Source organism: Myotis myotis, unplaced genomic scaffold (assembly GCF_014108235.1).
Source record: "Myotis myotis isolate mMyoMyo1 unplaced genomic scaffold, mMyoMyo1.p scaffold_m19_p_10, whole genome shotgun sequence".
In the NCBI taxonomy this organism is placed as follows: Eukaryota; Metazoa; Chordata; class Mammalia; order Chiroptera; family Vespertilionidae; genus Myotis; species Myotis myotis.
In genome coordinates, this window is record NW_023416314.1 from 63585724 (window position 1) to 63727671 (window position 141948).

At 42.3% G+C, this 141948-nt stretch overlaps 6 protein-coding genes, 5 non-coding genes and 3 pseudogenes across 11 annotated transcripts in view; 6 read left to right on the plus strand and 8 right to left on the minus strand.

Annotated features, from left to right (window-relative positions):
• Positions 1-1263: 1263 nt before the first annotated feature.
• Positions 1264-36520, plus strand: LOC118664983 (oxysterol binding protein). Its single transcript, XM_036325758.1, has 14 exons — positions 1264-1847; positions 6237-6445; positions 8143-8393; positions 14018-14216; positions 14458-14560; positions 14857-14911; positions 15110-15241; positions 19682-19927; positions 20217-20337; positions 30304-30407; positions 33115-33210; positions 34018-34199; positions 34960-35180; positions 35275-36520. Exons 1-14 carry the CDS (start codon positions 1477-1479, stop codon positions 35415-35417), a joined length of 2433 nt encoding a protein of 810 aa, XP_036181651.1. The 5' UTR covers positions 1264-1476; the 3' UTR covers positions 35418-36520.
• Positions 36521-44372: 7852 nt separating this feature from the next.
• Positions 44373-44445, plus strand: TRNAF-GAA. Its single transcript has one exon. It is a non-coding gene; the product is annotated as a tRNA-Phe (tRNA).
• Positions 44446-46123: 1678 nt separating this feature from the next.
• On the plus strand, positions 46124-46196 carry TRNAF-GAA. Its single transcript has one exon. It is a non-coding gene; the product is annotated as a tRNA-Phe (tRNA).
• A 398-nt stretch (positions 46197-46594) lies between these two features.
• On the minus strand, positions 46595-46667 carry TRNAK-UUU. Its single transcript has one exon. It is a non-coding gene; the product is annotated as a tRNA-Lys (tRNA).
• Positions 46668-50434: 3767 nt separating this feature from the next.
• On the minus strand, positions 50435-50521 carry TRNAR-UCU. Its single transcript is given in 2 exon segments — positions 50435-50470; positions 50485-50521. It is a non-coding gene; the product is annotated as a tRNA-Arg (tRNA).
• A 291-nt stretch (positions 50522-50812) lies between these two features.
• Positions 50813-50885, plus strand: TRNAV-UAC. Its single transcript has one exon. It is a non-coding gene; the product is annotated as a tRNA-Val (tRNA).
• Positions 50886-61198: 10313 nt separating this feature from the next.
• On the minus strand, positions 61199-62134 carry LOC118663639 (olfactory receptor 4D11). Its single transcript, XM_036323471.1, has one exon. It carries the CDS (start codon positions 62132-62134, stop codon positions 61199-61201), a length of 936 nt encoding a protein of 311 aa, XP_036179364.1.
• Positions 62135-73345: 11211 nt separating this feature from the next.
• Positions 73346-74283, minus strand: LOC118663643 (annotated as a pseudogene).
• Positions 74284-76039: 1756 nt separating this feature from the next.
• On the minus strand, positions 76040-76984 carry LOC118663653 (olfactory receptor 4D6-like). Its single transcript, XM_036323493.1, has one exon. It carries the CDS (start codon positions 76982-76984, stop codon positions 76040-76042), a length of 945 nt encoding a protein of 314 aa, XP_036179386.1.
• A 15191-nt stretch (positions 76985-92175) lies between these two features.
• LOC118663662 lies at positions 92176-93111 on the minus strand (annotated as a pseudogene).
• A 2671-nt stretch (positions 93112-95782) lies between these two features.
• Positions 95783-96709, minus strand: LOC118663671 (olfactory receptor 4D6). The gene has a single exon (XM_036323510.1). It carries the CDS (start codon positions 96707-96709, stop codon positions 95783-95785), a length of 927 nt encoding a protein of 308 aa, XP_036179403.1.
• Positions 96710-107578: 10869 nt separating this feature from the next.
• Positions 107579-108541, minus strand: LOC118663675 (olfactory receptor 5A1). The gene has a single exon (XM_036323524.1). It carries the CDS (start codon positions 108539-108541, stop codon positions 107579-107581), a length of 963 nt encoding a protein of 320 aa, XP_036179417.1.
• A 19526-nt stretch (positions 108542-128067) lies between these two features.
• Positions 128068-128980, plus strand: LOC118665444 (annotated as a pseudogene).
• Positions 128981-141612: 12632 nt separating this feature from the next.
• The window catches only part of LOC118663685 (olfactory receptor 5AN1-like), a 65304-nt gene continuing 64968 nt past the window's right edge, over positions 141613-141948 (plus strand). Inside the window, exon 1 of the mRNA XM_036323533.1 lies at positions 141613-141939. Coding sequence (XP_036179426.1) covers positions 141613-141939 — 327 coding nt within the window. The remainder of the gene's footprint in view (positions 141940-141948) is intronic.

The window sequence follows — 141948 nt, forward strand, 5'->3', positions numbered from 1 at the left end:
ACTTTACAGATTGCCCAAAGCTCCATTTTAACAGTAGTTTACAGCATCTAAATGTTAAATGAAGTACTGAATATGTTACTTTCACAAATGTATGAACAAAGTAAATTTATTTTAAAAAATTGGTGCGAAGTTACCCGCACAGAGGTGCGCTTGTGCTAAAATCAACAAGAGTCTTTAAGTCTGGAAGAGATATCACTGTGAAGTACATACAAAGTCAGGTCCTTGCGAGTCTGTTTTCTCGTCATTAACGTGGGCAACTCGTGGGACAGAATTAGAAACAAGAGAGCCCCTCGACCTGGCTCAGCGGTTGAGCATCTATGAACCAGGAGGTCAAGGTTCCATTCCTGGTCAGGGCACATGCCCTGGTTGTGGGCTCGGTTCCGGTGGGGGGCGTGCGGGAGGCAGCCAATCAATGATTCTCATCATTGATGTTTGTCTCCCTCTCGAATATATATATATATAGATTAGAAACAAGAGATAAAGATGTGGTGCAATACGAAAACCAGGGAAGGTCATTAGGAGGATCGTGGATCCAGGAGGGAAACTATTTCTGGGTTCCCCAGAAATTTGGGCTTCCAGATCCGAGCCAGCTGCTGGAAGAGTGCTCTAAAAGGGGAGGCTGACTGCTCAGAATCACTCTTCCTAACAAAAAAGCTACAGAGGTCTTAGCTCAGCAAGAGGGATTCCAACACGGCACTTAACCCTTTAGTGAGACTGACTTGCTTTTACTCCCACCAATTCCCCTAAAGCAAGAAACAGGCGGACACGCCCCCCGGGCGCTCATCCCAGATTTTATTGGCTGTTTCGGCCTGCCCCTCTTCCAATACGTTTCTTTCATTGGCCATAAGGTGAGTGCCATTTATAACAACCAATAAGAAATGAAAGTAAGGGATGTGACAATGAGACACCTCCCTTTTTCCTCAACTGATGCAGTCAATGGTGGAAGAGGTTGAGCAGCTGATACCAACCACCAATCCTTAGGGCGGAAGAGGGACGCTAGGAAGAATGATGGGAGCGGGTGACGTGGCAGTGACGGGAACATAAAACGAAATGAGTGGCGGAAACACGAGCCAATCCACGATCAAATTGGCCGGGCACTCTGAATTCTCGAGTCCTCCATAAGTGCTGGAGACTTCAGGAAAGCACCAATGAGCTTTACATAAGTCTGATTGGCCTTCATAAGAACCAATCAATGACGTGGCTGGCGGACACGTCCTACCCGGGACTCTCAGAGGGTTGTATGGAATGACAGGCCCCAGGAAAATGCCAATGTCCTAGGGATCTTCCACAAGTGACACTCAGCGGCACCAATTGACTTCCTCCTTCCCGGCAGCCGGTCCCTCCTCCCCCGGCGGGCCTGGCGGGGCGGTGACGCTACGCGACGGCGGCCGATGCGCTGGCTGTGTGCGGCGCTCCGGCGGCGACGGCGGCTCTCGTAGGCGGTTCCGGTTCTGTGTCTCGGGGCGGTGGCAGCTCATGGCGGCGACGGAGCTGAGAGGAGTGGTGGGGCCGGGCCCGGCAGCCATTGCAGCTCCGGGCGGTGGGGGCACTGGTCCCCCGGTGGTGGGAAGCGGAGGCGGCCGCGGAGACTCGGCGCCAGGCTCTGGGGCCGCGCCGGGCACTGTCGCCACGGCGTCTGCGAGCGGCCCGGGCCCCGGGGCCGGGGCAGTGGCGGCGGCGGGCCCAGCCCCAGCACCTCCGCCTGGGGGCTCGGGCGGCTCGGGCGGCTCGGTCGCTGGGGGTTCGGGCTCGGCTCGAGAAGGCTGGCTCTTCAAATGGACCAATTATATCAAAGGCTACCAGCGGCGTTGGTTCGTGCTGAGCAACGGGCTACTAAGCTACTACAGGTAACTGCTTCCGGGGCGCTGTCCCCCTACTGCAGCCCACCTTCCCTCGCCGTCGCCCCCTCCAGCCGGCCCCGCAGCCAAGGTCGCCCCGGGCCCCCTTTCGTCACCTGCGCGTATTGACAGCCCGCGACCCGAGCCCACCGTCACGGAGAGAGCATGCCCCACGACGTACCCCTCTACCTGGATTGCCCAGCCTCGGTGCCATACCTTACCCCTCGGCCCCTGGCCTTTCCATTATGTTTCCACCAGCACGTGGGTACAGTGATTAATTCTGCACGAGGACGCTGTTGTAGGTGCCAGGGGACACATATAGGAGAGCAAAGCCCAGGCACTGCTCCCAAGGAACTTAGCATAAAAGTCCCAAGGTTTAGCTTTAGCAGTCTGTGCCCAGTCTCCAAATTTCAAGGTTATTAGCAGCCCTTGATGTACCCGCCGTTGCTCTCTCCACATTCAGGCACAAGGACAGGGTGGCCTCCATCTATCCCCTGTCTTCCTTATCTCTCCTAGACTTGGGTATGTTTTCTCCTAGACAGACAGCTCAGAGTGAAGATGTGCACTCCAGTACTGCTTTTATTTTTGCTTGCCCCACCTCCTCCCATGAGAATGATTTAAGTCTTCCATCCAGTAATATTTCTGGGGTCTCTGGCTAGTTTGGTTTGTTTATTAAAAAAAGAATGTCTTTGGTATGGTTTATTTCTGTTCAACAATGTATGTCTTATATATTTATGGTCACAGACTTGCCATAACATAACATGTTTTTGGCTACTCATGTTACTATAGATAGAGGGGTTAAGATACCGGATTTGGGGACAGGGCGTAAACATTTTCTGAGGGCTAGACAGTTTGGATAGGTGTTTTAGGTACAACAACCTGGGAATTAGAAGATATTCCCATATTCCTGATGAGGAAACTGAGACTTAGCTTGGGCAACTTTCCCAAAGTCTTGAGGAGTCAGGATTTGAAACTAGTTCTGTTCACACCAACATAACCTAAAACCTAGGTTAGTATTACATGAATCAGATACAGAGATAATTAAGTATCAATAGCAACTAAGTTTATAGCTCATGGTTACTGTGTTTATTATATTCAAAATGTATACAGGGAGACTTTGCTTAGTGTAATGGCGTTTCTAATTAAATATTTTTATGAAGACCATCTTATTTGGGTCACAGAACGCTGCTGTTAAGAGCAGCTCACTCTATTTCTTTTCCTCTGCCAGTAGTCACTCTGCCACCAGGAGAGTTAGGGTAAAGAATCTCTTCCATTAACTCTATTTTATTGGCCCTTAGAAAATTTTTAGGGGAAATCAAATGTGCGAGTTGGAGGTTTAATTGGAGTTAGGAACAGTGGAAAATGCCTTAGTGCCTCCTCACTGCTTAAGCGACATTAATTGTAACCGGTTTTGTATATTATTTGCATTATTATATTCAGAATTAATTTTAATTTTAACCTCTTCTGATTACTTATCTAGGACTTTAAGGTTAGATAAAAAATAAAAAATTGTGTTTGCTCCAAAGCTTTCCCCTACTCAACTTCATGTTTATCTATTAAGCTGACCATCAGCCCTGGCCAGTGTGGCTCAGCTGGTTGAGTGTCGTCCCATGCACTGAGGGGTCACTGGTTCGATTTCCGGTCAGGGCACATACCCAGGTTGTGGGTTCCATCCCTGGTTGGGGTGCGACTTTGCAGGAGGCAACCAATCAATGTCTCTCTCTCTCTCCCTTTCTTTCTCTCTAAAGTGGATAAAAACATATTTAAAAAAATTAATTGACCATCATGCTAATGTTCAGTTGGTTCATATCTTAATTTGACTTGTAAGCCACTGTTAATACTGATTCCCCATTTTCAAAAGTGTATACCAGCCAAGGGTTTTAGTGTATGATCATTTTTCCTCATCCAAGTTCTTACCAGATCCACTTTCCCAGCCAGTTGATTCTTTGATCAGTACCAGTCCTAATCAATATTGATTTTGATTGGACATTAATAACTTAATGTGTTCTCTTCAAGTACTTGTAACCATTTTTGACTTCTCTCTTACAAGAGCTAGTGGTACCTGTCTGACCACAGATAAAACTCCTTCCAAAACATACCAAACCACATGTTGGGAACTATGCCATGGGCCTGTCCTTGCCAGCTAAGATAGTACCACCCACAAATCAACCAAGCAACAGGATCCAGAGTTATCAAGTCTATGCATTACCCTCAAAATCACATTGAAATACATCTGGCCAACTATGTTGGTAGTCTATTCTACCTAATAGAGTTCTTCCGGTTCCCATCTTCCTAGAGTTGTTTGGCTAAGTTGTCATTCCTCTTGCTTTTCATGCCTCGAAAACCTGTCATTTCCTATACACATGCCTTTTAAAAAATACTGTTTTCTTTTTAACTGAGATTCTGTTCTTCCTAGACCTGTCCTCTGATGAACTATCCTAAGAGGCTTTGGCAACACCACTTGCCTCTTTTTATGTATCCTGTTCTTCCTTACATACTTAGTTACACAGATGGCCAGTTATTTAAAACCGAATGTAGAATCCCAGCTCTCCCAGACACATCATGACAGGCCCACGGTATTAGTTTTCCTGGCTAGCTTCTAGAGATGGAGTTACTGTTTCAACTGGCCTTTTCAGGGAAGAAATTTCTAGCTAGAAAATACCACCTAATGTAGTGCCTGAAGAACTTACTTTGGACCCTGGAAGTAATTTCTTTTTTCAGCTTCGATAATCATGTATAGCCATTGGTGTATTTGCCCAAACCCAAGAGCCCTGAGGTCAAGGCTACCTTATTCCCAGGATTTCTTTGTATTTTTGAAACTGCTACAGACTTTATATAATTTGAGAAACTTCTTAGTTCATGAAGATGAACAGGCAGAAATTCCTAGGAAGTGATTTGTGAAAAGTACCAACACATTGTGAGGAATGAGGTAGAAGGTCCAAGAAACACCTTAGGAGTAGAAAGCAAGGGTGAGCGGACAGTCAGCTGTGGGTCTGTAATTCGGCCTGCATTATTCATAATGTAACTGAAGCTTGGGGGAGGGGGAGGGGAGGGAAGAATAGAAAAAACAGGGATTCACATTACAGTGTGGCAGGTGCAGAGGATGGAAAGTGGCCCAGTCCGTTGAGACCCCCTGGCCATCCCATACAGCTCATTTGTGCATTTGAGGATGAAAAACCAGTTTCATGTGACAAACTGAACAATAGGGAATCTATCTTCCTAAGTACTGGAAACCAACTCTCTCAAACACACCTAGTCACTTTCTGGGGACGGGCGTGTGTCATTTTTGGCTTGCAGAGATTCTGGATGTGCCAGGTGTGTTTGGCCGCTTGGCTCCAGTGAAAGGGAAATGGCTCTGCTTTGCACTATGGCAGTTGGCAAAGGACTTTGACCTCTTTATGCTCCAAGTTGGTCAGGGAAAACTTCGGTCTCAACAGGCAGGTCCCTGGGCATAGCCAGCGGGTGATGGGGAAATTAGCACAGTTCACACTGTACATCCAGTTGTGCTAGCAGCTTGATAGCTCATGTGAAGTCTCTTGTAGCTTGTTGTCACCAAGCGGTCCTGTAAAGTTCAAAAGTTAGTCTATGAATAGAACTGCCAGTAGCGATGGGGAAAAATTTTACACCCAGCCCTCTGAGAACAGATTTGCTGAATCTTTCCTAGCTATTAATAGGATGGCTTAGGAGTTGCCACCAGTAGAGGTCAGTGGACCTTAGGGAAGAACCTGGCAGAGAAAGATTAGACACCTGATGATTCTTTTATGATTATTTTGTCTTTTCTCCCACAGAAAACTATTCCTATTTCATATCATTTGAACTGTAGTCAGTATTTAATACTCTAATCATGTAAGTGTGCCTTATACTTCTGCAGTACAATTCTAAGCAGTGTGACAGGTCTCATTTAGGCTGAGTTACGTTTGGGGGAGATTGTTCAGTACATGTAAAATGCATGAGTTTATAAAGCACTATTTTATAATTACAACTTTCTAAATAAAAAGTAACTCCTACGTGCAAAAGGGCATGAGGGAACTTCTTGGGGAGATGGAAATAGTCTATATTTTGATTGTGGAGGTGCTTACACAGTTATGTACATTGTCAAAACTCACTGAATCATACAGTTAAAATTGCTGAATTTATAGTTTATCCTTATACTTCAATGAAGCCTCTTTTTAAACTGCTAAGGGTGAGAAGAACAGCAGAGCAATACAATCTGACTCAGAAACAATACTTGGGCTCTGAAAGGAAATCCCTACTGACTGGTTCTTGAATTTCAGGGAAATACTAGAATTTGCTCCTTAAGACTACTATGTTTTCAAAAGTTATGAAAAGAAATGGAATTGATCAAGGGCAAACCACCCACAGCTTTCTACTTAGCATGTCTTTGCCTCGTTATTGCAGGTCAAAGGCAGAAATGAGACACACCTGCCGTGGTACCATCAACCTGGCCACAGCCAACATCACTGTGGAGGACTCCTGCAACTTCATCATCTCCAATGGGGGTGCTCAGACCTACCATCTGAAGGCCAGCTCAGAAGTGGAGCGGCAGCGCTGGGTGACGGCCCTGGAACTGGCCAAGGCCAAGGCTGTGAAGATGCTGGCAGAATCAGGTAGGGAGCAAAGAACACTGTCAGGGAAACTTTTCATTTGCCCCTCTTACGCACAAATCTTATTTTATCCTTCATTGTCATTTAATTATCAACTATCACCTAGATGTCTCTGGTCCATCATGCAGTGTTTCTCCTGGAGAGATGGTTTTCAAGTGAGGCCAGTTCTGCCTTACAGGGGACACTCAGCAATGTCTGGAGCCATTTTCTTGTCCCAGATGAGAGGTGCTGGTGCTATTGGCTTGTAGTGAGTAGAGGCCAAGGAGGCCACTGAAGCTGTTGCAATGCAGAGGACAGCCACCCACAACAAAGAGTTAGCTATCTGGCCCAAATGCCAGGATTGCTGAGGTTGAGGTTTATGACATACAGGCATAAACAGTTATCCTTTGGGTTTTAATGCCAATTGACTATCTTACAATTATGAGAAATGATTATTTTATTGCTAGATCACTCTTAGGATTATTACAACTGACAATTTGTATTTATCTTACTTTTTAATTTTCTCCTGACTTCTCCTTAGCTATTTGTTAGTGGAGTTGAAACAATCTTCGTAGACTGCCAAAAACATTTTATGTGACATTTTCTATGAAACATCTTCATTTTGCTACCTTAGTTTCATTGAAAAAGAGCAATCTGATAATCTTTGTATTTTTCTTCAAGGAAAATGGTAGGATTTCCCCCATAGATGTTGATAGTTTAAGCATACTGAGCTTGTTCACTTGGAGCTGACCAAGATGGTCATCTGCTGACTTGTGTTCACGTGTTGTTTTTCTTATCCCCTGTCGTTTCCCATACCATATTTATTATCTAGGCAGGGAAAGGAAAGTTCACTGCTTTGTAAACATTCTGGTAACAGGCTATGTTTTCATTTTGGCCCTGCCTCTCGGCCTAGCAGGTGCGTTAGGTCTTTCCTTACTTCTTTTGTTTTGATTTTAGTGCTGATGTTTGGCTCCCTGCCCAAAAGAGGTGCCACTGCTGGAGAAACACTTTGCAGTTACAAAAGTATTAAGTACAGATTTGGTAGCGAGAGGTACAACATAGCTGTCTGCTTGACTTATTATTGGAGAGTCATTTAACAGAAGACCTTGCATTGATTTCAGTGCAATGTTGCTCTAATGTCAGAAAAGATAATTTTTTTATTTTCTTCTCCTCTTCAGAAAAGACAAATAAATTAATTAATCTTTTGTTTATAAGGAGCTAGACTGTGATTCTCAGCCCATGTCATACAGGGCCTACCGAACACCTAACAAGTGATAGTGGATTTGCAGTAATAATCAGCTGGGGCTGGATTGGAACCCTCATGCTAAAGTGTAAAGGCTCAGTAATTCATACCTAACCCCAGGAGCCAGTTAGCTTTTCCATCCTGATCTCTAGGTTCTGAAACTTCAGTGTGCATCAGAATTATTCGAATGCTTATTCGGGGGCTTATTCGAAATGCAAGTTTCTGGACCTTACCTCACACTAGCCAAATCAAAGTCCCTGGGGGTGGGGCCAGTGAGTACACCTATAAGAAGAACTCCAGGTGTTTGTGATGCAGGTGGGCTGTGGACCACACTGTGGAGAAGTCTGGTAATGGCAAGCTGTCGGGTGGTCAGAACGCACAATGGGAGGAGTGTCAGTTTGGTTGTGGGCAGAGTTGGCAGGGTTCAGGCTCTCACTTCTGGGCCTGGAATCATGTAAGTTACCTTTTGCTTCTGCAGATGAGTCAGGAGATGAAGAGTCTGTCTCACAAACTGACAAAACAGAGCTGCAGAATACCCTTCGGACCCTGTCCAGCAAAGTGGAGGACCTGAGCACATGCAATGACCTGATAGCCAAGCACGGCACCGCGCTGCAGCGCTCCCTCAGTGAGCTGGAGTCCCTGAGGCTGCCTGCTGAGAGCAACGAGAAGATCAAGCAGGTCAACGAACGGGCCACACTCTTCAGGATCACATCCAATGCCATGATCAACGTAAGTGCAGATGGTGCCTGTGTGGCTTTTTTGTCCTTTCCCTCTTTCAAAATGTAATTCTTCCAAAATGCCAGAAAATTGTAATTGATAAAGTACAGGACATTAGGTCCTGCTTTGCGGCTCGAGGGATTTAAGTTACATTGTTTGTTGCATGAAATAGAATGGGGTGAACAGATGGAATGACTTTCCTGCTCTGCTCAAATGGTCAGGAGGATGCTGCTGGAGTTAGTTAGGAATCCATAGTTCCAGCCCTGTTTCTGGCACCAGCAGAACATCTGATGGTGATGTTAATTGCATTCTGTAACTCTCTGAATTGTGGTTTTATTTATTTTGAGCTAGATCTATCTGTTGGAACTAAAAGATCTCATGGGCCCCTCCATTGTCAAGTTCTTTGAGCTTTAAGTTGAAGTCTGATCCCTGTGTTGCTAATGCATTCTCACCCACGGTGTGGTAAATGGGGGTTGGATCAAGTGAGAGCTTTATAATAGTAGTTATTCCATCTTTACTCCTTGATTTCAAGGGTAATTTTGGGTGGTAAGACAATAACACTCAGCTTTGGGCACTTTTGTTTAAAAAGAAGGGGCCACCTCTCTGCCTCCTCGTGACTTCTGTCTTAGTGGCTGTTACTGGTTTGGGGTACTTCTGCTGCTTGGCTGCAAGGCTTTAGATGAAGCCAAAGCCCCATGGGCATTAGTGATATATTTCAGATCCTGGGCGATCGGTATGCAATGAATACTTGGTTTAAGCAGTGCTGTTTTTCCTCTATTGGTAACCGATTCTCACCTGGCAGGTTGTTTTAGCAGTTTCAACTTGAGAACAAACCCTAGAAGACATTTCATAATATAAGTGAGAAGGGGACTCTGTGAGAAAAGGCTTATGCAGGGTTGTTGTTTATTTTCTTCCCTTATTAAATAGGATGAAATTACTTCACTAGGGCCAGATTTTCCCTTGTTGGGGGAGTGGTAATAAGACATTTTAGAACTAGTGTGGCTCTTGAGTGGCTCCTAGAGATCAAAGGTCTTCCCAGTGACAAAGGGGAAGTTTAATTTTTCTCATCTTCAGAGCTCTGACTCACAGAAGGTAGAAAGGACAGTTGTCTTGTCCACTGCAGGAAGGTCAGCTGTCTCCAGGACTCTGCACATCAGCACTGATGCTGTGTTTCTCAGGTCTAGTCGTGTGCTCATTCTCCAGACTGTGGCACTTCTTAATGACACCTGCTCTGCTGGTCCTCATAAGTCATACAGTCCAATTAATAGTGAATAAGTAATAGAACAACTCAGACCCAAGTCTCCTGGTAGTGAATGTCACCTCTTATCCTTGTCAGGTGAGCATCCTACTCCATGACAATTTTTTTCTACTCTAGATGTGAAAAATTTGCTAAATAAAACACCTCTTGATTAAAAAATTTCTCATAAAACTGAAAGTTTAGTTTACACTTTACTTTTGAAACTGTGCTCATTTTTGTTCCTCGGGGCAGTTCTTCCCTAAGTTGTGTTACAGGGAATGATTGCTTGGGAGTCAGGGGGAAGTTGGGTTTTATTCTGTTCTCGCCTAGTGCACTGCCTGTACCCCTTTCATAGCTGGTTATTGCTTAAAATGTGTTTTTTATCACTGTCTTTCCTTTATACCTTTTAGGTGATAGTGGCAAGGCCTATAGTGTAATATGCATGTTGGAAATTACAGTATTAGCACATCACATCCCTGAAGGGGCTTTTATCCCAAAGGAAGAATACATTTTACTCAGTTTCGTAGGCTGTAGCTTTTTTTTACTACCAAAGTGAATCTAAGCAGGGGATTAAGTTTGACACTGTTAGTATATCCGTTTGCTAATTAAGTGGACATCTATTTCGTACCTTTTGTCTCCTAGGCACTATGCTAAGGAATATAAGACAGATGTGGGCATAAGTAAGACTTTAGACAATAAAAAAATAAATTAAAAAAACACACACAGTCCTAACCAGTTTTGCTCAGGGGATAGAGCATTGGCCTGCAGACTAAAGGGTCCCAGGTTAGATTCCTGTCAAGGGCATGTACCTTGGCTGCGGGCACATCCCCAGTGGGAGTGTGCAGGAGGCAGCTGATCGATGTTTCTCTCTCATCGATGTTTCTAACTCTCTATCCCTCTCCCTTCCTTTCTGTAAAAAAATTAATAAAATATATTTTTAAAAAAAACACCAAAAACACAGATGTGGGTGTGGTCCCTGCCCTCAGGAACATTACTCTCTGATGAGGGGACAGAGAAGTTACCAGATCAGTAGGACTGTGACAAGTCATGACAGAAATGAGCACAGGCTGCTGATATAGCGTATAGAATTAGAATTCAGCTGAATTCTGAAAGACCAAAGAGAGCCTGCCTATGAAAAAAGGCAGTTAGCCCGGCCAGCGTGGCTCAGTGGTTGAGTGATGACCTATGAACCAGGAGGTCATGATTTGATTCTTAGTTAGGGCACATGCCTGGGTTGTGGGCTTGTTCTCCAATAGGGGGCATGCAGGAGGCATTGGATCAGTGATTCTCTCTCATCATTGATATTTCTCTCTCTGTCCCTTTCCCTTCCTCTCTAAAGTCAATAAAAATATATTTTTTAAAAAAGAAAAAGGCAATTAAGTTCAGCTGCCTTGGTTAACTATATAGCCTGGGGCAACCTACTTCCTCTGTACCTCAATTCCTTTTTGGTAAATGATGACTATACTAGTAAGCTTCTCACAAAGTTGTTGAAAGGCTTTTATTAGATAATTAGGGGTCCAGTGCATGAATTCGTGCACCTTGAAAGGAATTGTGGGTCGTGAGGCTGCGGTGGGCACAGGGGTGGGTCTCCGCGCCCCTGCCTGGTCCCTCCCACCACCGCTCCCATGTGCTGACAGCGCCGGCCCCGCTCACCATGTGTCGTCAGCGGGTGCAAGTGGAGCGATGCTGTGAGCAGGTGTGAGCAGCAGCTGCTGCCCCGATTGCCCCTCAGGAGCAGGGGGAGGTGGAGAAGCTCTCAGGGGCAATCAGGGCCGGCTGCGGGTGTGAGCAGCAGCTCTGGCACTGGCAGCAGGTGCGAGCGGGGCCATCACCGGCAGTGGGTGTGAGTGGCGGCTGCCAGCCCCGATTGCTCCTCAGGAGCAGGGGAGGTGGAGAAGCCCTGAGGGGCGATTGGGACCAGCAGCCACCGCTTGCACCCACTGACAGCACCGAGTAATTGGGGCTGGCGCTGGGCACCGGCAGCGGGTCGAGCAGCAACTCTGGTGCCGGCAGCAGGTGCAGGTGCAAGTGCCCAGCGGGACCGCAGCATGTGAGAGCAAAGAATTTTCAGTAATCACCAGAGGCTCGCCCCAATGACAGCGACCAGCACCCCGCCTTGGTCTGGTGCCCCCACTCACCTGCTCCACCATCCCGCCGTGGCCGATGCCCTTCATGTTCTGCGTGTGCTCCTTGGTGTCAGTGCACATCATAGTGACCGGTTGTTGGGTTGTTCCACAGTTCAGTCTATTTGCATATTAGGGTTTTATATATGTAGATTGATATAAAGTGTTCAGCAAATGTTTGATGTAATTGTGTCTCACTAAATATTAGTTGTGATCAATATTATTAAAAGGAAGTGAAAGAGAAGAGTTGATCCAGGTAGAGGTGTGGCCTAAGCAGATTCCTCCTTCTTTCCAAAGTCTGGGAACTGCTGGTAATTGATTATTAGTGGAGCAAGTAGCAGTTAGAGATGAGACTGGAAAGGAATTGAGTGTGGAGAAGATGAGGTGCAGATCATACTAACTGGGTTTGGTAGTAGTGCATTAAAAGAGGTTAAGATCGATTTTGGTGCAGACTTAGTATAATAGCTGACACCTTGTTGAATGCTTACTGTGAGCCATATTGGTTCTAAATGCTTTATATATAAAGCTGCAACTCTTTAACCAGTTAACTACCACAATATTTTGAATTCAATTAAAAAAGGTCTGCTGCTTGCGTCTATAGATGCTTATGGCGTACAAATGGTTAAGGTAGTTACTGTTGTTACTTTTTGTTTACAGATCAGGAAGATGAAGCACAGAGAGGTTAAATTGCTTGCCTAGAGTTCCATATAGCTAGATAGTGAGATGGAGCTGTGATTAGAGCCCCAACAACCCAACTCCAGTGTATGTTCTGCCTCTGAGTATGGAGGATGGAAAGAAGTATGCAATTCCAGAAACATTAAAGAAGAATTGATAGGACTAGATAGTTGGATGTGGGAGGTACTAAAAACTCAGAATCAAGGATGTGGCTTGGTTTTTTGCCTTGGGTACGTGGAAGGGCCCTGGAATGATTGTGCCATGGGGCACACCGAGGGAGAAGCAGAGTCAGAAAGGGAACATGGTGAGTTCACTTTGGGACCCACAGATTTTAAGATTACTTTGAGCCACTGAATAGGCAACTGGATATTCTGGTCTGAAAGCTCCATGAGCACAGAGCTGGAATTACTGATTTCACAGTCATTTAGCCTAGAGGCAATAATCGAAACCATGGGTGGAGAAATTTTACTTACCTTATAGTTTCTCTAGAACAGGGCATTTAATTTTAAATATACATTGCTTTATTTATTTATGAAGCAAACTTTATCAGGCTCCTACTATGTACAAAGCTACTAAGGAGCTGAAGATAAGTATATGAATTAACCATAAATTGTGTCTTCAAGTTGTGTATGATACATCTGGATATACTGTACATCAGTCATGCGGCTGCTGTGGCTGGTATAGAATAGAGGTGTGTGCCAAGTGCTGTGGAAATGTACAGAAGAGACTGGGTGCTTAAGCGACTGGGGGGTGGAGGAGTGTCACAGAAGAAAAACATTTGCCATAGATCTGAAACAATGAAGAGGTCTTGGCCAAGTAGAGAAAAGGGGGAGGAGAGAGCATTCTTAAGCACAGCGAATAGCATATGCTATGATACTTAGGCAGGCCTGACAGAAATATGTCGCTCCAGGAAATGGGAATCACCAGGAGCCTGGCGAGGAGGATAAAAAGCAGGTGGTAACCTGTGAAGGGTCCTTTATATTCATAACCAGTGATTTTGATTTGGTCCCAGTACCAGCAGGGAGCCAGTGATCTGATCAGGATTTGTGTTTTGTCTCTAGAGCCTTCCTTTGATTCCTCAGGTAGGCTTCTAATTTTTATGGTCAGTTGTTTCTCTTAGTGACCAAAATAAAAACAAAGTCAGTGTCCCCATATTTGGTCAATTCAGTGCAGATGCTCTACTCTCAGTGCCTGAATTCTTCAGCTTTAGGTGACTTGGGTTTAGTGGAGAATTTATTGAAAACAGTCCTATGCTTTTCCTCCTCTTTCTTTCAGTCGATAGATTTTTTTTTTTTCGGTGTAGTTCACATAGCTGCCCTCTGTGATGTTGCCACAAATACTTTGTCTAGGTTTATTGCTCCCTTGGCATTTGGTTAGTCCTCATGACCAGGAAAATATGAAAGAACCGTGACAACCATGCTCATTTTGTTTTCTGGAGTCGACCTTCATTGCCTCTTGGAGCTGGCTGTCCCTGCTACTGGGGATTAACAGGGAAAGTCTGCCTTTGTAATCTGCCTGTAAAGTTCCCAGAATGGGTTCACAGGACCTGAGGGGTGTCTCTGATTAGTTGAGTGACACTTATTAACTCTTTTCCCCTACAGGCTTGTAGAGATTTTCTTACGTTAGCCCAGACCCATAGTAAAAAATGGCAGAAGTCACTGCAGTATGAGCGAGACCAGAGGATCCGGCTGGAGGAGACCTTGGAGCAGTTGGCAAAGCAGCATAACCATCTGGAGAGGGCTTTCCGAGGAGCCACGGTGCTGCCGGCACACCCTTCTGGCAGTGCGGGTCCAGGCAAAGGTAAGAAGCTGGGCTTCTGGGTAGCCTGTTCTGAGTGGAGCCAGGGCGTTTTCTGCAGTTGGTAGAAGAACTCCAAGTTCTCCGGAATCAGTGACTCATGTGAAATGCAATTGGTGCCACGGATTTCCTCTGTCTTTTCCACTGCTTTCTACCACCTGTTGCTTTGTTTGTGACTCGTATTTAAAATCCTGCTGAGCCACGTTTTGACCAAAGTAAATAAACAAGGCTTTTCTCCTTGCAGATCAGTGCTGCTCCGGCAAAGGAGACATGAGTGATGAGGATGATGAGAATGAATTTTTTGATGCTCCTGAGATCATCACCATGCCTGAAAATTTGGGCCACAAGTAAGTTATCTTTGATCCTGATAAGAATAAACGTATCTGACCATCCACAGGTTAGAAATGCTTCAAGGGGAGTATCATACTGAGATCTAGGACCTTTTCCTTGAGTAAGTGGAAACTGTTAGCTTTTTTACCTGACCAGAGATGTTTTAAGTTCAGACATATTTTATTCTACGTGTCATTCGATCACCCATTAAGTTTGTGCAGCATGCTTAGCATTCTGCTTTGTAAAGAATGGCGAGGACCAAACTCTAGTTCTGGTCTTTGTTCTAATTCTCATACATTTCCCATCCGTGTAGACGTACTGGCAGCAACATCAGTGGAGCCAGCAGTGACATCAGCCTTGATGAACAGGTAACTCTTATTTGGGAGTTATCTGAAGTGAGGGACTTGAGGTGTGATTCTCAAGGATTTGCTTGTAACGCACCAAGAGAAACAGAAAGTACTGATTGTTGTTTTTTTAGAAATTCTTTTTAGCATGGGGGAAGGGAAGGTTATAATACTGGGTTTCTGTTCTTTGTGGGAGATTGAATGGCTTTGTTTTGTTCTTAGTACAAGCATCAACTGGAAGAGACCAAGAAGGAAAAGAGAACTAAAATACCATACAAACCCAACTATAGTCTCAATCTGTGGAGCATCATGAAGAACTGCATCGGAAAAGAACTCTCTAAGATCCCCATGCCGGTGAGGTTCTTACACCAGGCTTCAGTGGAAGGGAGCTGCTGTGACGGTCCCTCCCACGGCTGTGGCAATCTGTGCAATGGTCTTTGTTACCCTTTGTCCCTTACAGTGATCTGCTCCAGTGTGAGCTGTGGATCTGGTGTGTTCCAGATCACCTAGAATCAGATGCATTGTGTCAGTAGTTTATTTAAGAGCAGATTCCTATGCTAGCCATGCAAAGATAATAGTCTCTATTTTCAAAAAATATGCGGTTTAAAGGAGACAAACATGAAGATATTTCCTATGATAGTGTTGTTTGAAGTACTGTGCATACAAATGTTTGGGGAGCATAGAAACAAAAGCAGTTCAACCAAGCAGGTGAGGACCATTGCCATGATGTTTGGGCTGACTTCCCTGTCTCCAATTACGCCCTCTTCCAGCCTGTCCACACTGTTGTCAAAGTGATCTTTTTGTTGACTATGTGGTCATGTCACTCCTTAGCTGAAAGTCCTTCACTAGACCTCTGTGGCTTTGAGAGTACACCAGATTCCTTGGTGGGCTTGCTGCTTCCTCCCTGAGCACAAGCTGTGCTCACACATCAGGTGTTCTGGTCATTAGGAATTCCCTTCAGGTACTCGGAGGCCTCTTGTCTTTTCCCGCGGGGCATTTGCACACACTGCTCTTTCTGCTCGAAATTTCAACAGCTTCCCACCCACCCTTGCCACTTTTTTTTTTTTTTTTTAATAAATACCCTTTTCTTCAGGTTTCAGCACAGTTTCATCCATGCATCTGGTCAGGGTGAGATGTTACCTCTCCTGTGCTTCAGGTTCTATCGTTTATGTCTGGGCAGTGTATATCACTTGCTTGTTTAAATTTATTGGAATGACATTGGTTAATAAGATTATATAAATTTCAGTTTTTATGTTTTTAAATGACTGAAAAAATTAAAAGAAGGATAATTTTTCATAACGTGATAATTATATGAAATTTAGATGTTAGTGTCTATAAAGTTTTATAGGAACACAGTGACACTTATTCGATTGCTTCTTGTGGCTGCTTTTGTCCTTCAAGAGCAGAATTGAATGATTGTGATAGAGACCATATGGCCCTCAAAGCTTAAATATTTGTTATTTTACCTTTTTCAGAAAGAGCCTGGCCAACCCCTGCCTTAAACAAATATTAGCTTATCTCATGTCATGTGAAAGTCAGGAAGTAGGTGGCTCAGGGCTGGTACTGTGCTCTGCAGTGTCCAGACCAGGCTCTTTCTGTCCTCTTGCTCTGCCGCCTGTGGCCTCCGTTTCTAGGTCCTACGTGACTGCTCCAATGTGGGCCTTCAGGGTCTCATTCCAGCCAGCAGGAAGGAAAGAAAAGAAGGGCTTGCTCCTGGAAATTGCATAAACCCTTGCACTTCAATCTCTTTGGCCAGAACTTAGTTATGTGGCCACAGCTAGCTGGGGAAGAGGCTGGCAATGAAGACTATTTTTGGTAGCATAACCTAGTTAAAAATTGGGGGTTCTACTACTTGTAGAAGGAGGGAAGAATAGATAGTGGAGAGTGGCTGCAGGTTCTACCCATAGCCAGGCCCGTGGCATACAGAAATACAGAGAGCATTCTCCTCCCCTCGTGGGGCTTATTGACCAGTGACCATGGACTGCGTTCCTCATGGACAGAGACTCTGTCTTATTGTCTTTGTAACCTTGATGCTTCCCCAGTACCTAGCACATACACTGTTTAGCAAATGTTGAAGTGGTTAGTTAACTGGATCTTGGAAAACAAATAAATTTATATGTAAGTGTGTATGATTTCTGTTAGAAAAATGTTGACCTCCAGAAAAGGCCTTGAGTGAAACAAAATAACTGGTTTATTGGGGGCCTAAAAAGATGCCCCACTTGTCTGGTGCCTTGAAGGAAGCGCCTTGGGAAGGTGCCCTGGAGAGGCAGGTCTCCACAGCCTTGGAAACGCAGACCCTGCTTAGAAACCACTTCCGAGTGCAGGTGACCTCCCCGTCCTCCTTTACCATTAGTTCCTTGTTGACTTTGCCACTAGGAATGTGCAGTCCTGTACCTGTTTGCTTCCAGGTCTAGTCCTCGCCCTGCCCTGCCCTGTGCTGTGTCATAGGAAAGCTGGTCCCCCTAGGATGTTGCTCGGACTTCTGTGTCTGCTGGCACGGAAGCTCCACCAGTGCCAGGTACCAGGAGGAGTTTGGAGTAGGGAGAAACTCCAAGGTACTTACAGGGGTCTTAGCTTCTGCCTGATGCCTCAGGCTCTGGACCACAGTAACACCACTGCTTTTCTCTGTCCCTGCTGTTACTCATCTCCAGCTTGTCTTTTTGGGCTGCCCAACTGTCCATCAGCTATATAACCAATTCTCTGCTACCAGTTCTCTGCTTCCTTCCACTTAAAATTCACAGATTCGTTTGTTTTTCTATTAGGCCTCCAAGGGATAAAATGACTGATATAAAAAACTTGGTACTTTTAGAGAAACTATGGTTCCAGGAACAGTTCAGGGCCAGGGTTGTGTATGTGTGAAAAGCAATGATAGCTTAAGAATGCAATGATTCTAGTCTCAGGCAGTGCTCAGATGTCTTTTAGCCATTTGGAGAGGATACCACCCACCCCCAGTTCTGAATGTCGGGAAATATTACTTAGTGTCACCTGAAATTTTGCCAATGAGAAATTTTGTTGGCATAGTTAATCAGCACCTTGGAAGATGGAAGCTCTGTCAGTCTGTCCCCCTCTTGTTGTGCATGTTTCTTGTCACAGTGCTCTTCTGTCAGGGCCAAAAGGGTGACTTTGGAGAGTGGTGCTATTTGTTGAGGGAGGGTAGATTCTACTTCCTATAAGAGCAGTGTTCTAATGTTGGTCCCATGGCTCTGTCTTCATTGGGAAATTTTCACAGAGAAGTGCTTGGTATATTCCTCCGAGAAAAAGCAGGCTCTAGTATACTACCTAGACATGTACAAATACATAGAAACAACATAAAAATATTAATGGTTATCAAGTAATGGTTATCTTTGGCTGATGGCATTTCAGGTAAATTTTTTCCTTCATATGTAATTTTTTAAAAATATATTTGTATTGATTTCAGAGAGGAAGGGAGAGGGAGAGAGATAGAAATATCAGTGATGAGAGAGAATCATTGATGCGCTGCCTTCTGCATGCTCCCTACTGGGGATTGAGCCCAAAACCTGGGTATGTGACCTTGACTGGAATTGAACCCAGGACCTTTCAGTCCATAGGCTGACACTCTATCCACTGAGCCAAACCAGCTAGGGCTTCATATGTAATTTTTAAATTACAAGATGTTTTATAATCGGGAGGACAGTAAATATGAGGGGAGTCTAATCAGGCTCAGGGATTGGGAGGTAGGAGGCTGGACAAAGATGAAAAAGAGATGGACTGTAAAGAAGAGTGTTTTGGTTTGGTTTAACAGAAATGTTGCTGTAGGCCAGCTCTATTCACTAGAAAGGAATTTTTTTTCCTTCTTCTGTTCCCTGGACTCAGAACTCCAGCTAGTGATATCCAGGCCTATTCAGCTGTATTGCAGATTAAGTAAGCTTTATGGGCTAGCCTAGAAGCTGAAATGGTTTGTTTTTTTGTTTTTGTATAGCATTTTTAAAAATAACTAATGTCATCTTAAATCCCAGTCAGTTTAGACAGTAATGCTGTTTTTAAGGCGGATACTGGGGAGACAGTGTCTCTTTTGTTCCCTTCTCTACACCCAGTGAGTAGCATAGGGTCTGACGCACATGAGGGCTCCATAAATACTTGTGGAATGAGTAAGTGAATGCTCAGGTGAATGAACATCTGTCTTCTCCCCAGCAGAAATACACAGATATTCAGTGGTTGAGTGCCCTAAGTTGGCTCTAAGTCCCATTAAGAGCACTCCAGGTCCAAGAAAACAACTGTCCAGCCTCAGGGCTAAGAACTCAGAATCCTGGCCTGATGAAGAACTGAACCGATACTTAGAGATCATCTGGTCCAGGAGTAAAAGCTAACTTTTGTAATGTTTTTGTTTCACTAGCCAAGACATGCCTATACTTAAAAATTACTACTCTTTCTTTCCTCCCTCAACAATGTTAAATACCTAATTTCCTCTTTGGGTATACTTGTGCTAAAATACATTTCCTCTTTTATTCATTCATTACCTATTTTGATGATAGTCTCCTGTGTGAGGCACTGGTAACTGCATATGCAGTGATGAACAGGAGGCATGGTTCCCATCGCAAAGAGTTTATAGTAAATGAAAAGGTGGTGTATACCACTCACTGACATGAACAGTTGACTAGGGAGAATGGATTGCTTCCAGGTTAGGTCTTAGAGTTGTTCTACCGAGCAAAGGCCTCTTCCTAGTGATTCGCTTTATCACCATGACAACTAAGTATGTTTCTCCACCTGCAGAAAAATTAATCTGTCTCCAATAGATGTGTGGGCAAAGTTTTTATATCTGTTTTCTCCTGACAGGTAAACTTTAATGAACCCTTATCCATGCTTCAGCGCCTTACTGAAGATCTGGAATACCATGAGCTGTTAGATCGAGCTGCAAAATGTGAGAACTCTCTAGAACAGCTCTGTTATGTTGCAGCTTTCACCGTGTCTTCCTACTCCACTACTGTCTCCCGTACCAGCAAGCCATTCAACCCACTCCTTGGGGAGACTTTTGAACTAGACCGATTAGAAGAGAACGGGTTCCGATCCATCTGTGAGCAGGTAAAGGTGCCTCGGGGTGGTGATACGTTTTTTCTTTTTTAAGAAAGGCATGATTTGTTGGTTGCTCCTCCCCTCCGCTCCCCTCCCCCCACCACCACTCCCCTGGTGTTGTGTTTGCAGAAATTCCAGTCCCTGTCATCCCACACTGCCTTTTTTTCCTTCAGGCTTCTACGCTGGTATAAGTGTAAAAATGGCAAGTATGAATTTCGGGTGTTCACCACCAGTTACTAGGTAATACCTTCTCCTTTTCCTTCCTTTCTTCTTAATTTGAATCACTGATTTCTTCAAGGTGAGTCATCATCCCCCGGCTGCTGCACACCATGCTGAGTCAAAAAATGGCTGGACATTGCGTCAGGAAATCAAAATCACCAGCAAGTTTCGAGGCAAATACCTCTCCATTATGCCACTTGGTAAGGCCACCATCTTTGTAAGAACTAGTGCGCCCGGAATAAGGAACCTCTGGCATGGTAGAGTCAGGAGACTGAAAGTCTGATTTGGGCCCTGAACCTTATTGCTAGCTCTACACAAGTCATTTAACGTCTCAGCTGTTGATTGAGTGAGGAGGCATGAGGTTTTAAGGACCTATCCAATTATACATTTTTTGTCTTCTTAGCTATATTTAATGCATCTTTAAGTACTATTTTAAAATATAAATTTTAACATACAAAAAGATTCTATCTCTTAACTGGTGTTTCTATCATTACCCTAGCAATTGAGTTCTCTCTGTAAATAAAAAATATTGTGACTACAAGGTGCGGTTTCTCAGCTATCCCTCCCCCTTCTCCTTTCTACCCTCTCTTCCTCTATCGGATGGGTTAGATATCATTTATGTAAAGGTTGACTTCCAGGTAAGAGAAAACTTTATTTATTTTTGTTAATTCTCATCCAAGGATATTTTTCCATTGATTTTCAGAGAGTGGAAAGGAGGGGGAAAGACAGAGAAACATCAGTGTGAGAGAGACACATCAATTGGTTGCCTCTCCTCGTACACTCCAACCAGGGCCAGGGATTAAGCCTGCAACCACGGTACATGCCCTTGACTGGTATCGAACCTGGGACACTGCAGTCCTTGGCCTACGCTCTATTCACTGAGCCAAACCGACTAAGGCAGGAAATTTTATTTTAAAAGATCCATACCCTAGCTGGTTTGGCTCAGTAGGTGGAGTGCCAGCCTGCGGACTGAAGGGTCCCAGGTTCGATTCCCATCAAGGGCACATACCTCCATTGCAGGCTCCTCCCCGGCCTGAGCTGTGGTTGGGGCTTGTGCAGGAGGCAACCAATTGATGTGTTTCTCTCACATCCAAATTTCTCTCTGTCTCTTCCCCTCTCTTCCACTCTCTCTAAAAATCAATGGAAAAATATCGTTGGGTGAAGATTTAAAAACAAACACAAAACATGAAAGATCCTATTGGATGACAAGTTAATTTTGCTCCAAGATCAAGAAGACCAGGCCTGAGAATAGGAATCCTAATAAACAATGTTAGAGAGTCTGTATTGTAGGGGAAATGTAGCAGAGATTCTCCATATTCTGTTGAACTAGAGCAGCCCACGTTTGGCCATGTGTGTGCTGAAGAGCAAATGTCGATCTACATAAAAAGAAACCCAAAGCAGGCAGAGAGAAACCAAATAGCTCTATAGAGTCATCTGACAGCACCTGCCTGAGCTCCTGCGGCTTTCTGTGTCCTGGTTCCATATTCCAGGAAGCCTGGCTGCAGTGTTTGATTAGTGCACTGCAATCATCTTTTTTTTAAAAAATATATATTTTTACTAGAGGCCGGTGCACAAAAATTTGTGCACTCAGGGAGGGAGGGGGGTCCCTCAGCCCGGCCTGTGCCCTCTCGCAGTCTGGGACCCCTCGGGAGATAATGACCTGCTGGCTTAGGCTTGCTCCCGGGTGGCAGAGGGCAGGCCCAATCCCTAGGTGCAGCCCCTGGTCAGGCTCAGAGCAGGGCCGATTGGGGAGGTGGGGCGCCGCCCCCTGTCATGCACAGAGCATGGCGATCAGGAGGTTGTGATGCCACCCTCAGTCACACTCAGGGTAGGGTCGATGGGGAGGTTGCGGCACCACCCCCTGTCACGCACAGAGCGGGGCCAGTCGGGGTTGGGGCACTGCCCCCTGTCACTCAAGAGCAGGGCCCATCGGGGGGTTGGGGCTCCATACCCTGTCATGCACAGAGCAGGGCCAATCAGGGGGTTGGGGCGCCGCCACTCTCACACTCAGGGCAGGGCCGTTGGGGAGGTTATGGCTCTACCCCGTCACACACACAGCAGGGCCCGTCGGGGCATGGGGGTGTTGGGGCGCCGCACCCTGTCACACACAGAGCCGCAGGGCGATCAGGGGGTTGGGAAGCTCCCCCCTATCAGGCACATAGCAGGGCTGATCAGGGAGTTGGGGCGCCTTCCCCTGTCACGAACAGAGCAGGGTGGATAGGGAGGTTGTGGCCCCGCCCCCTGTCACACACAGAGCCGCAGGGCGATCAGGGGGTTTGGGCGCTGCCCCCTGTCACACTGATCCCGGTGCCGGGAGGCCTCGCGGCTCTGCTGATCCTGGTGCTGGGAGGCATATTACCCTTTTACTATATAGGGTAGAGGCCTGGTGCACGGGTGGGTGCCAGCTCGTTTGCCCTGAAGGGTGTCCTGGATCAGGGTGGGGGTCCCCATTAGGGTGCCTGGCCAGCCTGGGTGAGGGGATGATGGCTGTTTGCATCTGGTCACACCCCCTTCAGGGTGGGGTTCCCCACTGGGGTGCCTGGCCAGTCTGGGTGAGGGGCTGAGGGCTGTTTTCAGGCTGGGGGTGACTGAAGCTCCCAACTGCTCCTTTTTTTCTTTTTTTTTTTTATTCTGGGCCAGCTTTAGCTTTGAGGCTTGGCTCCAGCTCTTAGGCCTCCGCTGCTGAAAGTAGGTTTCTGGCCTTTGCTTACAATGTTGTGATCCTGCTGACTGAAGCCAGGCGGACTAAAGCAGGTTTCTGGGGTTTTGTTTAGCTTCTATATTTGTTACATAGTTGCTTAGAGTTGCAGCTCAGAGGCCTGCAGCGGCAGGTGGGGAACTTTGGAGTCCTCCGTCACTGAAGCAAGCAAGCCTCATGTTAGTTTCAAGCTGCCTGGCTGCCGGCCGCCATCTTGGCTGGCAGTTAATTTGCATATTGCCCTGATTAGCCAATGGGAAGGGTAGCGGTCGTACGCCAATTACCATGTTTCTCTTTTATTAGATAGGATTGATTTCAGAGAGGAAGGTGAGAGGGAGAGAGACATAGAAACATCAGTGATGAGAGAGAATCATTGATTGGCTGCCTCCTGCACATCCCCTACTGGGGATTGATCCCATAACCCAAGCACATACCCTTGACTGGAATTGAACCTGAGACCCTTCAGTCTGCAGGCGGAGTCTCTATCCACTGAGCCAAACCAGCTAGTGCAGCACTCGTTTTTTTGTTGTTGTTGTTGTTTTTTTAAATATATTTTATTGATTTTTTTACAGAGAGGAAGGGAGAGAGATAAAGAGTTAGAAACATCGATGAGAGAGAAACATCGATCAGCTGCCTCCTGCACATCGCCTACTGGGGATGTGCCCACAACCCAGGCACACGCCCTTGACCGGAATCGAACCTGGGACCCTTCAGTCCACAGGCCGACGCTCTACCCACCGAGCCAAACCAGTTTCAGCAGCACTCGTTTTTTTTTTTATGAGTTCCTTTTCTCTCAGAAACAGAAAATATGGCAGTTATAGTGAAAACTAGAAATTAGCCAGGAAAAAACCCAGGAATGTTTATAATTACAAAAGGAGAAAAGAAACTGGAGTGTTAATTCTGCTACTTCATGATTAATATGCAAAAGGCTCTTAGATGAAAAGGAGATCAAGCACTTTTGGTCTTGATCTTTTATGGGGACCTTTAAAAAGGTTCTAATTGTTTAATTATCTTTGAAGCTAATAATTTCAGAAGTATTAAGTTAATAGTAGTAAATACCTGGGATGTTCACACCTAATTTTCAGAACTAGGGTCATATTGTAATATGATTTTTCACCTGCGAGGCCACCTGAGGATCTCTAAGAGGGTCGTGTGTATATTTAAAAAATAGGAATAGCCCTGCTGGTGTGGCTGAGTGATTGAGCATCGACCCATGAACCAGAGGGTCACAATTTAATTCCTGGTCAGGCTACATGCCTGGATTGGGGGCTCAATCCCCAATGGGGGTATGTAGAAGGCAACCTATCAATAATTCTCTCTCATCAATGATGTTTCTCTCTGTCTCGCCCTCTCCCTTCCTCTCTGAAATCAATAAAAATATCTTTTAAAAAATCCCCTTCATATCCCCTTTTATCTGCTCTCCCAATTTCTAAGTGTTTTTTTTATTAGAGTGTTTAATCAATTTACATTTATTATAAGTACTGATTAGGTAAGGATTACATCCACTATTTGGTATTTTTTTGTACATCCTATGTCTTTTTTGTTCCTCTATTCCTCCATTAGTACCTTTTTTGTATTAAGTAGATATTTTTTAAATTTACCATTTTAGTTCCCTTGTTATTTCTTTTACTGTATTTTTTTTTTTTTTTTGTATAGTAAAGGTGGAATTTATTAAAGAACAAGTACAGACTCCCACATGGGGAGGGGGAAAGCGTCCCCTTTTACTGTATTTTTAAAGATATTTTCATAGTGGGTATCCTGCGTATTACAGTTAACTTCTAATAATCTAGTGCAGGTTAATACCAATTTAATTTCAATAGTGTACAAAAACTTTGCCACCTATATGGATCCATTACCTTTCCCCTCCTTTGTGCTTTTATTTTCATACAAACTGTATTTTTTTTTACATATTAACATAGTTTTATAACTGTTCCTTTATGCAGTTGTCTTTTAACTCATATAGAAGAAAAAATTGCAAGCAAAAAATACATTTGTACCGTATTTTATATAGTTTGATTGTAGTTTTCTTTACTGATCTCTTTTATTTCTCAATGTAGATTTAAGTTACTGTCTTTCATTTCAGCCTGAAGGACTAGTATTTCTTGAAGGGCAGACCTGCTAGCTAGGCATTCTTTCAGGTTTTGTTTAGCTGGGAATGTCTTATGTTCTTTGTTTAATAAGAATATGTTTGCTGGATATAGAATTTTTGGTTTGACTATTTTTTACCTTTAGCATTTTGAATGTACATCCTACTGCCTTCTGGCCACCATGGTTTCTGACAATCTTCTTGAGGAGCACTTCTATGTAGTACATCACTTCTTAGATTCAAGATTTGTCTTGTCCTTGTCTTTTTTTTTTTAAATATATTTTTATTGATTTAAGAGAGGAAGTGAGAGGGAGAAAGAGGTAGAAACATCAATGATGAGAGAAAATCATTGATCAGCTACCTCCTGCATGCCCCACACTGGAGATTGAGCCTGCAATCTGGGCATGTGCCCTTGACTGGAATCGAACCTGGGACCATTCAGTCTGCAGGCTGATGCTCTATCCACTGAGCCAAACCTACTAGATGTTGTCTTTGTCTTTTAATAGTTTATTATGATAGATCTCAGTGTGTGCTCTTTGAGTTTATCCTACATGGAGTTCATTGAGCTTCTTGGCTGTGTAGGTTAAGGAGTTTGTCAATTTTGGGTAATTTCTGGCCTATATTTCTTCAACTACTCCAACTCTTATCACCATTTCAGGCAGCTCTTGTGTTAGAGCATCACTTGCCACTGATGGTTTTGATAATCACCCAGGGAAAAGGCTATTCAAGGTGACCAGGCGCTGAGTCAGGTCAAATAAAGATAAGCCCTGTGAGTGGGAGTTTACCAGGAACCACCACAATGGCCAGGTAATGACAGTGTTTTGAAGATGGGGCTTTTAGGGAGCTTCATACTTACTGGTGAAGTGTGAGGCTCCCCAGAAATGTTTGCTAGGCTGAAATCAAGGCTACTGTCAATCTGGTGAGAGGAGGGTGGGAAGAGAGCAAGTTAAAATGCCTGCCACGTAGCTCATTTTTCTTACTGAGGTTCAGCCATTTGTCTTGAATAAATGCTGCTTGAATTATTGTAAGCCTTTGTTTAATTTTCAGAGATCCAAAATATTTGATTCTGATAATGTTTGCTAGTACTCTTGTTGATTTTTTGAGCAGATACATGGAAGTCCTTACTCCACCATTCTGGAAGTGGCTATCTTCCTCTTCATACATTTGAAATGGCTCTGTGTTTATTTATATATTTTTTATTATTATATTTTAAGTTAAATCTATGTTGTTGGAAGTATTACATGTCCCTGCTTTTCCACTATTGATCTCTTCTAGCCCGCTCCCACCTTGTAAGAGCATAAATTGTGTTGTTTTAAGCCATTAAGTTGTGTCAATTGGTCGCAGCAGCCACAGGAAACAAACAGTGTTTATAGCTGAAGTATCAACAGTTACCTGAGTATCACTATATGCCAGGAAATATTCTAAGTGCTGTGGGTGCAGTGGTGAACAAAAGCCATTTTGCTCTCATTTAGCTTGCATTCTTTTCTTAAGTAGACAAAAAGTAAATATATAAATAACTTTATATGTGGCAAATCTACAAAGAAAATAAAGTGGAGATAGGGGTAAATGAGAAATGTGTGTGTGTGTGTGTCTGTGTCTGTGTGTCTGTGTGTGGTTCCTTGGATAGGGTGGTCAAGGAAATCCTCCCTGAAAAGGTTACATCAACCAAAAGATGATTTGGGGGAGAGCTTTCCAGGCAGAGTGAACCTGAAAGATAAAGGCCCTGAGTTGGGGGCAAGCATAGCCTATTTGAGAAGCAACAGGGCTACAGTAGGTAGTTCAGAGTGAGTGAGGAGGAACATGATGGATGAGTTGAGAGGGTTTTGTTCGAAATACAGTGGGAAGTCATTGAGAGATTTTTTTGCAGTGTTAAGTTGATATGCCATGTTTTAAACACATTATTTTGACTAGAGACTTTAAGGGGGCAAAAGTGGAAGCTGGGAGACCAAAAAGAAGTTGTTACAGAGGTTCTGGCAAGGGGGGATGGTGTGTTAGTCTGCAGTGGTGGTGGGAGAGGTGTTGAGCAAGAGATTTGGATATATTTTTAAGATGGTTGTGAAGATGAAGTGAGATGGGATATGAGGAGAACCTAGCACAGTGTCTGGTTCACAGTAGTGCTCTCACAGAGTTGCTAGTATTATTGTCAGTGTCATTGTCATCATCATCTGCTGCTTCAGCTACCAGGGATACTTTAACCTTTTGTGCAAGAAAGGCACACCAAGCCACATGTGTCCTTTTCACTAGTGGTTACAGAGGGAATTGACTGTTATTTTATATATATATGATTCAAAATAATAAAAATATATGTACATATCTTTAAATTTTTTTATTATTTTGAATTTTCAGTCACCTCTATTCAAACAACTAACTGATTTTGATTTGGTATTCATTGGAGATTACCTCATAGAAATAGGAGGAGACTATATCCACTGAGTGCTTATTATGTGTCTAGCATGTTACTGAGTAAATAAACAGACATTTACTGCACAGGATATGATTACCCCAAATTTACAGATGGATGAAACTGAGGCCTAGGAAAGTTAAAAACATCCCCAGGGCCCTAGCCAGTTTGGCTCAGTGGATAGAGCGTCAGCCTGTGGACTGAAGGGTCCCAAGTTCGATTCCGGCCAAGGGCACATGCCTGGGTTGCAGGCTCGATCCCCAGTAGGGCGTACAGGAGGCAGCCAATCAATGATTTTCTTATCATTGATGTTTCTGTCTCTCTCTCCCTCTTCCTTCCTCTCTGAAATCAATTAAAAAAATATATATTTAAAAAAAAAATCTTGGGGAGGGAGAGGTTGGGGTTAATGAGGGGGATGAGGACACATTTGTAATACCTTAACTAGTAGTAAAAAAGAAAAAAAGAAAAAGAAAAAAAAAAAATCTTGGTCTCAAGTTATGAGGTTAGGCAACTTGCCCAAGGCCACACAGCTAGAGCTCAACTGGAACACAAGAACTGGGATTTTAACTCCAGAGTCTCTGCTCTAAACCACCGCACTCGTCTGCTGCTTGGGGCCTGCCGGGAACAGACATACAGGTTTGCATGGGGACACCCACTTTCACACTCATATGCTCAGCCACGGCAGCTCCTGACTGTACAGAGGGTGGTCCCCTGGACTAGGAGTGAAGAGGGCCACAGGCACACTCCTCCTGGCCCTGACACCACCCTCTGTCTGGCCATCTCAGGAGCCCTTCCTCTGGGGAAGGGAGGAGAAGACTTCCCCTCTCACAGACCCCAGTGGCCAGGGAAGCTAACAGAATTTATGTGTGGGTGTGAGAGAAATTGTTATATGCAATAAAAAAAAAAAAACATCCCCAGGGTGTAGTACTGTAATGCAGTTTTGACACTAACCACCCAGGTTAATACCAACCACATAAGATAAGGGTACAGTCTCCAATAAGTCAACCCTCACTTCAGATGTCAGCCACAAGTAGGAGATCCCTAGGCCACTTGCACATCTGACTGACTGACTATAAATTCAGGGGATCCCACGAATCCTTCAAGTTCAATAATTTGTTAGAATGACTTACAGGACTCAGGAAAATGTTATACTCATTATTACAGTTTTATTACAAAGGGTACAGATCAGGACCAGCCAAATGAAGACACACATAGGGTGAGGTCTGGGAGGGCCCTGAACATAGAGACTATGCCCTCTCCCCATGGAATCAGGGAGCATGACCCTCTTGGCACGTTGATGTGTTTACCCACCAGGACGTGCCTCCAAGTTTCACTGTCCAGAGGCTTCATTTATATAGGCGTGGTTGACTGAATCATAGGCCTGGTGATTGAACTCAATGTCCAGGCCTGGGAATATCATTCCCAGGAGGTTGGGAGATCCAGCCTTTATCAGGTAACTCTGAGTCATGGTTAGTCTTTCTGGCCTGCCCTCATCCTGAACCATCTTGTTAGCATAGCTATCTAGGGCCCTACCGTGATGACTCTTTGACATAAACTTTCAGGATCCCCAGGAATAACAAAATATTGCTATCACTTGGGAAATTCCAAGGTTGTAGAGGTTTCTTCCCAGAACCATGGACAAAAAGCAGACAAATTCTTTATTACACAACACTGGGTCACAAATCTAATGAGTAGTGGAGCCAGAACTTAATTCAGTTCTGATTCCAAAGCCACAGCTCTATCCGCTACTCCTTTTTTATTGTTAAGGCCCTTAGATAAGTGATTTGCTGAAAGTCACACAGCTAGTTACCAAGAAATAGGGCCTGGCCCCAGTACTACCTACCAATGTATGCTACTTTCCACAATGCATTTTATTTTTACATGTTAGTTCAGATTTGACCAATTCCTAGACATTTTGCAGCTAGTATGGCGGTCACAGGTGGAGAAAAGATTGGGGGTTTTGCTTTCATTTTTTATTTCTACGCTTGTGCACTCTTGCTTCCTCGCTAAGCTGTATCAGTTGTCAGTATTTGTCATCAGTTATGTTTTATTCACAAATTTTAAAATCAAGTGAAAAAATTCAGTCAGTGCTTCCATCATTTAAGAAGATTATTAAAAAAAGATTATTAGCCGAAACCGGTTTGGCTCAGTGGATAGAGCGTCGGCCTGCAGACTGAGGGGTCCCAGGTTCGATTCCGGGCAAGGGCATGTACCTGGGTTGCGGCACGTCCCCGGTGGGGGATGTGCAGGAGGCAGCTGATCGATGTTTCTCTCTCATCGATGTTTCTGACTCTCTATCTCTCTCCCTTCCTCTCTGTAAAAAATCAATAAAAATATATTAAAAAAAAAAAAAGATTATTAATTCTGCCCTAGCCTGTTTTGTTCAGTGGTTAGAGCAGCCATGGGCAAACTATGGCCCGCGGGCCAGATCCGGCCCGTTTGAAATGAATAAAACTGAAAAAAAAAAAAGACCGTACCCTTTTATGTAATGATGTTTACTTTGAATTTATATTAGTTCACACAAACACTCCATCCATGCTTTTGTTCCGGCCCTCCGGTCCAGTTTAAGAACCCATTGTGGCCCTCGAGTCAAAAAGTTTGCCCACCCCTGGGTTAGAGCATCGGCCTGCAGACTGAAGAGTTGCGGGTTTGATTCTGGTCAAGGGCACATATCTCGGTTGCAGATTCGATCCCTGGCCCTCGGATGGGACAAGTTCAGGAGGCAACCAATTGATATGTCTCTCTCACATCAGTTCTTTTCTCTCTGTCTCTCATCCTCCCTTCCACTCTCTCTAAAAATCAATGGAAAAAATAGGTGAGGATTAACAACAACAAAAGATTATAAATTACTTTTTAACTTATTGTTTTCCTTTTAAAAGTAAGAAATATTGAAAGAAGGAAATCCATTGTTTTTCTAGCTAACATGCTGCTATTTTTTTTCTAAGATTGGGCTTAATTCGTATATCTCTCTCTGCTTCCAGGTACCATCCACTGTATTTTCAAGGAAACTGGCCACCACTACACTTGGAAGAAAGTTACCACAACGGTGCACAACATTATCGTGGGCAAGTTGTGGATAGATCAGGTGAGTGAGCATGCCCAACATGTTCCTGAAGCCCAGACTGTTGTTACTGGCTTGTCAGTTTCTCCTGAGGAATTTCTCTTAGGCAGTTGCCCCATCCTAACCTCCCCGAGTTTCTATACCACAAATTATTATTATAAACTAGAGGCCCGGTGCACAAAAATTTGTGCACTCGCGGTGGTCCCTCAGCCAGGCCTGCACCCATTCACAGTCCAGGACCCCTTGGGGGATGTCCACCTGTCAACTTAGGCCCACTCCCCGGGGGATCAGGCCTAAGCTTGCAGTCAGACATTCTTCTGGCAGCCAGGGAGCCCTCGGGGGATGTCCGACTAAAGGCTTAGGCCCCCTAAACCGTTAGTTGGACATTCTTAGTGCTGCCACGGTGGTGGGAGAGGCTCCTGCCACCACCACTGTGCTGGCCAGCCATGAGCCAGCTTCTGGCTGAGTGGCACTCCCCATATGGAAGTGCACTGACCACCAGGGGGCAGCTCCTGCGTTGAGCATCTGCCCCCTGGTGGCCAGTGCGCATCATAGCAACTGGTCATTCTGCCGTTCAGTCAATGTGCATATTAGTCTTTTATTATATAGGATGTCCCTATTTCCCCCCTTTTGCCCCCTCTACCCAGCTTTTGCCCCCCACTTCTCTCTGGCCATCACCATACTGTTGTCTGTGTCCATGGGTTGTGCATATATTTTCTTTGGCTAATCCCTTCTTTAAATTCACTTCTTTAAATTTTTATTTTCAGATAAGTGCTTATAACTGCACTATTATATATTTTCTATTATATCATTTAGAATTAAGATATTTTTTCATTGAACCCTTGTAAATTTTAGCACAATTTAATAAATTATGCTAGAAGCAATTAGGAGATTTTTCATGTAATGCAGATACATTTCAGTTAATATTTTATTAATTTTTAATTTTTTAATATTTTAATTTGAAATAATCTCATACATGTAAAAAAAACTATAAAATACTACAGCATATTATATGTACCCTTCACCCAGTTTCTTAGGTGTTAATAATTTAAACATAACCATTATACAAATAACAAAATTTGGAATATATTTTTCTTATAATCTCTTTAATGTTACTTAATCCATTTACTTTGTTTTTATTAATCTTCATCCAAGGATATTTTTCCATTGAATTTTAGAGAGAGTGAAGGGAAAGGAAGAGACACATTAATTGGTTGCCTCCTGCACATGCTTTGATAGGGACTGGGGATCAAGCCAGCAACTGAGGTACATGCCCTTGACTGGAATCGAACCTGGGACCCTTCAGTCCATGGGCTAATGCTCTATCCACTGAGCAAAACAGGCTGCAGCTTAATTCATTTACTTTTAATGTATATGTGTCTTTATATTTAAAGTGGGTTTTGTTTTTGATTCACCCTCATAATCTGTCTTTTAATTGGTACATTTATGCCACTGACTTTCAGAGTGCTTACTGATAAAGTTACTTACCATATCAGGCGGCTTCTGGGGCAAGGCGGGGGCAGGCCTGCCCTGGATGGCGGCGCACTGGCGGCTCGCGCTGTCCTGCCCTGCCTGCAGTATGCAAATTAGCCACCATCATTGTTGGTGGTTAATTTGCACATCACGCTGATTAGCCAATGGAAGGGGTGGCGAAGGTACGGTCAATTACTATGTTTGTCTATTATTAGATAGGATGACCAACTTGTAACATTCAGTGACTATTAGAACTATTGGGCACTGTGAAGGATACAAGAAAATAATAAAACACAACTCTCACTCTTCATTCTTTCATTATTCATTAGACATTTACTACCAGGCAGAGTATCAGGTCCTAAGGATACAAAGTCAAATGAAACGTTGTCCTTCGAAGAGTTATTGTATCATTGCATATGTGACTAATTTGTTTAGGTGGAAAGTCTGACAAAATAATTCACCTATAAACAGATTTTGTCTGAAAAAAAATATTTTTTAAAATACTCTATGGGAAGAGGTGTACTAATGTATGCTTAATTGTCGGTATGTGCTTAAGACAATGATTTTGCAGTAAATTCAGAAAAGAGGGAACGTTGTCTTAACTGTCAGGAAAAGCTTCATGACAGATGTGGGGAATAAAGTGTAGAAAGGCTTGCAACACGTAACTTTGAAATTGTGAGTCTAATACTTTTTTTTTTTATCTTCACCCAAGGATATATTTTTATTGATTTTTAGAGAGAGAGAGAAACATTGATGTGAGAGAGAAGCATTAATCAGTTGCCTCCTGTACACTCCCCAACCAGGGATTGAACTCAAAACCTAAGCATGTGCCCCAGCCAGGAACCTGCAACTTTTGGTGTATGGATCGACCCTCCAACCGACTGAGCCACCCGGCCAGGACTAGAATACTTTGATTTAAGCACAGAGTTCCTGAAGGGTTCCAGTGAGGATTGGTTTGGAAAAACAAATTATGACATGAATATCAGTATATGTACTGAAGGTCAAATCATGGCACCTAACATGTGACACACAATTCAAAGAAAACCAAAGCAAAGGTCATTCGGTCTTTATCCCAGGCTGGGATACCAAGGTTACAAAGGGATTCCATAGCATCTCAAGGTTGGCTGAGACCTGAGTCTAAAGCAAGGGAGTGCTGGAATGTAAGATAGTAAAGTAAGAATTATGAGGCATGGAGTTGGCATATTTTCAAATCATTCAGTATTAATAAAACTAATCCTTGATTCTTTTCATTTTATAGTCTGGTGAAATTGATATTATAAATCACAAGACAGGAGACAAGTGCAATCTTAAATTTGTTCCTTATAGCTACTTTTCTCGGGATGTAGCAAGAAAGGTAAGAGAAGTTGGAATTTAAATTTTTTCATTTAGTGTGTATCCCTTAGAAAGCCTACTCCTTTGGGGCTGGGATAGACGGTTGGATGAATGGATGGGGAGGGAAGGAGGGTGAGAGGGAGAAAGAGAGAGTGTGTGTGTGTGTCTAAATATATATATATCTCCAAAACATACATATATACATATATATAGATAGATAGATCTATATCTATCTATCTATCTATCTATCTATCTATCTATCTATGATTAAATAAAAAAAGAAGATGTAAAGGAGAAAGTTAGCAAGAAAGGAGACAACATTGCATTGCTAAACCAACTCCTTCTCTTTTCTGGGAAAGACTACAAGTAAAAAAAGTAAAACTCAAGAGCAATGAGAGACAACGTGGGAAACTAGAGGAAGGACTAATGAAAGGATTACAGGAAGAAGGCACGGGCACTTTGGCCGTGGGAATGAGTCTGAGCGAGAGGTGTGTTTATTCCTCAGTAGAAGAAGGGAGAGTGAAAAATAGTTAGGGATTTAAATTTGTTTGTGGCTCTCTGTGTATTCTGGAGAGAAGAAAATACCATAATTCTGAGTACCAGTCAGGCCCTTTCCTACATAGTATTGTTGTAACAAAAATTCATCTAACTCATGCCTTGCTTATTTTAAGCAGCTTAAAAAAATTTAACAAAATAATTTGGATGACTCCATGGTGTTTTTCCTAATAGGTTTTAACCAGTATTTACCCTAGGACTTTGGTTTGCAGAAGAGCAGGTAAGCTGGGTGACTATGGTCTGTACTCCAAAGCCCTGCTCTCCATCCTTGCAGGTGACAGGGGAAGTGACAGATCCATCAGGGAAGGTTCACTTTATCCTGCTGGGGACGTGGGATGAGAAAATGGATTGTTTCAAAGTCCAGCCTGTCGCTGGGGAAAATGGGGGTGATGCTCGACAGAGAAGCTGTGAAGCAGAGGAGAGCAGGGTCATGCTGTGGAAAAGGAACCCCTTGCCGTGAGTATCAGTCTGCCCAGGTACCTCTGCGATCTCAACCTTGGGGTGATATTGATGACATATCTGTGTTGCTTCCCACTTCATTATGTGAGGGGCTGAGCGGAAGAAGTCAGAACCTTTGGAGAAATCACCAGAAGGTTGGCACTGGGTAACTGGAGTTGTAGCATGCCTTCCCCCAAGAAAGTTCAAATTAACCAAACCAAATCTGCCAAACCATATTTGGTGCTTTCAATAGGTCCTTTGGAATGTGGTTCAGAAGGACATTATTCTATAATTTAGAGCAAAACTCTTCAGAAGTGGCTGGAGGAGAGAGTGCCTACTACCTGTTTACAATTTAGCCTAAAGGCCCAGCACCAATGGAAACTTCCTGAGATAATGTTCAGGACTTTGGAAATAAATTAAGATGAAAGCCGTTTGCCTGTCAGTTTTAATATGTTCATTCCACAGTAAGAGCCAAGATTATCCCAGAAAGAGGGTAAAAAGAAAGCAGAAGAAATAGGAATTTTCATTTAGTAGAATGTTTCCTTGTTCCTGATGAATTTCTCTCTACTTTCAGCCGAGCACAACACAAGCCCAGAAAACTGGAATTGAGTGGTGTTGGGGGAAGCCAAGGGATGGTTCAGTTTGGGTGTCTCAATTCGGGGAGGGGGCCATGGTGTTCAAGTCTGCCCCTTGCAGAACAGCCCGGTGCTGTTGTCTTCATCCAGCTGGGGTCTGGGCTCCAGCCTGACCCCTTTCCTTTCTCATCCTTTACTTTTAGGAAGAATGCAGAATACATGTACTACTTCTCAGAGCTTGCTCTGACTCTCAATGCCTGGGAAGCTGGCACTGCCCCCACAGACAGCCGATTGCGGCCCGACCAGAGGCTGATGGAAAATGGGCGCTGGGATGAAGCCAATGCTGAGAAGCAGCGCCTGGAAGAAAAGCAGAGACTCTCCAGAAAGAAGAGAGAAGCAGAAGCTGTGAAAGCCACGGAGGATGGTAACAAACCTGCCCTCTTCTCTGGTTCTTGATATGGGGAGGCTACCAGTGTGTTTGCGACTCTAATTGTGTTTTTCTTCACTCTCCTGTTTAGGCACACCCTACGATCCCTACAAGGCACTGTGGTTTAAGCGGGAGAAGGACCCCATTACCAAGGAGTTAACCCATACTTACAGGGGAGGATACTGGGAGTGTAAAGAAAAGCAGGAGTGGACCGCCTGCCCGGACATCTTCTGAACTGACAGTAACGAAAAGGAGGAGCAGTCAAAGGCCAAGAGGACAGAGGATGTGCAGGAAAGCTGGCTGCTGGGACCCTCTTACCCAGGGCTTTCCTCGAGTTTGTCTGTCTTAACCAATCATTTTTTTCCAAATCAATCACCAGAAGCAGACACCAGTGGTGGTGATTGGCTGGTTGCCTTAGCTGATTGAAACTGAAATCAACATACTAGATACCCATGTTCGTAAGGGAGAGGCTTAGTGGCTGAAAGGTAGTGTTATTCCACATCTGCAAAGTCAGGTATTCTTGGCTCTTCCTTCTCCCTCTGCCCCTGTGGAAGGTGACGTCATCCAGCCTCCCCTGTCGTGTCCTGCTCAGCCAAGATCTACACTCGATTATGATGCAGGGGCATTTTGGTGCTGCTCAGAGCAAGAGCTGGTTTAAGAAGTTCCTTTAAAAAGAAACACGTAACACTCACCAGCAGAGGCATATGGCTGCGGAGGAGCTTAGGCATGACGATATGAAACTTTCACCAGGGGGCCCCTCTCATGGGTGTCCGTGCGCAGATAACTGCATCTTGGAACACTCGCCAGGGGGATTGTTCTGTAAGGTTGGAACATTCAGTTACATTCTTGGAAGTTTCTATCTTCACTCACGTAAAACACCCTCTGCTGTTCTCCATCTTCTTTGTCAGCAACCGGAGGTCACTTCGGTGGTTGTCGGAGGGTTGCAGTGTCCTCACGAGGGGTTTTATGGACTTGCTCAGGCGGAGAACTTCTGAGAACACAGGCAGCTGGAAGAAGACTGCCGCCACCTTTGCTTTCCCACTTCCTCCTCACCCCCATCCTTCATTGCCTTGCTCACTTCTCTTCTCTCTTGGCACAGCACCAGTTTGGGTCTGTGCTCCAGAGTGGAGCAAAACATTACCTGTCCCGTTCTGCTCTGCAGAACTTGAGAGAAGCAGTTCATCTGGAATAAAAGTTGTCACCATCTCTCAAACCCCACGGACTGGAGCCACCTATGGAATAATGTGTTAAATAACTGTATATTATATATATGTAGAGAAAAATCTAATTTTTTTGTTTGATTTTCCTTATGCCCATTAAGAATCTTGTTTTTGATATCTCTGGTCTCCCTGGGATTGTCTGTTGGACATGGGGATGTGGGTCAGACCCTCTTGCTTTCCATCCTGTAAGGACAGACAGGCAGAACCTGAGCAGGGCTGTGTCTGGCAGCTACCGAATAGGGACATTACCCCTGGCTTGTGTCATGGGGTGCCCACTGCTGTCTGAAGTCTGTTCCAATTACCTGACTCTTGAAAATGAAATCCTAACTTCTTTCCTGCCTTTTCCATCTTTTGTCAGGAAGAGTACGGGTCGAAAGTCAGGAGGGTAATTTCCCACTTAATTCTGCTTTTGTCCAAATCACAGCACCCACAGCTGACTCCCAAAAGAACTTACTTCAGAGGACATGGGGCTGGAAGCAGCATCACACGGGGTGGGTAAGATAACCCCTGTTGGGCCCTGGCTTCCTCCATTTTTGTTCTGTTTTTGTTTGAGTTGTCTTGTTCAGAAATCTCACCCCGTGCAACCCACCCTTGGTTGAGGATCACAAATTGAGGTGCCTTCCTTGTATGCCTTTTGTTTGTGTTTTTTATTTCTGTTCCTTAACTGCTGAGCCTCAGCCAGTGTGGGTCCCAGGGGCCACTGTCATTCCAGAGGAAGCCAGCCCTCCGGAAAGCTGGATTTATACCATTTATACGGGGAAACGCACTCTTGGTCCTTTCCCACCGCCCTTCCTCCCTTCCCAGCTGTGATGAACTTGAGAGGGGCCACTGCTGGGGATTTTCCTATGAAGAGGCCAATGCCCAACATATACAAGGGGCTATACTGGGCTTCTTTCAGGGAGGCCCATAAAAGCAAAGACGTGATGAATCAGGCTTTAGACAGCGGGAATCCCCGACTCAATGAACTTCTCTCTTCCTGCCCCCCTTCTCCCTCCACCACACTTCCAGCCTGGTCCCCAGTCAGATTCCTGCCAGTGGAAGAAGCTTCCAGTCCTTCAGGTGAAATAAAATCACATGGAAACAAAACAAAACTATATATTTTTGGTTGTTTTGCCTTGTTTTTTTTTTTTTTCCAAGAAAACTACTAAATTAAATAATTTTTAAAAAGTCAATATTGTTTGTCTGATTCACTTCTATTAGGTAGGAAATGGTGCTGAGAGCGGGCCCAGGGGTGATCTGTTCTCGGGGATCTGGGATGATGATCTTCACAAACCAAAAGAAAAACGGCTCAGATCTCCAGGTGTTTCAGCTGCTGAACAGCACGCTGGAGACCCCCACCCCCACCCCACCCCCGCTTCAGAGTAATGTCATCGTCGGTGTCCCACCTTGGTTATTGATTCTGGGCCTGTTTCACCTCAAACATAAAAACTTAATCTCTCTTCCTGTTTAGGTTCTTAAATTCTGAGCTGTTTCATACAGGAATTCAAATCTATATTTTGAAATGTAAGCAAGTAAGTATTGATTTAAAGACCTTGGGGAGAAGTAACAGTGAAAATGCTCGTTTAGGTTTTCTCTGTAGAGTTCAGGGAGGGGAGGAGCAGGGCAGAGTAATCAAAGGGACCTGGAGAGGCCTAGGGAGCAAGCACAGTTCCCGCCCTGTGAGTTGTGGAGGCCTGCACACCTACTGAGCATCTGCGTGTGTGTGTGTGTGTGTGTGTGTGTATACTGAGATAGGAACTCCGCATTGGTTTACACTTTAACAATCTGAAGAGGTTAATGTTACAATCACCATGTTGAATATGAAGAAAGGCACTGAAATGGCTAACCTACAGATTCACTCAAGGTCACATAGCTGATTGGTCAGTCACATTGTTGGAATTCAAAGCCAGTTTGTTTAACCCCAGAATTTGTGACCCCTACAACCTTGTGTTCTGGGAGAAACTGGGTTGGAAAGCAGCTGATAGTTGTTTCCTCCTGGATTAGATCACATCATGCAGAAGTTCACATTTCTGTTTCCACGGACTTATTGTGGATAGTGCCATCTTGGGGGGGGGAGGGGGGTCCACCTGTAGGAAGGAGCATTCTTGAAGTCCGGCCTAAGGCTCCTTAAGGTGTCATGGCTGTCGTTGTCAGGGATGTTTTTCTAGCCTGGTTGTGGAGAGGCCATTTATCTGTTTAAGTCATTTGTCTGATTCCCAATGCTGGACCAGATGTTAAGTTTCAGCAGTGTTTTTTTTTTTTTTCCGGGGAGCTAAAAGCCATCCCAGTAGACCCTCTACATTTGTTAGAGCTGCATCCTGCAATCTTGAATACCACTGTGGTATATACTAGTAATTTCCTCCACTAGCGGCAGTCAAATATACCTGAAACATTTTAATACTCCCTTCTTTAATCCTTTAATGGGCTACTGTGACATGATGGGTTGGGATATGGATCCTAAGGGGTCCAACCACACTCAAAATTTATGACTCAGCAAAATTACAAATTGCTATTCTTTTTTTAAAAAATTAAATCTTTATTGTTCAGATTTTTACGGTTGTTCCTCTTTTTTTCCCCCATAGCTCCCCTCCACCTGGTTCCCACCCCACCCTCTGCCCTTACCGCCCCCCTCCCCCACTGTCCTCATCCATAGGTGTACAATTTTTGTCCAGTCTCTTCCCGCACCCCCACACCTCTCCCCCCCCCAGAATAGTCAGTCCACTCCCTTTCTATGCCCCTGATTCTATTATATTCACCAGTTTATTCTGTTCATCAGATTATTTATTCACTTGATTCTTAGATTCACTTGTTGATAGATGTGTATTTGTTGTTCATAATTTGTATCTTTACCTTTTTCTTCTTCTTCCTCTTCTTAAAGGATACCTTTCAGCATTTCATATAATTCTGGTTTGGCGGTGATGAACTCCTTTAGCTTTTCCTTATCTGTGAAGCTCTTTATCTGACCTTCAATTCTGAATGATAGCTTTGCTGGATAAAGTAATCTTGGTTGTAGGTTCTTGGTATTCATCACTTTGAATATTTCTTGCCACTCCCTTCTGGCCTGCATAGTTTCTGTTGAGAAATCAGCTGACAGTTGTATAGGTACTCCCTTGTAGGTAACTGACTGTCTTTCTCTTGCTGCTTTTAGGATTCTCTCTTTGTCTTTTGCTCTTGGCATTTTAATTATGATATGTCTTGGTGTGGTCCTCTTTGGATTCCTTTTGTTTGGGGTTCTTTGTGCTTCCTGGACTTGTAAGTCTATTTCTTTCACCAGGTAGGGGAAGTTTTCTGTCATTATTTCTTCAAATAGGTTTTCAATATCTTGCTCTCTCTCGTCTTTTGGCACCCCTATAATTCTGATGTTGGTACGCTTGAAGCTGTCCCAGAGGCTCCTTACACTATCTTCGTATTTTTGGATTCTTTTTTCATTTTGCTTTTCCTATTGGGTGTTATTTGCTTCTTCGTATTTCAAATCTTTGACTTGATTCTTGGGATCCGCTAGTCTGCTGTTGGAACTCTGCATAATATCCTTTATTTCAGTCAGTGTATGTTTAATTTCTAGTTGGTCCTTTTTCATAACCTTGAGGGTCTCACTAGATTTCTTGAGGGTCTCACTACATTTACCAGTGGTCTCATCAGACTTTTTGAGGGTCTTACTAAATTTATCGGCGGTTTCTAGAAAGTTCTTGAAAAGCCTTAAAAGTGTGGTTTTGAACTCTATATCCAGTAGTTTGCTTTCCTCCATTTCTGTCATTTGTGACCTGTTTCTTTGTCTCCACATTTTTTATGCTTCCCTGTGTTGATAGAGTGGCTTTCTGTGCTAGGTGTCCTATAGGGCCCAGTGGCTCTGCCTCCCCAATGACCTGAGGTGGACTCTCTTGGTGCACCCCTTTGTGGGCTTTGTGCACAGTCTTGTTGTAGTTAAGCCTTGATTATTGTAAGTATCACTGGTAGGAATTGACCTCCAGGCGAATTGACTGTGAGAATCAGCTCTGTCTACAGTGGGAGAACTTCTGTGCTGCAGACACCCTTATGGGGCAAGACTTGCTTCAGTGGGGCTTTGGTGCTCACTGAGTCTGCCCCGTGAGTGTGTCCCTTATGGATTTGAGGAGTTGTAATCTGGATGGTCCCACTCTGACCACTGGGTACACTGGCTCTTGGATCTCTAAAGATGTGCTAATTTAGCCTCTGCCTGAGGCTACCCAGCAGGAGCTATGGAGAGATCTGCAGGTTCCTCTTCCTTGTTTGGGGTTTGGAGGTGCCCAGATGAGGCCCAGCTGTGAAGCAATGCAAGCTGCTGTGGGGCCTTGGGCCTTCTTTTGGAAGTTCTGGGTCTCTCTGACCCAGATGCAGTTTGTTAGGTAATTTTCAGATTGCAAAGGGCCAGGCCTTTCATATGCAAAAGCCTCTGTGCACAGCTTGGGTAGAGCGGGGTCTCAAGGAATCAACAGGGCGGAGCAAACAGCTATGGCAGATCCTCAGTCCTGCCCTTAGAGGTCCCAGTTCTCAGTGTCCTGCGGTAATCGCTGCAAGCACCTCTGAGAGAAAGCCGCCCTCGAGTTCCGCCCGATGCCAGACAGTCCAGTTTCTCCCCGTATGAGTCTGGGTCCCCAGAGACTCGCCCAGAACTGGAGTTCAGAGCAGTCGGAAGTTTGAGACTACCTCCTGATTGACAAAGACAACCGTGTCCTCAGTTGCCAGCCCTTTCCACGTGCGCCTCTGTACCTCTGCACTTTACCTCCACACCTCCTCTGAGTCTCAGTGGGCTTTTCTCTTTCCTTCTAGTTGTAGAATTTCCACTCAGCCAGCCTTCCTGTGGTTCTGGATGATGTCTGTTTTGTCTTTTAGTTGTATTTTTTAAGTGGTTGTGCGAGGCAGCAATTTCTGGCGTTTACCTATGCCGCCATCTTGGTTTCTCCCTCAGAAATTGCTATTCTTGTGAGGGACCTCTGAAGTCCCACAAAAATATTAATCCCATATATTTCAAGGGTCTGCTTGACTTATAGCAAGATGAGTGAAAACCAATGTATAGTCCTACAAGGTGGCATAAAAAAATCTTTGGAATTTATTCACTATAAAGGTATACCTTGTGAAACACTAAGATTGTCATAAAAATTTAGAGCTCACTTCTAAAAGTTTATAAAGCTTTTGCCCAGTAGTCTGCCCTGCCCTGTGGGAAGCATTCGAAGCCTTTTATGGTTTTCTCTTCCAAAACTCACAAAATAATCTGGTTGTATTTTCCTCAGATTTTCCCCTCTACTCATTTCAAGTAGAGTGCCCGTCTTTTAGGTCACAGTGATCTCTTAGGGGAAGGAGCTAGGGTGGCCAGATGAGGCATCCTTAAAGGCAAGAACTAAAGAGCTCAGAATATATAGCCTTGCCGAGGTCACATCTCCTGCGTTTGACCAGGTGATTTTATTTTTAAATATGTTTTGTATTGATTTCAGGGAGGAAGGGAGAGAGATAAACATTAATGATGAGAGAATCATTGATCAGCTGCCTCCTGCATGCCCCCTAATGGGGATCAAGCTGGAAACCTGTGTCCTGACTAGAATCAAACCATGACCTCCTAGTTCAGTGGTTCTCAACCTTCTAGCCCTTTATATACAGTTCCTCATGTTGTGACTCAACCATAAAATTATTTTCGTTGCTACTTCATAACTGTAATGTTGCTACTGTTATGAATCGTAATGTAAATATCTGATATGCAGGATGGCCTTAGGCGACCCCTGTGAAAGGGTCGTTCGCCTGCCAAAGGGGTCGCGACCCACAGGTTGAGAACTGCTGTCCTAGTTCATAGGTCCACGCTGAGCCACACCTGCAGGCGACCAGGTGATTTTAGAAGTTAGTAAAGAACCAATTGGCCCTGAGATATATATGGCTAGGAATGTCCTCATTCATTGAACATTTACTCCAGCCTGTTATGTAACATATATTAGGGATACAAATGGCAAGAAGGAGCTCAGGTAAACAAAGAATTACAATCCGGTTCGATAAGTGGTGTGACAGCAACTAGCCTATAGAGATGGGGAGGGAGGGGATAAGATATATGCCAGAGAAGGTTTCTAGAATTTAGGAGACAGTATGGAAGTTCAAAGTTGAAGTTTTAATGGAGGTTAGCAGAAGGGTAATAGCAAAAATGCTGCATGGACAAAGATGACGAGCCAAGTCAAGGAACGCATCCTGAGTGTGGATGGCTGTATGGATGCTGAGAGTTTAGAGTGAAGGAGAGAGCACAGATATGATGCTGAACAGCGGGAAAGCCCCTTAGGGAAGTCTCCATGTACCGTGTAAAGAAGCCTTGGTTTTTCTTTTCAGCGAGGGAGCCAGTGAAAGATTTTTAAGTTGGATGATGGATTCCAGCGTGGAAACTAATTTGTAGTAGGAAGATCAACTAAGAGGTTGGAAAAGATTTGAGAATGAGAAGAAGTAGAGCAGTGGTTCTCAACCTTGGCTGCACATTAGAATCACCTGGGAATCTTTTAAAAATCCTGATTTCTGGGCCTCATCCTCTGGAAATTCTGTTTCTTTGTTACTAATGTTGTGGCCCCACCCCATAACAAAGAAACAGAATTTCCAGAGGATGAGGCCCAGAAATCAGGATTTTTAAAAGATTCCCAGGTGATTCTAATGTGTAGCCAAGGTTGAGAACCGCTGAAGTAGTAGAGGGATTCCAGAAATAATGAACTGAAAATGACCGGCACTTGGGTACAATTATGGGTGACGAACAGAACAAGGGAGGAAGGAATTTATATTTCTCTGGCTTGGGAAACTTAGATGGAAGGTGGTTGTAAGGTAAATACGTTTAGAGGGAAAGATGGATTCATTTTTGGACATACTGAGCTGGAGGTACCTGTGGAGAGGTTGCGCAAGCGATTAAGACATTACTACATTTTTGTATGAGAACTGAGGAATGGGGTGCTGAGCGAGGCTGCACATTAAAATCACCTGGTCAGCTTAGAAATATATAGTCCTGAGCCCCATCAACAGAGCTTCTGATTCAGTGAGGGCCACGGCTAGTTCAATTACATATACAGGGCGGGGCAGAAGTACGTTTATGATTGTGAGTGCGTAAAACAGAGTTTATTCTGATATTATTATTTATTAATTATTGTATTATTTTCCATATGAACTACTGTAGACCCACTTTTGCCCCACCTGGTTATACAAACACAAATGATGCAAAATTATGAAATGGGAGGAGGTGGAATACAACAAGCATATTAGGGGATATTATTAAACCACAGCTTGCTTCCAGAAGTTTGAGAGCAGTCTGAGCCAATTCCACTCTTTAACAATGTCTATATATTAAAAAAATTTTAAATGCCAATGTGGACTTACAAAAATTGAGGTATATTTTAAATATTTAGGTTTAGCAAATCAATGCTTTTAACATAGAGATATAATGATTATGTATGCCTCACCTGGAGGTACCATTGTAAGTCCACATTTGAAATCTTTACAAATTGCTTTACCGTCCTCTTCCATACATTTCCTGAGTCCAATTTGACAATTATGTGAAAAATTCAAAATGTTCCTATCTTTTGACCTTGGGAAATCTGCCTTCTCAGAAGAATAACAAATAAATACAAAATGATAATTATTGAAATATTGTTTTTAATAATGAAAACTAGGAGGGGGGAGTAAAAATGTCCATCATTAGGAATTTGTTTAAGTGGATTGTGTTATATCCATACAATTCAATACTGTGTATGGGTTAAAAAGAATAAAATATTCTACACAACTGGCATGAAAAGAAGTCCATGATTTATTTTTTAAACGAGGAAAGCAGATTGCAGAATAGTTAATAAAACAACTGCGAAAAGTAAAAGTAGTTATTACTTCTAGCTTATAACAGTCCTATCTCCTCACCACTGTGATATTTATTGAATGCCTAACTCCAGTCGGACCTCTGTGCTGTACTGACCTAGTTTGGTACAGTGAAGCAAATGTTTATTATACATATGAGGAACGGCCCCGCCCAGGCGCCGCCGAAATAGCTCAGTTGGGAGAGCGTTAGACTGAAGATCTAAAGGTCCCTGGTTCGATCCCGGGTTTCGGCAGTGCTTTTAGACGCCACCACCAAGGGTTTCCCAGATAGTACTCTCTTTTTCATGACAAAGTCCCAGGTCGCCACCCTGTGGACAGTCCCACTCGCGCGTGCGTGGGTTGACATGGAGGGAATGAACTGTTTGGTGTGTTTTTTTTCCCTTTGGGACAGATTTTAGTGGAGATCGGGTGAGGGTGGGGATCGGAAGCCCCATCTAGTTTGGCGAACATTTTTTTTTTTTTAATATAAGCATTCACAAATATTGCGATTACAAAGTACATACATATTCGTTGTTTCTCTGAAACTCAAATGTAACTACTTTTATTTACTAAGTCGCAAACCACTACTGCACATCGTATCCTCGCACCGCTTTGAACTGGGTGCGCACCTCTTACCCCACCCCCACCTCCATCCTGGGGCAAAGATACTCAAACTCTAGTCTGGGCGAACTGGATTTCTCAGGGGGGACCGATATTTCCTATTCTCACCTGTCCCCAGGCTTCCAGAGTTGCCCACACTAGCTTGGGATGGTGACAGAAGAGAGGGGAATTTGGAGGCTTTGGACAGGATCCTAATTTAAAAAAAAACAACACAAACATTCTTAAGATGATGAGCCCCTGCATTCAAGGCAAAGGTGATGGAACACACGCTTAAGGAATGCTTTCTCCGCCTCCTTGGCAGGAGGGCCGTGGGCGAGAGGAGTGAGGCCCAGCTCTTACCTCCTACAAAACCCGGTTTGGTGAAAAAGGCAAAATTGAGAAGTATTGCTTTGGACCCATTAAATGCCCTCCACTTGCTGTAATCTTTGCCAAGATGCTAGCTGATGAGGGGTTTCATCCCTCAAATCACTGGGTTCTTGGGTGGAAGAAAGCTTTTTGGTAATGATGCCAGGGGCGAGTCCCTAGTGGGCGACTCCAGCAGAGCCAAGGTGGTTTTTGGCTTGGCAAGAAAGAATTAAAACCCACGCCAGCATAGAGTTTCAAGTGGAAGCAAGTTTATGGAGCAGAGAGGATAAACAAGGAAAGCCACCCCACAGACGGAGTTTCCTCGCTAGAAGGAAGAGAGACCCCAATCATCTCTAGAGGTTGAGCTTATACCTGTTTGTAGTTTCTATGGAAAATTGCTGTTATGGGGAAATAGAGAGTGGGGGAAAGACGTTGGATTAGCTTTCACCATTACAAGGCATATTTTGTGGTCTGTGTTCTTATTCACGGCTTTCAAAACCTCAGAGCTAAATTTGGAAGGTGAACTTAGAAATTGAAAGGATGATGATGGATTAAAAAAAAAAAAAAATACTGAACAGCTTGTTCTCCCTAGCGGGAGCAGGCCCAGGCCTTTCTTCCCTCTCAGACCTACATCTCCTAAACTCCAAGGGACCCCCGGAGATTTGCAACCAGGGGAGCAATGGGCAGCAGCAGCAGCTCCTCCCGGGCTAACCCCCTGGATCTCCGTCCAAGGCTCCCCCTTTTCTCTGACTCTCCCTGAGCGGATAGCAGCCGCCCCTCCTTGGCTCACCGCTTTCACTTTATTTCTCCGTGAGCCCAAAGCAGCCCGCTTAGGCTCTCTCCTGTTGGGTCTTCTATTCTAGGGCCTTCCTTATTTCACTGTCCTCAGCTTTAATAAATGTAACTCTCAAAAAACAAACAAACAAAAAAAGTGTCCTGAGCAGCATAGGAACTTTTCTCAAGCTTGCCGAAATAGCTCAGTTGGGAGAGCGTTAGACTGAAGATCTAAAGGTCCCTGGTTCGATCCCGGGTTTCGGCAGGTCTTTTGCAGACCTATCTTTGGTTAGGACAGGGTTCATGTCTTTCTTTATAGTGTCTCAGCAGGCACATGACAAGGAGACTACAGTATTTAGTACTGAGGAATCTAAGAGCTTGAGCCTGTTAAAGAAATCATGAACCAAAGAAAGTAAAGAAAAAAAAAAAAGAAAGAAAGAAAAAAGAAAACATAAACCTCGCAATGATCTTCACCCGGTCCTTTAATCACTCACTCTAGTGACTACTGGATATGAATTGGTAACGAGTAGCGGGGTGGCTAAAACGTCGGGGTTATAGGTGAAAGGTGTTGGGTTTGGTTTCCAGTGCAGTCAACTCGCTGGACTTGAAAGTTTTTCTCATCCATTGCAAATGCGGAGTGTAGTGTGTGTATAAAAACAAGCCCGCCCGAACAGGGACTTGAACCCTGGACCCTCAGATTAAAAGTCTGATGCTCTACCGACTGAGCTATCCGGGCTCTGACGGGGAGAGCTTGCTCCCACCAATCTGCAGTACAATAGGCCAAGGGGCCACATTCGGTTCTTACTGGATTAAAATTCTGAATCTTTTGGCTGATTCACTGAGAAGTGAAAGTACAAAATCAAACCGAGCAGGCGTTCGGCGGAATGGAGTCTTTATTCCTCCTCTTCTCCCACCACAGGCAGACTGCCTGACCTGCCGTCCCTCCGCGTCTTAAGGGAGCTGAACGCTCCTTCAGGAGGAATTCTCCAGACGGAGGACCTTTGGGCGGGCCTCGGGCAGCGGCGGGATTTCTCATCCCAGTTTTGGCCGAATCCCAATCTTTGCAGATTGGGAGCGTCTTGTGGGTGGAGCATCATGAATAATTGATTAGGTTTCCAACAGTTTATTGGGCAGACACTCATTGAGTGCATGCCGCGCTCCGGGACCCGAGCACGTTTGCGGAGCTGCAAAGACCGGGTCCCGGTCCCGGGTCCCGGGTCCTAAATGCGGCGGAAGACACGAAGAACAGAAGCACGCAGTCCAAGCTTTGATGGTCGAGGCCCGCCCTTGCGGATCCCGGGGGACCGGGCCAACGCCGGAATCAAGGAGCCGCCAAGTCTTCAGGGGCCGGTGATGCCTAAGGGCTGAGCGTGGTGACTGCGCCCCTGGAGGCTTGGAAGAGACTCCTGAGCACACGGGAAAGCGCGAGCGCCGAGGACTGAACGTTTTCCTGAAGCTGTCATCGGAGGGGCTTTGATCAGACAAGCTAGAGGCTGACATTTATAGTTTTAGAGAGTCCTGTTACCCTGGGCCGCTGTGTCCCGGACATAATTAGAGTCTTGTTTTTTTCATTCGTCCTGCTCCTTTATTATGCCATGCCATGCCATTTCTTCAGGCATTGGGTGAACACTCGGGAAGGGAATCCTACGGGGTGGAGCCTCACAAGCATTTCAGTCCTCCTGGGAGTTCAGGGACACCACTAAGTGAGGGCACCCTGAGGTCTGCATTCTTTCATGCAGACATGTACCCGGAACTATGAGCAATATTTTAAAGGTGACCTGGCCCTAACCGGTTTGGCTCAGTGGATAGAGCGTCAGCCTGCGGATTGAAGAGTCCCATGTTCGATTCCGGTCAAGGGCATGTACCTTGGTTGCGGGCACATCCCCAGGAAGGGGTGTGCAGGAGGCAGCTGATCGATGTTTCTAAGTCTCTATTCCTCTCTGTAAAAAAAATCAATAAAATATATATTTTTAAAAAATAAAAAATAAAAAAATAAAAGGTGATCCGTACGGAAAGATATCCATGTAAAGCAAAAACAACACAAGGTGCTAAACAATGTGCATGGTATTATATTTATGAAAAAAATTAAAAGATATGTATATGTATCCTTAAACTATATATATTAATACATTTGGCATATATATGATGTTTGAAAATGGGGGGGGCTCTTACCATTTTCTTCAGGTACATCTGTATTATTGGATTTTAAAGAACAAGCATGTATTTCTTGTAATAAATTAAACGAAGAAGAAAAAAAGAAGTAATCTGTTAAGTTATTCCACCTTCTGCGATCACATAGGCAGCTCTTCTGACCAAGCATCCCAGATCCCGTGTGTTCGACAGATCCCAGCAGAGAAATGTTAAAAGCTGGTATTTTCTTCCCAGCAGGAAATCCCTCCAGGCCTCAAGGTTCTGTCGGAGAGTTGCTGGTATTGAAAAATCACAAATGAATTAGGTACAGTTTCCACAAATAAAGATGTGGGGCCCTAAGAATCAGATGACAAATCTGGGCTCAAGCAAGAACACTAAATCCAGGCCCCCCTGGAAGACAGCCTCCTGGGCCACGAGGTCAATCCTGGGGGCAGTTAGTGAGCCTTTGGCTCAGCTTCTTACAACAGTCCTGCGGTCACAATGGCTGCTGAGTACAGCTCTGAATGCAGGAGAGCATGAAGACCTGTTTCCTGTTCTCCTAGGACAGACTAGATTGACAGGAGCCAAACACTGAATACAATATATTAGTAGCCTGCTTAGCATAGAGACAGTTAACTGGAGCTCTTTGTATTTCCTTTAACACACCACAGTGCCACCCCCCGCTTTTTTATGTCCCCCCCCCACTTGAAATGCCATTTTCTTCCCACCTTTGTTTTAGAAGTTCCATCCTATCTGTAAAGCAGGGGTCCTCAAACTACAGCCCGTGGGCCACATGCAAATACAAATATTGTATTTGTTCCCGTTTTGCTTTTTACTTCAAAATAAGATGTGCAGTGTGCATAGGAATTTGCTCATAGTTTTTTTTTAAACTATAGTCCGGCCCTCCAACGATCTGAGGGACAGTGAACTGGCCCCCTGTTTAAAAAGTTTGAGGACCCCTGCTGTAAAGAGAGGCAGAAATCAGGACTTGCCCCAGAGATCCCTGCTTGATCTCCAGAAGGAATTAGGTACTGGGGGCTCTGAGCCTGTCACTGTTGCTGCACCCATCACAACCGACCTTAAACACCTGTTTAATGGGTCTGTCTTCCCTCTAGAATGTTTCTGCTGTGAGGACAGAAACTCCCTGTATATCCCCAGTGCCTGGTTCAGTGGCTGGCACACAGCAAGCTCTCAAAAACCATTGCTGAATGAATGAATGGATAGTTGGATGTGGGCCAAAGGTCAGGGAAGGCTTTTAGTGTAGGATGAGGGGCAGAACTGGTCTTGGTAGAGAGAAGGGGAGAACATTCCTGTCAAGGTGAATGATTCCATCATCAAATGGAATAAATTTGTCCTGAGAAAGTTCTATGCCACTCTACCGTGCCACCCCGCTTTATTTTCGTTATAGCAGCGTTTATTGCCACTTGAAATTCCACTTATTTGCTTGTTTATAAACCATCTCTCCCCTCTGTTATTCTGTCATAAAAATGCCTCAGGGCAGTAACCTTGTTGGTTGGGACCTGGTCTTTTCTGCTGCTGTTATTTTTTGTTTAGTTTTGCATTTTTTATTTCTGCATGCCCACAATCCCAGGATTTAGAAGAGTACTTGTCACATAGCAGGGTCTTAAGAAAGAACTAATGCCAGAGAGTGAATGTTTTCACTGCACAGTGTGCTTCCCCCATAGTGTAGGATAGTTTCACGCAGATCATTTTCTGTTTTTCAAACCATGTCTGGCAAAAAGTCACTAACTTTCAGGTGGGAATATCATTGTCACTTAACTGTGTTGACTACTGTCACCTGGAGAAAAACCTAGGATTGCTCAACAGACACACAGTTAACCATGGTTAAATATTCGGGAGTTTGGAAAAATTTTTCCTGTTTCTGCTTGGTAAAAGTAGAATAGCTTCTAGCAGAGACAGGGTTTGAACCTACAAAAACACAAAATCCACTAAGCCTTGAAGCCAAGGTTCTCTAGCCACTAAGCCACCCTCCTGGCCTACTCTTATTGATTGATAATCTGAGTAGGACTGAGCTGCTGAAAAGTTGCAGGACAATTTAAAATTTTTATTCCTGATGTAAAAGAACAATAATGTACAGAGAGAAAAATATCTCATTAACTTTATCACATCCTGCTATTTTCTTCGTCTTCAGTCAACGGAAATTCTGGAGCCACATGAAAATAATCAAAAAGACCGAGTAGTGGGATTTCTCACACCTTCACCAATGAGGACCTAACAAAAGCACCGGAACCAGTTTCTTTCCTTTTCATGGTGGGCTAGTCGGATTAGAGATTTTACTACTAAATGAGTAGGGTTTTTTCCTGCTTTTTCTCTTTTTACTTCTAGTTTCCCTCCCCCGTATCGAAACAAAAACGACTCTGGTGGGACTCGAACCCACAACCTTTGAATGCCTCTAACCTGTCTAGAAGTCCAATGCGCTATCCATTGCGCCACAGAGCCAAGCAGCAACACTCTTTCCTGCGATGCTTACATCATGGCAGGAGTGGTGTCTACCGGGGATTGCTCGCTGGCGGGCCAGGGTACGATATTTTTCTCCAAGAAATCGTGTCCTCTGTGTTACCAAGAAGAAGCGTGGATCGGAGTTGTGTTTGAGAGTCTGAAACTCTTTTGAATATTTCTTTCCCTCAAAGATCGCCTGACATCAATCACATTTCAGCCTCATTCCACAGCGGAAAGAAAAAGGTCTTTGTGTGGAGTTATTTCGTCTTGGCGAGCAAAAGCCCCACGTGCGGTTCCATAGTGTAGCGGTTAGCACGTCTGCTTTACACGCAGAAGGTCCTGGGTTCGAGCCCCAGTGGAGCCATTTTGTTACACCTTGGGGTAGGGTTTCCTTCTGTCTGTCTGATCTTCCTTTATTGCTCCAGGAAGCAGGAGACAGTGCGGTTTCGTCCCGTGTTCCACGCTTAGTCTCGCCACGCCATCTCCGTTTGCCTGCGCGCCTCCATAGATCGGCCGACAAGGCTGCCCCCGTGTGGCAGCTCCCGGGAGGTGCAGGCGCCCTGACCCAACTGGAGTCACCGCGCGCCGCGGCGCCGGCGCCATTGCCTGCAGGTGTCAGGGCGGGAGTCCTGGGCCCTCCTGCTCCCTTCTCAACCTTGCAGGTGCCACCATTTACTAGTAGTGGGATATCCCGACGCAACCTCCCTCCTTTGTTGATTAACTCCAAGTCCACTGATACCTAAATTAAAAATACTTTTTGAAAAAAGATATGCTAGTGGTAGAGTTCAAACAGCCCTGCATGTTTTACACGATGTCTCTCTGACAAAGGTTTTCTCCTTGACCAAACTCTAGCCTGGCTCCTCCGAGCGCTCCTCTCAACGACACCCATCAACCTCGGCCCAGAGTGACCAGAACAAACAGCAACGCGAACTCCGTTTCCAGCAGCCCAAAGCCGCGTCCCAATGCCTCTAACAACTGTCTAGAAGTCCAATGCGCTATCCATTGCGCCACAGAGCCAAGCAGTAACACTCTTTCCTGCGATGCTTACATCATGGCAGGAGTGGTGTCTACCGGGGATTGCTCGGTAGACTCCGTTTAAAGCGCCTGAGAAAACTGAAGGCTGCTAAGAAACTTACTGTTTGTTCCAGCCAACACTGGAACACAGGACGCCTGTCCCCCAGCCTGGGAGGGAAGGTAGGAGTCTGAGTGGCACAGGGGTAAGAGCCAGAGAGCAAACCCAGATGGGTGTGCTGGGCCCTCCGCCTGCTCCCTCCTAAACCTTTCTTGGGATATATTTTTTTAAAAGATTTTATTTATTTTCCCTTTATTGATTAAGATATTACAAATGTGTCCTTATTCCCCCCAATGTCCCCTCATCCCCCCAATCCTGCCCTCACCCTCACCCCCTGTTGTCCACATCCATCACTTATGCTTATATGCATGCCTACAAGTCCTTTGGTTGATCTCTCCCCTCACCCCCACCCTCCCCTACCTTCCCTCTGAGTTTTGAGCATCTGATCGATGCTTCTCTGTCTCTACATCTGTTTTTGTTCATCGGTTTACGTTGTTCATTATAATCCACAAATGAGTGAGAGCATGTGATATTTATCTTTCTCTGACTGACTTATTTCACTTAGCTTGGGCTATTTTTAAATGTTGCTGCTACCACTGAGTTGAGGGATAATCCCAAAAGCCACCTCCCTCCTCTGTGGATGGACTCCAAGCCCACTGCCCTCATACTTTATTTAAATTAAAAAGACTTTCCCCTTTTCCTCATTATCATCTTTAAAGAACATCTGGTGCTGGTCCATGACAGTTTGGATACAATGTCTATAATACTTTCTGGCCTTCAGCCTCAATATCAGTAGAACTGGAAACAACTTCACTTGTTTCTCAAAGACACATGGCTTTATGGAGTGATTTCTCAGGCCCATGAGGTTGGTTCTGATGGTGCTGAAGTCCTTGGGGGCCTCCCCCTCCCCTACTTTCTTAGACTTTTAGATTTGATGAATCGCCTGGTTTAGTCATAGAGGCTCTCTGACCTTCAGGATCCAGGATTTGACTCCTTTTAGTGGCTGTTACACATTCCCTGAATGTTGACATTGGACGGATCTAGTACAGGGGCAGGAGCAGAGTATGAGGTATGCTGCTGCATATTTAAGGGGACGAGGGTATGGTAACAAGAGAGGATGTCCTAGACCAGTGACTTTCAAACCCTTTTTCACTGAAACACACGCTAATAAATACACTTTATTTATATCAAGACCACTGTACTCATACGTGTGTCTGAAATAAAGGTTTCAAGGAACAATTTTAAAAAATATATTTGATTTCCCATCACTACTACAAATTGGATGGTTTAGTGAGGCCCTCGGATCGGCCCCGAAAGAAAAAAAAAATATATATATATATTTGATTAATTAGGGATTTTTCTATTTTATCCTAGATTATTCTACTTCATTAAAAAAAAGTGCATGTTCAGACCTACTAATGGCATCACACCCCTTAGAGTTTCAGGATCTGCAGCTTGAAAGCACTGACCTGGAGCAGTGCTGCTCAGAGTGTGGTGATGCCCAAGGCACCTATATCAGATTCACTGGGGGTTGGCTGCAACCTGCTGAGAAATGAAACTTCAATAAAAGGCAGCAATGGAAAATCAAAGCTCTGTGGTGGCTGTCAGAGCAGCTCTCAGGGCCTGGACAGTGTAGATTTATATGTGCAATTACAGTTTATGTGATGGGTACATTGCCCCATGCAGTTATTTTAGTCTGCATCTCTGAGATCCACAGCTCACTTAGAGGCAGCATAGAGACAGATCTTGATGTTCATCAATTTTCTTTTTTATATAGTTCCATTTGTTTATTTTTCTTTTGTTTCCCTGGCCTGAGGAGATATGTCAGAAAAAATACTGCTACGAGAAATGTGTGAGATGTTACTGCGTGTTTTCTTCTAGGGTTTTTGTGGTTTCTAGTCTAACATTTCCGTCTTTTTTTTTTAATATATTTTTTATTGATGAAGATATTACATATGTGTCGGAGAACCAAGATGGCGGCATAGGTTAACGCCGGAGTTTGCTGCCTTGAACAACTACTTCAAAAGTGAAACCAAAAAACGGAAGGGACATCACCCAGAACCACAGGAACGCCGGCTGAGTGGAAGTCCTACAACTAGGAGGAAAGAGAAACGCATACGGACACTCAGAGGAGGCGCAGTGCTGAAGTCAAATTCTGAGGTGCAGAGTGCGCTGAGCGGGCTGGCGGCGGAGGGCGCGGTTGGCGTTTTCAATCGGGAGGGAGTCGCAGACTCTGAGCTCCAGATCCGGGCGAGTCTTTAGGGACCCAGACTCAAACGGGAGAAGCGGGACTGTCTGGCTTCGGTCAGAGCGAGTGCAGCTTTCTCTCTGAGCTTTGCAGCGGGTGCTGGGACTCAGACAGGCAGAGCCCCTGGGGACAGGACTGAGAGCCGCCATAACTGCTCTCTCCGGCCCACCCTGTTGATCCTGTGCGACCCGCCCCGCCCAAGCCCTGCACAGAGGCTTTTGCCGGATAGCCTCAGGCAAACGCTAGATTAGCACCTCCCTAGAGGACAGAAGTTCTCTCACTGCTGACACAGCTGATTCTCATAGCCACTTGGCCTGGAGGTCAAACCCTCCCTGGAATTAGCTACAACAATCAAGATTTAACTATAAGACTGCGAACAAAGACCACTAGGGGTGCACCAAGGAAGCATAACAAAATGCGGAGACAAAGAAACAGGACAAAATTGTCAATGGAAGATATAGAGTTCAGAACCACACTTTTAAGGTCTCTCAAGAACTGTTTAGAAGCCGCCGATAAACTTAATGAGATCTACAAGAAAACTAATAAGACCCTCGATCTTATATTGGGGAACCAACTAGAAATTAAGCATACACGGACTGAAATAACGAATATTATACAGACTCCCGACAGCAGACCAGAGGAGCGCAAGAATCAAGTCAATGATTTGAAATGCGAGGAAGCAAAAAACACCCAACCGGAAAAGCAAAATGAAAAAAGAATCCAAAAATGCGAGGATAGTGTAAGGAGCCTCTGGGACAGCTTCAAGCGTACCAACATCAGAATTATAGGGGTGCCAGAAGATGAGAGAGAGCAAGATATTGAAAACCTATTTGAAGAAATAATGACAGAAAACTTCCCCCACCTGGTGAAAGAAATGGACTTACAGGTCCAAGAAGCGCGGAGAACCCCAAACAAAAGGAATCCAAAGAGGACCACACCAAGACACATCATAATTAAAATGCCAAGAGCAAAAGATAAAGAGAGAATCTTAAAACAGCAAGAGAAAGAAACTCAGTTACCTACAAGGGAATACCCATACGACTGTCAGCTGATTTCTCAACAGAAACTTTGCAGGCCAGAAGGGAGTGGCAAGAAATATTCAAAGTGATGAATACCAAGAACCTACAACCAAGATTACTTATCCAGCAAAGCTATCATTCAGAATTGAAGGTCAGATAAAGAGCTTCACAGATAAGGAAAAGCTAAAGGAGTTCATCACCACCAAACCAGGATTATATGAAATGCTGAAAGGTATCCTTTAAGAAGAGGAAGAGGAAGAAAAAGGTAAAGATACAAATTATGAACAACAAATATGCATCTATCAACAAGTGAATCTAAGAATCAAGTGAATAAATAATCTGATGAACAGAATGAACTGTTGATTATAATAGAATCAGGGACATAGAAAGGGAATGGACTATTCCTGGGGGGAAAGGGGTGTGGGAGATGCGGGAAGAGACTGGACAAAAATCGTGCACCTATGGATGAGGACAGTGGGTGGGGAGTGAGGGCGGAGGGTGGGGCGGGAACTGGGAGGAGGGGAGTTATGGGGGGAAAAAAAGAGGAACAAATGTAATAATCTGAACAATAAGATTTAATTAAAAAAAAAGAAAAGAAAAAAAAAAAAAAAGAATGAGGAGAACTTGCCCTATCAGATATCAATATATAGGGTAAAGCAGAGGTTGGTAAACCCTCTATAGAGGATCAGATCATTAATATTATGTGTCCTTGTCCCCACGTTACCCTCTACCCCCCCACCCCCCCCGCTCATGCCCTCACCCCCCCCGTTGTCCATGTCCATTGATTAGGCCTATATGCTTGCATATAAGTCCTTTGGTTGATCTTTCCCCCTTACCCCCACCCTCCCCTACCTTCCCTCCAAGTCCCGACAGTCCAATCAATGCCTCTCCGTCTCTGGATCAGTCCTTGTTCATCAGTTTATGTTGTTCATTATATTCCACAAATGAGTGAGATCCTGTGGTATTTATCCGCTCTCCAGTTCCATCCATGCTGTGGCAAATGGTAAGAGTTCCTTTTTCTTCTTCCTCTTCTTAAAGGATACCTTTCAGCATTTCATATAATGCTGGTTTGGTGGTGATGAACTCCTTTAGCTTTTTCTTATCCGTGAAGCTCTTTATCTGACCTTCTATTCTGAATGATAGCTTTGCTGGATAAAGTAATCTTGGTTGCAGGTTCTTGCTATTCATCACTTTGAATATTTCTTGCCACTCTCTTCTGGCCTGCATGGTTTCTGTTGAGAAATCAGCTGACAGTCGTATGGGTACTCCCTTGTAGGTAACTGACTGTCTTTCTCTTGCTGCTTTTAAGATTCTCTCTTTGTCTTTTGCTCTTGGCATTTTAATTATGATGTGTCTTGGTGTGGTCCTCTTTGGATTCCTTTTGTTTGGGGTTCTCTGCGCTTCCTGGACTTGTAAGTCCATTTCTTTCACCAGGTAGGGGAAGTTTTCTGTCATTATTTCTTCAAATAGGTTTTCAATATCTTGCCCTCTCTCTCCTTCTGGTACCCCTATAATTCTGATGTTGGTACGCTTGAAGTTGTCCCAGAGGTTCCTTACACTATCTTCATATTTTTGGAATCTCTTTTCTTTTTTCTTTTTCGGTTGGGTATTTTTTGTTTCTTTGTATTTCAAATCTTTGACTTGATTCTTGGGATCCTCTTGTCTGCTGTTGGATCTCTGTAAATTATTCTTTATTTCAGTCAGTGTATGCTTAATTTCTAGTTGGTCCTTTTTCATGTCCTCCATGGTCTCACTATACTTATTGAGGGATTCATTAAATTTATCGGCGGTTTCCATAAAATTCTCGAAAAACCTTATAAACGTGGCCTTGAACTCTATATCCAGTTGTTTGCTTTCCTCCATTTCTGCCATTTGTGACCTGTTTCTTTGTCTCCGCATTTTGGCTGCTTCCCTGTGTTGATAGAGTGGCCCTGCGCGCCAGGTGTCCTGTAGGGCCCAGTGGCTCAGCCTCCCCAGTTACCTGGGGTGAACACTCTTGGTGCACTCTTGGTGCCTTGGTTGTTGTAGGATCACTGGGAGGAATTGACCTCCAGGCCAATTGGCTGTGAGAATCAGCTGTGTCTAAAGTGGGAGAACTTCTGTGCTGAAGACGCCCTTCTGGGGCAAGACTTGCTTCAGTGGGGCTTTGGTGCTCACTGAGTCTGCTCCCTGAGTGTGTCCCTTATGGATCTGAGGAGTTGCAGTCTGGATGGCCCCCCTCTGACCACTGGGTACAGTGGCTCCTGGATCTAAGGAGGTGCTAATTTAGCCTCTGCCTGAGGCCACACAGCAGGAGCCACGAAGAGGCTCAGCTGTGAAGCAATGCAAGCCGCTGCGGGGCCTTGGGCCTTCTCTTGGAAGTTCTGGGTCTGCCTGGCTAGGCTGCAGTTAGGTACATTCACATGCAAAAGCCTCTGCCGCAGCCTGGGTGGGGCGGGGTCTCAGGGAATCAAAGGGCGGATCAAGGAGCTATGGCTGATTCTCCGCCCGGAGTCGCAGGTCTCAGTGACCCGATAATTGCTGCAAGCACCTCTGAGGGAAAGCCGCCTTCAAGTTCACCCGCTGCCGGACAGACCGGCTTCTCCCCGTATGAGTCCTGGGTCCCCAGAGACTTCCCAGAACCGGAGTTCAGAGCAGTCGGGAGCTTGTGATTCAAAAAGACAGCCGCATCCTCAGGTGCCACCCCCTTCCCGCGCGCGCACGAGCCGCCGTACCTCTGCACTTGTACCTCTGCACTTCACCTCCGCAGCTCCTCTGGCTCTCAGCGTGCTTTTCTTTCCTTCTAGTTGTAGAATTTACACTCAGCCAGCCTTCCTGTTGTTCTAGATGATGTCTGCTCTGTCCTTTGCGGTAATTTTCAGTTGTTGTGGGAGGCGGCAATTTCCCGGTGTTTACCTATGCCGCCATCTTAGTTTCTCCTTGATGTTCATCAATTTAATTTCTTTAGAATTATGTTATTGGGTTCATGGGCAGCCAGAAAGGTTGACTGCTAAAATGTTTGATTCAGGAAGCAAGGCAGGAAAAGGCAGTTTGAAAGCCATGTGTATGCCCAGAATGGGTTGACTTTTCTATGGCTCTTAGCAGCAAAGCTTAAGAAATAACAAAAACTGATTTCTTTTTTAAAATTTGTATTTATTGACTTTTGAGAGAGAGAGAGAGAGAGAGAGAGAGAGAGAGACATCAATTTGTTGTTCTGCTTACTTATGCATTCATTGGTTGGTTCTTGTAGTTTGTGCCTTGACCAGGGATCAAACCTGCAACCTTGGTGTATGGGGATGGCGCTCTAATCAACTGACAAAAACTGCTTTCAGAGGGTAGGAATGCAGCGCAGCTTGTGATTTTATGTCCATCCAGATAAATGATATGTGTTGTAATCCAATGCAATTGCTTTCCCCTTCCCCTGAATTATTGAATCAGGTTATGTTGTGTGTTTACATGGGTTTGAGGAAGTCTCAGGGACAGTGCTGTGACAGGGATTATGCTTCTGAGGTACAGTGATTCAGACCCCATACATCTTTGGTGCCACCCAATTCTGACATAGCGACAAAAATCTGACTTGAGTGAGTCACAAGAGATAGGAAGGAATGGAAAGGACACAATTCATGAAATGGACTATAAGGTGGTCTGTGTTATGCATTTTTCATAGGCAATTTCAAAAAGAGAAGCCTGCGGACTCTTGAGACCAGAGAGCTACCTGACCTATGCATGATGAAAAGTAAGAATTATTCTTAGATTTTGCATATTAGGGGAAGTAAGTTAATATTGTAAAAAGTTAGATCAGGAGACAAGGAATGGCGAACAATTAAACCAGTTAGTTTATGAATACTTATGGGGCTAGTCCAGATGCCAGGAGGGACATCAGTTAAGTTTGTCTTCAGCATTCACTATTCTTTGACTAACTCTCCTTGAGCTCTTTTATATCTCCTAGGTCTGATGTCTTGGTCTGCTCTCTTTTTTCTACTCTCAAAGCCAGGATTTATCTTGGAGCCATTAAATTTTTTGATATGAATCTTTCCAATGCTCTATCTCATCAGCTTTAGAGCAACTCTCTAAGCTGTATAAATAGCAAGCAAACTTATTGTCAAGTTTTAATGACAGAAAAATAGACATTTTAAGATGGTAGATGCTTTCAATTTAATATACATTCCCATGCTTTCTATCCCCATCAGTTTTTAAAAAATATATTTTATTGATTTTTTTACAGAGAGGAAGGGAGAGGGATAGAGAGTTAGAAACATCGATGAGAGAGAAACATTGATCAGCTCTCTCCTGCACACTCCCCACTGGGGATGTGCCTGCAACCAAGGTACATGCCCTTGACCAGAATTGAACCTGGGACCCTTGAGTCCGTAGGCCGATGCTCTATCCACTGAGCCAAACTGGTCAGGGCCCCATCAGTTTTTTAACAATGTATTTTTATTGGTTTCAGAGAAGAAGGGAGAGGGAGAGAGAGATAGAAACATCAATGATGGGAGAGAATCATTGATTGGCTGCTTCCTGAAGGCTCCCTACTGGGGATCAAGCCCACGACCCAGGCGTGTGCTCTTGACCGGAATCAAATCCAGGAACCTTCAGTCCACAGGCTGATGCTCTATCCAATGAACCAAACCAGCCAGGGACCCATCAGGTTTTTTGTTTGTTTGTTTGTTTTTAAATAATGAGGACTATAGGCCACGTAGGAGAAGAGTGTAACAGTGCAGTAAGGATGATATTAATAATGATGCCCTAACCGGTTTGGCTCAGTGGGTTGAGCATTGGCCTGTGGACTCAAGGGTCCCAGGTTCGATTCCCGTCAAGGGCATGTACCTTGGTTGCGGGCACATCCCCAGTGGGGAGTGTATAGGAGGCAGCTGATCGATGTTTCTCTCTCATCAATGTTTCTAACTCTCTATCCCTCTCCCTTCCTCTCTGTAAAAAAAATCAATAAAATATATTTTTAAAAAATAATGATACTAGTCTTTAACTGAGCATTTATCATCTGCCAGGCATCATATGTTTCACATGTATCATCTCATTTTAATCTTCACAATAACTCCATGAGATGAATATTATAACTACCTTTATATAGGTGAACTATGGCCTGTGAAGAGTTACAATACTTTGCTCACAGCTGGTGGATGGCAGAGGTAGGATCTGGACCCAGGTCTGTTTGACTCAGATCCCAGAGCTTTCAGCTAAAATGCTTTCCTTTTCACTTTACTTTTATCATGCTTCCCCAGATGAAAGTACTAGCCTAGACTGCCTCTTTACAAACACCAGCAGATTGGAAGATAGACTGATTAGAGTTTTACCTCCCTTAACATGTCCCTTCTCTCTCTGGTGGGAAGAATGTGTAGATTCTCAATAGTAAAGCCCATCTGAGGTTGGCTCTGGTAAGGCGGCACCTGGAGAAATCAGGTCTTGCATAGTGAGAATGGATTGCTCTTGGTGTAGGATCCCGAGGTTCTGCCTTTGTCTAAGCATTCCAATAGACTGTGAATCTGACATGTCTAGTACTGCATAAGATAAATTCTGTTAGGCCGTTATGGGAAATCTCAAGCTTTTTCATTCCTGGTAAGAATGCAGGACGACAACCATTATGTACCTGTTAGGTCACAAGACCATATGGAGTTTAACTAAATGGAGAAAATTTCTTAATCTGTGATAAGAGACATGTACCCAGGTATGTGTATTTCAGAGGCACTGATCATGAGATCTTTCTAGAACAGGATTTGGCATAGACAGATCTAGTAATGTAATAAATTACATTCACATGGCGGAAGAGCAGTAGATTGGGTAGCTGGAGACTTCTCTGTAATTGAATTTATACAAGTTCTTGAGCAAATCACTCTATCTATAGGCTTCTATTTACTTACCTCTTTTAAAAAATATATTTTATTGATTTTTACAGAGAGGAAGGGAGAGGGATAGAGAGCCCGAAACATCAATGAGCAATCAGCTGCCTACTGGGGATGTGTCCAAAACCAAGGTACATGCCCTTGACTGGAATCAAACCCAGGACCCTTCAGTCCACAGGCTGATCCTCTATCCACTGAGCCAAACTGGTTTGGGCTATTTACTTACCTCTTGAAAAAGGAGTTGAATTCAATTAATTTCTTCGCTGTTTTATAGTTGTCCTTGAGTGGAAATACATCAACTAGCTTAATCCTATAATACTAGTTATTTCATGCTTACCAGAAGGTTGGGTTATTAATAATCTATTACTTAAACAGGAAAATAAAATGTCATCTGGTAAGTGTAGTTGGTTTATTGACAATATATTTGAGTACAGAAGTATGACTCTGTAGGAAAAATCATGAAAGGAATCCTTGGTGAAGAAGAGGTTGGAGATGCTTACTCTATTCCATCACAGAAAGCATGAGTCTTCTCTTCAGTCTCCTCATGGCTGACTTCATTTCCTGGTTCCTCAGAGTGTAGATCAAGGGGTTCAGCAGAGGGGAAATGACAGTGAAGGTGACAGCAATGGCCTTATCTGTGGGGAGGGCAGTGAAGGGCCGGGAGTAGACATAGATGCAGGGCACAAAATGCAGAGTCACCACAGTGATGTGGGCTGTGCAGGTGGAGATGGCTTTCCTCCTGCCCTCCCCTGCCTGAGACCTCAGCATCATTAGGATGACTGTGTAGGATACCAGGAGGAAGAAGAACCACAGGGTAGTGACTAAGCCATTGTTGGAAATCATCAGAAGCTCAAGTGCAAAGGTGTCTGTGCAGGCGAGGTTGAGGACCTGGGGCACATCGCAGTAGAAAGTGTCAAGCACATTAGGTCCACAGAAGGGAAGCGGGAGCAACAGGGAAATCTGGACAATGGAGTGGACAAAGCCACCCGCCCAGGAGGCTGCAATGAGGGCAGTGCAACGCCCCCTCCTCATGATGGTCACATAGTGCAGGGGCTTGGAGATGGCTATGTAGCGATCAAAGGCCATCACAGAGAGAGAGAAAATGTCTGCCCCACCGAGGAGGTGGAAGAAAAACATCTGTGTCATGCAGCTGGCATAGGATATGGTCTTTATCTTCGACAGAAGGTCTACTAGGACCTTCGGAGCAGTGATGGAGGAGAAGCAGATGTCAAGGATGGCTAGATTGCGGAGCAGGAAGTACATGGGGGTGTGAAGGCGAGACTCACAGGTCACGGTAACCATGATGAGGAGGTTTCCCAGCAGAGTTGTCATGTACACAAAACACAGAAAAAGAAATAAGACCAAACTCAGGTCTTGGGACTGAGTAAGTCCCAGAAATATAAATTCTTTCACTCTGGTGCCATTTCCCAAATCCATTGAATCATGTTTCCTCTTCCTCATGTAGCTTGGAAAAATGAAAATTGTTATTTCAGAAAGTGTTTACTCTCCCTTAATGGATTCAGGTTTATAGAGGCAGGTATTAGGTCTGAAAATCAGTGAGTTGTTATGACCACATGAATAGCTTAGGTTATTGCCAGTGTGTCCAAAATGACATCTTATTGCACAGGCATGCACTTAATTATTCTTTACTCTGTAAATTATAATAATTTAGAAAATACATAAAAACAATGTTTTACGTATACAAGTTCTAAGTACCCAAGATAAACAAGTGGATGTGAAATATTCAGAAAAGGACTATTGTGACACAAAGGATATAAAAATGGAGTCAGATTGGTGTGTGGTTAAGGCAAGTGCCTACTTGCTGTGACTGGGGTCTTTTGAATTCCACAGGAGGTTCCCCCCCCCCCCCCCCCAGATTGTGCGTTCCATTTGAATAGTTTAAGAACCTCTATCTGCAAAATGGTTCTCTTTGGACTGAGTTCTGCAGAAACACTCTTCCCTTTATTTATCTAATTAGAAAATATATTTGTATTCATTTCAGAGAGCAAGGGAGAGGGAAAAGAGACAGAGACGTCAATAGTATGAGAGAATCAGTGACTGGCTGCCTCCTGCACACCCCCCACTGGGGGGATAGAGCCTGCAGCCCAGCATGTGCCCTAACGGGGAATGGAACCACGATTTCCTGGTTTTTGGTTGCCACTCAACCTCTGAGCCACATTGGCCATGCCTCCCCTTTTTCTAAATCACAAATTTAATTTTATGAACAGTTAGAAAAATTGAAAGCCATACAATTATTTTCTATTGCTCTATTCTTCCACAAGGGTACTTCTTTGCTTCTACTATTACTTTAAAGACTTTAGGTACCCAAACTTCAGCTATAGAAATAAAAGTATAACTCAGATCTGTTCTTCTGTTCATTGTTCAAATGTATTTCTTAAAAAAGTACTTTAGGAGAAACCAAGATGGCGGCATAGGTAAACACCAGAAATTGCTGCTTTGCACAACCACTTAAAAAATACAACTAAAAGACAAAATGGACATCATCCAGAACCACAGGAAGGCTGGCTGAGTGGAAATTCTACAACTAGAAGGAAAGAGAAAAGCCCACTGAGACTCAGAGGAGGTGTGGAAATAAAGTGCAGAGGTACAGAGGCGCACATGGAAAGGGCTGGCAACTGAGGACACGGTTGTCTTTGTCAATCGGGAGGTAGTCTCAAACTCCCGACTGCTCTGAACTCCAGTTCCGGGTGAGTCTCTGGGGACCCAGACTCATACTGGGAGAAACTGGACTGTCTGGCATTGGTTGGAACTTGAGGGTGGCTTTCTCTGAGGTGCTTGCAGCGATTACTGGGATACTGAGACTCGGGCATCTTAGGATAGGACTGAGGAGCAACCATAGCTGTTTGCTCCGCCCTGTTGATTCCCTGAGACCCCGCCCCACCCAAGCTGTGTGCAGAGGCTTTTGCATATGAAAGGCCCGGCCCTTTGCAATCTGAAAATTACCTAACAAACTGCAGCTGGGTCAGAGAGACCCAGAACTTCCAAAAGAAGGCCCACGGTCCCACAGCAGCTTGCATTGCTTCACTGCTGGGCCTCATCTGGGCACCTCCAAATCCCAAACAAAGAAGAGGAATCTGCAGATCTCTCCATAGCTCCTCTTGGGTAGCCTCAGGCAGAGGCTAAATTAGCACCTCCTTAGAGATCCAAGAGCCAGTATACCCAGTGGTCAGAGTGGGAACCATCCAGATTACAACTCCTCAGATCCATAAGGGACACACTCAGGGGGCAGACTCAGTGAGCACCAAAGCCCCACTGAAGCAAGTCTTGCCCCAGAAGGGTGTCTGCAGCACAGAAGTTCTCCCACTGCAGACACAGCTGACTCTCACAGTCAATTGGCCTGGAGGTCAATTCCTCCCAGAGCTAGCTACAACAATCAAGGCTTAACTATAATAAGACTGTGCACAAAGCCCACAAAGGGCTGCACCAAGAGTGTCCACCTCAGGTAATTGGGGAGGCAGAGCCACTGGGCCCTATAGGACACCTAGCACAGAAAGCCACTCTATCAACACAGGGAAGCATAAAAAATGTGGAGACAAAGAAACAGGTCACAAATGACAGAAATGGAGGAAAGCAAACTACTGGATATAGAGTTCAAAACCACACTTTTAAGGCTTTTCAAGAACTTTCTAGAAACCGCCGATAAATTTAGTGAGACCCTCAAGAAATCTAGTGAGACCCTTGAGGATATGAAAAAGGACCAACTAGAAATTAAGCATACACTGACTGAAATAAAGAATATTATACAGAGTTCCAACAGCAGACTAGAGGATCGCAAGAATCAAGTCAAAGATTTGAAATACGAAGAAGCAAAAAACACCCAACTGGAAAAACAAAAAGAAAAAATAATCCAAAAGTATGTAGATAGTGTAAGGAGCCTCTGGGACAACTTCATGCATACCAACATCCGAATTATGAGGGTGCCAGAAGAAGAGAGAAATCAAGATATTGAAAACCTATTTGAAGAAATAATGACAGAAAACTTCCCCCACCTGGTGAAAGAAATAGACTTACAAGTTCAGGAAGCACAAAGAACCCCAAACAAAAGGAATCCAAAGAGGACCACACCAAGACACATCATAATTAAAATGCCAAGAGCAAAAGACAAAGAGAGAATCTTAAAAGCAGCAAGAGAAAAACAGTTAGTTACCTACAAGGGAGTACCCATACAACTGTCAACTGATTTCTCAACAGAAACTATGCAGGCCAGAAGAGAGTGGCAAGAAATATTCAAAGTGATGAATACCAAGAACCTACAACCAAGATTACTTTACCCAGCAAAGCTGTCATTCAGAATAGAAGGTCAGATAAAGAGCTTCACAGATAAGAAAAAGCTAAAGGAGCTCATCACCACCAAACCAGCATTATATGAAATGCTGAAAGGTATCCTTTAAGAAGAGGAAGAAGAAAAAGGTAGAGATACAAATTATGAACAACAAATACACATCTATCAACAAGTGAATCTAAAAATCAAGTGAATAAATAATCTGATGAACAGAATGAACTGTTGATTATAATAGAATCAGGGGCATAGAAAGGGAGTGGACTGACTATTCTCGGGGGCAGGGGAAAGGGTTGTGGGGGGTGCGGGAAGAGACTGGACAAAAATCGTACACCTATGGATGAGGACAGTGGGGGGGGGGAGTGGTAAGGGCAGAGGGTAGGGTGGGAACTGGGTGGAGGGGAGCTATGGGGGGAAAAAAGAGGAACAACTGTAATAATCTTAACAATAAAGATTTAATTTAAAAAAAAAGTACTTTAAAAAAATTGAGCTGTCATTGATATACAGGAGACTCAGGTATTTGAAATACACACTTGGATAGGGTTTGATATGGTTTAACCATATAACCACGACACCATCACTATATTTAAGACAGTTAATATATCGACCACCCCAGAAGTGTCCTTTGTAATCTGTCCCCTCTGCCCCCCTTCTTCAGGAAACCACTGATCTGCTTCCTGTCACTGCCTATTAGTTTGTATTTTCTAGAATGTTCAAAAAATGGAATCCCACAATATGTAATTTCTTTTTACTTGGCTTCTTTCACACATAAAATTCAAACATGTTTTTGTGTGTATTCATATTTCATGCCCTTTTATTTTATATACCACAGTTTGTTTATTTACTTACTTGTTGATGAACATTTGGATTTTTTCTTCTTTTTGGCTATTACACATAAGCTGCTATGAATACTCATGTACAGTTCTTTGTGTGAACATGTGTTTTCATTTTTCTTGGGTAAGTGCCTAGGAGTGGAATGGTCGTCACTCTTAAAATTCAATAATAAGGAAAGAAACAACACATTAAAAAAAAATAAGACAAATGATTTGTTCAGACACTTCAACAAGAAGATGTAGGGATAGCAAATAAGCACATGAGAGGATGTACACCATCATTTATCACCAGGGAAATGTAAATTAAAACCATAGTGAGACAATGCTATACATCTATTAGAGTTGCTAAAATAAAAAAAATATATATATTTTCAGAGCAAGCAAAAAATGTAAAGAAATTAGAACTCTGGTGAGAATGTAAAGTGGTACAACCTCTTTTGAAAACAGTTTGGCAGTTTCTTAAAATGTTAAAAGTGTATTTACCATATAATCTTGTCTTTTGAATTCCTTTTCTTCTTCTTATGAATCCTTAAAATGGACCTTAATTTGTTTCTTTACAGTTTATCTCCCCCTTTTTGTAATCAGAAACAGAAGAAAGGTAAAAGTCACTTCTCTCCCACTTTTGGGGTTTGCTTTTCAACTCAAATGGAGATATTTATTTTCATTTAGGTCACCTTCCTTTCAAATGTTCTTTCATTTGTATGCAATTTTGTCCAAAGTCTATTTACTATGGAAAACTAAAACAAAACAAAAACAAAAACAAAAACAAAAGACCTTCCCCAAAACAAAGAAACATTACCTAGAGGTATCAGAGCATCTCGAGCATTGCACAGTCTATTTAAACCTCAGTTGCACAGGTACTGGTTATGCAAACATGGGCAAGTTACTCCACCCCTCGGCCTGTCTCTGAGTAGTATTTGGAAACAATAGCATCTCCCTCATGTGAATTTTGTGATTATTAGATGAATTGATCTATGTAAATCATCAGTACTTAGAGCATTGCCTAATCCACAATAAGTATGATTCTATGTGTATTACCTTAAAGGAAGGGCTCTCACAGACACACAGATTCTTTAACTATACTGACAGCCTTTTAGCCAAGGTGTCTATTTCCCAGAACATGTATTCTAAAACAACTTCAGCAGAACATTTTGTCTTGAGGAAAACACAAGTTATTTTTCCTTAGGTGGCAGTAAGAGTGGCCCAGCGGGTGGTGACAGTGAGTAAGGGGAGTGCTTGCATGGTTTGGCTTCTTATGCCACATTATTACAGACTAGAGAAATCGGGGCATGGTCTCTACAATGAGCGCCATTTGGGCTCAAGTCCTGGTTTTGTCACTGTGATTTGGACGAATGAGAGACCTCATTGAGTCTTCACTTCTTCATCTATGAAGTGAAGGTGTGAGGATTAGGTGAATTAACACATGCAAAGTCTCAGCATACAGGGCTGTTCTGATTAGTGAACTGTTCTGATTACTACTATGTTGAGTGACCTTTAACATTGGAGACTCATCAGTAAATGGAGTGTGTTGAACTAATTGGTAACTGAGTGGTTGATCCCGACTAGTTCTAAGAGAGAGGAAATGGTCACCAGAAAACGCCAACTCAGTATTGTAACTAGAGAGATGGAGGAGGTCCAAACTAGTTATGTTGCTGCTAATCCTCACCAGAGGATATTTTTTCCATTGATTTTTAGAGAGAGTGGAAGGCAGGGGGAGAGACAGAGAGAGAGAAACATCAATGTGAGAGAGCCACATCAGTGGGTTGCCTCCCACACACGCCCCTACCAGGGCCACCCCAACCAGGGCCACCCCAACCAGGGCAGGGGAATGTACCTGCAACCAAGGTACGTTCCCTTGACTGGAATCGAACCAGGATCCTTCAGTCCTTGGGGCGAAGCTCTATCCACTGAGCCAAACCAGTCAGGGCCCAAACTAGTTATGAAAGTCTCTCACGGGGACCCCATGTAAATAACAGACTATGATTTACACAGAAGGGTAGAAGGTACCTCAGACCCCAAGTCAGACCTCCTTGTCAGAAAGAAATAGGTCCCAAGTTCACAACCTGCCTTTAGTAATTCAGATGATATCCACCAGCTTCTGTGCCATCTTTCTGCTATTTTCAATCCATCTAATTATTTAGTAAATATTGATGGAGAATTGGCAGAGTTCTAGGTTATTTGAGAAAAAGGAATTTAATCTAAAACCAGTGGAAAAAGAATTGAAATCTAATGGTAATATGGGAGTAGTGGGGACCATCTGAAGACAGATGAGCTGTGTGTGAGAGGGATGATTTCTCCCTAAGAGGCTCAGAAACCTGCATGGAGAAGGTGACCTTTATATTTGGGGCACACGGGAATGGAGAGAATGGGAGCTCCAGCTTTAGGGGGCCTCTTGAATATATAAAAGTTGCTTATAAGTGGTTAGTTTGGCTGGAAAGAAAGGATGTAAACATGAAGGCACAGAAGACATATGAAAGAAAGTCATTGCTATAAAATTTTTATTTTTGGTAAATCTAAGAAAGGGTAGTTAGGTGTTCATTGTATTATTTGTTAACTTTTTTTGAAGGTCTGATTTCATTTCTCCCTCATTTTAACTTTAGCGTAAGAAATACTTTTGTCAACTTCAGTTTGAGGAGTTCTGTCTCCAGGAAATAAGCCTGTGAAAATCCCTCTTCAGTGTGTAATTAAAGTTGTCCGAGGAAACAAAAACTGCCTTTTCTTCTATTCCAAATAAAACTAATTTTTATGCCTGTCATTTCACAATCTCCTCTTTTTATTATTATTATTACTATTATTATTTTAATCCTCACCAGGGATATTTTTTCCATTGATTTTTTAGAGAGAGTGGAAGGGAGAGGGAGAGACAGAAACACATTGATTGGTTACCTCCTGCCAGCTTAGGTCCACAATATCCTCTTTATTAATGTCTCTTAGCTGTGCTGTCTGTCACTGAAGATTCGCCCTGGAATGCAGCATCTTGTGTACTTATTACTTTATGTTTATGCACAATAAATTTATGAATATTAATGATTCTATCTGGATTTCAATTTTTTTCACTTTTCTTTCCTCACTCTTATGCATAGACACCAGACCCCACAGGCACACACACTCATATAGAGTAATGCTTCTTACCTAAAATCTCCAACCTTCTTACAAGGACATCTTAATTAATGTTCACAGGAACCTTGGGACTCATTCAGCATCAGAAAACTCTGTTAAGTAGTGAATTCAGAGGCTTCTCTTCTATCCTTACGTGGAAAAAGACAAACTCAAGAGTAGTATTTGCTTGACTTCTACATGCTGATTCACGGTGCTTCGTCATATTTACCAATTCTCTAACCCCAGGACTAGTGTGAGAATTATCAGAGGGAATAGAGTTGGATATGGCTGTGGAAAAATTCTCCTGATGGTGAGCTTGTTCCAGTGGGAGTAATTAAGATGTTATGCAGGCACATATGCTTGAGAACACACAGTTTTTTTCTAGCAGCAACAAACTCTACTCAGGCTCCCCTGAACTTTTCAATTGGACCTCAACTTTTGGACCTCCACGTTTGCCTCTGCATTGTCCAATTTTAGTAAAAATTCTGCTAAGTCGGTTCAGCCAGAGCCCTTACCTTCCATGTCTAACCAGATTCCTCATTCTCTACCCTCCCCAAGAGATATCTGATCACCCTGGCCTATCTTCAGCAGAAATCCTGATAGGTCAGTTCAGTCAGAATCATCCCTGATGTTTCCTTTCAGTAATATTCTTCTTGGGAAACAAAGGTCTATTCTTAGGGATTCTGAACAAGTTCTTTAGTCAGTTTTGCCTATGTGGGGTGATTTCTGAAGTGTGACACAGAAGTCCTGGAAGGAGTTCTTGGACCTGAGGGGGGTGTGTAGGCCAGTGTGAAGAAGCTCCCTCTCAACGGCTGATGCACAAAGTGGGCGATGGAGTTCTCATGGGGTGCACATGTAGCCAGGAAATCCACCCTGGATCCATCAGCAAATCCCACTTGCTCAACCTTCACAGTGTTTAAAAATCCTCACCACCTGCACCATTACTACCCAAGTCATGCCTTCATTACTTCTTTCATGGAACTATTTCGGTAGCCTCTTAATTGGTCTTTTTGTTTTTGTCTTTACCTCTCTTCAGTATATTTATAACAGCAGGCCCTGAATTTCTGTGAAAACATGCACCATTAATTCTGCTCTTTGAAGCCCTCTAAATATACACCCCATCTTACTTAATGTGAAAGTCAGAATCCTTACAATGATTGAAAAGGTCCTAATGACCTTGTCCCGTGGCCCCATTATCTCTTTGACTGCAACAACTACCTCTCTTCTCCTTGCTTCTTCTCTTGTAGTTATAAAGCCCCCCTGACTGTCTCTTGGACACTCTGAGTACATCCCCAGCTCAGGGCTTCTGCATGTCTGATTTGTGGACTGAGATTTATACCAGGACATGAACATTTTTTTTTTTCAGTTTCAAAAATTTAGATCTAGCATCTAACTCCAGAAATGGGTGGAGGAGGGGCGGGAGGAAACTCTCAGCAGCTGTAAATAGCATAATAAGTAAACAAATAATAGCCAAGTTGATATATGGAATAATGTTTTCTGCTTCATTCCAACCTTTTTGAATGTGTATGCATAGTCTGAAGCATCTTCAGAGGTTTCTGCCATTTTTAAGGGGCCATGTTATCAGAGAATACAAGATGCAATAGTTATTATTTTTTTTTTATTTTTTTTTTTACATTTTAAAGTGATTTTATTTTATTTATTTTTTTAATTAAATCTTTATTGTTCAGATTATTACATTTGTTCCTCTTTTTTCCCCCCCCATAACTCCCCTCCTCCCAGTTCCCGCCCCACCCTCCACCCTCACTCCCCACCCACTGTCCTCATCCATAGGTGCACGATTTTTGTCCAGTCTCTTCCCGCATCTCCCACACCCCTTCCCCCCTCAAGAATAGTCAGTCCATTCCCTTTCTATGTCCCTGATTCTATTATAATCAACAGTTCATTCTGTTCATCAGATTATTTATTCACTTGATTCTTAGATTCACTTGTTGATAGATGCATATTTGTTGTTCATAATTTGTATCTTTACCTTTTTCTTCCTCTTCCTCTTCTTAAAGGATACCTTTCAGCATTTCATATAATACTGGTTTGGTGGTGATGACCTCCTTTAGCTTTTCCTTATCTGTGAAGCTCTTTATCTGACCTTCAATTCTGAATGATAGCTTTGCTGGATAAAGTAATCTTGGTTGTAGGTTCTTGGTATTCATCACTTTGAATATTTCTTGCCACTCCCTTCTGGCCTGCAAAGTTTCTGTTGAGAAATCAGCTGACAGTCGTATGGGTATTCCCTTGTAGGTAACTGAGTTTCTTTCTCTTGCTGTTTTTAAGATTCTCTCTTTATCTTTTGCTCTTGGCATTTTAATTATGATGTGTCTTGGTGTGGTCCTCTTTGGATTCCTTTTGTTTGGGGTTCTCCATGCTTCTTGGACCTGTAAGTCCATTTCTTTCACCAGGTGGGGGAAGTTTTCTGTCATTATTTCTTCAAATAGGTTTTCAATATCTTGCTCTCTCTCATCTTCTGGCACCCCTATAATTCTGATGTTGGTACACTTGAAGCTGTCCCAGAGGCTCCTTACACTATGCTCGCATTTTTGGATTCTTTTTTCATTTTGCTTTTCCGGTTGGGTGTTTTTTGCTTCCTCGCATTTCAAATCATTGACTTGATTCTTGCGCTCCTCTGGTCTGCTGTCGGGAGTCTGTATAATATTCGTTATTTCAGTCCGTGTATGCTTAATTTCTAGTTGGTTCCCCAATATAAGATCGAGGGTCTTATTAGTTTTCTTGTAGATCTCATTAAGTTTATCGGCGGCTTCTAAACAGTTCTTGAGAGACCTTAAAAGTGTGGTTCTGAACTCTATATCTTCCATTGACAATTTTGTCCTGTTTCTTTGTCTCCGCATTTTGTTATGCTTCCTTGGTGCACCCCCTAGTGGTCTTTGTTCGCAGTCTTATAGTTAAATCTTGATTGTTGTAGCTAATTCCAGGGAGGGTTTGACCTCCAGGCCAAGTGGCTATGAGAATCAGCTGTGTCAGCAGTGAGAGAACTTCTGTTCTCTAGGGAGGTGCTAATCTAGCCTTTGCCTGAGGCTATCTGGCAAAAGCCTCTGTGCAGGGCTTGGGCAGGGCAGGTCACACAGGATCAACAGGGTGGGCCGGAGAGAGCAGTTATGGCGGCTCTCAGTCCTGTCCCCAGGGGCTCTGCCTCTCTGAGTCCCAGCACCCGCTGCAAAGCTCAGAGAGAAAGCTGCACTCGCTCTGACCGAAGCCAGACAGTCCCGCTTCTCCCGTTTGAGTCTGGGTCGCTAAAGACTCGCCCGGATCTGGAGCTCAGAGTCTGCGGCTCCCTCCCGATTGAAAACTCCAACCGCGTCCTCCGCCGCCAGCCCGCTCGCGCACTCGGCACCTCAGAATTTGACTTCAGCACTGCGCCTCCTCTGAGTGTCCGTATGCGTTTCTCTTTCCTCCTAGTTGTAGGACTTCCACTCAGCCAGCGTTCCTGTGGTTCTGGGTGATGTCCCTTCCGTTTTTTGGTTTCACTTTTGAAGTAGTTGTTCAAGGCAGCAAACTCCTGCGTTAACCTATGCCGCCATCTTGGTTCTCCTGAGGATGCAATAGTTATTATTTTTGTTTGCTTTGCTCCATTTATTTTTTTTGGGGGGGGGGGTAAAGAAGGAGTTAAAGAAGTTTCATTTTTCCTTCAAAGAGCTTTCCCAGAGTGGTGATTCATTTCCATTCTACATGATTATAATGAACACAGTTCTCCTGGCTTTCATAATAGTGTGAATTCAAGGTCATATGTGTAACATGGGTTTTCCTGAAATCCAGTTATTTATTTATATATGGGGCATCCCTTGTGTTCATATTCTTATATGAAAGGTATTAGCACTATAGTTACAATAGCAAAATTTTAAAAATATTAAATACATCTTGTGTTTGATTTGGGTCTGGGCTAATTTCTAAAGAATCATTTAGCAATACTGGACTGATACTAAATACCCTGTGAAGCTGCAATTAGTTGAGGGGCTGCTGGTTCTAAGAACTAGGCAACTGACAAGAGGATGAGGGGAAAATTATAAGTCTGGATGCCAAGTTCTGAATAAATAATCTTTTCACTTTTGCACTATCTATAAGTAAAGTAGATATGTTAAATGAAAAGTACATATAGAACTGGGACAATATATTTTTTTGTTTTGTTATATTTGCCACTTATCCTAGTTCAATAAGATGCTTGTAAGATAGACTAATGACCTCTCTGGCTAACAATTGGATTTCTCTACTTTCTTTTATAACATAAAATCCATCTTTCTACATTATTAGTTTATGCTAATCAGAATCTTTGAAAGTCATGTGTACCTTAATAGAAATATAAAAATTATCTAGAAAGTTTTTTAGTGAATACAGTTTATTTGATGCACAAACATTTTTAAAGGTGGTAAGAAGGAGTGAGCTACTGGTCTATACCCTGTCAGAAAGCACAAGTCTCCTCTTCAGTCTCCTCATGGCTGACTTCATCTCCTGGGTCCTCAAAGTGTAAATTAAGGGGTTCAACAGAGAGGAGATGACAGTGAAGGTGACAGCAATGGTCTTATCTGTGGGGAGGGCAGTGAAGGACTGGGTGTAGACATAGATGCAGGGCACAAAATGCAGAGTCACCACAGTGATGTGGGCTGTGCAGGTGGAGATGGCTTTCCTCCTGCCCTTCCCTGACTGAGACCTTACTGTACTACTAATAATATGACCATATAGGACACAGGAGAAAGAAGAACCACAGTGTGGTTAGCAGTCCATTATTGGAAGTCAGCTGCTCAAGCATAAAAGTGTCTGTATATGTGAGGTTGAGGACCTGGGGGACATCGCAGTAGAAAGTGTCAAGAATATTGGGTCCACAGAAGAGGAGCGGGAGCAACAGGGAAATCTGGACGATGGAGTGGACAAAGCCCCCCGCCCAGGAGGCTGCAATGAGGGCAGTGCAATGCCCCATCCTCATGAGGATCACATAGTGCAGGGGCTTGGAGATGGCCACATACCCATCTAATGCCATTACCAACAAAGAAAATACATCCATCCCTCCAACAAGGTGGAAGAAAAACATCTGGGTCAAGCAGCCACTGAAGGCAATGGTCTTCCTCTTTTAACAGAAGGTCCACCAGAACCTTGGGAGCTGTGATGGAGGAGAAGCAGATACTGGCGATAGACAAATTACAGAGCAAAAAGTACATGGGGGTCTGAAGGAGAGACTCACAGGTCACGGTGACCATGATGAGGAGGTTTCCCAGCAAAGTTGTCACGTACACATAAAGTAGAAAAAGAAATCAGACCCAACTCAGTTCTTGATTCTGGATGGGGCCAAAGAAAATAAATTCTTGTGCCATTTTTTGGCTCCATGGAGTCATCTTCTTTTTCTCTCTTTTGTTTCAATCTACTTCATATGAAAAAGTACTTGTCTACTTATTTGGTTTTCTTCCTAAGCACTAAGAATGCAATTCAGAAAGCTGCCTACATGGCTGTGCCATTTATAATTTTTTAGTTGCCCACATTTTCAAGATTGCAATCAGCTTGGTGATTAAGTAAAATGATCACATGCAAAGTCATTCAATAATTCTTTTTCTATAAAACTGCTTTTGGTGAGGATAAGCTTTTATTTTAAGTAATGATATTTCCATAGCCTATTTTAATTAACTTATTTTAGTTTTAAAATTTTATTATTATTTTTCCACACATATTTATTGAATGCCAGGAGCTGTCTGAAGCATTAAATACAAAAATAAGTAAGACATGGTTCCAGCCATTGTAGTCTTATAATCTATAAGTTTAATATTCATATTAGCAAATATTCTGTTGACTTCAAGAGTGTTTTTTTTGTGAAAAAAAGATATCATTCTGTTTCCTGTTGCAATATTGCTGTGGTGTGAATCAGTTTCCTTGCTTTTGGATGTTTAATGTTGAATTTCTTAAAATTATAGACTCTAATTCTGTGTAACTGGTCATTATGATTACCCTATACTAATTAGATGTTTTTGCTTAATTATTTTAAAATGTTTATAATTTGCTATTGGGGAAACAGATAGAAACAATGTGTAAATCCAAATCTCAAAGTATATCAATAATTTTTTAAATATTATGATTGAAACACTTAAACATGAAAGTTACCCTCATATCAGATTTTAAGTGCGTGACACGACATTGTTAACTATAGCCACTGTGTTGTACAGCAGACCTATAAAATTTACCTCTCTTGTATAACCGATGAGGTCCTTGCTTGAGTGTGGAGGAGGGAATAAAGATAGTAACCCACTTCTGAGAGGTGGTCCATACTATGTCAATCATGCTCTCCTCTTCCTCTTTCCCTTTGTGGGTCAAAGACAAGAGAATGAAGGGATCACACAGCAGGGAGAGACACTGGTATAATTAGAATAATGCCTATTTAAAAATACATATTTTTAATTGGTTTCAGATAGGAAGGGAGAGGGAGAGAGATAGAAACATCAATGATGAGAGACAATCATTGATTGGCTGCCTCCTACATGCCCCATACTGGGGATAAAGCTCAAAACCTGAGCATGTGCCCTGACTGGGAACTGAACTGTGACCTCTTGGTTCATGGGTCAATGCTCAGCCACTGAGAACACCAGCCAGGCAACAAGAGAACATTTATAGCAACTTCCAAATGTCTATGGATAAATTGGACCCCATGTCAAAGTGCTTATAGCTGATCAAAAGTGGATGATTTGAAGAAAAAGTGAATGATTTGTGTAAATTGATGAACATTATGCATGGCAAAATGTGAAATGTGTCATGAGAGAAGGAGAGGTAGATTTTGGTGGGATAGGAGTGGTGACAGAAACTATGATTTCTAGCAGTAACAAAAGCTATTATTTAAAAAAATTTTTTTTATTGATTTCAGAGAGAAAGGAAGAGAGAGAAACATCAATAATGAAAGAGAATCATTGATCATCTGCTGCCTGCATGCCTCTTTGAGCTGCAATCTGGGCATGTGTACTTGTCCAGAATCAAACCTGGGACCCTGTAGTCTTCAGGCAACACTCTATCCACTGAGCCAAACCAGCTAGGGCTTGCTGGTCCTCTTACCATAAGGCTAGCAGCTTGAGAAAACCAAATCAGTTAGATTTCCAGTCTCAGTTTGACTGCTCATCCCAGTTTACTGCTCTCAGATGGTCCAAGTATCCTCTTCAGTCTCTTCATGGCTGACTTCATCTCCTGGTTTTTCAGGGTGTAGATCATAGGGTTCAACATGGGAGTGATGACCGTGTTATTGATGGACACGGCTGTGTCCATGGGCAGCGTAGTGAAGGGCCGGCAGTAGATGTAAACACAAGGCACAAAGTGAAGAGTCACCACCAGGATGTGGGAGGTGCAGGTGGAAAGGGCCTTTTTCCAGCCCTCCCCAGAGTGAGATCGGAGCATCACCAGAATGACAGTATAGGACCCCAGGAGCAGGAGGAACCACAACAACGTCACCAGCCCATTGTTAGAGATCATGAGAAGCTCCAGAGCAAAGGTGTCAGTGCAGGCCAGTTTAACCACCTGGGGCACATCACAGTAGAAGGCATCCAGGGTGTTGGGGCCACAGAAGGGGAGTGGAAGCATCAGGATTATCTGGACAATTGAGTGCAAACCACCACCCACCCAGGAAGCCACCACTAAGGCCACCCACACCTCTCTCCTCATAATGGTCACATAATGCAAGGGTTTGGCGATTGCAAGGTACCTGTCATAGGCCATCACAGAGAGGAAAAAAATATCTGCCCCACCAGTGAAGTGGAAGAAAAAGATCTGTGCCATGCAGCCATTGTAAGAGATGGTTTTCCTCTCTGACAAAAGATCTACCAGCAACTTGGGAACGGTGACTGATGAAAACACAATGTCTAGAACTGATTTGTTCCTTAGGAGAAGGTACATGGGAGTGTGAAGGTGGGAGTCACAGGTGATGGTCACCACAATGAGGGCATTGCCCAGCACAGTTGTCACATACACAGCAAGGAAGAACACAAACAAGAAAAACTCCAGTTCCCGAAAGCGAGTGAATTCTAGGAAGACAAATTCCCTCACAGTGGTGTGGTTACTCTGGCCCATGATGGGGATCACCTTCTTCCAGGTCTACGTTGGGAGAAGACATGTTAAGATTAGGAGTATGGTATCATGAGGCAGCAACATCACTTATCATATATTGTTATAAGGCTTTTTTAAGCATCCAAATAATCATGACTACTCAGAAAATTGGTCTGGAAAGTCTTTATCCTGATGGTTCTTCATTCCTACTCCAAATACAGTGTGTTTACAGGAAGAACCATCACACTTCTATGCCCTTACTCTAACCACAGGGTCATGAGAGGACAATGGTCATTTGACTCTGGCTTATCTTATGTCCTGCAAGAGTAACTTCCTCACATGTATGCAAAGCTTTCTATTTTACTGCAACATTTCATCTTTATTTTGATTCTTATAATGTCTATAAAGTGGTTATGGGGAAACGGAGCTTACAGCCTAATATTTTACATGAGAGGCTGGGGATTTTAATCAGCCAAAGACTTTTAGTTCTTATTGACATGCATATCAATAATTGCACATGGATATTTTACCTTTCAGAGGTTGAAGACTGAACACTATAGATATTAGAAAATTATATGTGTGCTAAGCTAAAGTTGCCCGCAATTGTGTCTTCAGGATGCCTTCACTTACCTTTAGGTTAGAAAAGTGAGCCTGCAATGATTCCCCATCTTCATGGTTCTGTTCGTCCTCACCCAAACACGTGCACTGTCCACTGCTCACTTAGACACTGAACTGGAAGTCTAAGAATATAATAAGCAGCATGGGGAATAGTGTCAGATATTTGTAGGAAAAATAATTTTCAAAGAGGAATAATGCAGTTGCTGATGCCATGGGAGTTATTAAAAGTTGCTAAGCAACATGTGTAAATATTGGGATTTCCCCATCTATCATTCCATTGCTTTCTATTCCACTGTGGTCTGAGAGCATACTTTGTGTAATTTGTGAAAGTGTGTTTTATGGCCCAGAATGTGGTCCATCTTAGTGAATGTTCCATGTGAGCTTGAGAAGAATGTGTATTTTGCTGTTTTTGGAGAAAAGTAATTTATAAATATCAATTAGGTCCAGTTGATCATTGCAGCTGTTCAACGCAATGCATCCTTCCTGATTTTCTGCCTATTGAATCTACCGATTACTGATTGAGGGGATCAAAGTCTCCAACTATAATAGTGATTTGTCTATTTCTCCTTGTATTTCTATCAGTTTCTGCCTTGCTTATTTTGACACTGTTCTTAAGTGCACACATATTAAGGATTATTATGTAATCTCAGAGAATTGACCCTTTTATTATTATCATTACAAAGACCCTCTGTTTATCTCTGATAATTTTCTATGTTCTAAAGTTTCCTTTATCTCAAATTAATGTATCTACTCCAGTTTTCTTTTGATTTTTCTTTCTCCATTTTGTTACTTTTAATCTCTGTGTATTTTTATATTTAGAGTGGGTTTCTTGTTCTATAACGATACCCAACATATACTTGGGTCTTTAACAAAAAAACCCATTTTGTAGTCCCTGTCTTTTAATTGGTGTGTTTAGATTATTTGCATCATCAGGAGGCTTGAAAAGTCAACCAAGGGACTCTATTTCATCATTCTTTTATTTTGTCCTTAAAAATTCAGTTTAGAGCAATGGTTCTCAACCTCTGGGTCTCGACTCCTATGGGGGTCGAATGACCCTTTCACAGGGGTCGCCTAAATACATCCTGCATATCAGATATTTACATTATGACTCATAACAGTAGCAAAATTACAGTTATGAAGTAGCAACGAAAATAATTTTATGGTTGGGGGTCACCACAACATGAGGAACTGTATTAAAGGGTCGCGGCATTAGGAAGGTTGAGAACCACTGGTTTAGAGAATAACCTTGAGAAGAACATTCAAAATTTAAGGGTAAGCTTTCTTAGCACCATAAATTGAATTTTCTACTAGATAAGTTGACACCAGAAGAAAAAGAATAGGGATTTGCTATCCTGAATGCTACTTTAGAAACATCAGAATGATTTATCACCAGGGATTTTGACATAATTGAAATCCCTGAACAGTTATTGTGAAAAGTATATAGATTTCCTGAATTTAGAAGAGGGGATTCTCTTCTTGAGCCATAAATTACAGGAATTACATATATGTATGTAATTTAATTTCTGCAGCTATTTTGCAAAATAAATATGAAAATTAAATGTCAATCAATTTTAAATGACTAGTATCCCTTTGGTAGATTTGGAGAACGAGGATGGGAGAGCATAAGTGACATCCATAAATTGTCAGAGTCTGGATCTGGGATTAGAACCTTGATCATCTGAGAAATATCTTTGTGCTAATGGCATCAAATAGCAACTGTAAATTATCTGGCACAATACCTCATGAACTGCAGGCACTCGGTCAATGTGACTTTCTCTGTAAATGCATAAATGTGTATCAATGTTAGCAGCCAGACTGTGAGGGTCCTGAAGTTTTCTGTGAGGGCGCCTTCTTCTGCTCAGGAACTTGTCCTCAATGTTCCCTTCTTCCTTAAGCGTCTGGCTTTCTTTCTAGATTCTTAATGTTCAAATGACTATGAAACTTAAAAAATAACCTCTTTTAAAAGGGAACGTTTGGTATTTTATTTTTTTAAAATATATTTTATTGATTTTTTACGTTTGGTATTTTAAAAGGGACCAGCCTTAAACTAATAGATGAGTGTCAGTTGGTAGAATCCCAGGCAGCAGCATAAAAATAAGAGAAAATTCGAAGGTTATGGACCTCCCTTGTGCCTAGAATATATGGCACTTCCTGTTTCTTTGGATAGGAGTTAAGAGCAAGCAACCTCCTCAGGAACTTGTTGTTCTAATTTCTTTTCCTGGGAGCAACATTTCTAAGATTGGTTAGGATGTCCATCAGAAGAGCAGAAGAGAAAGGGAAGAATTTGGGTTAAATTTATAGAAAGGCAGAAAGACTAGAGTAATGCATGGAGAAGAAACACTACTATAAAAAAGTTCCTGTCACCCAGCTGAGTCTGATTTCCCAAGGCTCTTAAGGAAGACTGGATAATACAAACACAGAGAAAATGACGGCCGACTGTCTTCTCTCTCTCTTTTTCTATCTCTGCAGTCTGTTCTCTACTGTATTTTTTAAAGCTATTCTGCTTTGGATACAGTTTAATCAGGCACATGTAGCCCCTTTCAGTCTTCAAGTTGCTGTCTAATGAGACGGGGAGAATAAACTGCAAGTGTGTGTTTGTGAGTAGAAGACACTTGAAATGAGGAGATAAAAGGAGTTTGGAGATAGTGTAACGTCTAAGAAACTCATTTTCTTTTTATTGTGTAAAGTATTACAAATAATAGTACATATGTCTTCTTTTTTTCCCCATTGACCTTCCCCCGGCCTCCCCTACCCCCCCGGCACATGCCCTTACCCCACCCCCCAGTGTCTTGTGTTCATTGGTTATGCTTACATGCATGCATACAAGTCCTTCAGTTGATCTCTTACCCCCTGTTCAACACTTCCCAGCCTTCCCACTATAATTTGACAGTCTGTTCCATGCTTTTCTGCCTCTCTGTCTATCTTTTTGTTCATTAGGTTATAATGTTCTTTATTATCTATAAATGAGTGAGATCATGTGATTTTTTTCTTTCACTGCCTGGCTTATTTCACTCAGCATAATGCTCTCCAGTTTCATTCATGCTGCTGCAAATGGTAAGAATTCCTTCTTTTTTTACAGCACTGTAGTATTCCATTGTGTAGATGTACAGTTTTCTAATTCATTCATCTGCTGATGGGAACTTAGGCTGTTTTCAAATCTTAGCTATTGTAAATTGTGCTGCTATGAACATAGGGGTGCATATATCCTTTCTAATTGGTGTTTCTGTTTTCTTGGGATATATTCCTAGAAGTGGTATTACTGGGTCAAATGGCAGTTCCTTTTTTAAATTTTTGAGGAAATGCCATACTGTTCTCCACAATGGCTGCACCAGTCTGCATTCCCACCAGCAGTGAAGAAAGGTTCCTTTTTCTCCGCATCCTCTCCAACACTTGTCGTTTGTTGATTTGTTGATGATAGCCATTCTGACAGGTGTGAGGTGGTACCGCATTGTTGTTTTGATTTGCATCTCTCGGATGATTAGTGACTTTGAACATGTTTTCATGTGTCTCTTGGCTTTCTGAATGTCCTCTTTCGAAAAGTGTCTATTTAGCTTTGCCCATTTTTTGATTGGGTTGTTTATCTTTCTTTTGTTAATTTGTATGAGTTCCCTGTAAATGTTGAAGATTAAACCCTTATTGGAGATAACATTGGCAAAGATGTTCTCCCATGCAGTGGGCTTTCTTGTGTTTTATTGATGGTTTCTCTTGCTGTGCAGAAGCTTTTTATTTTGATGTAGTCCCATTTGTTTATTTTATCCTTAGTCTCTCTTGCCCTAGGATCTATGTCTGTAAAGATATTGCTATGATGTATGTCTGCAGTTTTGCTGCCTATGGAGTCTTGTAGGATTTTTATGGTTTCCCGTCTTACATTCAAGTCCTTTAGCCATTTTGAGTTTGGACCAGCAATGGTTCTCTTTGGACTGAGTTCTGAGTTTGTTTTTGTGTATGGTGTAAGTTGGTGATCTTGTTTCATTTTTTTGCATGTATCTGACAAAATTTCCCAGCACCATTTATTAAAGAGGCTGTTTTGACTCCATTGTATGCTCTTGCCTCCTTTGTCAAATATTAATTGAGTATAATGGCTTGGGTCAATATCTGGGTCCTCTATTCTGTTCCATTGGTCTACAAGTCTGTTCTTGTGCAGTACCAGGAAGTTTTGAGAACTGTGGCTTGATAATATAGTTTGAAGACTGGTATTGTGATCGCTCCAACTTTGTTCTTCTTTCTCAGGATAGCTGTGGCTATTTGGGGTCTTTTTTTTATTCCGGATGAATTTTTGGAGAGTTTGTTCTAGATCTTTCAAATATGCCATTGATATTTTAATAGGTATTGCATTGAATCTATAGATTGCTTTAGGCAGTATGGACATTTTAATGATGTTGATTCCACCAGTCTATGAACATGGTATATTCTTCCATTTGTTTATATCTTCCTCTATCTCTTTTTTCAATGTCCTGTAGTTTTCTGCGTACAGGTCTTTTATGTCCTTGGTTAAGTTTATTCCTAGGTATTTTAATTTTTTTTGGTGCAATGATAAATGGGATTGTTTTTTTCATTTCTCTTTCTGTGAGTTCATTATTGGTATATAAAAAGGCCATCGATTTCTGTGCAATAATTTTGTATCCTGCTACATTGCCAAATTCATTTATTAGGTCTAGTAGTTTTTTGATGGAGTGTTTGGAGTTTCCTATGTATAGTAGGAGAAGCAGATGTCAAGGATGGCTAGATTGCAGAGCAGGAAGTACATGGGTGTGTGAAGGCGAGACTGACAGGTCACGGTGACCATGATGAGGAGGTTTCCCAGCAGAATTGACATGTACACAAAACACAGAAAAAGAAATAAGACCAAACTCAGGTCTTGGGGCTGAATAAGTCCCAGAAATATAAATTCTTTCACTCTGGTGCTTTTTCCCAAATCCATTGAATCATGTTTCCTCTTCCTCATGTAGCTTGGAAAAATGAAAATTGTTATTTCAGAAAGTGTTTACTCTCCCTTAATAGATTCAGGTTTATAGAGGCAGGTATTAGGTCTGAAAACCAGTGAGTTGTTATGACCACATGAATAGCTTAGGTTATTGCCAGTGTGTCCAAAATGACATCTTATTGCACAAGCATGCACTTAGTTATTCTTTACTCTGTAAATTATAATGTTTTAGAAAATACATGAAAACAATGTTAAGTATACAAGTTCTAAGTATCCAAGATATACAGGTGGATGTGAAATATTCAGAAAAGGACTATTGTGACACAAAGGATATAAAAATGGAGTCAGATTGGTGTGTGGTTAAGGCAAGTGCCTACTTGCTGTGACTGGGATCTTTTGAATTCCACAGGAGGTTCCCCCCCCCCCCCCCAGATTGTGCGTTCCATTTGAATAGTTTAAGATCCTCTATCTGCAAAATGGTTCTCTTTGGACTGAGTTCTGCAGAAACACTCTTCCCTTTATTTATCTAATTAAAAAATATATTTGCATTCATTTCAGAGAGCAAGGGAGAGGGAGAGAGAGATAGAGACATCAATAATGAGAGCGAATCAGTGATTGGCTGCCTCCTACCCCCCACTGGGGGATTGAGCCTGCAGCCCAGCATGGGCCCTGACAGGGAATTGAACCATGATTTCCTGGTTCATATGTTGACGCTCAACCTCTGAGCCACACTGGCCAGGCCTCCCCTTTTTCTAAATCACAGATTTAATTTTATGAACAGTTAGAAAAATTGAAAGCCATACAATTATTTTCTATTGCTTTATTCTTCCACAAGAGTACTTCTTTGCTGATAACAGAGGAGAACCAAGATGGCGGCATAGGCTAACGCCGGAGTTTGCTGCTTTGAACAACTACTTCAAAAGTGAAACCAAAAAACGGAAGGGACATCACCCAGAACCACAGGAACGCTGGCTGAGTGGAAGTCCCACAACTAGGAGGAAAGAGAAACGCATACGGACACTCAGAGGAGGCGCAGTGCTGAAGTCAAATTCTGAGGTGCGGAGTTCGCGGAGCGGGCTGGCAGCGGAGGGCGCGGTTGGTGTTTTCAATCGGGAGGGAGTCGCAGAATCTGAGCTCCAGATCCGGGCGAGTCTTTAGGGACCCAGACTCAAACGGGAGAAGCGGGACTGTCTGGCTTCGGTCAGAGCGAGTGCAGCTTTCTCTCTGAGCTTTGCAGTGGGTGCTGGGACTCAGAGAGGCAGAGCCCCTGGGGACAGGACTGAGAGCCGCCATAACTGCTCTCTCCGGCCCACCCTGTTGATCCTGTTCGACCCGCCCCGCCCAAGCCCTGCACAGAGGCATTTGCCGGATAGCCTCAGGCAAAGGCTAGATTAGCACCTCCCTAGAGAACAGAAGTTCTCTCACTGCTGACACAGCTGATTCTCATAGCCACTTGGCCTGGAGGTCAAACCCTCCCTGGAATTAGCTACAACAATCAAGATTTAACTATAAGACTGCGAACAAAGACCACTAGGGGGTGCACCAAGGAAGCATAACAAAATGCGGAGACAAAGAAACAGGACAAAATTGTCAATGGAAGATATAGAGTTCAGAACCACACTTTTAAGGTCTCTCAAGAACTGTTTAGAAGCCGCTGATAAACTTAATGAGATCTACAAGAAAACTAATGAGACCCTCGATCTTATATTGGGGAACCAACTAGAAATTAAGCATACACGGACTGAAATAACGAATATTATACAGACTCCCGACAGCAGACCAGAGGAGCGCAAGAATCAAGTCAATGATTTGAAATGCGAGGAAGCAAAAAACACCCAACCGGAAAAGCAAAATGAAAAAAAAATCCAAAAATGCGAGGATAGTGTAAGGAGCCTCTGGGACAGCTTCAAGTGTACCAACATCAGAATTATAGGGGTGCCAGAAGATGAGAGAGAGCAAGATATTGAAAACCTATTTGAAGAAATAATGACAGAAAACTTCCCCCACCTGGTGAAAGAAATGGACTTACAGGTCCAAGAAGCATGGAGAACCCCAAACAAAAGGAATCCAAAGAGGACCACACCAAGACACATCATAATTAAAATGCCAAGAGCAAAAGATAAAGAGAGACTCTTAAAAACAGCAAGAGAAAGAAACTCAGTTACCTACAAGGGAATACCCATACGACTGTCAGCTGATTTCTCAACAGAAACTTTGCAGGCCAGAAGGGGAGTGGCAAGAAATATTCAAAGTGATGAATACCAAGAACCTACAACCAAGATTACTTTATCCAGCAAAGCTATCATTCAGAATTGAAGGTCAGATAAAGAGCTTCACAGATAAGGAAAAGCTAAAGGAGGTCATCACCACCAAACCAGTATTATATGAAATGCTGAAAGGTATCCTTTAAGAAGAGGAAGAGGAAGAAAAAGGTAAAGATACAAATTATGAACAACAAATATGCATCTATCAACAAGAGAATCTAAGAATCAAGTGAATAAATAATCTGATGAACAGAATGAACTGTTGATTATAATAGAATCAGGGACATAGAAAGGGAATGGACTGACTATTCCTGGGGGGGGAAAGGGGTGTGGGAGATGCGGGAAGAGACTGGACAAAAATCGTGCACCTATGGATGAGGACAGTGGGTGGGGAGTGAGGGCGGAGGGTGGGGTGGGAACTGGGAGGAGGGGAGTTATGGGGGGAAAAAAAAGAGGAACAAATGTAATAATCTGAACAATAAAGATTTAATTAAAAAAAAAAAGAGTACTTCTTTGCTTCTACTATTACTTCAAAGACTTTAGGTATCCAAACTTCAGCTATAGAAATGAAAGTATAACTCAGAGCTTTTCTTCTGTTCATTGTCCAAATGTATTTCTTAAAAAAGTACTTTAAAAAAAAATTGAGCTCTCATTGACATACAATAGACGCAGGTATTTGAAATGCACACTTGGATAGGATTTGATATGGTTTAAGCATATAACCACGACACCATCACTGTATTTAAGACAGTTAATATATCGACCACCCTGAAGTGTCCTTTGTAATCTGTCCCCTCGCCCCCCCCCCACCCCCTTCTTCAGGAAACCACTGATCTGCTTCCTGTCACTGCCTATTAGTTTGTATTTTCTAGAATGTCCAAAAAATGGAATCCCACAATATGTAATTTCTTTTTACTTGGCTTCTTTCACACATAAAATTCAAACGTGTTTTTGTGTGTATCTGTATTTCATGCCTTTATATTGTATGCTTATACCACAGTTCGCTTATTTACTTACTTGTTGATGAACATTTGGGTTTTTTTTCTTCTTTTTGGGTATTACACATAAAGCTGCTATGAATACTCATGTACAGTTCTTTGTGTGAACATGTGTTTTCATTTTTCTTGGGTAAGTGCCTAGGAGTGGAATGGCCGTCACTCTTAAAATTCAATAACAAGGTAACAAACAACACAATAAAAAAAATAAGACAAATGATTTGTTCAGACACTTCAACAAGAAGATGTAGGGATAGCAAATAAGCACATGAGAGGATGTACACCATCATTTATCACCAGGGAAATGTAAATTAAAACCATAGTGAGACAATACTACACATCTATTAGAGTTGCTAAAATTAAAAAAAATAGATATTTCCAGAGCAAGCAAAATGTAAAGAAATTAGAACTCTGGTGAGAATGTAAAGTGGTACAACCTCTTTTGAAAACAGTTTAGCAGTTTCTTAAAATGTTAAAAGTGTATTTACCATATAATCTTGTTCTTTGAATTCCTTTTCTTCTTCTTATGAATCCTTAAAATGGACCTTAATTTGTTTCTTTACAGTTTATCTCCCCCTTTTTGTAATCAGAAACAGAAGAAAGGTAAAAGTCACTTCTCTCCCTCTTTGGGGGTTTGCTTTTCAACTCAAATGGAGATATTTATTTTCATTTAGGTCACCTTCCTTTCAAATGTTCTTTCATTTGTATGCAATTTTGTCCAAAGTCTATTTACTACAGAAAACTAAAACAAAACAAAAACAAAAACAAAAACCCTCCCCAAAACAAAAAAACACTACCTAGAGGTATCAGAGCATCTCGAGCATTGCACAGTCTATTTAAACCTCAGTTGCACAGGTACTGGTTATGCAAACATGGGCAAGTTACTCCACCCTTTGGCCTGTGTCTGAGTAGTATTTGGAAACAATAGCATCTCCCTCATGTGAATTTTGTGATTATTAGATGAATTGATCTATGTCAGTGGTTCTCAACCTTCCTAATGCCGCGACCCTTTAATACAGTCCCTCATGTTGTGGTGACTCCCAACCATAAAATTATTTTCGTGGCTACTTCATAACTATAATTTTGCTACTGTTATGAATCATAATGTAAACATCTGATATGCAAGATGTACTTTCATTGTTACAAATTGAACATAATTAAAGCATAGTGATTAATCACAAAAACAATATGTAATTATATATGTGTTTTCCGATGGTCTTAGGCGACTCCTGTGAAAGGGTTGTTCCATCCCCAAGGGGTCGCGACCCACAGATTGAGAACCGCTGATCTATGTGTCATCAGTACTTAGAGCATTACCTAATCCACAATAAGTGTGATTCTACCTGCATTACCTTTAAGAAAGGACTCTCACAGACACACAGATTCTTTAACTATACTGACAGTCTTTTAGACAAGATGTATATTTCCCAGAACATGTATTCTAAAACAACTTCAGCAGAACATTCTGTATTGAGGAAAACACGAGGTATTTTTCCTTAGGTGGCAGTAAGAGTGGCCCAGCGGGTGGTGACAGTGAGTGATAGTAAGGGGAGTGCTTGCATGGTTTGGCTTCTTATGCCACAAAATTGCAGACCAGAGAAATCGGGGCATGGTCTCTACAATGAGCGCCATTTGGGCTCAAGTCCGGGTTTTGTCACTGTGATATGGGTGAATGAGAGACTCATTGAGTCTTCACTTCTTTATCTATGAAGTGAAGGTGTGAGGATTAGGTGAATTAACACATGCAAAGTCTCAGCGTACAGGGCTGGTGATCTGTTCTGATTAGTACTATGTTGAGTGACCTTTAACACTGGAGACTCATCAGTAAATGGAGTGTGTTGAACTAAATGGTAACTGAGTGGTTGATCCCGACTAGTTCTAAGAGAGAGGAAATGATCACCAGAAAACGCCAACTCAGTATTGTAACTAGAGAGATGAAAGAGGTCCAAACTAGTTATGTTGCTGTTAATCCTCATATGAGGATTTTTTTCCATTGATTTTTACAGAAAGTGGAAAGCAGGGGGAGAGATAGAGAGAGAGAGAAACATCAATGTGAGAGAGACACATCAATTGGTTGCCTCCCACACATGCCCCTACCAGGGCCACCCCAACCAGGGCCACCCCAACCAGGGCCACCCCAAACAGGGCAGGGGAATGTACCTTCAACCAAGGTACGTTCCCTCGCCTGGAATCGAACCAGGGCCCTTCAGTCCTTGGGGCGAAGCTCTATCCACTGAGCCAAACCAGTCAGGGCCCAAACTAGTTATGAAAGCCTCTCATGGGGACCCCATGTAAATAACAGACTCTGGTTTGCACAGAAGGGTAGAAGGTACCTCAGACCCCAAGTCAGACCTCCTTGTCAGAAAGAAATAGGTCCCAAGTTCACAACCTGCCTTTGGTAATTCAGATGATATCCACCAGCTTCTGTGCCATCTTTCTGCTATTTTCAATCCATCTAATTATTTAGTAAATATTGATGGAGAATTGGCAGAGTTCTAGGATATTTGAGAAAAAGGAATTTAATCTAAAACCAGTGGAAAAAGAATTGAAATCTAATGGTAATATGGGAGTAGTGGGGACCACCTGAAGACAGATGAGCTGTGTGTGAGAGAGGGATGATTTCTCCCTAAGAGGCTCAGAAACCTGCATGGAGAAGGTGACCTTTATATTTGGGGCACACGGGAATGGAAAGGACGGGAGCTCCAGCTTTAGGGGGCCACTTGAATATATAAAAGTTGCTTATAAGTGGTTAGTTTGGCTGGAAAGAAAGGATGTAAACATGAAGGCACAGAATACATATGAAAGAAAGTCATTGCTATAAAATTTTTATTTTTGGTAAATCTAAGAAAGGGTAGTTAGGTGTTCATTGTATCATTTGTTAACTTTTTTTGAAGGTCTGATTTCATTTCTTCCTCATTGTAACTTTAGCGTAAGAAATACTTTTGTTAACTTCAGTTTGAGGAGCTCTGTCTCCAGGAAATAAGTCTGAGAAAATTCCTCTTCAGTGTGTAATTAAAGGGGTCCCAGGAAACAAGAACTTCCTTTTCTTACATTCCAAATAAAACTAATTTTTATGCCTGTCATTTCACAATCTCCTCTTTTTATTATTATTATTATTACTATTATTATTTTAATCCTCACCAGGGATATTTTTTCCATTGATTTTTTAGAGAGAGTGGAAGGGAGAGGGAGAGACAGAAACACATTGATTGGTTACCTCCTGCCGGCTTAGGCCCACAATATCCTCTTTATTAATGTCTCTTAACTGTGCTGTCTGTCACTGAAGGTTCGCCCTGGAATGCAGCATCTTGTGTACTTATTACATTATGTTTATGCAAAATACATTTATGAATATTAATGATTCTATCTGGATTTCAATTTTTTTCACTTTTCTTTCCTCACTCTTATGCATAGACACCAGACCCCACAGGCACACACACTCTCGTAGAGTAATGCTTCTTACCTAAAATCTCCAACCTTCTTACAAGGACATCTTAATTAATTTTCACAGGAACCTTGGGACTCTTTCAGCATCAGAAAACTCTGTTAAGTAGTGAATTCAGAGGCTTCTCTTCTATCCTTACGTGGAAAAAGACAAACTCAAGAGTAGTATTTGCTTGACTCCTCCATGCTGATTCATGGTGCTTCGTCATATTTACCATTTCCCTAACCCCAGGACTAGTGTGAGAATTATCAGAGGGAATAGAGTTGGATATGGCTGTGGAAAAATTCTCCTGATGGTGAGCTTGTTCCAGTGGGAGTAATTAAGATGTTATGCAGGCACATATGCTTGAGAACACACAGTTTTTTTTCTAGCAGCAACAAACTCTACTCAGGCTCCCCTGAACTTTTCAATTGGACCTCAACTTTTGGACCTCCACGTTTGCCTCTGCATTGTCCAATTTTAGTAAAAATTCTGCTAAGTCGGTTCAGCCAGAGCCCTTACCTTCCATGTCTAACCAGATTCCTCATTCTCTACCCTCCCCAAGAGATATCTGATCACCCTGGCCTATCTTCAGCAGAAATCCTGATAGGTCAGTTCAGTCAGAATCATCCCTGATGTTTCCTTTCAGTAATATTCTTCTTGGGAAACAAAGGTCTATTCTTAGGGATTCTGAACAAGTTCTTTAGTCAGTTTTGCCCATGTGGGGTGATTTCTGAAGTGTGACACACAAGTCCTGGAAGGAGTTCTTGGACCTGAAGGGGGTGTGTAGGCCAGAGTGAAGAAGCTCCCTCTCAACGGCTGATGCACAAAGTGGGCGATGGAGTTCTCATGGGGTGCACATGTAGCCAGGAAATCCACCCTGGATCCATCAGCAAATCCCACTTGCTCAACCTTCACAGTGTTTAAAAATCCTCACCACCTGCACCATTACTACCCAAGTCATGCCTTCATTACTTCTTTCATGGAACTATTTCGGTAGCCTCTTAATTGGTCTTTTTGTTTTTGTCTTTACCTCTCTTCAGTATATTTATAACAGCAGGCCCTGAATTTCTGTGAAAACATGCACCATTAATTCTGCTCTTTGAAGCCCTCTAAATATACACCCCATCTTACTTAATGTGAAAGTCAGAATCCTTACAATGATTGAAAAGGTCCTAATGACCTTGTCCTGTGGCCCCATTATCTCTTTGACTGCAACAACTACCTCTCTTCTCCTTGCTTCTTCTCTTGTAGTTATAAAGCCCCCCTGACTGCCTCTTGGACACTCTGGGTACATCCCCAGCTCAGGGCTTCTGCATGTCTGATTTGTGGACTGAGATTTATACCAGGACATGAACATTTTTTTTTCCCCTTCAGTTTCAAAAATTTATATCTAGGATCTAACTCCAGAAATGGGGGAGGGGGGCAGGATTCTCAGCAGCTGTAAATAGCATAATAAGTAAATAATTAAAATCCAAGTTGATATATGGAATAATGTTTTCTGCTTCATTTCAACATTTTTGAATGTATAGGCACAGTCTGAAGCATCTTCAGAGGTTTCTGCCATTTTTAGAGAGTCATATTATCAGACATTAAAAACAACTCAATTATTTTTTTGACCATATTCTCCAATGATTTGAAGAGCAGAAATGAGTAAGAGGTAATATTTATTAATTGAGGTTTTTTGTTGTTTGCTTTGCTCTATTTATTTCTTTTGGGGCTGGGGGGTGGGCAGAAGGAGTTAAAGAAGTTTCATTTTTGCTTCAAAGAGCTTTCCCAGAGTGGTGATTCATTTCCATTCTACATGATTATAATGAACACAGTTCTCCTGGCTTTCATAATAGTGTGAAGTCAAGGTCATGTGTGTAACACGTGTTTTCATGAATCCAGTTATTTATTTATATATAGGGCGTCCCTTGTGTTCATATTCTTTTTTTTTTAATATATATTTTTATTGATTTCAGAGAGGAAGGGAGAGTGAGAGAGAGATAGAAACATCAATGATGAGAGAGTATCATTGATCGGCTGCCTCTGCACCCCCCCTACTGGGGGTCAAGCCCGCAACCCAAAGCACGTGCCCTTGACTGGAATTGAACCCGGGACCTTCCAGTCCACAGAGCAATGCTCTAGCTAGCCACTGAGCCAAACAAGCTAGGGCTGTGTTCATATTCTTATATGAAAGGTATTAGCACTATGGTTTCAATAACAAAAATTTAAAAACATTAAATACATCTTGTGTTTGATTTGGGTCTGGGCTAATTTCTAAAGAATCATTTAGCAATACTGGCCTGATATTAAATAACCTGCGAAGCTGCAGTTAATTGAGAGACTGCTGGTTCTAAGAACTAGGCACCTGATAAGAGGGTGAGGGGAAAATTATAAGTCTGGATGCCAAGTTCTGAGCAAATAATCTCCTTTTCACTTTTTCACTATCTCTAAGTAAAGTAGAGGGAGTGGATAATACAAATTATATAAATAATGTTAAATAAAAAGTGCATTCATAACTGGGACAATATATTTTTTTTTGGTTTTGCCAAATTTGCCACTTACCCTAGTTCCATGGTTGGCAAACTGCGGCTCGTGAGCCACATGCGGCTCTTTGGCCCTTTGAGTGTGGCTCTTCCTAAGCCTTAGGAGTATCCTAATTAAGTTAATAACAATGTACCTACCTATATAGTTTAAGTTAAAAAAATTTGGCTTTCGAAAGAAATTTCATCGTACTGTTGATATTTGGCTCTGTTGACTAATGAGTTTGCCGACCACTGCCCTAGCTCAATAAGATGCTTGTAAGGCAGCAATTTGATTTCTCTACTTTCTTTTATAACATAAAATCCATCTTTCTACATTATTAGTTTATGCTAATCAGAATCTTTGAAAGTCATGTGTACCTTAGTAGAAATATAAAAATTAACTAGAAAATTTTTTAGTGAATACAGTTTATTTGATGGACAAATATTTTTAAAGGTGGTATGAAGGAGTGAGCTACTGGTCTATACCCTGTCAGAAAGCACAAGTCTCCTCTTCAGTCTCCTCATGGCTGACTTCATCTCCTGGGTCCTCAAACTGTAAATCAAGGGGTTCAGCAGAGGGGAGATGACAGTGAAGGTGAAAGCAATGGCCTTATCTGTGGGGAGGGCAGTGAAGGACCGGGTGTAGACATAGATGCAGGACACAAAATGCAGAGTCACCACAGTGATTTGGGCTGTGCAGGTGGGGATGGCTTTCCTCCTGCCCTCCCCTACCTGAGACCTCAGCATCATTAGGATGACTGTGTAGGATACCAGGAGGAAGAAGAACCACAGGGTAGTGACTAAGCCATTGTTGGAAATCATCAGAAGCTCAAGTGCAAAGGTGTCTGTGCAGGCAAGGTTGAGGACCTGGGGCACATCGCAGTAGAAAGTGTCAAGAACATTGGGTCCACAGAAGGGAAGCAGGAGCAACAGGGAAATCTGGATGATGGAGTGTACAGAGCCCCCCTCCCCCAGGCAGCCACAATTAACCCAATGCAACACCCCCTCCTCATGATGGTCACAGTGCAGGGGCTTGGAGATGGCCACATACCCATCTAATGCCATCACTGACAAAGAAAATACATCCACCCCTCCAACAAGGTGGAAGAAAAACATCTGGGTCAAGCAGCCACTGAAGGCAATGGTCTTCCTTCTTAACAGAAGATCCACCAGAACCTTGGGAGCTGTGATGGAGGAGAAGCAGATACTGGCGACAGACAAATTACAGAGCAAAAAGTACATGGGGGTCTGAAGGAGAGACTCACAGGTCACGGTGACCATGATGAGGAGGTTTCCCAGCAGAGTTGTCACATACACCTAAAGTGGGAAAATAAATCAGACCCAACTCAGTTCTTGATTCTGGATGGGGCCAAAGAAAATAAATTCTTTTACCCTTGTGCCACTTTTTGGCTCCATGGAGTCATCTTCTTTTTCTCTCTTTTGTTTCAATCTACTTCATATGAAAAAGTACTTGTCTACTTATTTGGTTTTCTTCCTAAGCACTAAGAATGCAATTCAGAAAGCTGCCTACATGGCTGTGCCATTTATAATTTTTTAGTTGCCCAAATTTTCAAGATTGCAATCAGCTTGGTGATTAAGTAAAATGATCACATGCAAAGTCATTCAATAATTCTTTTTCTATAAAACTGCTTTTGGTGAGGATAAGCTTTTATTTTAAGTAATGATATTTCCATAGCCTATTTTAATTAACTTATTTTAGTCTTAAAATTTTATTATTATTTTCATTCCACACATATTTATTGAATGCCAGGAATTCTCTGAAGCATTAAATATAAAGATAAGTAAGATGTGGTTCCAGCTATTGTAAACTTATAGTCTATAAATTTAATACTTATATTAATGAATATTCTATTGACTTCAACAGTGTCTTGTCTTGCTAAAAAAAAAAAAAAGGATATCATTCTGTTTCCTGTTGCAATATTGCTGTGGAATGAATCAGTTTCCTTGCTCTTGGTTGTTTAATGCCGAATTTCTTAAAATTGTAGCCTCTTATTCTGTGTAACTGGTCATTGTGATTACTCTCTACTGATTAGATTATTTGCTGAATTTAAGAATGTTTATAATTTACTACTGGGAAACAGATAGAAACATTGTGTAAATCCAAATCTCAAAGTATATCATTAATTTTTTGTATTATGGTTGAAACACTTAAACATGAAAGCTACCCTCATAACAGATTTTAAGTGCATGATATCATATTGTTAACTATAGCCAGTGTTGTACAGAAGACCTATAAACCTTTACTGCTCTTATACAACTGATGTGATCCTTGCTTGAATGTGGGGGAGGAATAGAGATAGTGATCTACTTCTGAGAGGTGGTTCGTACTATGTCAATCATGCTCTCCTCTTCCTCTTTCCCTTTGTGGGTCAAAGACAAGAGAGTGAAGGGATCACACAACAGGGAAAGACACTGGTATCACTATAATAATGCCTTTAAAAATATATTCACTGAGTGGCCAAATTATTATGACCACCCCATCAGTATTTCATTTACACTTCCAAAAATACTGAATATTGAAAACTTCCTAAGCAAATACACTCAAGGTTTTATTATTATTATTATTTGCATAACTAGTTCACTTCATTGTACTGATGGGGTGGTCATAATAATCTGGCTGGTCATAATAATCTGGCCACTCAGTGTATATATTGATTTTAGAGAGGAAGGGAGGGGGAGAGAGATAGAAACATCAATGATGAGAATCATTGATCGGCTGCCCCCTGCACACACCCTACTGGAGATCAAGCCCAAGCCCAGACTTATGTCCTGACTGGGAATCAAAACATGGTCTCCTGGTTCATGGATTGATGCCCAACTATTGAGCAACACCAGCCGGGCATCAAGAGAATTTTTATAGCAACCTCCAAATGTATGTGGATAAATTGGACCCCATTATCAAAGTGCTTACAGTTGATCAAAAGTGGATGGTTTGTGTAAATTGATGAACATAATGCATGGCAAAATGTGAAATGTGTCACAAGAGAAGTAGAGGTAGATTTGGGTGGAATAGGAGTTGATAGGAAATATCCTGATTTCCAGCAGTAACAAAAGCTACTATTTTTTTTTGTCTATTTACACAGACAACCATGTGGTGATGGCCAGAAGGAAGGGGAAGTAGGGGCTGGGTGCAGGTGGGCAAAGGAGCGGGGTGGGGGTAGGGGGGACATCTGTAATAGTGTCAACAATAAAAATAAGTATAAAAAGTTGTTTAATTTTTACTATCACTAATTGGTGAAATATATTGAAAATTCTGTACTCAAAGTATAAAATAAAGAAGTTATTTTAATAGTCAACTGGAAATAACTTTCACCAGAAAAAGTATGTGTGAAATAAGTACCTCCATATTCTGTCCATGTGCTATTTAGGGATAGCAGGATAGATAATAGGTAATATTGATTGTATGCCTGATTAATGCCAGAAGTGGTGCTCACCATCACAACTATCATCCACTCAACATTTATCATGTTTTATTTTCATGACAACCTTGTTAGTAGACATAGTATTTCTTTATTACAAGTGTTGAAAGTGAGGTAAAATATGTTGGCTTAAGAGTCACAGACTAGCCCTAGCTGGTTTGGCTTAGTGGATAGAGTGTTGGCCTGTTGACTGAAGGGTCCTGGGTTTGGTTCTGGTTAAGGGCACATTCCTGGGTTTCAGGCTCAACTCCCAGTAGGGGCCGTGCAGGAGGCAGCCGATCAATGATTCTCACTCATCAGAAATGTTTCTTTCTCTCTCTTTCTCTCCCTTCCTTTCTGAAATCAATAAAAATATATTTTTTTAAAAAAGAGTCACAGATTACACAAAAAATAGCATTTAGTTTGTTGATTTTAATCTTATACCCCATACTTTTCCCAGTCCACAAGTCTATAGTTATGTTATTCAATCTCATCTCTTCCTTTTGTTCTTATATTCCTTCTAATAGAGTTGAAGGGCTATGAGAATGTTTAGAAATGACTGGAGAAAGAGCTAGTTGTCTCTCTTACCCTAAGGCTAGCAGCTTGAGAAAATCAAATCAGAATTAGATTTCCAGTCTCAGTCTGACTGCTCACCCCAGTTTACTACTCTAAGAAGGTCCAAGTATCCTCTTCAGTCTCTTCATGGATGACTTCATTTCCTGGTTTCTCAGGGTGTAGATCATGGGGTTCAGCATGGGAGTGATGACCGTGTTATTGATGGACACGGCTGTGTCCATGGGCAGCGTAGTGAAGGGCCGGCAGTAGATGTAAACACAAGGCACAAAGTGAAGAGTCACCACCAGGATGTGGGAGGTGCAGGTGGAAAGGGCCTTTTTCCAGCCCTCCCCAGAGTGAGATCGGAGCATCACCAGAATGACAGTATAGGACCCCAGGAGCAGGAGGAACCACAACAACGTCACCAGCCCATTGTTAGAGATCATGAGAAGTTCCAGAGCAAAGGTGTCAGTGCAGGCCAGTTTAACCACCTGGGGCACATCACAGTAGAAGGCATCCAGGGTGTTGGGGCCACAGAAGGGGAGTGGAAGCATCAGGATTATCTGGACAATTGAGTGCAAACCACCACCCACCCAGGAAGCCACCACTAAGGCCACCCACACCTCTCTCCTCATAATGGTCACATAATGCAAGGGTTTGGCGATTGCAAGGTACCTGTCATAGGCCATCACAGAGAGGAAAAAAATATCTGCCCCACCAGTGAAGTGGAAGAAAAAGATCTGTGCCATGCAGCCATTGTAAGAGATGGTTTTCCTCTCTGACAAAAGATCTACCAGCAACTTGGGAACGGTGACTGATGAAAACACAATGTCTAGAACTGATTTGTTCCTTAGGAGAAGGTACATGGGAGTGTGAAGGTGGGAGTCACAGGTGATGGTCACCACAATGAGGGCATTGCCCAGCACAGTTGTCACATACACAGCAAGGAAGAACACAAACAAGAAAAACTCCAGTTCCCGAAAGCGAGTGAATTCTAGGAAGACAAATTCCCTCACAGTGGTGTGGTTACTCTGGCCCATGATGGGGATCACCTTCTTCCAGGTCTATGTTGGGAGAAGACATGTTAGGATTAGGACTATGGTATCATGAGGCGGAAATATCACTTATCATATATTGTTATAAGGCTCTTTTAAGCATCCAAATAATCGTTACTACTCAGAAAATGGTCTGGAAAGTCTTTATCCTGATGGTTCTTCTTTCCTACTGTAAGTACCCTGTGTTTATAGGAAGAACCATCACACTTCTATGTCCTTACTCTAACCAGAGGGAGATGAGAGGACAGTGATCACTTGACTCTGGCTTATCTTATGTCCTGCAAGAGTAACTTCCTCACATGTATGCAAAGCTTTCTATTTTACTGCAACATTTCATCTTTATTTTGATTCTTATAATGACTGTGGCATCTATAAAGTGATTATGGGGAAATGGAGCTTCATCCTAATATTTTACATGAGAGGCTGGGGATTTTAATCAGCCAAAGCCTTTTAGTTCTTATTGACATACATATCAATAATCGCACATGGATATTTTACCTTTCAGAGGTTGAAGACTGAACACTATAGATCAGTGATGGTGAACCTATGACACGCAAACTCATTTTTTTGGTTGATTTTTCTTTGTTAAATGGCATTTAAATATATACAATAAATATCAAAAATATAAGTCTTTGTTTTACTATGGTTGCAAATATCAAAAAATTTCTATATGTGACAAAGCACCAGAGTTAAGTTAGGGTTTTTCAAAATGCTGACACGCCGAGCTCAAAAGTTCGCCATCACTGCTATAGATATTAGAAAATTATATGTGTGCTAAGCTAAAGTTGCCTGCAATTGTGTCTTCGGGATGCCTTCACTTACCTTTAGGTTAGAAAAGTGAGCCTGCAGTGATTCCCCATCTTCATGGTTCTGTTCGTCCTCACCCAAACACGTGCACTGTCCACTGCTCACTTAGACACTGAACTGGAAGTCTAAGAATATAATAAGCAGCATGGGGAATAGTGTCAGATATTTGTAGGAAAAATAATTTTCAAAGAGGAATAATGCAGTTGCTGATGCCATGGGAGTTATTAAAAGTTGCTAAGCAACATGTGTAAATATTGGGATTTCCCCATCTATCATTCTGCTATTGCTTTCTATTCCACTGTGGTCTGAGAGCATACTTTGTGTAATTTGTGAAAGTGTATTTTTTGGCCCAGAATGTGGTCCATCTTAGTGAATGTTCCATGTGAGCTTGAGAAGAATGTGTATTTTGCTGTTTTTGGAGAAAAGTAATTTATAAGTATCAATTAGGTCCAGTTGATCATTGCTGCTGTTCAACGCAATGCATCCTTCCTGATTTTCTGCCTATTGAATCTACCGGTTACTGATTGAGGGGATCAAAGTCTCCAACTATAATAGTGATTTGTCTATTTCTCCTTGTATTTCTATCAGTTTCTGCCTTGCTTATTTTGACACTGTTCTTAAGTGCACACATATTAAGGATTATTATGTAATCTCGGAGAATTGACCCTTTTATTATTATCACTAAAAAGACCCTCCGTTTATCTCTGATCATTTTCTATGTCTGCTTTATCTCAAATTAACATATCTACTACAGCTTTCTTTTGGTTTTTCTTTCTCCATTTTGTTACTTTTAATCTCTGTGTATTTTCATATTTAGAGTGGGTTTCTTGTTCTATAATGAGACCCAACATATAGTTGGGTCTTTAACAAAAACCCCACTTTGTAGTCCCTGTCTTTTAATTGGTGTTTAGATTATTTGCATCATCAGGAGGCTTGAAAAGTCAACCATGGGGCTCTATTTCATAATTCTTTTATTTTGTCCTTAAAAATTCAGTTTAGAGAATAACCTTGAGAAGAACATTCAGAATTTAAGGGTAAGCTTTCTTAACACCATAAATTGAATTTTCTACTAGATAAGTTGACACCAGAAGAAAAGGAACAGGGATTTGCTATCCTGAATGCTACTTTAGAAACATATCAGAATGATTTATCACCAGGGATTTTGACATAATTGAAATCGCTGAACAGTTACTGTGAAAAGTATATAGATTTCCTGAATTTAGAAGAGGGGATTCTCTTCTTGAGCCATAAATTACAGGAATTACATATATGTATGTAATTTAATTTCTGCAGCTATTTTGCAAAATAAATATGAAAATTAAATGTCAATCAATTTTAAATGACTAGTATCCCTTTGGTAGATTTGGAGAACGAGGATGGGAGAGCATAAGTGACATCCATAAATTGTCAGAGTCTGGATCTGGGATTAGAACCTTGATCATCTGAGAAATATCTTTGTGCTAATGGCATCAAATAGCAACTGTAAATTATCTGGCACAATACCTCATGAACTGCAGGCACTCGGTCAATGTGACTTTCTCTGTAAATGCACAAATGTGTATCAATGTTAGCAGCCAGACTGTGAGGGTCCTGAAGTTTTCTGTGAGGGCACCTTCTTCTGCTCAGGAACTTGTCCTCAATGTTCCCTTCTCCCTTAAGCTTCTGGCTTTTTTTTTCTAGATCCATACTGTTCAAATGTCTATGAAACTTAAAAAATAACCTCTTTTAAAAGGGAATGTTTGGTATTTTAAAAGGGACCAGCCTTAAACTAATAGATGAGTGTCAGATGGTAGAATCCCAGGCAGCAGCATAAAAATAAGGGAAAATTCGAAGGTTACGGACCTCCCTTATGCCTAGAATATATGGCACTTCCTGTTTCTTTGGATAGGAGTTAAGAGCAAGCAACCTCCTCAGGAACTTGTTGTTCTAATTTCTTTTCCTGGGAGCAACATTTCTAAGATTGGTTAGGATGCCCATCAGAGGAGCAGAAGAGAAAGGGAAGAATTTGGGTTAAGTTTATAGAAAGGCAGAAAAACTAGAGTAATGCATGGAGAAGAAATGCTATAAAAAAGTTCCTGTCACCTGGCTGAGTTTGATTTCCCAAGACTCTTAAGGAAGACTGGACGGTACAAACATAGAGAAAATGCCGGCCGACTGTCTTCTCTCTCTCTTTCTCTATCTCTGCAGTTTGTTCTCGAATGTATTTTTTTACGTTATTCTGCTTTGGATACAGTCTAATCAGGCACATGTAGCCCCTTTCAGTCTTCAAGTTGCTGTCTAACGAGACGGAGAGAATAAACTGCAAGTGTGTGTTTGTGAGTAGAAGACACTTGAAATGAGGAGATAAGGAGATTGGAGACAGTGTAACCTCTAAGAATCTCATTTCTAGCACCTGTTGGAATCTGTTGCTTTGGACAGTAGAGAAGGCACTTTCTTTCTTTTTTTTTTAAGTTGGTTTGTTTTTTTTTGTTTTTAAATTTTGTTTTATTGCTTAAAGTATTACAAAGAGTATTGCATATGTCTCCTTTTGAGAAGGCACTTTCAAAGTCCATGGTTAGCAGTGCATTTGGAGAGTTAGTTCTCTATAGCCCTGTTGTCGAGGAATTACTTCCTCAAGTGTTTGTGAAGTAAGGATTTAAAAAATCCAAAATCGGAAAAACCAAGATGGTGGCATAGGTTAACGCCGGAGTTTGCTGCCTCGAACAACCACTTCAAAAATACAACTTGCTGAAACCGGTTTGGCTCAGTGGATAGAGAGTCGGCCTGTGGACTGAAAGGTCCCAGGTTCGATTCCGGTCAAGGGCATGTACCTGGGTTGCGGGCATATCCCCAGTAGGAGATGTGCAGGAGGCAGCTGATCGATGTTTCTCTCTCATCGATGTTTCTAACTCTCTATCTCTCTCCCTTCCTCTCTGTAAAATATCAATTAAATATATTTTTTAAAAAAATACAACTAAAAGACAGAACGGACATCATCCAGAACCACAGGAAGGCTGGCTGAGTGGAAGTTCTACAACTAGGAGGAAAGAGAATAGCATACCGAGACTCAGAGGAAGAGCAGTGCTGAAGTAAAATACTAAGGTGCAGAGTGCATGCGGAGAGGGCTGGCGGCTGAGGGCGCCGTTGTCGTTTTCAATCGGGAGGGAATTTCAGACTCTGAGCTCCAGATCCAGGTGAGTCTCTAGGGACCCAGACTCAAACGGGAGAAGCGGGACTGTCTGGCTTTGGTCGGAACTCGAAAGCAGCTTTCTCTCTGAGGTTTGCAGCGGTTGCTGGGACTCTGAGAGGAGGAGCCCCTGGGGACCGGACTGAGAGCAGCCATAACTGCTCGCTCCGGCCCGCCCTGTTGATCCCCTGGGACATGCCCCGCCCAAGCCCTGCACAGAGTCATTTGCCGGATAGCCTCAGGCAAAGGCTAGATTAGCACCTCCCTAGAGGACAGAAGTTCTCTCATTGCAGACACAGCTGATTCTCACAGCCACTTGGCCTGGAGGTCAAATCCCCTCTAGTATTACCTACAACAATCAAGGCTTAACTACAACAAGACTGCACACAAAGACCAGTAGGGGGTGCACCAAGAAAGCATAAAAAAATGCGGAGACAAAGAAACAGGATGCAAATGTCAGAAATGGAAGATATAGAGCTCAAAACCACACTTTTTTTTTTTCAATATTGATAACTATTTAAGTGTCCATGAAAAGCAATTTAATGAACATCAAAGGTTTGAAAATAGTGTTTTCCCATGCTGATGAAATGTAGCATGAGGATATTTTCTGTTTCCATTTCCTTCTAGTGGCCTCACTAATTTATATCTCCATTGAGGCAATCATTTCAGCAATCATAGTGCGAGGCCTCTGTTTAAAACTTGGTTATTTTTAAAAAACCACACTTTTAAGGTCTTTCAATAATTTTCTAAAAACTGCCGATAAATGTAGTGAGATCCTCAAGAAATCTAATGAGACCCTCGATGTTGTGATAAAGAACCAACTAGAAATTAAGCATACACTGACTGAAATGAAGAATATTATACAGACTCCCAACAGCAGACCAGAGGAGCGCAAGAATCAAGGCAAAGATTTGAAATGCGAGGAAGCAAAAAACACCCAACCGGAAAAGCAAAATGAAAAAAGAATCCGAAAATACGAAGATAGTGTAAGGAGCCTCTGGGACAGCTTCAAGCGTACCAACATCAGAATTATAGGGGTGCCAGAAGATGAGAGAGAGCAAGACATTGAAAACCTATTTGAAGAAATAATGACAGTGCTGAAAACTTCCCCCATCTGGTGAGAGAAATAGACTTACAGGTCCAGGAAGCGCAGAGAACCCCAAACAAAAGGAATCCAAAGAGGACCACTCCAAGGCACATCATAATTAAAATGCCAAGAGCAAAAGACAAAGAGAGAATCTTAAAAGCAGCAAGAGAACGAAACTCAGTTACCTACAAGGGAATACCCATATGACTCTCAGCTGATTTCTCAACAGAAACTTTGCAGGCCAGAAGGGAGTGGCAAGAAATATTCAAAGTGATGAATAGCAAGAACCTACAACCAAGATTACTTTATCCAGCAAAGCTATCATTCAGAATTGAAGTTCAGATAAAGAGCTTCACAGATAAGGAAAAGCTAAAGGAGTTCATCACCACCAAACCAGGATTATATGAAATGCTGAAAGGTATCCTTTAAGAAGAGGAAGAAGAAGAGAAATCTAAAGATACAAATTATGAACAACAAATATGCATCTACCAACAAATGAATCTAAGAATCAAGTGAATAAATAATCTGATGAACAGAATAAACTGGTGATTATAATAGAATCAGGGACATAGATAGGGAATGGACTGACTATTCTTGGGGGGGAAAGGGGTGTGGGAGATGCGGGAAGAGACTGGACAAAACTCGTGCACTATGGATGAGGACAGTGGGTTAGGGCGGAGGGTGGGGCGGGAACTGGGAGGAGGGGAGTTATGGGGGGAAAAAAGAGGAACAAATGTAATAATCTGAACAATAAAGATTTAATAATAATAATTATACGAGAGATGCAAATCAAAACGACAATGCGTTATCATCTCACACCTGTCAGAATGGCTATCATCAACAAATCAACAAACAACAAGTGTTGGAGAGGATGTGGAGAAAAAGGAACTCTTCTGCACTGCTGGTGGGAATGCAGACTGGTGCAGCCACTGTGGAGAACAGTATGGAGCTACCACAGAAGACTAAAAATGGAACTCCCATTTGACCCAGTGATCCCACTACTAGGAATATATCCCAAGAAACCAGAAACGCCAATCAGAAGGGATATATGCACCCCTATGTTCATAGCAGCACAATTCACCATAGCTAAGATTTGGAAACAGCCTAAGTGCCCATCAGCAGATGAGTGGATTAGAAAACTGTGGTACATATACACAATGGAATACTATGCTGCGGTAAAAAAAAAAAGGAACTCTTGCCTTTTGCAACAGCATGGATGGAACTGGAGAGCATTATGCTAAGTGAAATAAGCCAGTCAGAGAAAGATAAATACCACATGATCTCACTCATTTGTGGATTATAGAGAACAACATAGACTGATGAAAAGGGACAGACTCAAAGACTGAGAAACAGCAATCAGGCTATCAATCCCCAGAAGGAAAGCAGGGGAGGGCGGGGGTAAGGGGAAGAGATCAACCGAAGGACTTGTATACATGTATATAAGCCATACCAATGGACATGGACAACAGGGGGATGGTAGCATGAGTGTGTGTGTGGGGGAGGTTGGGGGTTAATGGGGGGGATGAGGACACATTTGTAATACCTTAACTAATAATAATAAAAAAAAAATCCAAAATCCCCAACTTTAAAGCTAATCACTCTATGGCAGTGGTTCTCAACCTGTGGGTCGCGACCCCTTTGGGGGTCGAACAAGCCTTTTACAGGGGTCACCTAAGACCATCGGAAAACACATATATAATTACATATTGTTTTTGTGATTAATCACTATGCTTTAATTATGTTCAATTTGTAACAATGAAATTGGGGGTCACCACAACATGAGGAACTGTATTAAAGGGTCGTGGCATTAGGAAGGTTGAGAACCACTGCTCTATGGGGTGTAAAGGACACACCCTCCTCATTTAAATTTTCCAGAGGCAGATAATCCACAGTGGTCAGACCCTGAGATTCCCCAGGGTTGATTCAGTTCAGCATTTTCCTTTGTGGTCCGTGAGGTTCTGTAATACACAGCACAGGATAAACACTCGATCATCTTAAATTCTGCACTCTTCACCTCCAAATAACCCATCCAAAGAGAGAGACTCATAATTATTGAGTTTCTATTGTTAGCCGAGTGTATGCTGGGCATTTTGCATAGATTAACATATTAAATCCTCCAAATGACCCATTTACAGAGGATTTGTGAGTCACTAACATGCCTAACTCAGAGGGACACTTTGTACCACAGTCCTCACCTCACGAGCCCACACCCTCTTCACACCACACCTTGCAACTTTTCCCTCAGGGGAAGGAGCACAAAGTATACAGCTTTTCCTAGAATATTTTGGTTTTGTTTTATTAAAAACTAGAGGCCTGTTGCATGAAGAGATTCGTGCAATAGGCCTTTCTTTACCCTGGCTGCTGGCACCGGTATGCCTCCAGCACCCGGGGCCCAGGCCTTTGCTCTGGCCGAATTCTGGCTGGAGCTGGCCCCGGAAATGTCAGGCTTCGCTGCTCTGCCGGCTCCGGAAACATCAGGCCTCTCTGCTCCACCAGCCCCGGGCCATCAGGCTTTGCTCCACCGCTTGGAGCCTATGTATGCAAATTAACCTCCATCTTTGTTGGTGGTTAATTTGCATATCGTGCAGATTAGCCCATGGGAGGCGTAGTGAAGGTACGGTCAATTACCATGTTTGTCTATTATTAGATAGGATCGGACTAGAGGCCAGGTGCCTGAAATTCATGCACTAGGTGGGGGGCCCTCAGCCCAGCCTGTGCCCTCTTGCAGTCTGGGATCCTTCACTCCTTACCACCCACCTGCCATGGAGGCGGGAGAGGCTCCTACGACTGCTGCTGTACTCACCAGCCAGCTGTGAGCCTGGCTTCTGGCTGAGCAGTGCTTCCCTGTGGGAGTGCACTGACCAACTGGGGGGAGAGGGGGAGGGGGCAGCTCCTGCATTGAGCATCTGACCCCTGGTGGTCAGTGCGCATCATAGCTACCGGTCATTCTGCCAGTTGTTCTGTCGTTCAGTCAATTTGCAGATTAGGGTTTTATTATATAGGATGTGCAAGTATGTAGCACTATGCCGGGGTCCAACCCCAGCGGGTCCAGGGGTTCCCAAAGGCGTAGACGGAGTCGGCGAAGAAGGAAGGACACGGAGACAGTGTTCAGTTGATCAGCAGCCTAGCCAGGATCTCCAGCCAGGATCTCCAGCCAAATTCTGGTCTGGATCTCCAGAGAGGTTCTGCTTAGGATCTCCAGCCAGGTTCTGTGTCCATGTTCTCTTGCTAGGTTCCCCAGCCAGGTTCTGTCCAGGTTCTCCAGCCAGGTTCAGTCACCAGGTTCTAGTCAGGTTCTCTTGCCAATTTCTGTAGTCAGGTCCAGTCCAGGATCTTTTGCCATGTTCTCTCCAGCGAAGTTCTTCTGTCTCTAGAGAACGTTCTGTGTAGGTTCTGTGCCTCCTGGTTCTGTCTTCTTCTTTCTGTCTTCTGAGTTCTGTCTTCTTACATCTGTATTTATACCAGTTGATTCCAATCCTATCAATCTCTATTCCAAAGGTTAGGGCGTTTCTTATCTCCATTCCAGGGAGTAAAGATTATGTAGCTTAAGCATGATTGTTCTTAGTTAAAGTGATTAATTACCCACCTGGCACTTAGTTAAGAGGTTTTATTCCCTCCCTAACTTCAGGGGAAAATCCATACTTGGGGAAACAACCTTTCTCAGAGACCTTGGTTAAAACACATAGTGCCAAGAAGGTGAGCAAACATTTTAAGAACAGTATGCCATATATGTCAGGTCCTTTGAAACAGCAAGGATGGACCGGCTCCCGGCAGCACTATTTAGGACAGGAGTGGACAATATGTTTTTTATGGAGGAACCATATGTGTATAAAAATCAAGAGAGGATGGTAGACTTATAAAACATACCATTAATATTTTATATATAAATAGTAAATGAATCTAAATGAAAATAAAATTAATTTATTATAATTTTTAATTTAACATAAATATAAACATTTTAATTCATTTCATTAACATAGTCTAACACATGTCACATGCATATTTTCCCTGATTAAACATCTGTCCTTTAATTTTTTTGATGTTTTGTTTGCCATAGAGAATTTAACACTATTATAGTCAGACCTGTTCTTTTCTTTAAAGTTTTGTTTTTAGCATTAAGTTTAGAAAAATCTTTTCTATTCCAAGGATTCATATATATCTGCCTATATTTTTCTAATGATCATGTAAAGAACATACAACTCTTCACTTATTTGCAGCTCGCTTTGTTTTGTGCAGTGTATGTATATTTGGAAGTCATCCTAAAATAGTTTGAAACTAGAGAGAGTAAATATAAATAAGTGGAAAACTTTTTATCTCTGCTTAAAAACTTTATTTAAATAAGTTCTAGAAAGAGTCTCTGGTAAAGTTGAGTTTATAAATATTTTATAAGATCACTTTATACTTTAACCAGATTAAGTTGGCTTCTAACTTCTAGGGGAGAGAGCTAAATTTCAGAGGTGGAAGATTTTGTGATGAGAGGGAGAAAGCTAATCTTCACAGAGTTTTTTGGGGTTTTTTTTTGTGTGTGAAAACAATGGATTCGTGTTGTGAAACAGAGGTCTCTTTATCCTTTTATTTATGGTTATAAAGGAGGTGGAAGAAGCCTCAGGGGAGGCTCACTCCTGCATATCCAGTAGACCTATACTAATGGGAAAGTGAATGTGTTGGGCAGAGGACAGAGCCACGAAGAAATGAAAGAGGGATTCACTAGCTGCAATGTGCTGGACAACTCCACTACAAGTGCCCGCCGTGGAGGAGTAGAGACTTGGAGGTGACAGGCTGGGATAGATGCCCTTGAGATGATGACAAATAACAGTGAATGTGGGGCTGCAGGGGTTAATCCATTCAGGTAAAGAAACAAAGACATTATAGGAGCAGAGAGTTCAGGTGGAAGAGAGCAAGAGGAAGTTGCTCAGAGTGTGCTGATCAAAGCGGAGACCAAGCTGTGAAATGGTTTCAGGTGCTGAACTGGTAAAGGAATGACGTGTTGAAATCAAGGAAATGCTGACTGAGTAGGTGACTGTGATTGGGAAGAGAAGAGTGTTCATATAATACCATTGAACTACAATTTTCTAGGCCCCTACGTAGCTGAGCTAGAAATGGCAGCAAAGGCTAATGCCCTTCAGCATTTGCTTAGCAAATTATTGAGTAGCCCTCATGGGAGTCCAACACAGACATCTCAGAGAGAGTGTTTGGTGGAGTAGGCATCTTTTTAAAAAAAATTCACCTTGACTATGCATAGTGTATCTTTTTGGATTCTGCCTGATGCAAGTAATAAGAGTTCTGCATATGCACAACTTCAGAGCTGTTTGCTGATGAATGTGGAAGGCAGCATTTGGGCAGAGCAAGGGCTCTGGAAAAGAAGACTTGGGTCTGCATGGGGGTTCTGTTCCTTACTTCCTGTGTGACCCTGGTAAGTCAGTGTTCCTTGTGGGGACCTTGTTTCCTCATTTGTAAAAGAGATAGTGCTATGAGCATTGTAGACTACAATGAGTATTTAATCAAACAACTTTTGTGCTTGATACATATTAAGCACCCAATAAAAAACCAATGTGAGAATTTGCTACCGTGGAAAGATTTTTTTTTTTGGTGAAATAATTTCTTCCCCCTTCTGACTATCCATGGTGGGGTCAGTAGACACATGACCATGAAGAATGAGTAGAGGAATCAGCAGGAAGGAACATATATTTTCAAATATGCACACAACATGTCCCCCTTGCCTAAGCCAGAGGTGGAGGTAGATGCTATGGATCATTTACCTCTCCAGTAGTTTGGAGAAATATGTTTTCAATCATCATGAACAGGAAAAGACTTTCTTCTTTTCCAACATCTTCCATAAGGCATCTTTGATTTCTTTGTTCCTCAAACTGTAGATGAGAGGATTCAGCATGGGGATCACCAGCGAATAGAACACAGACACCACCTTGTCCCTGCCAAGCGAGTAGCTGGAGCTGGGTCGCAGGTACATGAAAAGGGCCGTCCCAAACATCAGAGTCACCACCATCAGGTGCGAGGCACATGTGTTGAAGGCTTTCCTTCGGCCTTCCGCTGAGCGGATCTTCAAGACAGCAGCCACTATGTAACTGTAGGACAGAAGGAGGATGAGGAATGATGTCCCCCCAGCAGTGACCACCACGAGGAAATTCACCAGTTGACTGAGGAAGGTGTCAGAGCAAGAAAGTGCCAAGACTGGTGGGAGGTCACAGAAAAAATGGTTGATGATATTGGGTCCGCAAAACTGGAGGCGAAATATAGAGCTGGCCTGGATGAGGGAGCTCAGGAAGCCACCGATGTAGGCCCCAACCACCATGCGTGTACAGAGGCCCTGGGACATGATGGCAGTGTAGAGCAGGGGTCTGGAGATGGCTGCATATCGGTCGTATGCCATAGCGGTCAGGAGGAAGCACTCAGTTAGACCCAAGCCGACGAAGAAAAAGAACTGAGCAGCACAGCCCAAGAATGATATGGTCTTCCGCTCTTGGAAAAAGCCAGTGAGCATCTTGGGGGCCACCGCAGAGGAGTAGCAGATGTCAATGAAGGACAAGTTGCTGAGGAAGAAGTACATGGGTGTGTGCAGACGGATGTCACTTCTGATCAGTAGGATAAGGGCCAGGTTCCAGGCCAGGGTCACAAGATAGATGCCCAGGAAGGTGACAAAGAGGAGGGCCTGGAGCTCCGGATGGTCCGCAAATCCCAGGAGGATGAATGTGGTCACGGATGAGCTGTTCCAGGCCTCAGTTGTGGACATGTTTCCCATGAATCACAAGGACAAGATGCAGACCTGGGACAATAATGATAATCCAAATTAAAGGTGATGTTAACAAATAATTAAAAAATGCATGAGCGGGAGCCAGAGTATTATAGAGAGTTACAACTTTATGCAAAATTCTCTTTCTTTCAGAGGGCAATGTAGTCATTGTTTTAACTATTTGCTTTTTCCCCCCTTTTCTTGTTATTCCTTATCTGAGGTTATTTTTCCATTCGTTCTTAGAGAGAGTGGAAGCGAGGAGAGAGACAGAGAGAAACATCAATGTGAGAGAGATACATTGATTGGTTGCCTCTCACATGAGCACCATCCAGGGCTGGGGATCAAGCCTGCAACCAATGTACATGCCCTTGACCAGAATTGAACCAGGGACCCTTCAGTCTGCAGGCTGATGCTCTATCCACTGAGCCAAATTGGCTAGAGCACTATTTGCTTTTTAATATAGTGTAGGTGGTTGATATGTGCTTAAACTTTGGATCCAGACTCCTGTGATCAATTCCTGCCTAGGCTTCTATTTCCTTATCTTTAAAATGGGCAACAGTACCTACTTCACATATCTGTGTTAACAATTAAACAAGGAAAGGTGTGTAAAATGCCTGACACATTGTAAGTCTTCAGTGAAAGTTGTTATTTGGACAGTTTTGTGTGTCCGCTGTGTCATGTCATGCCCTGAAACACCTCATCTAACTTTTTTTTTGAATTTCAGTATTGGAATAGAGAAACCAGTGGAGGGACCAGGTTCAGCTACACAGTTGTGAAACAATCAGACATTTTTTTTTTCTTTCTCATCATTCACCAAACAACATTTTAATTACCAACTTAGAGTCCCTGGTACCTTTATACCGGGAAGGAAATCCTCTGGACAGCAAACACAAATATATATATATTTTGTTAATCTTCACCTAAGGATATTTTTTCCATTGCTTTACAGAGAACTTGGAAGGGAGGGACGGGAGAGAGAGAGAGAGAGAGAGAGACAGAGAGAGAGATGACTGGTTGGCTGCCTCCTGCGCATACTCCAACCGAATCCGCAACCCAGGTACATGCGCTTGATCCGGAATCAAACCCAAGACCTTTTGGTGCCAGGGTCAACTCTCTAACCATTTAGCAACACTGGCCAAGGTTCAAACACAAATATTTTAGTCACTGAAAAAATATTTTAAACTCTAGAATGTAACTGTGTGAGGGCAGGAAATTGTTAATCACAGCTGTGTCCCTAAAACCTAGAATAATACTTAACACAAAGATTCTTTATAGGTGTTTGATAAATGAATGTGTATTAGTAAATTAGAATTATACTTTATACCACATTATTTTATGAATTAGGTATTGTGAGTCAGTCCTCAAGCATATTTCCATGCTAGATGCATTAGGAAAATGAGATTTCTTGTCTTATAGGCCAAATAGGAGATCCTGAACTCCAGCGGGATCTGTGAGACCCTATTTGGTTAACTAGCTGACATCCTTCTCTGATGTTTTGGTCTTGGCTTTTTGTTTTTTTTAATTAAATCTTTATTGTTCAGATTATTACAGTTGTTCCTCTTTTTTCCCCCCATAGCTCCCCTCCACCTGGTTCCCACCCTCCGTCCTCATCCCCCCCGCACTGTCCTCATCCATAGGTGCACGATTTTTGTCCACTCTCTTCCTGCATTCCCCAAACCTCTTTCCCCCCCCAAGAATAGTCAGTCCACTCCCTTTTTATGCCCCTGATTCTATTATATTCACCAGTTTATTCTGTTCATCAGATTATTTATTTACTTGATTTTTAGATTCACTTGTTGATAGATGTGTATTTGTTGTTCATAATAGACATTTAAAATGTTTTTATTCTAAAGGATTAGGCTAGATTTCTGTAGAAATGCTCTTGTCAAATAATAACTCTGAATATAGTAATGCAGTTCCAGTTTCAAATTTGTCTTCAGTATAAGTCTTAGCTACTTAATTGTTAAGAATATAGGCTCTAGCCTGGCTGGTGTGATTCAGTGTTTGAGCATCAACCTGTGAACTAGGAGGTCATGGTTGAATTCCCAGGGCATATGCATATGCCCGTTGTGGGCTGGATACCCGGTGTGGAGTGTGCAGGAGGCAGCTGAACAATGATTCTCTCTCATCATTGATGTTTCTATCTCTCTCCCTCTTCTTTCCTCTCTGAAATCAATAAAAGTATGTATTTTTTAAAAAGCCATATAATCCATTAAAAAAAGAATGTGTACTCTAGATTTAGATTGCCAGGATTTAATTCCCAGCTTTACCATTTAATATATGAGTAATCTTGGACAGATCATTTGAAATCTCTATGACTCTCTATAATATTAGAGATAATGATAGCACTTACTTTGTTATTAGGATGTATGTATGTATGTGCGTGCGTGTGTATGTATCTGTCATATCCTTTAGAATATGCTTGGTCCATAGTAAGTGTTCTCTGTGTTTGCTGTTAAAAATCTAAATTACTAAATCCTCAATAAAATTCTTAGAATTTTCAGTGTATGAAGCATCTTTTAGGATCAGGGACTTGATTCCACTCATCCATGTTTGTAAGAATTCCCACACTTCCTCACACATCCACACTAAGACTTGATCACCACAGACCAGAAGAGAATACCTGCTGTCAAATTTGGACAGTGAGAGGATGTGAAGCTATCACCATGCCACAGTTTGTGCAGAGATTCAGGCATCATCCATGCTAATCCCAGTCTTATCAGTAGGCTTTTAAGTTTTATCCCATGTTTAGAGGTTATACACCTGTTTGTGAAAGGTGTGTTGACTTTGTAGAATCAAGAGAGGATTCTTTCCCCTTGAAGAAGGAAAGGGACCTTCAGCAAAGTTTAGCACAATGTAGTGCAGATGTTGAGCCATGTGGAGAAATCGGAAGCTGAACGAAAACAGCTCTGCTGGAGCCCTCCCCCATTCTGCGTAGGGTCGCCCATTTAGCAAGGTAGGGACCTGAAGTCCATGATGTGTTTCAGGATCATTTGTGGCACCTGTTCAGGTTAGCAGAGGGATAAGGTGATGGTTATAATTCTGGGTAGGTTTCAGGACAAAGCTGGTTCTAATCCAGGCCAGCTGTGGGTAACTCATTTAGCCTTTCTGAGTCTCTGGTTCTCCATTTGCAAAATGGAGATAACAGTGACTACTTACAGGGTTGTTTGAGGATTGCTTAAGATAATGTGTGAAAGGCTCATTGGTCTTTTTTTATTTTATTGATTTTTTTTTTTAGAGAGAGAGAGGAAGGGAGAGGGATAGAGAGATAGAAACATCAATGAGAGAGATACAGAATCTCGATCGGCTGCCTCCTGCACACGCAGGGGATCAAGCCCGTAATTCAGCATGTGCCCTGACCAGGAATCAAACTCGTGGCCTCTTGGTTCCTGGATCAACGCTCAATAGCTGAGCTACACAGAAAAGGCTCATTGGTCTTGAATAGGATGCTTTCTTAATAAATTGGGAATGTGATTGCTATCAGCAATGACTGTTGAAAGGAACCCAGCCTTATATGGGTAGGGGAGAGAATCTGATGTGCCACATAGGTTTGTAAGAAGTGCTCAAGGGTGAGACTGAAAAATTTAATGATCCGGAGGGCTGATGTGTCAACTGAAAGTCTGCTTTGAATGTTGCCATTAGGAGGGGGAAGTTTCATATTTAAGGATGAAATTTTGCATCTCCAGAAATAGAAAGTGAAGCTGGATAAATTGAAATGAGAGGAAAAGCGTATGCAGTATTTTATCCCCACATGTAGATGCCTTGATTCTTATTCTAGAACATTAAATAGTATGTTAAGGGTTGTATGGACCATTTAATGTCATTGAATTCCTGAAGCTCATGAAGATGTGCTTGAGCGAGAAAGGAAAGCTCCTTCAACTTGCTGTAAACTTGGAGAAGCTCAGCTTAACCTGAGCCTGGACTCCCTGTGATCTTATAATGTAGTTGTAATCAACAGCACACCTATTTTACAGAACTTCAGAAGGAGAGTTTGAGAGGCTCAGTGACTTCATTAGGTTTATAGCTGCTGGAGCTGCACCTTTGTAAATAACTAGCCTTTAAGGTCATGGTGAAGATATAACAATACAGTAAAATGAAGCACTGGTAATTGCCAGGGGGAGGGGACTGCAAGGAGGTGGAGGAGGATATAGGGGGGATAAATGATGATGAAAGTGGATTACAAAGTAATAAAAATTAAGTTAAATTAAGCACCTAGCACAGTCCTTTGCATATAGAAGAACACACAGGGATTGGTGAGAACCTGTATAGCTGGTTTTTGAGTCCGCTCATTTTTTACCAAATATCTCCAAGAAAGTGTAGAATTTTATAACCAAATCTGCTTAGTCTGAGCCTGATACAGTTAGTGATGGAAAAAAAGGAATAATGACAGAGAGAACCTTAACCAAACTCTGGAGTTGGTGTGGGTTGTCTGTCCCCATCATTCCTGATCTGGGCTCTGCTCTTCATTTCATGATGCCTCCTCCACTCACCCTTGCAGGAGCCCATGCCCGAAAGGTCTTTCTTATTCTTCCAGCTTTGTCTTTCATCCAAATGTACAAATGATTGATGAAACGGAAAGAGTCCCTTTCCACAGAAGGTGAGAATTCAAAAGATACTAAGACTTGAACCCAAGACCTAAGACTCGGATGTTAAAATTCAAGCCATCAGTTAGAAAAGGGAGGGTTTTAGAGGTCTCTGCTGTATCTGGACAACATGCCCTGATTATAGCCCTTCCAAATTGCTTTTTGAGATTGTTTGCTAATAACTGGGGCTGTGTTCAAAGGCATGGCAGTTTCTTTACAAATTTAATTTCCTCTTTATTATCTTCCTCACTGCAAAGGATCAAACATGGTTTAGGAAGCCCATGAAAGGAGCACATTAAGGTAAGATTGGGCTGAATTTGGGGCAACACAGATAGAACAGAGAGGTCTGTGGTGAAAAACTGAAATCCAAAGCACTCCTTAGTTATTAATATGGATTCATGGATCTAGGGTGTTCTATGAGGTGAGATGAATGCAGCATGAAGACAAAAAGTAAAAGCTGAATGACTGCACTCACCTTCTCTCCCTCTTGTTCTGTCTGTTCTTGAGCTGATACCTGTCTTGAGTTCTGCTTTGGAAGGATATTAATCCGGCTTCAGTAACTGCTTTCAGTACCCAAAATGCTAATATGTTCTGAGAGCAAGCTTGAGGCTGGTTTGTTCATCAACTATAAAAATATTTGCTTGGTGCATAGAATATGTGCTTGTGAGCAGAAGAGTGGAGAAAGAAGATATGCAGAGAGAAGAGGAGGGCTATAATCTTTAAGAAGGTCTTTTGGTATCTGCTAATAATATCTGAATTTGGGGTCATTTTGGAGGTGTTTCAAAGTTTTTTTCTCTCTCTCCTTGGAGACGTTTTATTACTTTTGCCGTTGAGGGTCTCCTGTGAAAGAAAAGGGAATGTATCATCCAGACTTTACAGATTTGTAGTTAATTGATCTCTGGGGTAGTGTGGGGGAGCACATGCTTTTTTAAATGCTCCAAGGACAATGCTTATTAAACTCTATCTCAATGGCTGGCTAATCAAGCTCTCCTGGTATACATGATGAACAACATCAGTATAACAGCGATAGGACAAGATGATTCTAATCTGCAGAAGGAAGCAAGATTGCATAAAAATACCCTTTCCCATTCCTTCATAGAACCTCTCTGATCTGAAGTATGTTAAATGAGTGCAAACTTAACCTTTTAAAGCTTCTACTACATGCTAAACACTGTACTAGGTGCTTTATGTGTGATAACTCAGAAAAATCCATCAACAACGCCTTCCCCCCTACACACACACTGCAGAGGAGGAAACAAATTCAGGGAAGCTAAATAAGTTGCTCACAATTTTATAGGTAGTAAGAGATTGATCCAATGTTTGAATCCATGACAATATGACACCAAACTCTGTAGATGAATGCATGGTATATGCATTTATTTTTATCTCTATTGCATATACATGTGTTGATATGGTCAGTCATACCCCTCAATTCATAAATCATCCATTCTCTTTCCATGGTAACCTACTATCTCCCTCCAGGAGAGAGACATTAGATATGAGACATTTTCCCATAAATTAAAAACAACAACAACAAATTACTCTGGAATAGCATGATGTAGAACACAGATGTAGGACTATTAGTCTTTGGAGGACCACATACAAATAAAAAATAATTTGGGGCCAGACACACAACAGAAAGGAAGCCACTATATGAGTTTGGAGATGGAGGTTAAAAAAAATAAAAGGTTTGATTCACTCGTTTCTTAAATGGGATTATCAAACTTTAATGAGAACTCAAATGAGAACATTTTAGTGGACTCAAATGAAGTTGATAATCTTGAACTCCCAAATGACCCTGAGTACTTCTAGTCATGAGAATGGCACCTCTTAACCTGTTTGAAGAAACTAGCTTTTCCTTGCTCATTGACTACTTCTTACCCTCATGTGAAGCAATTGCCTTGCAAGGGGAAGCCTGTTTACCTTCAGACCCACCAAACCATCCTTCATTGCTCCCAGACCATAATTAGACTGAACTATCAGGAGGCTCCAGGGGCACGAGTACAAAGAATGACATTGGTGAAGGGAAATTATTCATGTAGAGCTTGAAAGATATTACTGAATTAATTTGAGAAAATCCTTGGGGAATTTATTTATTTACTTATTTATTTCTGGGGGAATCCTATATAATAAAAGGCTAATATGCAAATAGACCAAACTGGGGAACAACTAAACAACTGGTCGCTATGACATGCGCTGATACCAGGGGGTGCACGTAGAACACAGCAGGTGTCGGCAGAAGACAGCAGAGCACAGAACATGGCAGGGTTGGTTATGGCGGGATGGTGGAGCAGGTGAGCGGGGGGCGCCAGGCCAAGGTGGAGTGCTGGTCGCTGTTATCAGGGTGCCTCTGGTGGTTACTGGAAATTCTTTGCTCCCACGCACCACAGTCTCACTGGCGCTCACACCTGTTGCTAGCACCAGCTCTGCTCACACCTGCTGCTGGCGCTTGGAGCCACTGCTTGCACCCACTGCCCGCGCCTGGCACCGCCAGAAGATGTGAGTGGTGGCCGGTGCCATCAGCGTGTGGGAGCAGCAGCGGGATTGCCAGAAGACATGGGACCAGAGGCCATGGCAGGAGGGATGGGCGGGGGTGCGGAGGATGGGCTAAGACAGGGGTGGGCAAACTTTTTGACTCGAGGGCCACAATGGGTTCTTAAACTGGACCGGAGGGCCGGAACAAAAGCATGGATGGAGTGTTTGTGTGAACTAATATAAATTCAAAGTAAACATCATTACATAAAAGGGTACGGTCTTTTTTTTTTTTTTTTTTTAGTTTTATTCATTTCAAACAGGCCGGATCCGGCCCGCGGGCCGTAGTTTGCCCACGGCTCAGCTAAGACCTGGCCCTGTGCCCACCGCAGCTCCGGAGCCCACAGTTCCTTTCAAGGTGCACGAATTCGTGCACTGGGCCCCTAGTATATTTATAATGGATTCTAAAAATATTAGCAAGATTGAGATATGGTAGCATTAGATTGGGTAAAATTTATTTGTATACTCTGGATTTTGGATTTATTATCTCAAATTGTTCATTAGGGAGTGACTGTAACACTTTGCTTGTAAGATTAAACAATAGCCTGCATTCAATGGGATGAGATGACAAATCTTCCCTGGCTTAATTAAGAGGAAAGAATCCAAAGTCTTAGGGAAATGGAATGCTAAAGTAGGTTTATCATGTCTGATCTGCATACCTAGAGGGCTCAGAGAGAAGTGCCTTCATTAAGGCACCTTGGAGCAACTGAGAGAGGAGAACCAGCATCTTTGAAAAGTGGCATGGTAAGATGACTGGGAACGATGCTGTCATTGAGACCTTATCTTGATTTCATTGTGAAGGCAAGTGGCAGTGCTAAGCCTTCAGGGATTAGGTGGGCAAAATTAATGTATGGAGCAGCAGGGTTTATACTGTCCGAATCTGGCTTTTCATACTTATCATGCATTTGTGATGCACCCATATTATTGTGTGCATAAGCAGTCCATTCATTTTTATTGCTGAGTAGTATTCCATTGTATGGCTAGAACACAAGCTGTTTAATCATTATACAATGGAGGGACGTTTAGTGGTGTGTTTACTTTTTAGTTATATGTCATAATTTTTTAAGATAAACTTTTTATTTTGAAAAAGCTGTAGATTTGTTTAAAAAAATGGTACCATGAATGTGAACTTGTGACTTACCTGTTCTCAATTACATTACCCTTATCTAAATTTACCAGTTTCAAAATGCTCAGTAAGTTGCCTATTATCTTGGTCTAGTTTCTCTCCCAGAATTGAATTTCATGATAGTATTGAGTTCAGGTACTTCAAGAGCACATGGTACAGTGCTCAGAGCATGGTGAGAATATAATGTATTTGAAGATGATGAATGATTATGACGATGCTGGATTCTCATGGGAATTTTAGTCCCAAACTGTCACCTCTTAAAACTAACCCTACAATTTAGGCATACTTCCACCAGGTGGCAGCACCATCCCACGGGGGCTGGGGGGGGGGTGTGTGTGTGTGGGGGGGGGAGTGGTGTCTAAACCAGTAAGCATCTGTGCAGATAATGGTTTGTTAATACAGTTATCTCAGCTGTTTGAGTCCTTAGAGGTCTTCTACTTGAGTTCTTTTGTATAAAAGTGAAAATCTGAGAGATTAAAAGACTAATCTCCCACAGTAGAATGGGAAATGGATCTCAGGTTCTGTGACTTCTAGCTTAGTGAATACTTATCTGCCTATGTCCTTTTACAATTATTAATCTCATCACTGTTATTTTGCAGGCATGTGGCCTTATGCAAGTTACTTACAAGCTCCATTTTCCTCATCTGTAAAATGAGGCTAATAATCGTATCTGCTCATAAAATTCATACTATTAAGTGAGAATATACATGAAAAGGGCGTATAAAGCTTATTGCCTGGTATATAGTAGTGCTTAATATATCTTAGCTCATATTTTTAGTCAATTAGTCAATATTATTAATCAATTTAAAAATATTTTTATTGATTTAAGAGAGGAAGGGAGAGGTAGAGATAGAAACATCAATGATGAGAGAGAATCATTGATTGGCTGCCTCCTACAGGCCCCCCACTGGGGATCAAGCTGCAACTCCAGTATGTGCTCTTGATCGGAATCAAACCTGGGACCCTTCAGTCTGCAGGCCGATGCTCTATCCACTGAGTCAAACCAGCTAGGACTTATTAGTAAACTAGAGACCTGATGCACGAAATTCGTGCAAGGGGTTTGGCCCCTGATGTGGAGGTGGCTGCCTCTGCCTTGGCCCCTGCCACCGTAGCTTCATCTGGAAGGTTGTCCAGTCTAATTAGCATATTATGCCTTTATTATTATAGATTTTATATAAATCAAGAGAAATCCAGATAAATGTGCTAAAGAGAGACAATTTAAGGAGTTTTTGGAATGTCTATTCAAATTGAGACATAATAGTCTCAGTAAAAACCATGCCGTACCTCTCACCTGTGCTACTTCCTCTGCATACAGGAAGCATTCCTTAGGGGAATAGAGGGAACTAAAGTTCAAAGAGGTGGTGTCACATGGATATGATACAATTTTGCCCACTCTATCAGCTACCTGGACAACTTCTTCTTTTCCTTCTCCTTATTAATTATTCTGTAACTAGGGGCCCAGTGCATGAATTCGTGCACCTTGAAAGGAACTGTGGGCTGTGAGGCTGTGGTGGGCACAGGGTTGGGTCTCGGCTCATCCTCCATGCCCCTGTCCAGCCCTCCCGCTGTGGCCCACTGTCCCCTGTCTGCCAGCATCCCCGCTCCCACAGCCGCAGCTCCCATGTGCTTATGGCACCAGCCCCACTTGTACCCTCTGACAGCATGGAGCGATTGGGGCTGGCACCAGCAGCAGGTGCGAGCAGGGTTGTTGCCGGCAGCGGGTTCGAGAGGCGGCTGTCGGCCCGATCGCCCCACAGGAGCAGGAGGAGGTAGAGAAGCCCTGAGGGATGATCAGGGCTGGCAGCTGCCACTCACACCTGCTGATGGTGCTGAGTGATGGGGGCCAGCACCAGGCACTGGCAGCAGGTGCGAGCGGGGCCGGTGCCAGCAGTAGGTGTGAGCACCGGGTGGGACCGCAGTATGCGGGAGCAAAGAATTTTCAGTAACCACCAAAGGCTTGCCCTGATGACAGCGACCGGTGCCCCGCCTTGGTCTGGCGCCCCTGCTCACTTGCTCCACCATCCTGCTGTGGCTGATGCCCACCATGTTCCGCACTCTGCTGCCTGCTGCTGACACCCACTATGTTCTGCGTGTGCTCCCTGGTGGTCAGTGCATGTCATAGTGACTGGTTGTTTGGTTGTTTGTTTGTTCGGTTCTGTCATGTGGTCTATTTGAATATTAGGGTTTTATATATATAGATAGTCACTTTTTTCCCTTCCATTTTTCTTTATCCATACTCTAGTTCAGCCGTGGGCAAACTACGGCCTGCGGGCTGGATCCGGCCCGTTTGAAATGAATAAAACTAAAAAAAAAAAAGACCGTACCCTTTTATGTAATGATGTTTACTTTGAATTTATATTAGTTCACACAAACACTCCATCCATGCTTTTGTTCCAGCCTTCCGGTCCAGTTTAAGAACCCATTGTGGCCCTCGAGTCAAAAAGTTTGCCCACCCCTGCTCTAGTTCATTGAACTCCTGTCCTTCAATTTACATTTGGTAGTTAATTTTAAATCTTCTTATTGCCCAAAATCATTGGAACAAAAGAAATTTTTATAAAGATCTTATGTTCAGCCCTAACTGGTTTGGCTCAGTGGATAGAGCATTGGTCATTGGAACAAATGACCAATGCTCTATCCACTGAGCCAAACCAGTTAAAGCTGAACATAAGATCTTTATAAAAATTTCTTTTGTTTGGCCACATACATGTTTGCCAGTAATAGAATTATTTTCTTTGCACTGAGAAGATGTAAGATACTACTCATTCATAAGAAAAGATGAAATACTGCCATTTGTGAACCTTGAGAATATTATGCTAAGTGAAATAAGTCAGAAAAAGCTAAGAACCATATTATTTCACTTATATGTAGTATATAAAACTACTTCCTTCCAGAAGGAAGGAGGTGGATAGTAAGGGGTAAAGGGCCAAATACTGTATATGGTAACAGAAGATGATTTGACATTGGGTGGTGGGCACACAATGTAATATACAGATCATGTATTATAGCAACCTATACTAGGAACTTATATAACTAATGTCATCCTAATAAATTTAATAAAAAAATAGAATAAAAGAAGATATAATTTATTTTTGCAATTTGCCCAACTATAAAGGAGAAAGTAACACTCAATAATAATTAAATCTAATGTACAATATGGGGATTGGTTATGAGGAAAACATGATCTAATGTTTACATAAAATCGCCCAAATAAATGCATTTATTATAAGGTATACAAACAGATATGCATTTAAACAGAATATTTTTGGCACTAGTAGAATCGGGTATTTTATAGTTATTTGAAGCAGGACAGGGTACAGCTGTCTCCAGGCGGGGCTAGCTAGCTAGAGATGAATTCACTTTAGTCAACTTACCACAATCCAGGGTGTGGTGCTCATCTTTGCAGTCTCTGAAAACCTTTTCCAGATGGCTGAAGTTTACCAAGCTCAGAATAGCTAGTTTCATAAGCCAGGATGCCATTTTTAGTTTTCAGTGAAGAACAAAGCTGCCAAGCTTGTACTTGTGCCCATGGCACAAGTCTCTGTCTTGTTGAGGAAACCACATGGAAAAGAAATTACAATTGAAAGTCTATTTGGAGAGAAAGGAATCAAAGCAGAGTAGATAATATGTGTCAGAGCCTGATGTGGTCAGTCGCAGGGTTCATACAGCTTGGGGGCCTAGGCCAGGTTACTACCATTTTTTTCTCCCAAGGCATTCATTGTCTTTTAAGTGAACATCTTCCTCTCTAATCACTGTACTACTTGCAGATTGATTAATTGACAGATTTTCCTTCTTTCAGTCTAAAAATATTTTGTCTCCAAAATGCCTCTGTACACATTTCATTTATCTATTATGCTCTGATTTTGTAGTTTAATTTTTAGAGTTCATAAAAATCTAGTTCTTGTCCATATGTACTGTTAGCAGAGGGAAGTGGGCCCCATCTCTATTTGTTGCTAGTTGGGGTGGATTTCTTGCAATATCCTGAGACTTGCACAGGAGAATGAGTGGTTTTTATGTCTGTGGAATTACATCCCTGGGTTTCCAAAATCCCATTTGCCTTTGGCCAATCATAGAAGAAATGTAGCTGGGGCTTTGGCAGCGGTAAAATCAGAGCCAGTGTCCAGAGTTTCCATTCCATATTGGAGCAGGGTCCAGTACAGCATCAGCCTAGCTGTAGTCCATCAGTCCATTGTGGACCACATGAGTGAATGCAAGGAAGCCAAGAGTCACAAGAGTCACAAGCTAAGTGTGCCAAGAGCAAAAAGAGAGAACTCCTTTGTAGGTAGTTATGTATTCCCAAAGTTTCAGGCACTTGCAGTGGTGATGCCCATCAGGTCAACCATTTCTGTCCCCAATTGTAATTGACAGACAAGTGCCTTCCCTGTGTCTCCTCAGCTTTACTGGGCATGCATCTATCTTATCTTGTTCAGTCCCCTTCCCCCAGTGTTTTGCAGGGAATAGACTGGTGGGTCCTGGGGAGTGTAAAGTTGCAGCTTTCTGGTGGAGCTGCCCAAATGACATGCCTATAATATCTGGCTGTCCCTTTGCTCCTTTCCTATTATTAATAACTAACTAATTACAACAGTGTCAGTACCACCCACATTCATCTAATTTTTGGGTAGGTACATATGATCTCTCTCTCTCTCTCTCTCTCTCTCTCTCTCTCTCTCTCTCTCTCTCTCACACACACACACACACACACACACACACACACACACTCATTCACATACTCATGACTGGTACATTAAATGGGCTCTCATGAAATTTAAAGCTTTTTTCTAAAGATTAATAATCTAATGTTTCTAGTCTTATGCCAGAAGCCAATTCCAGCATGTCATAATTGCAAGAGTTTCATCAAAAGGTTGATGGAACTTGGGGACTCAACAAGGGCTGAGTCACATATGTTGTCACCTATTAGGAATGGCTGAAAGCATTTCCCCAAACCTGAAAAGGTATGATTGTTTGCTGTCAGACAGCTCAGGGCATCTTATTCTACATGTTATTGCCTCCTATTGGCCAAACACCTGAAAAGCCTTAGGCTAATTCCCCCAAATCTGACAATGGACTCTGTATACCAAACCCTGACCCTTTGAAGTGTATATCTCCACCTCGCCTCAGGGCAATTTGTGTTAATAAAAAGCATGGGGTCCTGAGACAATGAGATCTTAGTTCCTTTTAGCTAAGCTCCTTTGACCCCATATGCCTTTCAAAATTATATTTTGTCTCTGGACTCTTTTGGTACAGACAGCGTTCTCCAGTTTGCTGAACCTTCCTAGATGCTGGAACAAAAACAACGGCAGTCTTACTCCTAGACAAACCTAGAACTTGCCTATTCTACTATCATTAACACAAATGAGGAAACACTTGTGTTTCGAGTTCCTACGCCCAGATACCTGGTGTGAATTTTTCTGAACTACAATGGAACAGGAAGAGCTTGACCGTTTTGCATATAAGGAGATATACCATGTATCCCCACATTCTCCTATCATCTTGATCTACTACTACCTTCCCTGAACATCTAAACAGCTGGAGAAAATAACCAGTTTGTATGTTTGTATGTGACCTTTGTGCTTTTATTTCATACTCACTCTTCCCATGCTTCTCTCTCCCCTTCTAATGCTGACAGCCTGTGTGCAATACAGGTTACGGGTCTGGCAGAGATGAGAGCCCTATCTTTCCCACAAGTAAAGACATTGCCATAGCAGGCTCTTGCAATCATGGCTTGGAACAGTTATACACTGGGTGTGGCAGCATCTCCCTTTACTGTTGGTAGACTAGATGGCAGGCACCATATAGGTGGAAGACAGACAAAACACACACTTTGGTACAACCACACTCCAGAAATAAACAGGCATTGGGACCCAGGAAGTCCTTATGGAAGAACAGAGGTTACATCTCTGTCTCAAAACAAAGGTCTTCAGAAATAGAGCCACGATATCAGATGGATTTCATGTGAACATGTCCTTTCCATGTACTGTCTGGGAAAGAAAAGCCAGACTCAAAGACCAAAGGCTTAATCTCCTTCAGTGGCAGGTTACAAAAAAAACATTGCTTCTCTTCTTGTATATTTGGAGAAAGAAGATAGCAAAATGAGGTAGAGGGAGGTGGAAAGGTTCCTTTTTAATCTGTGTTTGGGGAGATTGAATATAGTATTTACTTTTTCAGAGTTTCATACACACTTTGCCCTATTCTCCCTGTTTTCCTCCTTGTCTTTCTACCTTTTTCATACAATCATTTTCTCCTCTCATTCTCCATCTCCCACTCTTTTAACCCTTCACACCAAGTAGTCCCATCTAAAAGTAAACAATCAGCCTAAGTGCCCATGAGCAGATGAGTGCATTAGAAAACTGTGGGACACCTACACAATGGAATACTCTGCTGCTGTAAGAAGGAAGGAACTCCTACCATTTGCAACAGCATGGATGGACCTGGAGAGCATTACGCTAAGCTAAATAAGTCAGTAAGAGAAAGATAAATATCATGTGGTCTCACTCATTTGTGGAATATAATGAACAACATAAACTGCTGAACAAAAACAGATCCAGAGACAGAGAAGCACTGATCAGGCCGCAAACCTCAGAGGGAAGGCAGGGGGAGAGTGGGGCTAAGGGGGAGAGATCAACCAAAGGACTTGTAGGCATGCATAGAAGCATAACCAATGGACACAGACACTAGGCAGGTGAGGACACTAGCTGGTTTGGCTCAGTGGATAGAGCATCAGCCTGAGGACTGAAGGATCCTGGGTTCGATTCCGGTCAAGGGCACATGCTTAAGTTGCAGGCTCGATCCCCAGTAGGGGGTGTGCAGGAGGCAGCCGATCAATGATTTTCTCTCATCATTGATGTTTCTATTTCTCTCTCCCTCTACCTTACTCTCTGAATTAAATAAAAATATATTCCTTTTTTAAAAAAGAAAAAAGAACGGTATGAGGAAAAGCTGACCGAAGAGAGCCAAGATAAGCTTCACCCAAAACAAAAAAAGAAAGCTGAGGAGTCCTTGATAAATAACAGGCAACTAAAAATAAGGTTTAATTAGAAATGATAGCATCTGAACTGGTTGAGAAAAGCAATGTGGCAAAAAAAGGTGCTCTGAGATTAACACCAGCTTCCCTAGTTTCACATAGTTCTCTGTGTACAGTGGAGTTTTCTACAGCAAGTTGAGCTCCCGGACATCTGTGGACACAGGCTTTGCAGTGGTCACCATCTAAAGGCTGAAATGTCCCTTCCCCTCAGGTACACATAAAATGTATTGCAAAACATTTTAATGCTTCCAGAAGGGACATGGCAAAGTGGGCATGAAATTAGCAGGGACAATAATTCCATGACAACCATGACTCCAGCCGGCTTTCCTGCTTGAGCAGGGTTTGGGGCAGCATTTTGCAGTATACAGGACTATACATTAGCTTCCCTGCCTATGCAAGGTGGGAAAACAGCATTCAAGGCTGGCAGGGCTCATTGTTGGGATCTCAAACCTGGCAAAACTGTGCACCAAGCTCCCTAGACTGACAGGACCACTGGTCAGCTCTGTAGAAGGTCAAAGTCACTGGCTGGTCTTTTGCCTCAAGTGCTGCTGAGCTATGCAGGTGCTCTGGCCAGGCTTCCTGGTCGAATGAGCCAGGGGATACACTCAGCAGTAGGTGGGGCTATGAATTAGCGTCCTTGCCTGGGAAGACTGTGTTGGGGGCCCATAGGTGGTGTATTATAGTAAGAATATGCAGATTATGACCTGCTGAATGAACAGGAACAGTTCAACAACATCGGGTAGACAGGTATCTCATTCAGTATCCAAGCTCTCACTTTGGAAAGGTAAGAACCCCTAGGTTGTTTTGATTAAAGGCACAGTTTCAATATACTCACATAAAGAAAGTAAATTACCAGACGTTTCACTGACAGATGATGGAAATTGGAAGTAGGGGTGCAATGAGCCACGGGTTGGGTAGTTCTCCATCCCAGATCATGTGTGAGCAGGAGATAGAGAATCTTCCCACCAGGTCAGTAGAACATTTCCCTTGTTTCCAGTGTGCCGGAAGCCGGTCCATCCTTGCTGCTTGACACAGTCGCTGCAGTAAAGAAACATCTGCACAGCATATGCAGGGAAGGATTGGCCCTCTTCATGGCCCACGCACACCACCTCCACTTCCCTAGTAGGACTAGGCAAGGCATCTAATGTAAAAAAGAGTTCTCAGATTTTAACTTGGGCTGATGAAGATCAACATTCAGGAACATTCTGTCCCTATGTAATTACAACTATCCCCTTTACATTATGGGGAAGAGATATCTTATCTCAAATGGGAGTTTTATTATATAGCCCCAGCAGTGTTTGATTTACTCCTGTTACAAAATATTACAAGAAAATGAGTTTAAATATTCCTCTCTTCATCATGTTCTACAACATGCTCAATTTGTAATTAATATACTAAATGTAGATTCTGAGGGAAATTCCCCGATGTACAGGCATTGGAACCCTGATCTAACTAAACCTAAAGCCCTCGTCAAATGGAGAGACTTGCTTACAGGAGCCTGGAAGGGACCTGATGTACTTTTAACCCAGGGGAGAGGATATGCTTGTATATTTCCACAGGACGCAGACTCACCTGTGTGGATTCCAGACCGTCTAGTCCGACCTTATGTCTCACCGCCTGCCATCTCTGCCTCATCATAGCACACCTGACCAGTGCCCGTCTGCAGCAGATGTGCAGCCCTGAGCTGGAACAATCTGTCCATTGGGAGGATCACATGTGCCTCCGTTTTGTCTTTCCACATGTCCCAGCTTTGCCCCACATCTCCTTTCCTTTTTCCTTTTTTTAAAATCTAACTACTTGTTTGCTGGTTCTTTGGCCTTTCTCCTTCTTTCCTGAACACAGCGTTTTCTAGAATCTCCCTACCCTACTGTTCCAGGAAGGGCACCTCCCTTTTATGCCGTGACTAGGGGTGTTTGGTATATGCCCCATACATGGAGTTGTCTTGTGCCAAGAGCCTGACATCCTGGGCTGAGAAAGCCCTGTTCCAGGACTCTCCTTTGTCCTGTGTTGGCGCCTCTTACCCTTGTGTCAAGAGGGACCCTCTTCTTAAAATCCAATTGCCCATAGCTGTTGCCTGAGCTCTCTGTTCATGCTGAGGTTGAAGCTGCATGGTGGCTGGTACCATGGATCTGTCTCTGGCCCAATGGCGTAAGCTGGGCCCTCTCTAGAGAAGAAACCTGAGTTCCCTATGATCAATGCCAGAGCCCCGCCAGCAGGCGAGGGAATCCAAAGGCAGTTGCTGGGCATGGAGGCCAGAGGGACATAGGCTATCAAGGAGACAAAACTGAACCTCACAGCACCCTACTTGGCCCAGAGATGGCTGGTAGTCAACGACGGGTAAGACTCCACAGGGTGGGGCAACCTAAGACAGGCACAGTTGGGGGCCAGTAGGAGAAAACTTGGGGTGCAACAAAGGTGGGGCACAGACCCCCCTCCCCAATGGTGCAGGGGCTTGAACACTCGCCCCTTCTGAGGAAGGTCTCCTGTCCCCATGGCTGCTTCCTGCTTCCCATGCCCAGCTCAGATCGGGACCCAGGTAAAGACAGAGACTGGCTGACAGCAGCTGCCCTCTCACTGCAACAGGACTTGTTTCCCATTTCTACCTGGGACCACAGGGAAAGGGGAAGCTGAAGGAAAGGGCTGTGTCAGGATGCTGCCTTCTTCCCTTTCTTCTCCCTCTTTTTTCTAAACACTTCCATGCCTTGTAGTTCTTTTGCTTTCTCTTCTTTTTCTCTCTACTACCCTCCATCTTCCATATCCGCTGACCCAGAGGGCACAGCTTACTCCTCCTCAGACATCGACACCACCATCAACCACAGCCCTGATGGACCCTTTGATGCAGCCCTTCAACTCGCTGACGCTTCGGGAAGCCCATCGCCAGTGATGCCGCCCGCTAGCCAGACCCACAAAGACAATCAAACCAACAACTTGAGGACAGCTGAAATCCCTTGACTGAAGAGGCTGGCAACCTTCTACAGGAATGGGGCTCCTTCTGCGCTCCATCCACTATGTTTATAGCTATGCTCACTATCATTGCTTGCCACTCTTCTTCCGAGACTTAAATGGCCCAATCTGAGAGGTGGCCACTGATTTGCATGCGCTATCATTTAAAAAATAAAAAAGGGGGAATTTGCCGGAAGCCGGTCCATCCTTGCTGCTTGACACAGTCGCTGCAGGAAAGAAACATCTGCACAGCATATGTTTCAAGGGACCTGGCGTATATAGCATACTGTTCTTAATATGTTTGCTCCCCTTAGCGCTGTGTGTTTTAACCAAGGTCACCTCTCCGAGAAAGGTTGTTTCCCCAGGTAGGAATTTTTCCCTGAAGTCAGGGAGGGGATGCCTCTCCTAGAAAGGTTGTTTCCCCAGGTAGGAATTTTTCCCTGAAGTCAGGGAGGGGATGAAACTCCTTAACTAAGTGCCAGGCGGGTAGTTAATCACTACAAACAATCATGCTTAAGCTACATAATCTTTACTCCCTGGAATGGAGATAAGAAACACCCTAACCTTTGTAATAGAAATTGATAGGATTGAATCAACTGGTATAAATACAGATGTAATAAGACAGCTAGAGACAGAACTTAGAATACGGAACCAAGATAGACAGAACTTAGGCACAGAACCTACACAGAACGTTCTCTAGAGACAGAAGAACTTCGCTGGAGAGAACATGGCAAAAGATCCTGGACAGAAACTGGCCTCAGAACTAGAGACAGAACTTAGAACTCAGAACTTAGAACACAGAACTTAGAACACAGAACTTAGAATACAGAGCTTAGAACACAGAACCTACAAACAGAAGAACTTCGCTGGAGAGAACATGGCAAAAGATCCTGGACTGAACCTGACTACAGAAATTGGCAAGAGAACCTGACTAGAACCTGGCGACTGAACCTGGCTGGAGAACCTGGACAGAACCTGGCTGGAGAACCTAGCGAGGGAACATGGCTACAGAACCTAGCTGGAGAACCTAGCAAGAGAACATGGACACAGAACCTGGCAAGAGGTCCTAACCAGAACCTCTATGGAGATCCTGACCAGAACCTGGCTAGAGATCCTGGCTAGGCTGCTGATCAACTGAACGCTGTCTCCGTGTCGTTCCTTCTTCGCCGACTCCGTCCTCACCTATGGGGAACCCCTGGACCTGCTGGGGTTGGACCCCGGCACCAGTGCTCATTGGAGGAAAAAAATGGAACATTTGAGAACTGTAATGCTATCATTTCACCTGAGTCAGCAATGCATTCTCTTGTCTCTTTCTGATTTTAGGAACAAGCCAATGATTTATGGAAGAAATATTACAGAGATCACCCATTTCATTCTCCTGGGATTCTCAGATATTCCCAGAATCATAGCAGGGCTGTATGTTGTATTCCTGTTGATCTACATTATGACTCTGACTTGGAACCTGAGCCTCATCATGCTAATAAGAATCACTTCCCACCTCCAAATGCCCATATACTTCTTCCTTAGTAATCTGTCTTCATAGATATCTGCTTTCTGACTTCCACAGCCCCTAAGATGCTGTTGAACTTCTTTCAGGAGCAGGAAACGATAATCTTTGTGGGCTGTGCTGTTCAGTACTTTGTCTTTTCAACCACAGAAGTTAGTGAGTCTTTTCTCATGACAGCCATGGCTTCTGGCAGATATGCTGCTATTTGTAACCCACTTCTCTATTCATCAATCATGTTGCCTAACCTCTATGTTTCAATTGTGCTTGGATCCTATTTGGCTGGACTTTCTGTTTCTATATCCCAATTGTGTGCCATACTTCAGCTCCACTTCTGTGGGCCTAATGTCATCCACCATTTTTTCTGTGAAATATTTCAACTGGTAGTCCTGTCCTGCACTGACACTTTCTTTGTACAACTCATGATGGCTATATTGACACTGATCTTTGGAATAATAAATGCCCTAGTTATCATGACATCCTATGCCTACATTGTCTTCTCCATCATGAAGATCACTTTAGCTAATGACAGGTCCAAGGCTTTCACCACCTGTGCTTTTTATACCTCGGGTATGTTTGTCTACTTGAGTTCCAGCTCTGGTGTTTCCTCCAGGTTCAACAGATTTGCATTGGTCTTCTACAGTGTGGTGATTCCCACACTGAGTCCCTTGATTTACATCTGAGGAACAAGGAAATCAAAGATTCCTTGAAGGGGTTGTAAAAGAAGACAAGGTATTACTGAGGTCAATAGCCCTGAGATTTTTTGACAGACTTGTCTCATCGGAATCACCTTAATCCACAATAATATGCACATTAATGGAGTATAATAAAATTCATACCAGTTTTGAACAAAGAAGGCTTAATTTGGCACAGATAACATGCCCAAATAGAACCACAGCTGACTTGAGGCTACACAAACACGGTATCGTTAAGTCCTGGGGATTCATTACTTTCCCCCTACATGAGCAGTTACTTCACCATTTATTAATCTACCTGCAAATATATGTGAAATATCAAGGTTTAGATACTTGTTGCTTCTGTTTTGACTCTAAGATTGATCTCTGTTCCATCTCAGGCCTCTAATCTTAAAGGAGAGATACCCAGCAGAGGCCCCTCAGGGATGTAGAAACCTTGTCTTCCAAATATTCTGATGCAGCATAGTCCAGACATGGTGGGACCAATGTTTGTTCTGTTTCTGACCATAATGGAAATGAATAGAGAGAGGGCATATGTTTTTGTACAGAAAAAAATCTATACAATTGGCCCAGTTGTGCCTCCTGGAAAAACGTGGCTGAGATAGTTAATATTTCTTACAGCATCTTTTAGTGTTAATAATCCAATATTTTTTTTGGTCACATCTTAGTCTCAACCAGCTATAGTCTAAGCAGGAGGAGGTGATTTGAATCATAAAGAGGAATGCAATGAAGTATGTGGTTCCTTCAGTTCCATTTACTTGATTCCAATGATATAATTTCTTGCATCTAGTGTCCAGTGCTGATTTCTAATGGAGGAGGATATTCAAAATCCATGTCACAGTCAATAGCAATTTCTGGTACTGTGGGACTCAAACTTCTTTTTGTCTCCCCCCTTAAGTCTTGAAATTTACCCTTGGTTTTATAGCGAGTGGGATTACACTGATAAGTTATTTCTGATATATTTTTTTTATTGCTTAAAGTATTACAAAGGGTATTACATATGTGTCCTTTTTCTCTCCCCGCCCTTGACAGTCCCCTAGCCTCCCCTATCCCCCAGTGTCTTATGTCCATTGGTTATGCTTATATGCATGCATACAAGTCCTTTGGTTGATCTCTTACCCCCCTCTCTCCTGCCCCCCAAACCTCCCTGGCCTTCCCGCTGCAGTTTGACAATCTGTTTGAGGCAGCTCTGCCTCTGTATCTATTATTGTTCAAAAGTTTATAATGGTCTCTATTATCCATGAATGAGTGAGATCATGTGGTATTTTTCCTTCATTGATTGGCTTATTTCACTTAGCATAATGCTCTCCAGTTCCATCCATGCTGTTGCAAATGGTAAGAGTTCCTTGCTTTTTACAGCAGTGTAGTATTCCATCGTGTAGATGTACCACAGTTTTCTAATCCATTCATCTACTGATGGGCACTTAGGCTGTTTCCAGATCTTAGCTATGGTGAATTGTGCTGCTATGAACATAGGGGTGCATATATCCTTTCTGATTGGTGTTTCTGGTTTCCTGGGATATATTCCTAGAAGTGGGATCACAGGGTCAAATGGGAGTTCCATTTTCAGTTTTTTGAGGAAACTCCATACTGTCTTCCATAGTGGCTGCACCAGTCTGCATTCCCACCAGCAGTGCACAAGTGTTCCTTTTTCTCCACATCCTCTCCAACACTTGTCGTTTGTTGATTTGTTGATGATAGCCAGTCTGACAGGTGTGAGATGGTACCTCACTGTTGTTTTGATTTGCATCTCTCGGATGATTAGTGACTTTGAGCATGTTTTCATATGTCTCTTGGCTTTCTGAATGTCCTCTTTTGAAAGGTGTCTATTTAGGTCCTTTGCCCATTTTTTGATTGGATTGTTTATCTTCCTTTTGTTAAGTTGTATGAGTTCCCTATAAATTTTGGAGATAAGGCCCTTATCAGATATGACATTGGTAAATATGTTTTCCCACACAGTGGGTTTTCTCGTTGTTTTGTTGATGGTTTCTTTTGCTGTGCAGAAGCTTTTTATTTTGATGTCGTCCCATTTGTTCATTTTCTCTTTCGTTTCAAGTGCCCTAGGAGCTGTATCAGTGAAGAAATTGCTTTGACATATGTCTGAGATTTTGTTGCCTTTGGATTCTTCTAGAATTTTTATGGTTTTCTGTCATACATTTAAGTCCTTTATCCATTTTGAGTTTATTTTTGTGTATGGTGTAAGTTGGTGGTCTAGTTTCATTTTCTTGCATATATCTGTCCAATTTTCCCAACACCATTTATTGAAGAGACTATCTTGGCTCCATTGTATGTTCTTGCCTCCTTTGTCAAATATTAATTGAGCATATTGGTTCGGGCCGATTTCTGGGCTATCTATTCTGTTCCATTGATCTATATGCCTGTTCTTGTGCCAGTACCAGGCAGTTTTGAGAACAGTGGCTTTGTAATACATCTTGATATCTGGAATTGAGATACCACCTACTTTGTTCTTTTTCAGGATTGCTGCAGCTATTTGGGGTCTTTTTTTATTCCAGATGAATTTTTGGAGAGTTTGTTCTAGATCTGTGAAGTATGCCATTGGTATTTTAATGGGAAGTGCATTGAATTTATGGATTGCTTTGGGTAGTATGGACATTTTAATGATGTTGATTCTACCAATCCATGAACATGGTATGTTCTTCCATCTGTTTATGTCTTCCTCTATATCTTTTTCAACGTCTTGTAGTTTTCTGAGTAGAGGTCTTTTACCTCTTTAGTTAAGTTTATTCCTAGGTAGCTTAATTTTTTTGGTGCGATGGTAAATGGGATTGTTTTTATAATCTCTCTTTCTGAAAGTTCACTATTGGTGTATAGAAATGCCTCAGATTTCTGAGGTTAATTTTGTATCCTGCTACATTGCCAAATTCATGTATTAAGTTTAGTAGCTTTTTGATGGAGCCTCTAGGGTTTTGTATGTATAATATCATGTCGTCTGCAAATAAGGACAGTTTTACTTCCTCTTTTCCAATTTGGATGCCTTTTATTTCTTCTTCTTGCCTAATTGCAATGGCTAACACTTCTAGTACTATGTTGAACAGGAGTGGTGAGAGGGGGCATCCCTGTCTTGTTCCTGTTCTTAGGGGAAATGGTGTTAGTTTTTGTCCATTGAGTATGATGTTGGCTGTGGGCCTGTCATATATGGCTTTTATTATGTTGAGGTATGATCCTTCTACTCCCACCTTGCTGAGAGCTTTTATCAAAAATGGGTGTTGAATTTTGTCAAATGCTTTTTCTGCATCAATTGATATGACCATGTGGTTTTTTTCTTTCAATTTGTTTATGTGATGTATCACGTTTATTGATTTGCGGATATTGTACCATCCTTGCATCCCTGGGATAAATCCTACTTGGTCATGGTGTATGATCTTTCTGATGTACTGCTGGATCCGATTTGCTAAGATTTTGTTGAGGATTTTGGCATCTATGTTCATGAGGGATATTGGCCTGTAATTCTCTTTCATTGTGTTGTCTTTACCTGGTTTTGGTATTAGGGTGATGCTGGCTTCATAGAATGAACTTGGAAGTGTTCCTTCCTCTTGGATTTTTTGTAGTAGTCTGAGGAGGATAGGTTTTAGTTCTTCCTTGAATGTTTGGTAAAACTCCCCTGTGAAGCCGTCTGGTCCTGGGCTTTTGTTTGCTGGAAACTTTTTGATGACTGCTTCAATTTCTTCCATAGTTATTGGCCTGTTGAGATTTTTAGATTCTTCCTGATTGAGTTTTGGAATGTTGTATTTTTCTAGGAATTTGTCCATTTCCTCCAGGTTGTCTAGTTTGTTGGAGTAGAGCTGTCCATAGTATTTTTTAACAATCATTTGTATTTCTGTGGGGTCTGTTGTTATTTCGCCTCTATCGTTTCTGATTTTGTTTATTGGGGTCCTCTCTCTTTGCTTCTTGGTGAGTCTGGCTAGAGGTTTGTCAATCTTGTTTATCCTTTCAAAGAACCAGCTCTTGGTTTCATTGATTTTCTGTATTGTTTTTTTTGGTATCTATGTCATTTATTTCTGCTCTAATCTTTATTATCTCCTTCCTTCTGCTCACTCTGGGCTTTTCTTGTTGCTCTCTTTCTAATTCTTTGAGTTGTAGAGTTAGATGATTTACTATCATTTTTTCTTGTTCTTTGAGATAGGCCTGTAGAGCTATAAACTTCCCTCTCAGGAATGCTTTCATTGTGTCCCATAGGTTTTGGATTGTTGTGTTTTCATTGTCATTAGTTTCCAGGACGTTTTTAATTTCTTCTTTGATCTCATTGGTAACCCAATCAATATTTAATAACATGCTATTCAGCTTCCAGGTATTTGAGTATTTTGGGTTGTTTTTATTGTAGTTTATTTCTAATATTACGCCATCGTGGTCTGAGAAGATGCTTTTTATGATTTCAATCTTCTTGAATTTGGGGATACTTTGCTTGTGACCCTATATGTGGTCTATTTTTGAATATGTCTTATGAGCACTTGAGTAGAATGTATATTCCGTGGCTTTGGGGTGACGTGTTCTGAAGATGTCTATTAAGTCCATCTGATCTAGTGAGTCATTTAGGATTGCTGTTTCTTTGCTGATTGTTTGTCTAGAGGACTTTTCCAGTGCTGTCAGTGGTGTATTAAAGTCCCCTACTATGATTGTATTGTTGTTGATCTCTCCTTTGATATCTTCCAGGAGTTTTTTTATGAATTTGGGTGCTCCTGCATTGGGTGCATATATGTTTACCAGGGATATATCTTCTTGTTGTATTGATCCCTTTAGTATTACGAAGTGGCCTTCCTTATCTCTTGTTACGGCCTTCACTTTGAGGTCTATTTTGTCTGATATAAGCATTGCTACCCCAGCTTTCTTTTCTTTTCCACTTGCCTGAAAGATATTTTTCCATCCCTTCACTTTCAGTCTGTGTGAGTCCCTTCTAATGAGGTGGGTCTCTTGTAGACAGCAGATGTGTGGGTCATGTTTTTTTTTATCCATTCAGCCACTCGATGTCTTTTGTTTGAAGCATTTAGTCCGTTTACGTTTAAAGTTATTATTGAAAGGTACTTGTTTGTAGCCATTTCTTTTTTTGTGTGGCTGTTTTCTTTCTGAGCTTTTTATTTCTTCTTTTTATACCAGTCCCTTTAGCATTCCTTGCATTGCAGGCTTGGTGGTGATAAACTCCCTTAGCCTTTTTTTGTCTGTGAAGCTTCCTATTTCCCCTTCAAGTTTGAATGATAGCCTTGCTGGATAGAGTATTCTTGGATTCAGTCCTTTGCTTTGCATCACTTTGTAAATTTCCGTCCATTTTTTTCTGGCCTGATGTGTTTCTGTTGAGAAATCATTTGATAATCTAATCGGAGATCCCTTGTATGTAACTTTCCGTCTCTCTCTTGCAGCCTGTATGATTCTCTCTTTGTCCTGAACATTTGCCATGGTAGTTATAATGTGTCTTGGTGTGGGTGTTTTTGGGTTCACCTTGTTTGGGATTCTCTTTGCTTGTGTGACTTTTTTCTTCCCCACCTCAGGGAAGTTTTCTGATATTATTTCTTCGAATAGGTTTTCTAATCCTTGTTCATCTTTCTGTTGTTCTGGCACCCCTATTATTCGTATGTTGTTTCATTTCATGTTGTCCCAAAGCTCCCTTAGGCTCTCCTCCTGTCTTTTAATTTTTTTCTCCAATTGCAGTACATTTTGGGTGTGTTTTGCTTCCTTGTCTTCTAATTCACTAATTCGGTCCTCCACTTCTCCTAGTTTACTGTTGATACTTTCAATGGTGTTTTTTATTGCAGCTATATCACTCTTCATTTCTTCTTGGGTCTTACTTAAGTTGTTGATTTTTTCATCTGTTTCTTCTAGCTTCTTCCATACGTTATTGATTTTTTCATCTGTTTCTTCTTGCTTCTTGCATAGGTAGTTGACTTTTTCATCTGTTTCTTCTAGCTTCTTGCAGAGGTTGTTACTTTTTTCCTCCATCCGGTTTATGCACTCTAGGACCCTTATTCTGAATTCTTTTTCTGTCATGTTGCATGCCTCTGTATTACTTAGCTGCTTTTCTGGAGAGTCCTCGTTCTCTTTCCTTTTGGGGTTTCTTTGTCTACCCATGTTTGATCTCACTGACATATCTAGACGTTGAGTCGTTCAGTGGCTGCTCCCTGGGTGGCAGTGGCTTCTTGGGCTGTGGTTGCTCCTCGGGCGGTTGCGGTAGCAGCTGCTCCTCAGTTGGAAGCAGCTCCTCTGGTGGGTGCTGTTCACAGCTGTGGTGGCTCTTCTGGCTGGTGGGGGGAGGCTTCACGTACAGCTGCTGTTCCTCAGACTGAGGGTGTGGTGCTCAGGAGGCTGCTGTTGCTTGGATCTGCTGCGTTGATTTAAAGGCACAAAATACAACACAACAAGGCACCACGTACCAGGCACTGGAGGCTGTCTGGCCTGGGCTCCCCTGGCTCTGCCCCACTTCACATCCTGGCTGTTACAAGGGATCCGAGCCTTATTTCTGATATTTTAATCATTTGTTCAATTTGATGTGAGGAGACTTGTGTGGGAACTCATTGTAATAACAGAGTTACTGAATATTCAATATTGGAAAGACTAAGAACAAAGAAGGAAAACTGCCATAATTCTTTTCTATAGATTGTGTTCAATGGTTTATATCCTAGAGATTTGTGGTTGTATGGAGTGATATGATGGATGGAGTAGAATGGTTATAGCTATTTTAATGCTGATATTTTTCAGGAAACCTCAATGGTTATGAGAGGAAATAAATAGTGGTATAGGCAGGGTTCTTATCTTTGGCCAGTTATTGGTATCTGAGGAGGAAATAAAGCTCGTGGTCATAGTGGTCTGGTTAAAAAGAGGAACAAGATGTGTAACAAGATTTGACAGATTGTCCATACTTTAAGAAACTGATATAAAGTAGATATTATTATATTTATATATAGTACTTGGAGAGTCATTGGATTTTTAATTAATATTTTGGGGGTTTCAATTTTAACGAGTCACATGAATTACTCTGTTTAATTAAGGATTGTAAGTAAAAAAGTACTTGAAGCCTTTGGTAAATCTTCCATGAATTTCCACATGTACAGGATTGAGAGAAGGGGATTGTTGAACCTCTGGGAGGCAACATGTGGGTTTAACACATGCCAAGGATACTGTAATATGAATAAAGGATATTTGATTCACCACCCCATCCCAGTATAGGTGTGTTCTTTGACACATTGCTCTTTCAAATGTTTGAAAATGTATGGGATGCCTGCCCCCAAGGGGCCATGAGGGATTTGAACTTTGTTAGAGATTAGTGGGGAATACTTCCACAATATTTCACAGATGTACCTCCTGATGGGTTCAGATGTGCTCAGGGAGGTGATTAATAGGAACTGCTGATCGTAGTTAAAAATTAACATTCTCGGACTGCTGTAGGTGGATGAGGTTGCTGAGAACTGCTGTCTTCCAGGAACTGTCTCCATGGGCTTCTGTTGAGAACAATTAGCTAGAGCTACTGATGATAAATGCCATGAAAGTATTATTTTAAAGAAAAACATGGGGAAAATAAAACACAGTTATTCAGACTTTTCCCTGAAGAACATTTAGACCAATTGGTACCTTGTGAAGGGAGCGTTTTCTTTATTTCTTTTTCAGATGTATAGTTGTTAGTGTTTGGAAATGCAACTAATTTCTCTATGTTGATTTTATATTTTGCAACTTTACCGAATTTACTTTATAATTCTAACAGGTTTGGTGAAGTGTTTAGGATATTATATATATATAAAATCACCACATGCAAATACATAGTTTTACTTCTTTTTTACCCAATTTGGATGCCTCTTATTTCTTTATCTTGCCTGATTGCTCTAGTTCTATGTTGAATAAGAGTGGTGGAAGTGGCTATCCTTATCTTGTTTCTGATTTTAGAGGAAAATCTCTGTGTCTTTTCCTATTGAGTATGATGTCAGCAGTGGGTTTGTCATATATTGCCTTATTATGTTTAGATATGTTTCTTTTATTCACAAGTTATTGAGAGTTTTTATCATGAAGGAATGTTGTGTTTTGTCAAATGGTTTTTCTACTCTATTGAGATGATCATGTGATTTTTATCTGTAATTTATCAATGAGTTGTCACATTTATTGATTTGTGTTTGTTGAACCATTTAAAAATATTTTTATTGATTTCAGAGAAGAAGGGAGAAGGAGAGAGAAATATAAACATCAGTGATGAGAGAGATTCATTGATTAGCTGCCTCTTGCACACCCCATACTGGGAATTGAGCCTACAACCTGTGCATGTGACCTGACTGGGAATCAAACCATGACTTCCTGGTTCATAGGTCAATGTTCAACCACTGAGTCACCCATGCCAGGCTGTTCAACCTTTTTTTCATCCCAGGGATAAATCCCAGTTGATAATGGAGCTTAATACTTTTAATGCATTATTGAATTTGATTTGCTTATGTTTTGCTGAGAATTTTTGCATCTATGTTTATGAGGGATATTTTGCTAGAGTTTTATTGCTTGTGTTTTCCTTTTTTTCTTTGGTATCAGGGTAATATTGATCTCATAAAATGTGTTTGGGACACTTTCACTTTCTAAAGATCTGTGTTTATTGCTGTTAACCTGTAAGCATTGTATATTGGGTGTGTGGAAACTTAACTTATTTAGTTCACATGTTTCCAAGCAAAGAAGAACTATAAGACATTGTTAAGAGACTGCTAGGAATCCCTCAAAGATTCAGTCCCAATTGGTGAAGATACTAATATGACCCCAGTTTGGTAAAAATCCTATATAATAAAAGGGTAATATGCAAATCAAATGGCAGAACGACACTTGCTAGGATGCACACTGACCACTAGGGGGCAGATGCTCAAGGCAGAAGCTGCCCCCTGGTGGTCAGTGCACTTCCACAGGGAGCTTTGCTCAGCCAGAAGCCAGTGTCCTGTGGGCGGCTGGCCTAAGCCATCAGTCAGACATCCCCCAAGGGCTCCTGGACTGTGAGAGGGTGCAGGCCGAGCTGAGGGACCACCCAAGTGCATGAAATTTGTGCACTAGGCCTCTAGTATAAACAGAAAAATGGAGAAATTGCAATGATCATATTAGTAAAAACAATTTTATAACATGAATTAAGTACTTCCAAGCACTGGCCAGATATTATTTTATCTAAGTTCACAACAACCCTTTTAGGTAGTTGTGCTATTATTGCCTTCATTTTAATAAATAACCAAGGCATAGTGAGATTAAGTAAAAAGGTCAAGGTCACAGAACTCATAACTAATTAAGTTAGAATTCAACCCAGGTAGGTCTGTCCAGAGCCTGAGCACATAATCACCATAACCATAATGAATGATTGTTCTGATGAAGACTTTAAATTTTGGGTGACCATACAACCTGGTTTGCTTGGGACAATTCTGCTTATTGTCCTGACATGGTTATTAATAACTCTCCTTTTCATGACCAAAGTTGTTGAGTTTGGATAATGAATGCTATGATCACCCTGTGTTGAGAGTTCCTCCCAGATGTCATAATACTGAAAGTCTAGAAAGGAAAATTGGAACTTGCTTCAATTAGGTCATGAGGGCACATGAAAGTGTGCAGAAATGGAATCAGCTGGGAGCATTTCTCATTTTCTCCATCCATCACTCTAGAGAGCAATTAACTGAAAATGGTGCTTTCTGTTAATTGCCTCTTCTCTTTCCACACTAGACCCAAGGAGACACTTAAGAGAATTCCTATTTGGAAGTACCTCTCTTGCAGCCATGGCTAGTAGGAACCATGGCCAAGAGCCCAGAGCCTAAAAAGTAAATCTCTTCATCCTGAATGCTCATATGATGTCTATAGCCTCTAATTCCTGGAAGAACTCTATGCACATTAGATACCTAGAGTGCAGTCAATATTCAGGTCCAGCATAAGGCAGCTGTGGGGGCCTCATCTCCCAGATTTCTATAAGACACCTGTTGAATAATCTACAAGAATACCTGGGTGAGTAAAATAGAAATAGCTTTCTTTCTTCAATTTGGCTTTATTTCACTCTTGCAATCCTGTTCTTCTGTGCCCTAAAACCAGAGAGCTTATGTATTCAGGTTCCATGACCATTTTAACTTTTCATTTGCTTACAGTAGCCATGCTCCATATTCTCTATCCAATGGGATTCTTTGAATTTTAACAAAAACCCAGGTATTTGAACCAAAAGAAAACCATCTAACATGGAATTTCAGGCATTAGTAAGTAGGTGGAGTGAGGATTGGAGAGCATGGAGATTTGCTGATAGCTCACCAACTGGGCCAAGGAGCCCTACATTTTAACCACCAAATGATCTATTTTTCCCCCTGTAAAATATTTTTATTTAACAAAATACCTTTCTGATATAATCATTATTATTCATTATTAATATAATAATCCTCATTTAAAAAACATATTTTATTGGTTTTTTAAAGAGAAAAAGGGTCAGGGGTAGAGAGTTAGAAAGAAACATCGATCAGCTGCCTCCTACACATCTCCCACTGGGGATGTGCCCGCAACCAAGGTACACGCCCTTGGACAGAATCGAACCTGGGACCCTTCCGTTTATAGGCCGACACTCTGTCCACTGAGCCAAACCGGTCAGGGCAATAATTCTCATTTTTGATAGCTTACTATGTGACCAGGACTCTATTATGTACTTTACATACCATCCTAAAATAGGTTTTCACAAAAACTCTATGAAGTGATGAACATTCTTCCCTTACAGATTAAGAAATTAGGCACATACAGAAAATATTTTATATGATTAGAATTATTGTTTTCTTTTAATACTTAGTACAACTTGTTGATAAAACCATTTTGGCCTCAAGTTTTCTTCAAGGGAAGACTTTTACTACTGATAGAAATTTTTTTAGTGTTTATAGAATATTCAAATTTTCTATTCTAGTTTTGGCAAGTTATATTTTTTACATTTTATTTAAGTTTTAAAACTCATTGATATAATATTGCTTAGAGTATTCTCTCATTACCTTTATAATATCTCCAGGATCTAGCACTATATCCTCATTTTCATTGTTTTAAAATTTTTTTTGGCTTGGTGTCATCAGATCTATCAAAAATCAACTTTGATTTTCTTGTATTATTTTGAAATTATACCGAATTTAAAAATTTTTATTCTTTCCTCTCTAAGAATTATGATCAGGTCATTTGTTTTCTTCAATCTTTTATATGCACTTAAGACAAATGTATCTCTCTACATACATTTTTAGTTAAATCTACAAGATTTATTAAGTGTTATCACCAAAAAACATAATAATAATTATGTGACATGATAGAGGTGTTAGCTAAAGTTATGATGGTAATCATACCATAATATGTAAATGTATCAAATCAATACATTCTACATTTAAAACTCATATAATATTTATGTGTCAATTATATTTCAATTAAGAAACTAAAAATCTGATAAATAGTATGTCTCAATATATTTAAATTACGAATATTTTTAAATTTCTATTAAAATTTGTTATTTGACATCTTAATAGTTTATAAATATATAATTGGTTTTCCATTATAATGTTTCTTAGTTGTAAATTTGTTATTGATTTGTAACAATAATTCAACAATAGTCTGATAATGTTATCTCTAAGACCAGCCCTTTAACATTTAAATTTTAAGTTATTCACAAACCAAAGGGTGCTTCAAAATTGTATTAGAAAGCTATTCCTAGGAGGGGGGGAAAGTGGAGGAATGGGATATATCTGTAATACTATCAACAATAAAAAAATATATATATATATTTTCTTTTTACCTTTTATTTTTATTTTTTTATTTTTTTAATTGCTTAAAGTATTACAAAGGGTATTACATATGTGTCTTTTTTTTCCCCCCGCCCTTGACTATCCCCTGGCCTCCCCCACCCCCCAGCGTCCCATGTCCATTGGTTATGCATATATGCATGTATACAAGTCCTTCGGTTGATCTCTTATACCCCTCCCTCCTGCCCCCCAACTTTCCCCGGCCAAAAATATATATTTTTAAAAAGGAAGCTATTCCTTATTGACATCACTTTATATAATAGTATATCCATGGCAGGCACTGTATATAATGGAACTAATTTAACCTCAAAGAGCCCTCTGAGATAGGTCCTATTGTTCTTGTCATCCTTATTTTACAGATAAAGTAACAGGCAGAAAGATCATAGACAATCTGTTCAGAGTAAAAAAGCTCACATATAGCAGAGCCACAATCCAAAACCAGCCATATGACATCTAAGGCCATGCTCTTAGTCACTAAGCTTTCCATAGGAGTTATAACGCCATTACTAATATTCTAAAACTTCCAAATCACGGTTTAAATAATTTTTAAAAAAATTTCAATATACTTTCTTTTGTGTTTAAAGAGCCTGATGGGTTAACATTGAAAAGTATAATTATCCTCTTTTATATGTGGGAAAATTGACTCATAAAACCATTAGAGCTATTTAGAGGCAAATTTAACCAGGGTCATCTAAAATGGCTCACTGTTTCTCTTGACTCTATGTTCAATGTGGGTAGAAGGTAGTTTATTTTAATAGACTTGAGATAACAACTGACTGAGAGATTTATTCTCTTCTCTTCCTGCAGATTCTAGGATCACCAACGCAATGCTTGGGAGAAGGAACAGTACAATGATTATGAAGTTCATTCTCTTGGGATTCTCTGAATTTCCAAAGCTCACCATTGTCCTCTTTTCAATATTCCTAGGGATCTACCTGATGACAGTGTCCTGGAATATGGGCCTCATCACTCTCATCAGGACTAACTCCAATCTGCACACACCTATGTACTTTTTCCTCAGTTACTTGTCCCTGTTGGACATCTGCTATGTTTCTACTACTGTCCCCAAGATGCTCTCAGACTTCTTCAAGAAGCACAAATTCATCTCCTTTATGGGGTGCACCATGCAATACTTCTTCTTCTCTGGCCTGGCTCTGACTGAATGCTGTCTCCTGACAGCCATGGCTTATGACAGATATGCTGCCATTTGTAATCCTCTGCTTTACACAGCCATCATGTCCCCCACCCTCTGTGTGCAGATGGTGGCAGCATCT

What these genes read in the sequence shown, in the direction of transcription:
- LOC118664983 (XM_036325758.1), top strand. Translation starts at nt 1,477, where the DNA reads ATGGCGGCGACGGAGCTGAGAGGAGTGGTGGGGCCGGGCCCGGCAGCC. An exon ending in CCTGAAAATTTGGGCCACAA is followed by an intron (nt 14,561 to 14,856) that starts GTAAGTTATCTT and finishes CCATCCGTGTAG; the next exon opens with ACGTACTGGCAGCAACATCA. An exon ending in CCTCTCCATTATGCCACTTG is followed by an intron (nt 20,338 to 30,303) that starts GTAAGGCCACCA and finishes CTCTGCTTCCAG; the next exon opens with GTACCATCCACTGTATTTTC.
- LOC118663639 (XM_036323471.1), bottom strand. Translation starts at nt 62,134, where the DNA reads ATGGATTTGGGAAATGGCACCAGAGTGAAAGAATTTATATTTCTGGGA.
- LOC118663653 (XM_036323493.1), bottom strand. Translation starts at nt 76,984, where the DNA reads ATGGGCCAGAGTAACCACACCACTGTGAGGGAATTTGTCTTCCTAGAA.
- LOC118663671 (XM_036323510.1), bottom strand. Translation starts at nt 96,709, where the DNA reads ATGGGCCAGAGTAACCACACCACTGTGAGGGAATTTGTCTTCCTAGAA.
- LOC118663675 (XM_036323524.1), bottom strand. Translation starts at nt 108,541, where the DNA reads ATGGGAAACATGTCCACAACTGAGGCCTGGAACAGCTCATCCGTGACC.